Below are 127,872 nucleotides of genomic sequence, written 5' to 3'. Positions count from 1 at the left end.
ATTATGATTGACTATATTGTGGCAGTGCCAAAAGACTGGGATTCCCCTATAGTGGGCAGGCAGAGGGTGAAGTTGGTTTCTTCAGGGAGGACTTGGTATTTGTTTGCACCAGCCCTGCCTGTGGAGGAGGTGGCCTTGCTGCTGAAGTCCCCCAGAGGGTGCAGGTTGGTATTGTCACTGTTCCTAAAGCAGTCTGCTCTCCTCATACTCTTCACTTGCCAGTAACCTCACAAGTTAACCTGACTAAATGGATTGGCCTACAAACATGTTGAGAGTAACTTCTGTGAATGAATATAGGGGCGTTTGTGTGCATTAATCCTAATATCATGCCAAGAGAAGCAGTGTTAGAGAATATATTCTCTTGTATCCTTCCAGTGGGGGTACTGGTGTCTGATTTTGCTTGGAGCAGGTGAATGACTCGATAGCCCATTAGTGAGCATTTGACCTCCTGTGTTCCCCATTTCCCTTTCCAGCTTTGACACTCTGTATAATTTATGTAGCAATTACACTTCAGTTGTAACTCAATTCCTGGTTTTGTTCCTTTTACAGAAATTAGTACTGACAGGCATCGTAGTGACGGAGGGCTTGGGATAATCACCAAGCTATTGGTCTATTTAATATACATTTTTCAAAGATAGCGTTTTAATGCCTGGGCGAACGGCGCTAACTGGACTTCAGAAGTTCAGCATTGGTTTTTCAGACTCTTCAGATTTCAGGCTACACTGTCAGTGCTGAGTGATACCACTAAAGAACTGTGAAATGGAGAGCTACCCCTTTCCCCCTCCCCATTCCCCTTGCAAAATAAAAAGCAGGGGAGAAAAACAATGCTACTCGGACTTATTTATCTTTATCCAGTTCCTCTGTCAGGAATGGGATGAAGCGAAAAATTCAGAACAAAGTAACTTAAAAAATCAAAGGATTAAACCCCCATGTATGTGATCCTGATGAATTGGATGATTCAGAAGATGTTAACCAGAGCAACAGCTGTAATGGAAGGAGAGCCTGTAACAAACAGGTTTGCTGATTTATCGGGGTAATCAAGCATAGAAGTGGGCAGGCACTGGGTGGTACAGAATACCAACATTTTTTTTTTGCTGCCTGGGAGATAGATTTGAGCCTCGAGGGCAGAGTTGCCCCCTCCCCCTTAATTCCCCTCAAGGCTTTTTTCTTTTCCTGAAAATGAAACCAGGGAATGAGCATTTCCCTCAATCTCATTTTAAGTTCCGAAGTTTAAAATGGTCACTGCTTCTTTATTACTGTTAGTAATGTAACTACCCCCACAGAAGACTAATCTTCCTTGTTGAGGACGTAAGAGAAGTAGTAAGTGAAGGGAAGCTGGCACATATAAACCCAGTGATGCTGGGCTGCTTAGAGAAATGCCACAAGTGCCCTGTGCTGGTTTCGGTGTGGTTTAGTTTGGTAGCAGCAAACGGTCTTTGAATTGAAGACTTTTAAGTAAAGAAAAATTAACTCTTAAACCCATCTCTAATGCTCTTTTCCTTGCCTGCTCATGCAGTGTCCCAACCTCTCTTTTATGTGTAAAATCAATGGGAACATGATGCAGACGGAGTTTTACCATGACTTGGCTGCGCTCATGTTCTTAGCCATAACAATCTGTGTTCAGTGTGGTGGGACTGAGGCTTTCATTGAGTTTTGTCCCTTAGAACACACGTTACATTAGACCATGCTTTGCAGTTTGCATGCAGGGAGCCTGCCCCACAGTGCAGCCTTTAGTGGTATTCCCTGGAAACCCTCAAGCTGTATTTGCTGACAAATACCAAGTCTTGGTAGTTACCAGCCTGGGAGTTTTCTCATGCAGAGCTGGTTTCTTCTGGAGGTCAGATCCCCAAAGAGAAGTCCCATCTAGCCTTGGCTGGGTGTTTTGAGCCTATGGATGCCTGGCTGCATCATCTACTAGTTCCTCTTTGTTACTTCTGGGTATTTTCCAAGGTACCCCCAGCAGCATGAAGTGCTCATCCGAGTAATCAGAGTCCCATTCACTTTGCAAAGCTGCCTCTGTGCAATACCTGCAGTAAGTAATGGACGTACTTAATCCAGCCACTTGTGACTGGGAGAAACATCCAATTCCATCTCCCCCAGATTGTTGTTTTCCTCAGTATCACCATTTTCTTTCTTAGCCCTATGATCTTTCTCAGTAGCGCTTTTGTCTGGTATATGTTTGTTAAGAAAATAACTCTTGTTTGCTTGTTGCAAGAAGAAAGAAGTTCACTGCGCACATGGGATAAGATTTGTTTGATTTCCTGATGTGGTTCCTGAAGCCAGAGTGTGAAAATGTTGATACAGCCTCGTGAGATGATTATCAGAGAGAAGCAGTCGTTCCTATTGTGTGTGGTACAATTGCCCAGATTTACTTACATTTTCAAATGATCATGATTCTTTTAGTATGATAGGCCCCTTAGAACAGGGTTTTAGTGGTGGTATTCTTTGTGGTTACTGTTTGTAACAAGATGCCTGGTGGTGGGGCCAGTTATTTCTCTGCAAGTGTTCCACAAAGCTGTTAGCACGTTGTGAGTTTGCAGAGTCTGTTGAAAACTCTTTCTTTTCCCTAATGGGATGCAAGTTCAAAACCATTGCCTATTCTTAGCTTTTGCCTTTTACTGTCTCTGCTGCTGGGTTAGCTGCACTTACTAGTGTGAAATCAGTATTTCTGCAAGTGCAGCAGTGCTTGGGAGTTGGTCGCAGGCTGAGAAGCTGTTCCATGAGGCTGAATTCAAGATCTACTTTCATGGGAAACTGCTCAAAAATAATATTGGAGTAATATCACAGAGCATCCAAACAAGCAAAAGAAAGAAGGACCAAATGAAGAAACCAGGCTGCCTCCTGTGCCTTCAGGTGGAGCAGATCTGGGCTTCAGTAAATGTTTTCCCCGAGTTTGTGATTTCATTTCTCCCAACAGAACCACCTCTTTGCCAGCCCTGAGCTGCTCCTTCTCCTCCTGAGCCTCCCTAAAACCTTCCTGCTCCAAGAACCCCCAAGTCAAAGCCTCTGAAACTACCGTGGTTTCCTGTCAGGCTACAGCTGCTCTATCCCCTCTTCCCTCCCATACTGATGCTAGCACCAGCTCTTTCCATCCCATCAGCCATTCTGGTCAACCGAGTCCACCTATTAGTTCACCTTTCACCACAGTAAGCAATTCCCCATCTTCTGGGACATTGCTCTGGTAGCAATTTAGCAATTAGCTCTGGTAGGGATTGAAGGAAACCTGGATGCCAGCTGGGACTTCCAAGGAAGAAAAATAAGATGTGTCTGAGAGAAAACAGGTGCACCAGGCCCTGGGTTTGGTGAGCACCAACAATACATCTGATGAAGCAGCAAAAATGTTTTGGGTAACCTTAAGAAAAGCTGTCTCCTTCACTACATTATCATTAGTAATGGCACATTCCTGTTTTTAGTAAGTATATCAAGGATGTTTATTTAAGGAGAAAGGGCACAGTTTATTTTGCACAGAACATGTTTGGGAGTGTTTGTCAGGATGTGTCAGTGACAATCCGAAAGACCTGGTGTTGCCCTTTTTGCATCTCCCCAACTCCCTTGGCTCCCATCAGTTTGCATTCTTGATATTGAATATGTCTCCCCCAGTGAAATGTTGATAATATTTTTAACAAAAAGAGCCTTCATATAATTGATATCTGCAAGAAACTGAGCTCCAAAAGCATGTTTTAACCTGTGTATTTTGTAAACACAACATGAAAAATTCACAGAGAATTTCTGTTACATCCCGAGGCAACTGTGAGCCTTTTTCCAGAGTAAAGACTAGGGAGCTCTACGGTGTTTAAGGAACAGAAAGTGAACAAAGAGAAGGCAGATGGGAATGTACAAGCAGAACTGGCAATTAGTATGTCTTGTGCACCCAGCAAAAGCTGTTTATTCTGCTTTGGCTACGAGACAGACTACCTCATAGAGGCACCGTATATACTGTCAGAAGGTTTCATGCAGGTTTAGGGACTTCACCTTCCTACACAGCAGAAGTTACACTGACATGGACTCTCTTGCTAGCACAGATGATATCAGTCCCTGGAGTCCCACCAGTGTCAGCTACAGGATGTGCATTTTCCATGCCCTGAGCTGACCTTGGGTGTGCAAAACTTTGGCAAAGCTTTACAGTGTAGACATGGCCTAAGGCAGGTGGAATTTGCCAAATGTAGTGTTTAATGAGACAGCCAAAGGAGTGTAATACACAGCAAGTTCAGTAAAGCCCCTAAGGGCTGGGGTCCTAGGAATGTGCTGTGATGTAGTAAAACTAAGCTAGTGATCCTTTTCATCCACCTCCCTGGTTCCACAGCCTGGCTTCTCAGGGGCTGCAGCAGGGAGAGGCTCAAAGCACAGCGAAACCAACAGCCCTGCTTTTCTCCCTGGGTGTTTAAAGGGACCTGTCCTGTTGTGGTGCACACAGAGCAGCAGTGTCCTCAGCCCACTGTGGCCAAGAGGAAGGGCCACAAAATACTGCTGTACTTGACGTGGACAGTGTAGAGCCACTGCAGAGCCAGGCAAGGGGTGTGTGGTATCAGGGGAGAAAGCTGTCTGGGCCAGGAGAGGTTGTGCTGCCAGAGGGATGGGGCACTAGTGCAGAGGGACCGCATCCAGGTGAGTACTACAGACAGATGGATCAGGTGTGAGTTTACTCTCTTGTTATGAGCTCCTGGTATAGGATATTTTATGTGGGATCCCAGAATTTGGACATTGTAATTTGGCACCACTATAGAACAATCCAGTGTGTATTTTTGTTTGTTTTAAACATGGTTATTCTGAAAAATGTATTCTCTGGTTTGAACAGGTTTGATTTCAAGTACTTGAGGGACAGTGGTTGCCTATGATTGTATTCCCCTGAGAATGTTCCACCATCACGGTTTGTGTACCTCTCTGTGTAAGTTAACCTGCACCTCTGCACGAATGAGTGTGTGACATCATACAAACACACAATTCAAACGTGCCCATTGCCCTGGAATTCTTAATGTTTCTACAACTGGAAATAAGAAGAAGAGACTAACAATCGGATTTCTGAAGTCTTCTGAAGGACAAGAGAGGGTTTTGTGGAAGGGTCTTTGTTTAGGGATGAGGACCAGAACCCATTGATCCATACCTCAAAAGTTTAAACTGCCACAAGAACCTGATGAGTTGCAGTTCTAAAACTGAGCTCTGTGAGCAAAGTCTCTTTGAACGTAAGAGAAATTAGTTCTATTTCATCAAGATAAGAAAATAAACATGATCATTCCTTGGCTCTGAAATGCTTTTTATTCAACAAAATAATCTCTGTTTAGAAAGACATTTAGAGCTTGCCTGCCTGACAGTAGCTGACTCTCTGTCACTCATATTTAGATTGTAAGAAATAATAGACTAATACTGTTTGTTTTGTAGCATTTGGAAATGTGTTGAGAGATGACACTGTGAAACAATCAGAAGTTGAAGCCAGAAGGAAGCCCTGGAGGATGGTAGCATAGCCCTGCAACAGGCTAAGGTACACAGTAAGATGGGAGGAGGGAAGAAGGATTGAAGTCTGAAGTGCTGCTTGTTTGGCTCCCCCTTGTCCCATTTCTGCTCTGTGAGCACAACCTAAACCAGATCCCCTGCAGATATGGAGGTCACACACTTTATTTCTGTCACACTCACGTGGTCTTGTCAATAACAGCAGAGCATGAATCAGAAGCTTATTTTAAACCTAAAATATATGGTGTCACTTTGTATTATGATAGCATCCAATGACCAGTTAGGATCAGGGCTTCATCTGCCACATGCCAAATCTATTATGAGTTGAATGTGTTGTGGTGTTGATCCTCTGAGAAATTGCAACCCAAGATGCAAAGCTGTAGGAGGAGAAAGGAGGGAAAAGGAGCTGAAGTGTTGGGTGGTCTGCATAATGCTAGAAAGGAGATAAAGGCTATATGCTAAAAACTGTCACTTATAACTATTTAGGCAAGTAACTGAAAGATAAGACTTGGAACAGAGGAAAAGACCTTCTTTGTTTAAACACTAAAGACATCTGAAAGATCTTGAGTTGATGTGGGGCTGGGTGGGAGGAGGCAGGACAGGCAGGTGAGCAGATTAATGGCATTGTTGCAGCTTGCCCATATAGTGTTTGGGCTTTTTATTTCCTCAACTATATTTATTTGGTGGGATATTGTTGGTACAAGTTTGGTCTGGAAAAATAAAACCAACTTCTTTGACAAGATTGGCTTCACGAGATGTGTATGATTGTGTGCCCCCACTGTTTTTCAGGGCTGTTGACCTCTGTGTGAAAGTGGGAGTGACAGTTGTGACTTCAAAACATGCTGGAGAAGTGGAGAAACCCCTCGTGCTGATGGTATAAGACGGAGGGGAGAGAGAATGGAACTAGATTGTCATATAGGGCAAAAATTCTCTGTCACATCTTCCACTTATTAAAGGCAATATTGTTCTCTCCAGACACCCAAATGAAAACTCACAAGTGAAAAGTCAGACAGGCAATTGGGTGATCTGTGCATGGATACTGCTGCTGTCTCCAGAAATAAAAATGAATGCTCAATCAGAATCATAAATGCATAAAACTCTGGCTAATGAGACCCTCCTTCAGCGTGAGCACTTCTACTGGAACAGAAGAAAGATACTCAAAATCTTCCTGTCTCCTGGACAGTCCATGGAGTTGGAGGCAGTAGCATGGAAACCTTGGGGAGGTATGTAGGATTCAGCAACTTCACAGATGAGCTTCCAGGAAACCTTTACAGCTTTTGTAATAAAAATAGCATTCATATGTGGCTTTGTTTATGGTGGGGCCCCACAGTGAGTTGTTTGGGTTTTGTCTGTAAAACTTGTAGCCAGTTGCTCTTGCAAAGAACAAGTGTAAGCTGGAGCCTTGCAGCATTTCAACTCGAGAAGGAAATAGTATTTTAAGAGAAATCATACTTTGGGCCCAGCAAATTTGATGTTGGCTTGTGCTGCCGGAGTTTTTAATATGATTGAATTCAACAATCTTTTCCATCAAATTCCAGAATCATCTGGAACATTCCCTCTTACGTGAAATAAATGCTTGAAAGCTGCCAGGTGATTAACAATGTTAGCTGAGATGTGAGGGTGTCTCAGGAGACTCTGCTTTGTTTTGCTACTGTAATTTCCAGTAAAGATTTGGTCGAGACTTGAAACCATCTCAAATGATGTATTTTGCAGCTTTAAGTTAAAATTCAGACCTGCCAAAAGGTTCTTGATTGTTAGTTTTTCTGGCTGAAACCACCTAATTTTTCCACTGTGTTTTGTACATCGAGTTATGGATGACCATTTTATCTCTCTGGCTTCAGAAAAGACAAACACTGTAGCACTTCCTAAGTGTGAGGGGAAAAAAACCCTCCTCAAATATTAGTAAGAATTTTCAAAGGGTTACAAATGAATCAGTTATTGTACAAATAAACACTGCGAGCGTAGGCCCTGGTGAAAAGAGTGGCAGCCTAAAAGAGACAAGCCATTGGTTATGTTTGAAGGAAAGGGTAGAGGTGGAGGAATTAATGGGTTTGAGGAGGACTTTCAATTGAGAGGGCATTTGGCAGACAAAATGAAAGAGTACTCAAGTATGAAGAACAGCAAAAGCTCACTCACAAAATAAAGTGAGGAAGAAGCAAATTTAAGGAGGGAGAAATGGGAAGGCCATCAGAAATAAAAGTGGAAATGAAGCCAAGGATACCTGGGCCCTGTAAGGGATATCAGAAGGACTGATCACTAATAGTGTGACTTCGTTAGCAACTTACTGCAGATGCAGGACATCACTGTGAAGTGAAATCGCTGTGAAGTGATTTCAAGCTGTGAGCCACATGTAGTGCCAGGGCAGCACCTGCTAATGCGAGGGGATGCTCAAATGGTGTTGGGTCTTCAGCATTTTAAACTATCTAGCCCCCACTGTGCCAGTTCATAGGGATCTGCAGGAATTGTACTGTTCCCATGGGCACAGTCAGCAACTGTGCCTGCAGTGTTTTAGCTGTCAGCAGCTTGGGTCCACTGAGTACCTGGGATATTTTGCAGTGGAACTATTTTGATTTCAGTGTTGTTTATCCCATACTCTCAAAATCACTTGGAAAAGCTTCTGAGTGTAGGCAGGTTCTGCTTTGGTGGAATAAATGAATGTGCATGGGCAGCAGTGGAAAACTGCAGTCATTGTGAATGTGACAGGAGGCTGAACTGCAGCAACGTTTGTTTCACTGACCCAGAACCACCATCACACAACACTGATAGATACATTACACGTGTGTGCACATGCATGTGCATGCACATGTACATTTGAACTCTGTACATTTAAACATAGACATTTAAACTTTCACATATTTATAGAGAGAGGGAAATGGAATCAACATAAATGACATAAAGCCTAGCATACTGTACAGTCTGCTTTCAGGTAAGACACTGTAATTTATGTGTCTCCATTGTGTGTGTACACTCCTGTATAATTCATTACATAGAATGGATTTTTTTTCATGGTGGTAAACCATTCTTTTAAAGTCCTTAAATATTCTAGAGTGTAAAGTGTAATTAATAATAAGTGGAAGTTTTGTTTTCACGATAGGAAGCTTTTATTATTCTTTTTCTGTTCCAAGATGTGTTTTCATTTGTTTAGTATGTTACAAAACCCACACAAATGGTCTTGTGAAGTGTGAGGAGAGGTGGCTCTGTTGGTTTCTGTAAGAAACAGAATGTGAACAACCAAAAACCTCTGCCCTGGTAGCTGAATGGAAAACTTCCTAGAAGAATCATTTTAGCTGTGATTTTTGAAGCAGTGAAAAACTAGGCTGGTATTTGGATTTTCATTATCAAGTTAGTAAAATCAGTTGAATCATTTAGTCACTTTAATCTTTTCACAGCAGAAACACAGTTAAACATATTTAAACGTTATTTATAGAAAAGAAAGGCATTTGGAATGAAAAAACATTGGTTGCATTTCAACATTGCTGCTTCCTAAGCTCTGTAAGTGCAGGTTTATGAAGAGATGATGACTGATACAAGCAATTTCCTTCTCTGTCTTTTCCTTCAGTTGGAGACAGTAATGTGTTTCATTCTTTCTCTAGTTATAGCATGGGTTTGTGTTTTAACTGCACAGACTATGACTTACCGTGCCCTAACTGAAATGTATGTATGTGCTGCAGTGTTGGCACAGTGAACACTCATGTGCATATAAATTGTGCTCCAAATAAGAGTGATTCCTCAGAGTAGTATTACAATGTGACCTCGTTCTGACACTGCACAGAGGTTATTTGTGTCACAGTATTAGCAACTCGTGAAGAAAGGTGACAAGGCAGCAAGAAGAATGACAGGTCTCACTCTTTCCACCCTAGTTAGAGTTTGGAGATTTCCCTGTATGAAGGAGGGGAAGATCTATTTGAGGAAGCACCTCAAATAGATCCTCCATGAGAAGAGCCCGTTTAGGTTTCCCAGCCAGCAAGCTACATAAAGCTCTCAGCAGCCTTCATTACATAACTTATGCAAGTGATACTGTAGTCCCTTGGGGTGTGAGCCAGTGTGGAGAGGTGCCGGGCAGGAATCTTGCACTGGCAGGAGTAGGAAGAGATGCACCGATTGACCTGGTAGGTATTTCCCCTACTCATCGAAAAGGAATAGGCATGGACAAGCCACAGGCAGCACTCTGCTGCTAAATAGCCTTCTGTCTAGTTCTAGTGTCTCACCTATTTATAAGTGTCTTATGGAAGTGCTAAGGAAAAGCAATAGAAAAGAGAAAGAATGTAAATATTATGGTTCAGGGATATCAGCCCCAGTTCAAGTGCAAACCCTGCCTTTCAGTGAAAGCTTTGAGAGGCTTCAAAGGATTTCAGAGGCCTGCAGAGGCAGCCTGCGTATTACTTACTACTTCTTTACCACTTACCTATTACTGATGGCAGATAAGTTGAAATAAGGAAGAGCGTCCTCCTAAGCAGCTCTGAGAGGACAGAAACACTGGCACAGGAAAGAGCAGCTACAAGGCTGTAAATACTTTTTCAAATGACAGGATAACTTTTCTGCTAAGGCTGGAAGTGTCAGTGTCAAATGAGCTTTTGCTCATGTCTTAGACCTTCTGATGCCACTGGCTATTTCAGTGCAGGATAAAATACTCACTTAAACCCTCCTCCCCCTCCAGTTTTAAAGCTTTTTGCTTTTCACAAATGTAGTGATCTTATTGTGGTTTTATCTTTCAGGATTAAAGGGCCGCTGGCAGATATTTTAGGACTAAAATGCAGGTTAGACTTTGCTTTTTGGTTTGCTTTTTACAGAGTCTGATATGAGTGGGAATATCTGTGAGTTGGAAAACATATCCATGAGACCACTGGGAACTGCATATTTTTATTTAAACTCAATCCTGCTGTGTTTAGAGCTAAAAAGTGAACCTGGTATGGGCAGAAAGTGAAGCAGAAAACTACAATTTGGCTTCCCCAAATCACCCAATGGCAAAATCAAGTGAGATCCTGAATGTAAAAAGTGAATGCTTAAAATGTTCTAGGCTTAATCACAAGTTTTATTCTTAAGGGCTCTTAAAACTATACCGTTTGCTCAATAGCATCTGATGTATCTATGGCCTAGAAAGCAGCCTGCTTATATTCTAGTCAATTAATTCTTTGCTAAAGCAGCATAAACATAAGTTCAAAGATTTTGTTACTCTTCTGCTTTATTTCTCTCATCTGGCTTTGCATAGGCTCTCTGTGTTGATGATATTAAGTGCTTTCTAATTTGTGATCAGTGCATAGTGGCAGGGGGAAGGAAGAGTTGGCACGAACAGCTCCTAACAAGTAGGCATGTGTTTCTTTTTTATCTCTCAGCCAGGGCTTTGTCAGAGTGGAGGAGTTCAGATTGGTTAATACTCAGACAGGCTGCTGAAGTTCCAGTCTGGTTTTCTAATTTAGAAGCGCTACTGGATGACATAAATGCTAGGAATAATTGTAAATTCTATGTGAAAAAAATAAAATGGGAGTCCTTGAGACTGTAAGGAAAGGTTTAAAGTATCCTTTAAAAGCTGAAACAGCTTCAGAAATCATTATGGTCCCACTTTGAGTGTTTTGCTTATGTTTCCAGTGACTGTTTTTCTCACTGATGTGCTGTTTAAACTCACCTTATGATATTAATTTGCCATCTAGTTCAAATGAAGGAAATGAAGAAGACTGAAGGCTAATCAGTGATTTACCCTTGAAAAAGTACAGAGCTGGCACTGGACAGAGCCAGCAAGAACAGATGAATTCTTTATTTGCAGCTTCAGAATTTTTGTTATTTTTGAGAGGTTTTGAGATGGAAGTTTGTAAGAAAACTGACTCTGCTGCTTTCTGAGTGCTTTAGGTACTGTCATTCCTTCCTCTAGTAATTCCTCCTTTCAGCATCTGCCACTTTTCCTTCTCCTCCCTAAAAACAATACACAAAAAATAGTATTTAAAAGTTATAAATGTGACAGGCTGACCACGTCCTACCCTGTGATCATGTTGTGTCATCTGCTGGGTGTCTTCATCTGCTCTTATTCTTTATGCTGTAGAGTACCCCCATGCACAGTTGTCACCAGAAGCTTTAGATGGAGAAGCATTGTCCAGCTCCTCAAACAGAACAACGTTGTCCTTTTGTTCCCCAGGAGGCATGAAATGAATACTTGACGGGCTTTGTGGTGTGGGCTGCTGTGTTCATTCACTTTAGCTCCCTTCCATCCTGTTGGATGGACTGTTAAAAGGATAGATATTTGATCCGCAGCAAGAGAATGTTTAGTCTTTTCAGAGCCCTTCTCATCTCTGGGAAGCTTTCACAGGGAAAAAAGTTGAGGATGAGGGCAGATAACGGCAGGTTTGGTGAAAATATTGGTACTATCATGTTTCTGTTTTGTCTTGTCTTTTCTTGTCTGATCTTTTCCTTTCTATTTTTCCCCTTGTGCAGTTTGAATGGAGAGGGACATAGGAGACTTAAGAAGAGGTCGGTACCCAGATCTGCAGTGCCATACTACTTCACCACAAACTCTTAGGAGACTGTTATCTTCCTTCATCCCTAAAAGTAAAGGTGAGTTTAGTTTATCTTGCTTCTCAGCTAACCTGTTACAAAGGCCACCTCAGGATTTGAAAATCACCAAGTTTAGTTAAAAAGCATTGCCATGCGATGGATTACATTGGAAGAAAGGCTGGAGATGGAGCAGGTGGACTCTGAGCAGTCTTAACTGATGGAAGGAGAAGATAGGTAGGCAAAGAAAAGACCTCCCCTGCCTACTAAAATGCCATGTACCTAGGACTGGCCCTGTGTAAACTATTAGAGCTCCCAAGAACTGGCTTTTATGCTGTACTTCAAGTGAGACCAAAGGATGGAAAAGTAGCCGTCTGAGTTATTTTGAGGTTTTTATTATGTTCAGGGATTAATTTGGATGACAACAATGGTGTTTTTAGTGCAACAAGTAGAATTAAATAAAGAGTCTGGCAGAGGATCTGAGAAGCACGAGGTGAAAATAAATAAAATGGAGCAGCGAAGAATGCAGAAAGAAACAGAAAGTGTTCAAAGGCATGTAAACGCGGTGCAGGCTGGAGCCAAATTCATATGCAAACATCTAAGGTACAAATCCTCTTCCCTCCTTTTTTCCCTTCCCCTGTCCATGTGCCTGTACAGCCCCTGCCCCCTCTTGTGTTTACTGTCATGACAGAATTTAGGTGACAGAACAGAGGGGAAAAAGAGGCAGATGTGCCTATGTGGGAAGTTGCTTTGCCACTCAGTTGTGCATGGGAACCACATCTTTTTATGCAGTTTGTGGGAGAGGGATTTATTCTTTCAGCATTTGGAGAAAGACTTATGATTCCACCTGGATTTATGCACAATAGCTTTCCTGTCTGTACTCTTTATCTTTCTTTGAGAGCTCTCTCACTAAGTTATTTTCCTCCTGGGATGTATAAAGTATACTCTCACCTCCACTGGGATAAAAGACTCTTGCATACAAAGGCCTCTGCTGAAGGCCGCCTGCAAGTATTGTCCATTCCCATCAAATTTCACCTGGAGCTCATCTGTAGGGCCTTACTCAGGTTGGGTCATGTGGTAGGGCGTTAGAAACTCAAAAGGGTAGAGCTGTATGCTGTGATACTCCTTATAGGAAGTTCACAGTGAGGCTCTAAACCTGCAAGTCATTTAAGCTTGTTAATTGTAATGATTTTTAAGTCCTCTCACTGCAGTCAGTGGTGCAGTGCCTGAGCTTAAAGCTGAAATCATGCTGAAGTGCTTTGCTGGCTTAAAGCCCAAGCTGGCTTTCAGTGTATTATAAGCAGCCTTTCTGGGGATGATGGTGAATTAGAATTGTGCTAAAGTATTTCTAGCAAGATGAAAAATCACCTCACATCTAAAAGTTTTATTGCTTTCTCCGCTTTCTATGAACTCAGAAATGAGGCCATTTCTATGAAAAATGGCACTTGAGAATATGAAATTTCCAGAAGTGGGAATCCCTTTTCTACCAGAAGTTGAATGCAATCCTTTCTGGAAAACACAATGCTATCTCTGGAAATGGTGGTCGTGTGTGAAGCTTTGGACCTAAAAAAAGAACTAACTGCTGTGAATGACATCTGCTTCTAAGTTAAACTTACCTTCGTGCCTCAACCCTGAGCTGGTGTGATAAGGCTTCAGAGATACCTGCATCCATTTGCTGCTGGGGGCCTATATACAAGGTGATATGGTCTTAGTGCCTGCTAACGGTTGTCTTCATTTCTCAATACAGAACTGCTTAATGAGTCCATCCAAAATCCTGCTGCTGAAGAAGAGATTGGTTGGTGTTTACGGGACTGAAAGTAAGTCATGGCCACCAGTTAAACAGTATGTGATAGTTTCTGCTCTTCTGTATGTATTTCTCCAGGCACAGTTGTCCTGTTATAGGCAGGGTACTCCTGCAGAGCCATATCCTTCTGTAGTTTGTAGTTGCATACTGAGTAATTTGAAACCATGTAATTTCTTTAATGCCATTTCACTCCTTAGCTTGCAGAATCTCTGTGAGAAATATTCCAGGTCCCTTGACCTTCTTTTTTTCAGTTTTGTTTTAAACAGCATGTCTGGAACATGTGTTTCATGTGTTACATTTCCTCTGTGGCTTCATCTTTGACATTCGATGTGTTAACTTTTCTTATAATTAGTTCTGATCATTAGAGCTGGTTCAGGTGCCACTGTTAGCTAGTTTAACTCAGTGTTCTCGTTTGCAGTCCCAAAACACTTACAGGTTGCAGTCCTGTAGCTGAGTGGGAAGGGGTGGAATTCTGTTCCTAACTGGTCTCATCCTGAAGTCAGAGGATACTCATGCACTTTTGTATGCCCATAGCCAGTCCACAAAGGCAGGGATCAAGTATTCAGCAAATGCATTCAACACACAAATTTCCACAGATCCTTGGATTTATGCATTAGATAGATAAATCTACCTCTCAGCTGGGTGAGGTTTTATTTCATGATTCCATGAGCACTTGCTTTACAAACATCTGTCAATTTAAAGTGGACTTAATTTCAATACCTTTGCCAGTTGGATTTGATTGTTTCAAGTGGCACCTGAAGAGTGAGTATCAGAGTGGTTAGCGCAGACTCATTGCAAATTGAAATATTCCCTTTTTCCGTTTATTTGCTTGGGGTTTGGGGTAAGTTTTAGAGGGGGATGTGTTAATCAGTCATGGAAAAATACCCAAAGCAGCAAGAGAAAAAGATCTGGACTGCTTTGGAAATGGTATGAAGTTTTTTCTTTACCTTTGATTGTATATCTTGCCTGCTCTTTGTTGCCAACAATTGCAGAAGTCTCGCCTGTTTCAGGAGGGGGGGGATGAGGGCACCAGAGAAATGATGACTGTTTTATTTATGATCATCTTAGTCGCATTAAATAACACACTGCACCATCCACGCTGGTATCTGATGACTTTTGTGGCTTTGAGTCCAAGGACAGAGAAGGCAGGCTGCAGTTTGGAAATGCCTTTTGTCAGGCAACCTGTTCCACACGGGCTGGGAGGCTGCTCGCGCCGCCCGGCCTGGCGCGGTGCGGCCGGCACACCCTGTGTGTACATTCTGCACATTCCACCAGTGACTTTGCTTATATAACCCTCCCCACGCTGCCTTCCTCTCCCCACATAGGTGAACTGCCGGCTGCCCTCACTTAAACAGCTCCACCACCCTCGCCCACCATCCAGGCTTGCTTTACACAAGTCAATCTTCATTTCTGATTCTGTTTCTCTTGTTCCTAATAGCTGAACACAAAGAGTTCCCAGCCTTGGGGTATTTCTTTCCAGGGCAGAGCTAAGGCAGTTGTGTAGCTGCTGCAGAAGCCAAAGTGATTTTGTATCTTACTGTGCTTCCCTGAATTGAAATCTTAAAAGCTGTTCACGCAGAACAACTGCAGAGCAGTCCCCCTCAGCAGTAGGGGGGATGGAAGGCTTCAGGCTGGAGCTCAACATATGAGGCGGTTGCTGCTGTTTTCATTAAAATGCCTTGAGTTGGGCAAAGCTGTGCACTATCCCCGGCCACCTCTTCTCTTTGCACATGGAAGGGAATGTTAACACCCAGCTTGTAAAAAAAACCCAACAAAAACCAACGCCCCAAACACCAAACCTCTGGCGTCCTCACACAAAGGTGTACCTACACACATCTCAGATAGTGTCATCAACATAGATTCATCCAGGACGGAGTTCAGGTGTCAGCTTTTCTTGGAGGTGCTGGTGATTTCATAAAAGTTGTCCTTTTTCTATTTGGATTGCTCTGCCAATGCTGTCAATAATCCCTCAGGAATAATTGGTACTGCATGATTGTAATGATGCTGTTGTCAATGCCCATAACATTAATAAATATAGAATCTGCTACTCACTGGCAGGTTGCGCAGGTGAAGGGAGTAGCAGTCTCAGGGGGCTGTGTTCTATAAAAAGCTTATTGCATTTGACTGCTTTAGGAGTTTAAATGTTAATATTTCCAAAGATTTTTAAGTGTCGCTTCTAACCATCGTCAGCTTCATCTGTAGAAGTCTCTGGTGGAACACATCGGATGGGTTTCAGTTCAAAGCCGCAGAGCATTTCTGGCTCCCGCCGCAGTCAGTTGGAATTGTGGGCATGCAGGAACTTTAGGAATGAATTGTTAGTTGTTGTTATTAATTTATTTGGGAAACACTAACAGTGTGACTCATTAACTCATGTCTTGAAAACGCTGCACTCTTTTCTTCACAATAAGCACGCTACTGGAAAGCACAACCTTCCAACACTGACTCGAAGTAGAATTTGAGCAACAGAGTTATGAATGGGGACTCACTTCAGTAATCTGCAGAGCTGGAAAGCTGATAATGTACAACAGAGACAAAAGCACAGGGTTTGAGATCATATGCTTTGTATCCTTAATGAAACCACCAGAACATGTCTGAATGACATAGGACATACATAAATATGATGTCACCAGCCTGACAGCATGTCTTCCTGACGGTTTTAGCATTGGTTCCTGGTCTGGGGTTTTAATTTGATGTCATCTATTTGATCATTATATCCTGTTTCTTTTAAAATTCTTGGCTAATTTACTTTCTCTTGCTGTAATTTCCATTTCCAAATTCTTTGATAAGTGTCAGCCAGTGCCTTTTCAGACATTTCCTCTGTATATAACCCAGAGAGCTGCTTAATCATAAGTCATATGTGCGGCAATATGGTTTTATTATTATTCATGTCTTTCTAAAAGCCGAAGCCAAATCTTAATTTGAGAGCACAATACCTGAGTCTTTGAAAAAAAGAGAAAGAATAGTAAGTCAGTCACTCTAGACCCAGCAATTTCCTTAGCAACCTTTCATAATAAAGGGCTCTGTGAAGAGCTTTTCCCTCTGACTTTCTGTCACCTGTGTGTCTTTGGGTCTGCTTTTTTGCTCTTGTGACAGTCTTTGCTTAGGCAGGCTCTGTTCCGGAATGGAAGGGCTGTGTTACAGAAAGGCAGACTGCAGAGGAAGTCTTCTTCCTGACATCTCTTTGCCTTGTGTCTTTTCTGAAAGGGCAGACTTCCTTTGGGAGGGACCTATATGGGACCGAGTGCCCACAGCTTAGTGTCATCTCTGGAGCTGGCAGCATTCTCAGTACCTATCAGCACGGAGTGCCGTAAGCACCAAATTTCACATCTATCTCCTTAGTGAGGAGTATAAATAGAAATCAAAACCAGTTGTGCAAATGCGTTCTGTAGGGAAGCTGAAAAGAAATGCCTCCTGCCTGGATGTACCTAACTCCTCTGTCTAGATGCTTCATTGATATATCCTGTTTGCTGGTTGTAAATCTCAAGCACTGGGTCTGAGACATGTGTACTCATAATATTTAGTGGAGTAGAATTGCCTGCAAGTATGGGGCCATTTTTAATACACCTTTCTGTGGCTCCTTGGGACATATGTGAACAATTTTAATAAAAAAAGTTGATTCTTAGTGATTCTTAGATGTCTTGTGGTTGATCATCTCTCCTGAACAGATGGATTCGGTCACTGTAAGCCAAATAAATAAATTAGCACTATCTTTGAAATGTATAGCCACAATTGGCATCTGGAGTTACCATACTCCCTCCCCTCAGTTCAGATGCCTTCACCTATACTGCTGAACTGGCCTAACTTTATATTCTGTTTGGCCTTGAGTCAGAACAGAGGACCACCTGCATGAAAGAGATGTGAAATGTTATGCGTGCCTTTGTAATGGGATAAAGTACCAGAGTACCAAGTCTGCAAATATTTTACTGAGCAGGTCATGTATTAAGTAAAGCACTGAAAGGTAAAATGATAAATGATGAGGTCATCGTTTCAGAACTGGTGTCCAGGTGCTGAAAAGCCAGAGGGCTGAGAGTGAGTAAAAAGTGACTTCCTTTGAGCTTCACTGCCATGGTGGGTTGCCTTCATTGTGCAGGGTGAAGCTGTGCTGTCTCCAGTCCAGCTTTTTGGCCTGTTTGTGTAGAAATCTGTCTGTAAAGCAAGAACTTGGTAAAGGAAGGATAAAGATGTGCTCTTCACTGTCATTATTCATCTTTTCAAGTGGCTTATAGACTGCAAAAATACATTCTATATAATGCTAGAATTTTATCTAATATAATTATTTATGAAATGCTTTAGTTAATTCTGGCTGACGAGTGAATCGTGGAGGCTGTATTCAAGACACTTCCCCTTTCCTCCTTCCCCCCATTTTTAACCCTGTATATCAGCAAGTACCTCATCTCCAAACCAACCCAACAGTTCCAAACTCACTGGAAGGAAATTCAGGTGAAAATTTTCTGTCCTGCCCTGTCTTTTGGGGTTTGCTTTGTGCCAGATTATTTGATTGCAGAAGAATCTAGTAACTGCAGGAGATGGGGTAAAGGTACTGGATTAGATCTGAGCACTTCATGCAGCTTCTCTGTCACTGTCATTATAAAGTGGTGTTAGTGTAGCTCAGAAGGAAACTGATTGATTTGAAATGACCTCTCTCATTTGTGACTATTCCTTCAGTTCAGTGTGTGATCTAGATGCCCGGGTGTGAACATACGCATTTAGACTGATGTGGGTAGCACAAAGGTATGGGGTGGAGGGCCTATCAGTCATTTTTCAAAGCACTCATGCTTTGTCAACTATGCAACAGGCTGCTTTATTCTCTTTCTTCTGCCTGGGGCAGTGGAACATCAGTCAAATATTTCCACAGTCAGTTGTTTTCTGGTGGTCTAGAGAGCTGACTGTGCTCACTAAAGGGTCAGTTCAAAGCTAGGGCTGATGCAAAGGGAGGAATGAGAAGGCACGGGCAGGAGGAGGGCAGGCTGTGGGATAAAGCTGATCTTTCTGTGGTAGCAAGCTGTGAGCAGGTAGAAAAGATAGACTTGTAAACTGGCATAATTTAAAGAGAGTTTCAGGAGAAGAATTCAGGTTTGAATAATATGCATATGTAATTGCTGCCCTTAGGCTTCAGTATTAAAGAATAAATTGCACAGATCTTCAAGAACAGTAGGTTCCTTATTTCTCAGGGGCTTTGGTTCTGAGGGACAGAATTCATCTCCTGGTATTAGTTGTCAATGCCATAATGGGATTCCCATTTCGGTAATGTCATCGCCTCCTTATGTAGGTGGAAAGCTCATTGCAGAGTAAGAGACACGAGTAGTGGCCTGTTGCCATTCTGCTGGCAGTGTATTTTACCTGAAGCCACTTGCATGCTGCAGAAAAGGGCTTCTTGTGGAAATAAATTGTTTGGTGCCCCAGGCTAGGGCTCAGCACTGGCAAAGGGTGAGGGTTGTGTCCAGCCTGGCTGTGCACTCGCTTTGATGCCAAGTCTTGAACACGGTCCTGAACCTTCCTTCTCCTTTGAGAGAGGAGAAAGTAAGAAAACACACACCTTGCCCACATGTAGGTGGGAATTAATCTTTGGGCAGGAGAATCACACAATTACCATGTGAGTTTTTTTCTCTTTCTGGGTATAACAACCCTTGGAAAGCACACAAGTGCATGGCTCAGCTCCGAGTGAGGCAGCGTTGAAGCACAAAGTAGGCAAATTTGAAATTGTTTGGAGACTTTTCAGAGCTTCTCATTATCTCGTTTGTGCATTTAATGACTATTGTGCATGCATGCATGCATCAAGAGTTTTTGAGGTTTGGATGCCACTGGCAGCAGTTGGAAGGCCACAGAGGCCTATCTGCAGCACAGGCAGCTTGGTCCCCTGGCGAGGAGTCCTGGTAAAGAGTGGGGACAAAGCTGGTGTGTGAGCAGCGAGGCGGCCCAAGGGCATGTTTGCTACTTAACGCAAAGCAAAACCCCTTAAGACACCCAGGCTCCCTGCTTGGGAGAGAGTCCTGATGGTAGTGAGACATTTGTAGAGAGGTGAGCTATCCGTCAGATACCCATCAGCTATCTTCAGCTCTCTTTGAGCAAGCTGGGGGAAGGATATCTGGACATATCAGTGGTAGACGTTATGTGTTGATAGCCGGGGGCATTCTGTGTGGCCAGAACATCAGTCTGAACATGTGGAATAGATGATATGCTCATTTAACCTGGTAAGGCAGGAGTTTGAGAACAGCTCAGGTACATTAAGGGTAGAAATATTCCTGAAAACCAGGGAGCTTTTATGATTTTAAGTCATGTATGAGACTTTGAAACTTACATTGTCTCTGAACAACTTAGCAGAAGCTCTCAGCTCTTCAAACTGTTCACAGCAGAGAACGTGGTGGTCAAAGTGGTGGAGTCCTGGGTGCCTCATGTACGTCCTTGGCAGTGTGGGCTTCACTCTGGAGTCTGCAGTGCTGAGACAAGCTGAGTAACTATCAGGGTTAGCTCTGTTGGCACCATTCGCCTGAAGGGTCAGGAAATCAGAATAGGATTCCCATGGATATGTCATGGGCCCAGTCCTAGCTAAAAAGAGAGAGAGGCTGGATAGTGAGGTTTAGAGGGTTTTATCTGTAATTTGCTTTTTATCACAATAAAACATGCAAGTATGAAACTGAGGGCTGCTTATAACTCCTGTCCCAGGCACTGCTTCCTTCTGGTTAATATGGCTAAAATAGTGAAGCAACAGGATGCAGTCAGGTGGAGAAATGAAACCACAATAATTGAGTAAAAGTTTTGACAAATTAAAAAAACAAATGGAAACCTTATGTAAAAAATATACACGGAGAAATCAATCCTTTCTTTCTGTCTTTCTTTTTCTGTCTTTCTGTCTTTCTTGGAATCCACCCTGAACCAGATGTTGGGAGTCTGTGGTTTAGTGTTTTTGGATCACTGCCCAGACTTTTACCTATCTTTTCAGCTATTTACATGGGTTTTATTTCTCCAGCTGCGCTCGCACTGATACTGTACAGCCACAGAGCTGCTAAGTTGGGAGTCACTAATAGAGGGAGTTACTGTATTTTCATTGAGATGAACAGTGATACAAAACATCAAATGGAAATAATTTTGTCTTTGCTCAACAAGCAAGAGGATCAGGCTTAATGAAGGGTGTGAAGAAATCTGCTGTGGACAATGATAACACAGAAGGAGGGAAGGGAGTGGCATAAGGAATTTTCTTTCCAACACCATCACAGAGAAGGAGCAGACAGCTGCTGCTGCTGTGTATGGGAAAAGGTGCAGGGGAATGTCTTTTGTTTAAAACAGACTCAATTCCTATTGTGTTCTTTGGCTTTAAGTGGTTTTTAGTTTTGATGGTTTCTACCCTCGCTACCTTTTACTTTCCATGAAAAATTATTTTCTTCCTTTTTTTTTTCTAATTATTCTGATTTTGTAGTTGGATTTTTGATCCATAAAGATTCAGTATGGGAGAAGTAGAAGATTGTTGGCGTAAGTGCATGTAGTTTTTATGCTCTGGGCACAGAGAAGTTCTGTCATCTTGTGTTACAGCATGTAGTGACAGCAGAATCATGAGTGTACACGCCAGTCCTCTGACAGACCACTAAATCTCGTTCATGGGCTTGCTCATACAGTTGCACTAAAACTTTTATTTTGTGTTGGCATAATGTTTTGCACGTTTCTAAATTATAACCTTCCAAGTTGCAGTGGCCTCAGCTGTAAGGTTCAGCCTGGAGAGAGGAGAAAGTTTCTCAACACAAGGTTGGTAAAGGCTCTCCTGAGTGGAGGAGTGTAATTTTTAAAGGTGTCATGTGGCAGCCTGCCCAGGAGACTGATGCTTCAAGTTTGGTCCTGACTCTGGATTCAAGCCAATACCCTAGAGATTAAATATTCCATCGCCTGTTACCAATCCCTTGAGCAATCTCATGTCTCCAGGTGCTGGTCTTTTACACAGACTTCTTAGCAAAAGCAATTTCATTGGCAGGAGGAATCGGCTAGTTCAGTTCAACTGGAATTTTTTAATGAAGTCTCTCATACCAGTCAGGCTGAGGATCATCTAATGGAAGGAAAGGCAAATGAAGAAGGGCAAGGGGAAAGGGGGATATTCTGGAAGGCTCTTTTACAGCGCTCTCTCTAGGACGAGGTGGCAGAATGGTGTGCCTAAGAGTGGGTGTGATGAGTCCGGGTGGCTGAGAGCAACCCTTTGTTCCTGAGCTTGCTCTGCACATGCAGCACTCTTCATTTCACAAACAGCATCCGCTGTAAGCCTCACTATTTGAAAAAATCCCCGCAGACCATCATTTTTCAGGATAGGTAGGAAATGGAAAACTGAGCTACTGCCACCCAGCACAGCCGACAGTGGTGGCCCTGTTCTTCAAGTGGATTGTATCACACAATCACCACACTTGGCCCCAACTGGGTGCACTACAAATATGCAAAAGTTGATACAAGTCTGGGTACTCATGAACGTAAATGCAGTTCTAGTGGCTTCCTTTAGGGCAGTGTTGCTGGAGGCAAGCTAAAATGAGACATTTAAAAAGCAACAACAATAAAGGTGTTCCTAACTTTAGTGTCTAGAGCTAGGAGGTGACCAACAGGTCAAGAATGTGTATTTAGTAACCCAGACTGTCTCATTTGTGTTCCCAAGTCACTCGTCTTATCTTTAAAGCTAAATTTTGGTGTCAGAATTCCTATTCTTCCACACTATCCTATTCTGAAGATAATGTCTAGTAGCACAGCATGAATATTTATATTAGTGCTTTTTAAGCATATGAATTTTGATCCCTTTGATTCCCAAATAGATTATTGGGAATTTTAAAGGTTTTTTTAAAAGACTGAATAAGTGCACAGTTTATGTGTAAGAAACACATACTGGTATGGCCTGAGTATTCAGGTTTACACGTTAGGTATGAGGAGATAGGTTTGTGCAAATGTGTATGGCCACATCAGCCAAAAGGGACTGCTCAAAGAGCACTCTTTAGACATATAATTTATGCAATTTGCTAATGCTCTGTTGCATTTGAAGGGCCTCCTGAGGCCGTCACGTTTACCACTTGGGTAGATGCTATGTTGCTAACATGGCTCCTGTTAAATTTTGAAGGCTCTGGTTCTCTACTTACATTTTATATTGTGATTCAATCCCTATTTCTACAACTCACATTTCACTGTTTTCTTCTCTTTGGTTTTTTTTCGCATCCCAGCAGCCATCTGGCACTTTTTCTGTCAGCCAAGTTTCTGCTCTTTACCTGGAGCCTTTCAAACAGTGACTCTAGAAGAGAGTGGATTAACAGTTGTCACTGGAAAATGAGTTTACTTCCAGCTGGAAAAGCTGTGAAATATAACTATTCATTGATACATTATGCATTTCTTCTTGGACACTCTTCATTCTATTTGAAGACAAATACCTGGGAATAGTTTTCCTTAGAGTTAAAAATCTGTGAGAAGACCCTTAGTATCTTTAAAGTGAGTTGGCTGACTTTATTTGCTTGTATTACACATGGGGGCTCTACATAGCAAATGTGTTCTTTAGCAGACAGGTATTTGGGATTAGCCAAAGATGAGGCTTGAGTCTTTAATCTGGGTCAGACTTAGTCCAAATGAAAGAGATTTGTGGGCATCCTACTATGCTTGCTTTTCTTTTTCATAGTAAACGCCGAAGGTTGTATTTACCTCACATTATCTGTGTCCCTTTTATAACAAAAATAGACGTGCATAAATCACTTGAAGCAACCTATTCTCTTCTCTGTCCATGGTGTATTATAAGTATCCAAAGAATAAAATTTCCTTGTGTACTTTTAATTATTTCAAGAACTGAAATGTCTCGGTTAGTAGTAAAAGTGTCATGAAATTACTGTAAGGTTGCATGAGTTTTGGCTGTAAATCTTATTCACCTTGACTAGATCTCATACTTTAATTCACTGGGGTATAAAATACCATTTACATTAGTTCTTAGTTCACTTAATCATAATTAAATGACTTCAGAGGCCAATAATTCCTCGAGACTCTTTCTTTGATGTGACACCAATAACAAACTGTGTTTGTAATGTGAAGGTGTTCTACTTCACTTTTACATTTGCCCTAGCCTTATACAGCATATAATGTTCTCTTTAGGTATAGACATATGCTCTTGTTACATGCACCATATGGGTCACAGATGTGGCTGACACAGCTACATGACATCTTTTTTAATTTCATTGCACTCTACTAAGGCTGCACCTTTTCCTGATGGGTTGAAGGGATTTCTGCTCCAGATTTTAATCTTTTTTCACCTGAATGATGAGTGGGGGGAGGGATCCCTCTTTTTCAGCTATCAGGTTCTATTGTGTGAATAAAAACCCTTATGAAAGTAATACTTTGCTGCTGCTGAATTCATTGTCACCTTAAGCATCGCTTCACTGCAGTGTGCTTGTGTTCCTTTTATTTCTGTGTATGCCTAATACTTGGGCTTTGCCTTGCTTTTCCTCTTCTGATCACAGTCAAAGGGTAGAAATGCCATCTTTATACATTCTCCATGAACTTAAAGAGTTTGAAATCCAGTTTTAAGTTTTGCAACTACATTTTTATTTCAGTGCTACTGAAGAAATACTTCTATGTTAAGGAACGTACTCGGAAGTTGGGGTTTGTTGCTATTCAATTTTGTCATAGTCAGATCAGTGTTACTGATCTGAAGTGCTAATATTACCTGTTAACATACACCAGCTCACTTTGCCTGTAAGTTCTGAACCAGAATGACAATATATTGCTCCAAGTAGCATCTTCTATGCATGCACAGTAACCTATGAATACAGCTACCATTGTAACTGCTGTGGACCAGACTCAGGATTTTCATGTAAAGAACACACACCTCCAGCTGTGAATGGGATGTTTGGATGTTATCATCTCAGCCAAAAGATCTGTCTGTCTGTCTAACTAATTAACTAAAGGCTTAGTGAACTCTTTGGTTGGTTGTGTCAGGTTGGAGGAACAGAAGTTATCTGAACAGTAGTGCTGGTTAGGAAGTGAACTATTAAAAGTTCCAGGGCAACACTTGTTACGTGTTAAAGGCTCTCATAATTTATTAATGGTCTTTTTTGTGTTGCCTCCAGTGGAAGCTGGATTAGTTCCAAGAGGAAGCATATAGCTTATCGTATCAGAGTTGAGCGGGAGACTATTTGTGTTCTTCCAGTAGCAGCAAACATACTCATGGAAGATGAATGTCCTAGTTAGGTTTGAGGTGAAGTTGGGTGGTTTCTTGCTTATGCCTAATAATAGTGGAAGATGAATAACCACAAAATGCACATTTGTGTTAGGCAATTGATCCAACACTATCCCTGTTCACCCAGTGAAACCTATCCTTGGCAAGGCCCATTGAAAACCATATGCTTCAACCACCTAAACCATTTTGTTATTTCTTGTGAGTAAATTGTGTAGCCTAATGTGAGGACAAGAGGACTGAGCTAACACAGAGCCCCAGGAGACCGGGCAGGAGAAGCCATGGATGGGGCAGCACTCATCAGACATTGAAATTGTCTTTACTGCAGTTTGAAGTTCTTTTGTGTGGCCTGTGAAAATCCTAACACCTTGCAAGTTTGCACTTCTTGGGGTAGAAAAAATCGTAATTAAGCCAAAAGTTCTAAATTAAAGTATTTATTAATGAGAAAAAATTATTTCTTCTTTTCCAAAGCATGAAGGAACCCATCAGATGTGCAAGAATGGCATTTCTCTTTCACAGAGAGACCACAGCTGAAACCAAACACCGAAAGGACATAGGCTAACCTCTGACAACCCAAATGGTAAGTCTTGCTTCTCTCTCTGAGATAGAGGATCAGGGATGAGGGATGTTTGGGGATTTTCAGTGCACATTTATTCATTATTCTGACATTTCTTACTTCTACCAGTAGGATGAGACGAGAAATGAGAAACACACTTAAAATAACTCTTTGGTTTAGTTTCATCTAATATCTGTTTTTTTGTCATGTAATTAAAATATTACTACTTCTAAAATGCAGAATGTTTTCTGTAATTGACTATTCAGGCAGTTCAATGCAATGAATTGAATAATCTGTTATAGCTCTTGTATCACGTTTTGTTACAATATCCTATCCTCTGTCTCAAGGCATCAGAAATGCAGCATCAGAAATCTAGATGAATAACTGGGAATTCTGTGTATATCTCAGTTACCCACTTTCTCAGTGGACATGGAGAAGCTACATTCAGATATTAAAAAAATGGTGGTAAATTATTTATATTTTCTGAGGTAAATGTCTGTTAGTAGGAAAATGTACTGAGACCACACTTGTCTTTGGATAAATTTGCCACTTTCCTACTGCTACTGAAAGCCATTCCAGTTTTCTGCATGCACTTGGCAGTCTTTTAATGCAGTTATTATCAATCTCATTAAACTGTCCATGACTTTCTATGACATCTCTAGCAGTGTGTTGCACTCTCAATTCCCATGTACCTGCAGCCATTGGAAGAAAGCACAGTGGAGCTCAGGAGGTCCCTGCTGTCTGTGTCCCAGTGCACAGGGTGGCTTCCTGTCACGAATGCTATCTGTGAGATCAGGGCAATTAGTTTTATTAAATTTGGAAAGCTTTAATTCCAACTTTCACCTTTTATTTGAATACACATCCATTTGAATTTGAAAAGCAGAAGCTGATTGCAATTCAAAGGAACTCACTTGTGCAGAATATTTTGGAAAGGACATTTGGATAGTTTCAAAAGGTTCTGGCTTTGTTTTAATGGGAAATTTGCCCAAATTAATTTGCTTCCACGGTTTCTGTTTTGCTGAAACAGCAAAGAGTTTTCTCACCCGTCCCCACCCAAATCATCTCATCTCGATAACCCTCTTTCTGAATCTCAATGATATTGATGGAAATTAGACATGAACGATATTCACATAGAAAGAAGCAATTCAGAATGAGTTTGGATTGACATTCACCACTGTTGGCAGCCATAATTGGGCTAATTATACTAAATATGTCTCTTTATTTTGCAATGCAGAGAGGCTGGGTCCTGCCAGTGGAACCATCTCTGGCCTAAACTTCTTGATCATAGTTTTTCCATCACTGCATATAATGTGTTCAAGGTCCTCCTTGATTCTTTATACCTCTTAAGGAATTGGTTTAGGTTACTTCATTGCATTTTTTGTCAAGCTTGTTTTGTAAAAGATTAGGCAAAGGCAAGTAGTCCTGTTTCTCTAGAATAATCTTTATTAAAGGTCATGGCCTTTCTTCCTCCTTCTGAAACCTTAGAAGAGCCATAGGCTTTGTATCCCCTCCAGACATTAAGGGGTCCATTTCAAAGCAGTGAATGTGGGAGGTGTACACACAAATCTTTCTAACGAATAACGGGATTTAGGTTTTGACTTGACCCTTTTGAGCACAACTTTGAAAACTTACCCGAGAACATCTATCTGAAAAGTCTTCAGTCACCACTCTCTAGGATAGAGAATTTATGGGCAAGCAGGGTTTGGGCTTTGCCTCACCTTATCTCTGTGGCTGGAAGGAAAGCAAAAGATAATTCAGTGTCTCATGGCTATTTCGCTTCCTTGGGGCAACTGCTGCCCAAGTTGACCATGGCAGGGTACTGGTTTACTGGAGCCTGCTGATACCTACTGATACTGACAGTGAAGGGATGCACACAGCCTTGCTGCAGTACCAGGAACTCACTTCCCAGCCCTGTTGCTAGTCCATAAGCTTGTGACACACCATGCTATTAAACCGACATTTCATCCTGTCTGCTGCTTTTACATCAGCTTTTTGCAGCAATCTGGAATGTGCTTTTTGGAGAGATTGTTTCTCTACATCCTATTAAGGTTCAGACAACTGAATTTCATTTGTAAACCATTAGTGTTCTGCATGGAGGAGTTTGTAACACAAGAAAGGATCAGCTGAGAAGAGAGTTGAATGGCTGCAGATGAGACCTGAGGGGGAGAGCGTATTCCTTAGAGGAAGGTGTACGTGAAAGATGTAGACAGGGCTGTGATGATAGTGGGTGGGAGATCATCAAGGTGGAACAGAGATTGAAGTATAGGCCACAAAGATCAATGCTGAGTATTGAAAGAGAAGCCTGAAAAAAATGATCCCCAGGTCCATTCTCAGTTTTCCATATCACAGGAGACTTTGATGTGAAGAACAGCCAGAACAAAACAACTGGAAATTCCCCTGGTACATTTACTTGCTAGACCTGGCTGAACTCAAACGGGCTGATATTAACTCTTCCCTCTGGGGAGTCCGTGAAATCTGTGGCAGGTTTCTTAGTGCTCTGTGATATTGCCAGTCAAATCCTCACATTTGTCAAGTCTTGTAGAGAGGAATTCTATGAGCTTGGCTTAACCAAGGCAGAGATCAACTTGTACTGAAGGTGGGAGATGTTTCATGTATTCAGGTGCTGTAGAAAGGCAGCTGAGACCTAGTGTGACCATTTCCTAAAGTGCTTTCAGATAAGCCACAGGAGGTTCTGAAACAGGAGAGAACTGGTGCTGAGCCAGAAGCAATCTCAGGAAATCAAAAAGCAACTGAATGAACTAGATGGGATCAGTCATATAATTATATAACTGGATACAGTCAGAGGTAATTTTAACAGCTCAGGTTTTGACTGTGCACACCACACATTACATCTCCAATATCACAGCATAGTTCTTTAGTCTAAATACCACTATCAGCTCACATTAAATCAGGGGAAAACTTTTCTATTACCCCTTAAGGAATGAGGTTCTTGGACGTAGCTGTAGATGAGGTATTTCTCTAATAGTGTATCGCTACTGATATATGGCCTGCAGAAGGTATACTCCCATCTGGATGCATGATTCATTCAGATAAATTACTTATCCAATCCTGGGATCTGGAGGAGAAAAGAAGCAATTAACCTTTCTTAATAAGAGCCAGAAGTAGGCCTTAAGGAAGTAAAAATGAAGGAGGTGGCTGGTGTTTAGTTTCCAGAGCAAGTTTTAACACCAGCAGATGGTGCTAAAATGTCCATTAAAAGGAAAAAAACCCAACAACCCAAACATCTCAAATTTCCTTAAAATCATAAACTGTCAGGGAAAGATAAATTGAGATACTTTAGCTAATTGCTGTGGAAAGTTGAATCGAGGGTGATGTTAGTCATCTTTTTACTTAGACTAGCATAACACACATGAAGATGTGTGTAGCCCTTATTTTCTGTTTGCTTTCAAGATGGATCAGTTTTCCTGGAGTCAGGTCTTTACCTTGAATAAGGCGACTCAAGTATTTCAGGAATTTTCATTCATATTCAAACTGAGGATTAAAAACTTGGTTGTATAATTTTGCTGATTCACTAAAGGAAGGATTTAGGATCTTTAGACTCATTTTCTCTCTGAATATGTACTTGAAACAACTGGCAATTGTTTTGCTAAGGATATTGCTGTAGAATTGGTCAGCCACTAAAGGGAAACTACATTGGGTTTTGTGCACAAAAGCCTGTAATATCACACAAGAAATAACTTCTTAAAAATCCATTGTAGAGGAGCTATATGGCTAACTCAGGGATATTTGGTACAGGAATGCAGAAGTTCTGAGTTCTGGTTCAACTGGTCACATTGGTCTGAAGCTGATAACTACTGAAGGCTGCTCACCATGAAGAAGTGGGTTAGGAGGGTCTCATGAGGCAGCCTGCAGTCACCCCAGGCAGTCTGCATCCAGAACAACAAATGAAAACCTTCTTGACAGCCTCTGCAAAGGGGGCATGCCACTAAAATGGCTCTTTCCTCTTAGACTAAATCTAGTATGTATTTGCATGTGTGCAGTGGCAAAGAGAAAAAGAGTTGGGGGGAATAGATCTTGAAGAGTAAGTGTCTCAGAACTAGCCTGGGTGAGTTTCTTTCCTATACCCAGTAGTTTACATAGGATCCACTTTTATTTGGTTCACTGTTTGAGCCTCATCCCCTCAGGTATGACTGTGATTTATGTCATAATTGTTTGAAAAGCATGGCTTAATGATGATGGTGATTTAGGGTCAGAGCTAGGCACATCTCTTTAAGCAGTATAAAGACATTATGCTGAAATTTCTGAGCACTAATGCTACGCTAGTGCCCCAAAGCATTCGAAATGCTATATTCTGGCTTAAAATATACAGCCCTGGAAGATTTTGGAGCTAAGGACTCTGCAACAAGCTTGGCTTAGATTTAAAAGATCCTGGCTTCATAAACAGTGACTATTTTATGTCACATCAGAGGGTGAAGCAACCTACAGGTACTGTGAGTCTAGAGAATCTGTGAAGCCAATCCTACAAAGCGAGACCATCCTTTCTAAGGAGCTAAAAGTTATTCCAAGCAAGATAATGAATATAAAATGACTTCCAGCAGAATAATTGTATCTAATGTATCCAAGACTGTTGAGCCACATCCTGCTATCTCTTACCTCTACTTGTGACAGTCTTGCCCTAAATAAGGGCTGAGAAACACCTTTCAGAGTTTATCCAAAAATAAAGAAGATTTGAAGATTGGGCAACCACTTGGGACTGCACATATCCACCTCCCTGCTGCTCACTTCGTGGGTACCCCTCTGCAAGAATCATCCAGGTGACTGAGTGATGCAAGGTGTAGCTATACACAAGGACTTATTATAATATCTTATTTACTTACTTTTTGGCAGTGATGATGTGTAATTATTTACTGCCCTATCGAACTGGTCACTGAATGATTGTGAAATGCAGATTCTAAGCAGCACTGTCATTTTGGTAATGAGAGGCTGTGTCTCACGAGAATGTGTGCTTGTTAAGTTGTAATTTGCTTAAAAAAATAATGAAAGACAGAGGTTATTTAGGAAGGAAGGCTTAAGACCAAGATTATATTCAAAGGAAATTAAAGACAGGAAGCCCCAGGGTGTTACAGCCCTGCCATGCAGCTCCTATTAAAGCAAATGAAGTCTTACAAGCAGCACAAATAGTGATGTCTGCCATAAGGCTGCCCAGCGCTTTCTATTATAAGATCCTGTTTTCTGTTTCTTATAACTTTGCCAAACTTAAACCATTTGGGCCAAAATTTTCCATGCTGTCTGCCTTGGGCAAATATTTTTGAGAGTTTACTCTAAAATGCTCAGCTCTTTGTCCAGCTGGGGTTAGGGGGAAAAGAAGAGATATTGTTTTGCCCACGTTTGCAGGGATGTGTGTAGGTATGCCTGTATTTATGACCATATGTATGTATAAATAAGAAACTTTACCATTTGGAGAACTATTAGTGCTTCTGCGGTCTGTAGTGAGGACTTCAAATTTGGCCAATTATTTTCTTTCTTTCTTTCTTTCTTTTAATCTGGAAAATGACATTTTTAACATGCTCACGTGAGAGTCTTGAATCTGACAACTATATTTTTGGGAGATGCCACCAGAGAGCTCCGCCATGGAAACACACACGCTGGAGAGGACTTAGCAAGCAATTGCATCCCCCTGCTTGCACTGTAGCTGTAGTAAGTCTGGGCAGTAGATAAGAAAACAGGAATGATCAACTCTCCTCAGCTCTCTGTGCTCCTCTTGACTAGTGCTGTGGCAGTGGAGGACAGAAGGAACCTGTATTGCAAAAGGTGAAGGACAGTAGGTGAAGGAAAGAAGGGCAGGGCAATAGGATAGAGGTAAGAGGAAAGAAAAATAACTTAGGAAGGCAGGGATATAGAAACAGTGACACACATTAGCTGTGAAAAATTGGAAAGGGTGCTCTGGAGAGAGCGTAGAGAAACAGGGACAGAAGTGCTTTAGAACCGCTACACCTCTGCACTTGAAACCCGAAGACGCGGTTGGTTTCTCCATCTCTTTCCAGTGGCAAAGTCAAGCAGAGCGTGTTGTGTGACTGCCGAGTGGGGTGGAATTCTGCCTGATGCCATTTGAATTCCAGTGTAAACATTTACAAACTATTAAAATAATGTTTCAGTGTGAAGTCAGATGTTTCAGGATGGTTAATTGGGAACACAAACATTGTCTTAATAGCTTGTTGGGTGTAACCGTTCACTTACATCCATTTGCAATTCACCTACAGCTTTCACTATGTGCCTCTCCTACATCACATGCTCCCATCTTCCTTCTTATTGCTGCCCTCTTCAGTGAACTTTGCGACTTCCCTCCATACACCTTTATTCTGTACGTTACCTTTTCATTCATCTTTTTAGATCATCTCTAATCTTAGTCCCTACATTTGCATTTTCTTTTGCGTTCTCTTTTCCTTTCACTACCAGGAACAGACCCAGCGTTCTCCTATTGCCAAAAGCCATACCTGGGGTTCTTTTTCAGCCTGGCCGCCTTTTTGGACTCGCCCAGGCTGTCTGTGGGTAAATCTTTCTGCCTCTTCCAACATGCAGAGAACCTGCCCTTTATGTAAAGATGTACGCTCACATGCAAAGGCTTTTCTGGGCTCCCTTCAGGTCGTGTTTTACTAAAGCAGTGTCCCCCCTCTGCTTTCTGCAACCTCGCCCTTCACAGTCCATTCAAACTCTGCTACTTAGATAATTTTCCTGGCTCTTAGTCCTATTTCACACGTTCTGCTGTCTTGCTCTTCTCTCTCCCACTTTCACCCTGTTCTGTGTCTCAGATGGTTCTGCATCATTATTTACAGCTGTCTTCACTTTCCAGCAATGCACATTTTTCCCACATGATAGCCTACTCCTGCAATCATTTCCATGCTCTCCTCTCAAGCTGGGAGGTGTCTAAGAAAGCCTGCAAAGTGAAAAGCTTATTATTATTTGATACTTTTCTTAAAAGTAGCTTCTACCAAAATGCTTACTGAGCAGTGCTGGCTGAGCAGGCAGTGGCATGCCAAACTACATGAGCATGTGTATTTAGATCTCTGCTGCTTTGTCTTTCCATTCATACTACCCCAGCTCACCTTTTTTCCCCCATTTACTCCTCTTTTCCTGAAATTAACTCAGATTATAAAGTATGACCTGCTTTTTTTACGTCTTATGTCCAGTACCTTGCACAATGTATCTTTCTCCAGTCCTTGACTGGCCTCAGGCAGCATAGAATCACAGAATGGTTTGGGTTGGAAAGGACCTTAAGATCATCTAGTTTCAACGCCCTGCCATGGGCGGGGATGCCTCACACTAGACCATGTTGCCCAAAGCTCTGTCCAAACTGACCTTGAACACTGCCAGGGATGGAGCATTTACCACTTCTTTGGGCAAACTGTTCCAGTGCCTCACCACCCTCACAGTAAAGAGCTTCTTCCTTATCATGATATACATAATGTTAGAAGGAATTGATGTGATTTTGAAAAACCCCAGTAACTTAGAAATTTGTGTGTTGAAAAATGGGTCTTAAAGGATCCAGCCTATTTCATCACAGCAGGACTGTGAAAGCGGTAGCACACTCTCCTCTTTATGTAATTAGGAGAATATCTCCTACGTTATCGCTGAGCATTGGAAAGACTTTTGGAGCTTTCTTCTTTAATCTTACGTTGTGTGTGTTGTCTTTGCAACAATACTTTTTGCTATGGCAACAACTATTTTATTGGAATCTGGAGCATGAATGTGTAATGCTGCATCAACCCTATTACTCCTGAGAGAAATCAACTTTAGGAAGATTTGTTTGGGCCAAACTTTCAAGGAGGAAACAAAGTGTAAAAATGTGCATTAACTGAAAAAAACCCCAAACTTACTTTTAAGCAACATTTCCCATTATTATATGCCATTGTCCTCTCATTACAGCCTTAGGTCTGAAGACATGAGCTATGTTTTGGAAAATGACAGGAAGGGGAATGTTATTTTGCTCACATTAGTTTATTGTCATCATTTTGCACATCAGAAAGTGGTTTCTTTCTTGACTCACATGAGCAACATCTGGATCTTGCTGTACCCCCTCCCATTCTTCCAGTTGGGAATCAACATCAGCTGTAGCTTTGTGCAGAGGCACAGTGTAGGATCAAGACTGTAATTTAGCATCTCATTCAGCTGATATGAAGATGTAATTATAATTAGGAGCTCCAGGGTCCATTAGCACATGTATGAACCTGGAATTTAAGCTGTATTTGGATGTATTATGTCTAAACTCTCTAGTGGGTAATAAACCTGCAAGCCAAGAAAAGCCAAAGGCGAGAACTTTGTCTGGAGGTACTGTAGGACTTCCCTGGAGGTCCTTCAAACAGTGAATCATCAATGTTGAAATGCTTGCAGCTGAATTCCCAGCTCAGGCTCAGCTACAGAAAGAGAAACATAAAAACTACAGGCAAGTTGGGCAATTGAATTATCTACTCAGGGCGCCTTGTGCTTGACAGGCTCTTTCTAAAATCAGGAGAACAGTTGATAAATGGGTACAAGAGTGTCTAACTTGTCATAATGCTGCCGTATGCTGGGGGCTCTTTAAGATCTTCCAAGCAGCATCATCATCTTTCCTGTCTAAAGTCAATGGGAGACCCTGTCTAATGAGCAAGAAAAGACAACAGTGTCCAGAGCTGTCCATCTGGCACCAGTCTTACAAACTGTTCCTTCCAGAGGCAGGATCTTGCATTTCATAAATGGACTCAGCTCTCTGATTATTTGGAACAGAAAGCATGTAGTAAATATTGCTACTGTTAAAGCTTTCTTTTTTCCTCTTCTTTTTGTGGCTTTGTAACTGTTGTGTCCTTCTAACGCAGGTGAAGATTTGAACTTTGTTAAGAGTGGAAGGGTTTATAAAATAGATTCAGTGTATTCCTTCCCCTTATCTCTGAACTAGCAGTTACTAGGCCTTTTTGTCCCTGTTCTGTCTTTCAGGTACCACTTGTTGTCACCACATAATGATAGAAATAATACAGAAAGAGGCTAAAACTGTTGTCTTTCAGGCAATACTCCACAGGTGTCAGTGCGTTGAGATCTCATTCAGAAAAGTGCAGCTATGATATAAAAATACTCTTTTTAAATATGCCTTTAGTTTTAGCTGGTTGCTAGGGGTGTATGAACAGATACCTGCCGCTGTGAATGTCAGAAGCAGCTTCTGTTGTGTCTGCTTGTTCCAAGTAAAAATGTGAGAAAGCTTTTTGTATGTCTGATGGAGATTCAAGAGTTACAGAACCTGTGAAGTCACTGAAGAAGGTGATTTATAATTAGACCTGACAGCCTTAGTGAAGTTAATAGGTGATACAGTGAGCAAAAGCAGTCCGTCATAGGTAGAAAACATCTCTTTGAAAGGTGTAATCCATTTTGATAGTGGATCAGCTTAGAACCATATGCAGGCCTTCCATCTAATTCTGTCTGCACTGATCTTCTGGACACACAGTGCCTGAAAAGGAAACCTGAGGACGCTGGCCATTGAGGCTGCCCTGTGGAGTTGCACAAAGATTTCAGGGTAGTTCTTTGTTTTCCCACTTTCGTGACTTCCAATGAGATTCACACAGGTTTGAAGTGAACACCTGGATGGGATATTCCTTCTCACAGAAGTTAGGAACTAGAACTTCCCTGCTCCCCAAACCCATGCTTCAGTTGCCACAGCTCCTGTGATTTAGTCTTTCCAGGAAGGGTCTGCCTTTGGTTGCGTGTCACCACTTGATCTTCAGAGGGACCAGCAATCAGTTCTGGCTTGAGATATGCTCATTGGCTGTAAAGCAAACACTGTGAAAATGTTCAGCTTATCATCTCACCATAGCTGTTGGTGACTGGCCAAGGATTTCTTTGCGTTTTAGTGCCCAGAAGACAAAGGAAGATACATTGATCAACTGATTTTTGCATTATTTTATGAGATAACTGATTAGTGTGTAAGCTGACCTGACACAGCGTCACTGAAAATAGCACTCCTTCAGCCACAGTGTAATGCTAAAGCAGGTGGGATGGAATCATACCATCATTTGATGTGAATGCCAGCCAGAGCTTAGAGGACAAGTGACCCCTCACAGATTCAGAAACAGTCTTTCTGCTGGAGCCCCTTTGATCTAGTGGTCATGGTGAGCGGCAGCTTCCCTGAATGAGACTTATCTACCTGTGGGGAAAGGACTATTAAAGGAATAATCTTTCATATCCACTTGAAGAAAGGAATTTCACAAATGCAAAAGAAAAAAGAAGTATGTGTAAATGAATGTGTGCTAATGGGAACTGTCATCAAGGGAATCTTGTGCAAGCAGTTCCCAACTGGATGCAAGATCCTGCGGATAACCTAGGCTGTCCAGCTCTGGAAGTGAGATAAAGAATGGAAGAGGTACGTTTAACAGACTTGCAAGAAAAAGCCTCAACATCATGTATGGGAGAATGAATATGCTGCTTTCTTTTGAGGCACATGGGTAACCTGTAGGGCAGAAAAGTCTGTATCTCTTTGAAATGATCTCCAGATGCTGTATTAAAATATGTCAAAGCACACAATGCAACAGCTTTAAGCTAATGCTAGGTTATAGAAATATCACTTATTTCATAGTTAAAGAAAAAAGAGAGGAAGTTGGTGGTCCACTGAGATTTATGTGTCTTTCACCTTTGGCAGGTCTGGTTTCCCTTCACTTATTTATTTAGATACAGAGCTCCATCAGGTGCTTGTGTGAATTCTTCAGAGCCCTCTGCTAGGTATTTAAAGTGCACTAAAGCAAAAGAGAACAAAGGCCAGTTAATATATAGTGAAGGGATTGGGGGGACAAAGACCTTTGGAGAGGTACTGAGGGATGTGAGTTCCGTAGTTTCATTCTTTAGCTCTTACTCATCTGAGTAATGAAGAGTGCTGCTTTCACTTGAGGCCCAGAACAGAAATGTTGGTGGATGCTGTGGGTCTGACTTTCAGTGTGTTGGAAGACCACTCGAGACTGAAGTGGCATCTGGGTACTGAAGGTCAGAGTGGAATGTGTTTGTGGAAGGATATGGGTGCTTGGGCTATGTTGTGTTACTTGTCCAGCCCATCAAGGAGGGTTGTGAGGTTAGTTGATGTCCTACAGGTCTTTGAGGAGGTGCTTCAGGCTGAGCCTGTGGCTCACCAGCACAGCTCTCTGCCAGAAGGATGTGTAAGACAGGCCACAGTCCTGGGCTGCTGCTGCCAGTGGAGCTGTGGTGATGACTTTGATGGATGCTGCTTATGAAACCTGAGGTCAAACTCTGCTTAGTGTAAGTGGCTCAGTGCTGCCCTTCTCAAGCAATGGACCCATCCTGCAGTGACAACGAGTTTTAAAGAGAAAAGTGCACTTTTAACAATACTGTCTAGATCTAAGGATTGAGCAAATCGTGCTGTTTAGGTTTGAGGATAGGGTGAGGGTGTCTGTAACCAGGAAAGGACTCTGCTCGTGGCTGTGGAAATAGGAATTTTGCATATTTACACTATTTATACCATTAACAAAGCAGAGAGGCTTTTCATTTTGAAGAACCTTATATGGGAATGTAAATTGCTGATTTCTTATAGTTCTGGTGTTTGCACATTGTAGTTACTTAAGAAAATGGGGCCAATTCTAAGTATTTGTCAGCCCCAATTCTTAAGTTTCTGTGCTTCTCTATTTTTTCTATCCCAATTTTCTTTAATTATAAGATTTGAAGAAATTGTTCTGCAATTACCTAGTCCTGTGTGTTACATAGAAGGATGTTGAGAGACGTGTGATTATAAAATCCACACTGCTGTGTGCTGACATTTATGGCTTTCTCAGCACTAGCCTGAATAGATGCTAAATGTTCTCAAGCTAAAGCATAGCTAGAAGGTTTCTGGTAAAAAGCAATTTGCATTTTTGGATAACAAACAGCAAAAAAAGGGCAGATACAATTTTCCAACACCTGCTCTGGTTTTTAACTTCTTCCATTGAGTCTCTGTATGGTTCAGAATTGGGGTTTTGCCTTTTACTGGAATGCCTAAAATTGGCTCCTGACAGAAATACAATTGTAGAATAATTGGATTCTGTCCTTTCTCATTAGATCATTTTCTGTTTCCTTCAACATACAATCCGTAGAAAAGATGTTTCTAACATTTCCTGAGAAATGCCTTTCAACATAAGCTTTTTCCATCTGCTTTTGGAAAATCAGAATATTTCATAATGACACAATCATCTTGCTCAAGTTACTTGTTTTCTATTAAAACATTTTGTGCTGTTAGAGGTGTCATCTAAGAAAGATTTAGGAAAAGCTGGAAGTAAAGGTCATCTTTCTGTCTAAAAGTTACTCACAGAAAAAGATAACTAAACAGACTTGCTCTTTTGAGGATGATGTCAGAATTTCCCTCTAGATACCCATTTTTTATGAACTTATGATGGAATTACATCACTCATCTTACATATTGAGTAATAGAAGCCCTTGCTAACTGTTCCATAACTCTGGTTTTAATGGATGAGCTCTCCACTGGTTTCTCAAAACGGTTATTCCAGCTAGGAGATGATACATTTGAACTGAATTTGGACCATTTGGTGAGAGGTTGCCGTGAGTAAGGGGCTGCTTAAAATAAGACTAATAATCAACTAATATTGTAATTGGTATCTGTGAAGGTATTTGAGGCTGAGACAAATTTTAGGGGGACTAACTGGATCTAACATACTGCGATTTTTAACTTCTGTGATAGTTTGAAATGAGGAAGGAATGACTAAACCCATAGCAAAAAAATCAGAATAAATATAATCTGAACTGCAGAAAAAGAGAAATAAAGCAGCTCCTTTGAGACTTGTCAGAAATAACCCCAGCACTGCTGTGCTCTGATTGCTGTTTCTATTCTCTACCAGCTTAGCTTCCGATAAACACGTTCAAACTGTGAGCACAGCAGAAGAGCGAAAGGACAAGCCCTGCTCCAATCTGGGATGTGCTGGATGCATTTGTAGGATGGGGAATGGAGCCAGCGTGGTGGCAGTGCCCGGGCAGGACGTGCCGGAGCCGCTGCGCAGTCCAGCAGGGCGCACTGCGCTAACACTGCTCAGATCCCATAGTGAAACTGGGCAGTCACTGCGGTTCCTTCCCAAGGGGCTTTGACTAAGAGCGCAGCTGCATGATGAACGTGCTTACAGTAGGGCACTGGCAGGTTAAGAAAACACTGACTTATGTCTGAAAATGGTTCTTGGGTCAACTGCTACCAAGACGTGAAAAACTTGCTCTGGAGAAGTGGCTGTGTCTGAAGGAAAGCCCTGCGCTGCGATGCCAAGGATTCTGTGAATTATTAGGTTTGTAGTATGTAAACAATATATTTTAACTTAGTTTATGTGTGTATGGCTTACTGCTGGAAGAAGCCCTCACTCCCACTGACTTCAGGGAATGCCGCAAGTGCACAGAGCCTCTGTGGACATGGCTCTTAAGTGCTGTGTTCAAAGAGGAGGGAAGCTCTGAATTAACCCTTCCAAAACCAGAATTCCTGCAAAAGTGCTCCTACTTAATTGCCTCAGGTTTGCATATGCAGGCATTTGCTTAGGTGTAATCATTCTTTGCATCGCTCCAGCACAGTTTTCATGTGCAGAGAAGCCCATACTCATGTATGATACATGTGTGTGCAGAGTTTGGTCCAGTGTCGTATTCGATTGTGTGTACTCATGCAAAATCTGTGCTTGTCCAAGAAGCTGTATCAACAAAGAGCAAATTCTTATATTACACACAGAAAAGTTGTGTAATGGAAACCAACCCCGGCACATTTGATAATTAGATTGGATTAGGTCCCTGTGCTCTAACGTTGGCAACATATATTGAAAAACAAGTGACTGGGATTTGATTTGAAGAAAAGACAAGTAACTTTTTCATGGAGCTTATGAAGTCAGCTGGTACTGACTGATGGTTCTCTTGTCATGAAAGATGTCTTCAAGGGAAACAGGCCTGTCCATCCTGTCCCATTCTAGCTGGGGCAGAGGTAAGTCGTAGTCTGGTCCGTGTAATGACACCTCACATGTGGCAGCTTTAGATTTTAGCAAATGCATTTTATTTTCATATACTTTCTTTTATTGTAAAGAAGGTATGTGGAAAGAAGGTGTATTATTCCACTTTGAGGAACCAGATTGATGTTTGTTATAAAGAGAAACACATTTTGCACCCTAATATGTCACTGTAATACTGAAGCAGGCTTTTTGCTTCAGTATGTGAGCTGTATCGACACAGGCTAGGAAATGAAGCCACTAAATCAGATGCATAAACACTCTTGCTTGTCTCTAGGCAGAGACAGAGACAAAACTGCACAAATGAAGTGTCCACGGAACTCTAAGGATACCTGTTGTTTCCTTCTCTTCTGTAATGTTCATTGAGCAGCTGAGCTTCCTCTGCCTCATTTGGCCATTGGCTCAACAATCAAAGCTTCCTCCTTTCTTACAAAGCTCAAAGCCATTTTAGGTACAGTCTTTACATTGCGGCCAAAGCAGGATCTTTTTAGAAACTCTTCATTCTGGGATGAGGATCAGTGCTGCTGTTTTCTGCTCATTTTTTGCTTAAATGTCAATGAATCAAAAGCCCTGATAGTGTCTTTCTATACTTACCTGAATTACTTTTGCAAATTGTTGAGTTGCTACATATGCACAAGCTATAAAAAGGCTTGTTGTAGCAAAGTCTGCTTAGGACCAGTGTACATGTTTGTGCAGTTTATTTATTAGGTGGAGGAGGCTGTGCACCATGTAGCTGCTCCCCTCTGTGTGATCAGACGGGCAGGCTCGGCACAATGGTGAAGGTTAAATTTGTCCTGGTTTCCTAAGTGAGACTTGAAGGGATGGGAAGTACAGGAAGCCAAATAGCAATGATAGGAGATAATAGTCCTATTATCTGTTCCGAGTGAAATGACTGTGAGGGAGAGTAGAAAACATGCATCTAAAAGGTCAAGTGTGAATTCAGAGACAGGTACTGAAGAATTTCTCTTATGGAAAAAAAAAAAAGACAGGCAATGCTGGTTTGTATCTGAAAGATGATTATGAAAGCAGGGCTGCTGATGGGACATTTATTGTATGTGTACTGTGGCCATATTTCCTGGAACATGGAGAAACATGAACAATTAGATTTAATATTCTGGATAATCTGAATATTTTTAGAACTGGAATTGGAGGAAGGATGATAAGGAGATTCCTTTGTAGAAGTGTTTGTACAGATTGTGTTTATAGGGGTGAATAAAAACAAATACAAGCAGCAGAGATGGAAAAATTTCCTCGTGCTCTTTCACCTCTGCTGAATCCATACTTGTCAGGGAAGGTACGGCTTAAAAAGGAAACCCTCTGGAAAAGTTTGAGAGCTGCTACTTTAATCTTCACCTTCTGAGAAGTTTCAAATATCAAGAGCAGAGAGAGAGGAGGCTGAGTCTCTAATTAGTGAAGGAGGCAGGTAGGACATTAATTGATTTGTTATGCTACTTCTTTGACCTGGGCTGTGTTTGAGAACAATAGAGGAGCTGTAATGTTCTTCAACAACAGAGCAGAGCTTTTATGCAATAGCAGCTTAGAAACCTTTGATCACAAACTGTTGCTGTAAATCTGTAATTTTTACCATAGTACTTCTTTTCTACATGTATTTTAATTCTATTCATTTATTCTTTGTTCAGGAATTAGTTTCACGGAGTTTGGGCTACTTTCTGATTTTACACAGCCTTTAGAAAGTCCTGAAATCAGTATATTTCTTCTAATAGTCTTATAGTACAAATCCAGTTACATTGGTGAGAAAATAGAATAGTCTTTTTTTTATGTATGATGCAGGTCATTAGAAACCTGAAAAACAAGAAAAGGGGGGGAAAAGGTGAAGAAAGATAGAGGAAGGATTTATTTTTATCTCTCTGGGATTGCCATTTAGGGTCAAACTTACTATGTAACAGTGTCTGTCATGGCTCCACAGTCCCAAATTTCAGTGAAACATTATACTGTCACTGCACAGGCCTTTGAAAGTTGCCTTTAGTGAAGGTGTGTAATAGTGCTAAGAGTTTAATCAATGATTTAGAACCCAAGAGACATTTCATTTCAAGAAAGTAGATAAAATAATGCTATAAAAGCAATGTTTGTGCTGTGACAATTTGATATCAAACTACTTGGCTTAAAAAAACGTGTGGGCTTGAGCAGAATTTAATCATTTAGTTAATTGATTGTTGTGAAGGGGAACAAAAGAACAAAAAGGGTGTCTCAACTTTTGTGTAGCCCCAGAAGCAGAAGCCCTGACTGAGAATTTAATGAAAATGAGCAACACAAACATACAAACATATTGGATGTCTCAAAAAAGAAAGGGCCAAGAGCTTTTATTTGGAAACAGAAGGCCCCTGGCACTTTGAATGTAATTCCTGGTGATCCTTTTTAACCCTTTTTCCAGGGAAGGACTGCTTTTCCTAGTCCCAGCAGCCAGATCAAAAAGGGAGCAGACACTTAGCCTGAGTTTCAGACAAAAATTAGATTTCCGTTTGTCTAAGTTCCCTGTGTAGCCAAAAAGGAAAGAGAGAGATGATCCATCACACCATGAGAGAAGTGGCTGAGACAGTCAAGATACAGTGCCCTGGTTAGATGAAATGTCCTTTGCAAGTGCCTGTCCAACATCATGTCCAATGGCAGCAGAGTGATCCTGGATCTCACTTGGCTTAGCTAAACTGTGAGTGTAAACCAGAGGAATTGTATGGTAAATTATTCAACTAAACACCCATATCTGGGCATGTTGCTTTGGAGAGAATTTCACCTGAGAGAAAGAAAAGCATTTTTAATTTGGTAGAAGGATGCCCAGTTGGGGAAGTGGTTTATTTGTAATGGTTTAGCTCAACATCTGTTTAATGAATAATGTTTCAATGTGGGACAAGTCCATGTATCAAAGCAAAGTGTTGCTTTTCCTGAAAGGCAGCACTTCTCTCTGGCTGGATGGCTCAGTGTGCTTAAGAGCTCAAGTCAGCCTTTTTTGTGAGGGCTGAGGTTTTTTTGACATGATGTTACCCTACCTTGAACCATGCTTGTGCCTGTCGTTATACAAGATACCTTGATTGTATCAATGTACAGCTTATAAAGGCTGAGGACTGTGTATCTTATGTACAGAATGAGGGCATTCCTTACATGATTTTGATACACAAAGGTACAAGTGAAAGACTGACATTTACTTTTTCTAGAGAACACATGTCTGTTTATTAAGCATCATTCTCTTTCATTTCATAGCTCTCTGTGTAGTAGTATAGAAACTAATACATGGGAAGAATATTCAGTCCTACTCTGGAAAAAATCCCTTCAGCCAAAATAAGTATTTGATTGTTTTGCAAGATAATGTCCAGCATGATGTAATATCAGGCACCTGGTACAGTCACATCATCATTGGTTTCAGCTTTTCTTCATGACTAACAAAAATTAGGCAACATATACCAAAAAGAAAAAAGAACTGTAAGCCAGATGGTTTTTGAGAACTGAATAAAGTGAGAGGTGAAGGAAGCATCTGAGAGGAATGCACAGGGAAAAGATTAATCATCACTTCATGTTCTGTGTCCAAAACAGTTGTGTCTTTGCTTGTCCCTGATGTCTGATTTTGAATAAGACAACAGGCATTCCTTTTAAGAGACAAACAGACAGTCACAAAATCCACAAGAGAAAAACTATGACAAGTATCGACCCAATCTGATCACAAACTACCATTATGGTATGTAAAAGTGAACTGATGGATTGGCTGAAGTGCAGAATAGCACAGGTTTAAATAGGTAAGAATATCAGTCACTTCCTTTGAAAGGTCACATTGGCTATTTGTGTTTGTTTGTTTGTTTCCAATAGGATTAATAGGAATATCCTAGAACCATACAGGAAATTTGCTAAGTGCATCAAGGTTGGGCCATATGAGAGCAGGCAGCACTCTGAGACCTGAGCTCTTTGTTCTGAATATTTAGCTTTATGCATTAAATGACTTGAGAGGGATTCGTATGTCTGTGACCATCACTGTATATGTTGGAAAAGCACTGATCAAAGGCCGATTACGTATCTAATAGTTATTTACATAGTTAGACCCTGATAGAGGTTGAAGCCTCTGTGATCAGAATATTTTGGTTAAATACTCTTCTTTTATGGTTGTTTCCTCTAAGGACCTGGCTCTTGGTTATTTTTGTGCACAAAAGGTAGGTAGCAAAGAAACCACTCCTCTCACGTATATGCAGGTAGATATAACTGGTTCCCAATACACACACAGACACACTGTATATGTATATACATATCCAAGTTGTACACAAGTACATTTGTCACAAATATACATTTCTGAATTTTTATGTCCCTGATTTATATTCTTATAAAATTCCGTGAGTATTTGATATATTAAAAATCTCTCGTGACATTTAGACTGTGAACACCATTACAAAAGCAAACTTTTTGGTGTGTTTTCTCATTACTTTCAGGGCTATCAGCCCTCTTTTCACATCCTGTTTTGTGAAAAGAGAGGCCAGTTTCAACAGGTTTGGATTTCACATTTGGGAGAGAGAAGAATTAGTAGTTCAGAGACCGTTCAGATAAGCCTGACCTTAATCGACACAGTGGTATGTTAGTTTCTGCTCAGTGAAGGAGAAAAAGAGAGAAGTGATATTGCCAAGTACTTGAAAATCATGAAGATTTCAGTTTAGATTTTCCACAGATGACTTAAAAGACATACACATTGCTAGTTATGTATATTTTGTCTCAGTGACCTCACATCAAATGTGAAAAGCAAGAAAACAGCTTTCTAGCTACCAGGATGTTTTTTCTCTAGGACCTGAGGGCTCTGCAGTTCATTCCTCATGCACAAGTGCTGGTAGGAATGTGGCAACCTCCAGGTAGTATCCCAGTGGTTCCCTGTGTGATCCCGTTAGGCCACAAGCATAGTCTCTGTTATGGGGGAGTCTCCCCTGTGTGGATTCTGCTTCTGGCCCCTCCAACTCCTGCCACTTTTGTGGCCCTTGGACAGTCACCCTGGATGGCTCAGCCTTTGAGTAAAACTTGGGTTTGCTTGTTCTGTCTTTCTGGACTAAAAGGGGTTTGCAATTACTTAAGAACTGCATTTCCTTTCTGCTGCTCAAGGGACTGACACTTAGAAACCTCAGCATGATCTCTAGGTATAAGCTTCTTACAGGTGTGTGCGAGTTTTGGCAATGGCAGAGGCAATGCCTTTGTTCATCTAGGCTGGCACCCTGCCTCCAACAGTGGGAAAAAGGCACAAGAAATATTACAGTGTCTAGTTTCAGAAAAACTCCCCAAAGGAAATGTTATTTCCTAATATCTGGTAATTAAAATTTTATATTTGAGGGTTTCTTTCCAGTCTAATTCTTCTCCTGAGGTTCAAAAATGTTTTATTTCTTAGTAATGTAGTTCTTGACGTTGTTGTCACTGATGAAATATTTGGGGTTTCTGTATATTGCTGTACTCTTGGTCCTAATTATGTCATGGGGCATGAAGTGCTCAGGGGAGAAACAGATCAACAGACTCAGGCAGCAGCAGCACATGCTCACTGTGCCACCCGGCCAACATTCCTCAGCTCTGACCTGAGGACAACCTCTGGAGATACGAGTCCCTTCTTATCAGTGAGTCCTCGCCTTCTCTGCCAAGGCTGTCAGCAAAAAGGACATTCAGAGCCAGCAGTGGAGTTTTGTACAGCAGAGGCTTGTTCACCAGAAACTGTTCCGTGAGCACTACAGTGATTTCAGACACATCACCAGAATATTTATATTGTAACATATTTCTGTTCCTGTTTCACCCAGGGCTGGAACCCTGGAGAACTGGCACATTGTCAATTCTGAAACTCGTTTGTTTCCTCGAGACCTGGCCCTTAGGTAACTGTTTCTGTGTATCATGAATCACACACACACTATCCACACTGTGTATGATATCACACTATCCACGCAGTGGATGATATTACCACTGGAAAGATGAACACTTGGAACTGTTGGAATGTTTTCTAAAAATCAAACAACATTGGAATTACTGTCTCTGTTCTTCCCTACACTTGACATAGATGGTCAGTGACAAAGTTAAAAATATTCTTCATCTAACTAATTATTTGCCCAAATCACACACATTTTTTTTCCTTCGCACATAGTTGGCGTGGTAATTGCTGGGTTTCAGTTGTCAAAAATCACAACCATCTAATCATAGGGGTGGCTGAGAGACCAGTTGTCTTCAAAGTCTGGGCCCTGCAGACTTGCTCATCTGCTGTTCAGTAGCAACACAAAATAGCAGGTTCTTACAGTGACAAATCCTCCTGGCTACCTCTGCAAGCAGCTTTTTCCATAAGCATGAAAAGATTAAAACTCAGTTGATAACTTCTCAATGAATCAGCCTGGACTTTCCAGTCAGGTTTGCTATCATTCTCCTAGGATGACCTTAAGGCATTTTATGATTTTATTTCATGTATGTGTCTGAGTATGAAACTCTGCCCATGCATCGTGTAACACTCCTCGGCTGAGAAGGTCTCTGTCTTGGCAGAGCTGGGTGTTGATGTCTTTATGGATGGAAAATATTGGGTTTATATTATATCAGTAACTCTACAAGATGTGATACTGGGATTTAGGGATCTAAGCTCTTGGAAATGGATGGATGAGATCCAGCTCTGTTCTTGTTAAGCTTTGAAAGAGAGGCTGACACTTGTGGCATATGCAAGTGCTGTTTAGTTGTTTGCTTGAAACGGAAAGTCTGAAGAACAAGAAAATCCGCTTTTTCAGCCTGGCTCCAACATGTATATTTATAAAATATCCAGATTCTCTTTATATTTTATTTTAAAAGTAAGACTGAAAGAAGCTTGAATTTTGAAATATCTTTCTCTTGGAATAGGATATTATGGAATATTTATTGTTCCTGTTGTGGAATATTTATTGTCTTACAGCCTGCATCTACAGTCTCACAACACAGAGAAAATAACTCCCAATGATGTTAAACTGACAATACTCCGACAATTCCACTTTTGCTGTGGGAATATGATGGGCTATTTTCTGTTTACCCTGGACACTTGCTGGAATTTACCTTGGAAGTCACGTGAGAGCTTCAGGTTTGTACTTCTCTATGTGTGATCTGTCTGTGCACGTTACAGAAAGCGTTCATCCTGGTTTGCTTTGCAGTTAGCTTTGCCTTTCTCCTCATCTGCATGAATTCATCTTTCACTGTACAATAACTAAAGATTAGCTGAGCAAAACAGCAGCCACCTTTCTACCCTCTGTACGCCAAAATCCCATGGGATCTATCTTCCAGATACTGCTACAAGGCAGAAGCAGGGCTGTAGCCCCGTTGTGCTGTGGGACAGGGAATTCCACAGAGCCTGAGGTCAGGCAGCTTTGCAGGATTCTTCTTAATGCTCCATGACACTTTGGATCCAAAAGCAGTAAATCCCAAGTTTCCCCCTCATGGGTATTACAAATGATGTCTTAATTTACCAGCACTAAGAAAACTCTTTTTCATCTCTTTGTTTATAACAGGGTTTTATTTGCTTATTTTAGAACAAAAATACAAAAGCAAGTTGTACAAGCTTTGCATTTACATTTTGGAAACCAAATGAGCTGGCCTGAGCCTGTCTCCAGCAGACACTGTCAAGACAATTCCATCTTGAATACTTTCTGTTTAAAAATATTCTGCCCAGAATATATGTTTTTAACTTTTGACTGGTCTTTTTTTCAGGTGATGGGCATCTGTTGTTGAATATGTTGAGATGAACAGGGAAAGGTTTTCCTGCTGATTACAGTGTGAGCACTTATGTCACAGTCAAAATTTATTCCCCTAACTTGGGAGAAGGTAAATAAAGGGATAGATTCTCCTCCTGCAAAGGGAAGGGCAAAGGTGGAACAGCACCGTAGACCCAGGTTTTGAAGTCAGCCAGTCTGAAGTTCTGTGCTCAGAGCACTACATCCCATTACATTTGCAGATCCTGCTTCATTCAGCCCTCCAGAACTCTAATCCTTTTAGGATTTCCAAGTGTCTGAGTTCCCAGTGACATTAATTACCGTGCACAAGTCTGGCTATTTCAAGACAATTAAGAGATATGGAGAGAATTGGTGGAAGAGTGAATCAGGGGTCATAGTCTAGTTCAGTCTAGAGCCAACCAGTGCTCCGTCTGACAAGTGAAAACAAAATACAAAGCTCGAGAGGAGCCAAAAAATATCTGAATAAATAATTAGAGCTTGTGTGTTTCAGGGAGCCGGGTTTTCTTGGCAGCACCAGGCAGCAGTCATTTCTGAACAAACAAGATTGAGATTTATGTCTCAGTGAAGCAATGCTGGGAGCCTGTTTGACGTGCTGCACAAAGACCATTTCCGATGCTCTCGGCCAGATGAATTTCCTCCGTGTGCTGGAGGTGGGCAGAAACGTGGTGTCCTCACAAGACGTGCCTCAGATGCAAGGTTGGTCTGTGCTCCAGAGGCATCCCTTGTAGGAATGAGTCTGTGGGACGCTGCCAGGGGACACCTGCTTTTAAACTAAAGAGAAGCTGGCTGAATTTTACATGCTGTCTGGTCTTCAGGGGTGCTGAGCTTCTGCACCCATTCGTGTCAGTGGGGTTTGTGTAGGTTCAGCAGTTATAAAAACAGAGAAAACAACAAAACCCCAGGCCTGCAGGTAATAGCTTTCTGTAGGTATGATTTACAGGTGCCTGCACTGTGTGTACAACAGCTTGTTCCTGTGTGCTCTAGGGGATCAATGCATTTGTACAAGAGGCTGGCCTTGGGAAATGCCTCTGCAACCAGAACTACCACCAGTTCATGCTTACAGAAGCACTTTGCTACAGCAAGGTGTTACTAGTGGCATCTGTAGAATGGAAACCCGAGGCACAGGAAGCAGGCAGTGTTGTCTCTCAGCTCACTTGGTTTGGTGGTGGGGAGGAATTTTCCCTTCCTGTCTCCCAGGGAGCATTCCTCCCTATCCCCTGCAGAGACAGCCAGGGCTAGGGGTGAGCAGCCAGAGGTACTCTGGAGCAAGGGGGAAGCAGGGGAGCCGTGTTCACCCTCTTCTGTGTTTGCTGCCCCAGGCAAATGCCCCACTCATTCCCCCAGAGGCCTTTAAATGCAGGTTCCCACTCCTCCTGCACCCCTCACCTCCCTGCAGCTCTTCCTCAGCTGCCAGGGGAAGAAAACAACAACAGGTGGAAAATTAATCTTTTTTCTCCTTTTTTACAGCATTGTTGCAACATCATTTTCTCCCCTTCAGCTTCAAGGGGACCGGGCTGCTGTGCCAGAGCTGACTGCTGTCACCACTTCACCTTTCGGGACCTTGTGCTGCGCTCCCACATTAAAAGGTTTGTTGGCTTTAAGAAAGCCTGTGCTGTCATTGCTAAGGAATGTATAAAATCTGGTGTCAATAAGCTTAATTGGTGTAGAGGTCTGATTGGGTTTGGGGGAGAGGTGTAGATATTGCCTCCTGCTGAACTCTGTAAAGAGGCCTGGCAGCTTGGTTTGCTGGAGAGCAGTGACCTGAGATGTGTGAGTAAAACCCTCAGCTGAGGGCTGGCAGGAAAAGTGCAATTAGAGGTGGTCTTTTACTGTTGCTCTGATACACTGAGTAGGGTTAATGCTGAAGGGCATGGAGGTATTAGAGCAAAGGTAGGAGACCTGGTGGGTCTGGGAGGAGAAGCTTGAACCATGAAAGAGAGGAGGTTTTCTGGATCTGGGATAATTTGGGATTCCTAGGGAGAAGCTTGCCAGCTGAACTAGAGAGTCTTGGTTCCTGCTGGTATGGCTCAGCCTTCCTAGGAAGACACTTCAGTGTGTGTTTGATTAAGAAGAAAATGGGCAGAAGAAGTGGAAAATAACAGTACATCTCAAAGAAAATTCCAGTGGGCAAGAGCTGTTAGTTGGCTGCAGCTAGAAAGGCTGGGCTGCTCTGAGCTTTTTAGAGGTAAGAGAAAGGGGTACAAGTGTACACTTCAGGGTAGGAGAAGTTAAAGGGCGGCACAGCTGCTAAAAAATTAAAGTTGATGTATTTGCCTCTATAAATTCAGCATGTTTGCCAGAGCTCTGCAGTTGGATTAAACTCAAAGCATATGTTCTCTGACTTGAGGATTATCCCACACTGGGGAGCATCCATTCCTTCTGCTCTCTCCTCAGGAAAACAGATGAAGTTCTGTAAACTAGCAGAATCCCACATTGAAAGTCCAGCAATCCTTGCACCACTTTCAGTTTGCTCCTTAAGCTTCCTTTTCTCTTTTGTCCACTTGTTTCCCTATAGAGATGCTTCCTAATTTCTTCCTTTTCCTGCTATCTTTATTTCTGATGTCTTTTCCTTATTATTTTGCTCCTCTTTCAGTGCTGAGATGCAGCTCTGTCACTTGTTCAGTGCATTTCCAGATGAAGTACCTTTATATTCTCACTTTTGCTTCCTTCGTGTTTTAGAGAGGCTCCTTAGAAGCACCCCAGAATAAACACAAGTTCCTTCTTTCACGTGCACAAGAAGTCAACAGCAATAGGCTTCTGAGCCTTGTTTCTGCTTATAGTGGTCAATACTTACTCAGTGTTTCCATGCTATTTCCAATCTTGTTTAGCTTGTAAATAATTTTGCTCAAAGACCTGTCTTTTTATTACAATTACTGAAAAACTAGGCTAGTTAAATCTTGGCTTGTTCTTAAGGCTCTTAGTGAATCCTCAGCTGTTGATAACAAAGGAATTCAGCAGAGTGAAATTCATCTCCCTGTACAGGGTGTTTGCTGCAGTCAGTGTGCATCCTTGAGAAAGATTAATACTGTCCAATGCAACATATCACATACTGGTGACTTCAGGTTGTCCACTAATCTTTGTAATTGGCATGAAATCCAGGGTGGCTGGGAGTCAAAATCCCGTCTGCTTGGCTTTGCGTGTGTTCTGCTGATTAGCTGCCTAATGAAGTAAGTAGGCAGAGCAGTCTCTCTGTCATCCTGCAGCCATGTCAAGTTACTCACTAAACCTCTCTCTGCGAAGGCAGTTTGGAAATATTTAGATGAAGATTTTTGTTTCAGTATGAATTTGCTGCTTTGTAGAAACCAAAGGATGTTATAGGAGGAGATCAGTGTCAATGAATTTACTAGCTTTAAAATAATGTGGAGGGGAAGAAAAGTCCATGATCATTCTAGCTGTTTCCAGAATGAAACACTCCAGGCTTTCGTCTTGAAAGCGATACTAGTTGCAGATGCCATCTGAGACTCTCCTGAGCAGGAATACTTCAGAAAGCCCTCATGGTAAACAGGTTACATGTCTTAAGTTCCAGGGGGGTTTGCTGTCACGCAGAAGTTCTCGATTGCATGATGGTAATTCCAGATCTGTATAATCCAGTGATCCTAATCCTCTGTATGACCTGGAAGTTGGGTTAGAGTAGGATCCTGAGTGCGATTGTACAGAGAACATGGCTGGGGTTTGCTCTCATGTGTCCTGCAGCATGGAGTTTTTACATAGATATAAGTTACAGTCGATCAGCTGTGAGTCTTGGGAGCTGAATTCCCTGGGGACTGATGGCCAGGGGCAGGGTGTGAACTGCTGGGCTCTGCCTGCATGAGGTGGAGAGAAACCAGAGAGCAGCAGGACACTGGGAGGAGCAGTCATGAGCATGGCCCAGAAAGGTAATGGCAAAGGGAATCAACGAGGTGCAGAGCAGAAAGCAGAACTGGAAATCACGCATGATTAATTTATTTGCTGTCTTCTCATTGTGTTGTGGAAACTTGACTTTACAAACTGAATTGCACCAGAGAAATATCTGGTTTGTATTATCAGTTTTGTCTCCATATGGAAAAAAAGTCAGATCAAACGTCAAGATACTTTATTCTTTTAACTGCCGTCATGTTTTACGGCATATTTTGATATCCCTCATAACAATTTTCTTTTTATTCATTATAAATGATTAATTCACAAGGCACTCTGCCTCCCTTGAGTACTGCAGGCTTCTAAATGGCTTATTTTGCCAAAAAGTCTTTGTTACTGGATCAGAGAAGCTTGATGGCAAGTAAGGAGGGAATGCTTCCTAATAAATATTTCTTCTGGATAGAGTGTGCCTCTGCATTGGAAACCAGAAAGATTCTGAGAAGTGTTCTAACAGTGTTTGTGCTTACTCTTTTAGTTGGAATTGTAAGAAGCACTTTGCCATTCCAGCCTTGTGAAGATGTGCTAAAGGACAAAAATGAATTTTAATCGAAAGGATATATATGGGGTCTTTTTTGATAGAGAAGGAAATTTTATAGTGCATGACATTACAGGGAAATTCAGATCTATAATTCTCACTTTATACAGATACAATATCAATGTTGCAGACTGATGGGCTTCTGAGGTGTTTCTGGACTGTCATTTCTGCCTAGAGAAAGGGAAAGACTGTCTGATTTTTGTTGATGTAGTTATATGGCGCTCAAAGGATTTGCTCCTGTTTTCACCAGTCAGGAGAGAAGCAGCGGATTCATAATACACCAGAAATAGATTCACTTCCTGCCTTCAGATCTCCCAGTCAGATAGGTGAAGATAATGGAGAAAAACACTCAAACAAAAGAGTGAAAGTCATGTTTGGTCTTCTGAGGGGAAAATGAGAGTGGCGCCGCTCTGATAGGGGCTGTAATAAGAGTTGTTTCAAAGGGGAGGGGTGGTAGGAGGTGGGATGTTCACTCTGCCAGCGTTGGATTTAAACCTGCACACAATGGCGAGGCACCTGTTGGGAGCTGAAAGCTTTTCTAGAGAGCTTGGTGCTAATTGTCGCCTCACAGCTGGAGGATTATGTGTAACCTGAGCATTTAGCAGTGAAGTTCTTACAGCGGCCTTGACAAGTAGTGAAGGGAAAAGTTCCTCTTTTTTTTCTACAGTTAATACCACAAAATGGTGTTTTATAATTTTGACTTTAATCTTACCTTGCTGTGATGCCCTTTCAAGAAAGAGAACTACAATCTGCAAGTAAAGCCACTGTAAATGCAAGGATGTTGTTTTAACTTCAAAAGTAACTCTAATGCTACTAAATATTATATCATCTACAGAGCTGAATCAAATCCCCCATTCTCTGTGCAATAGGCTTGTATGTTGGGGTTTTTTAGCCTCTGTATTTTAAAAGTACCTTCCATTGTATAAACATACTTAATCTAAATTGATCGTCAATTGCCTGAATTGCTGAGCTCATAGAACAAATAAGAGTTCGCTTTATGCCCATGTAAGACTCCATTTATTTCACTGAGATGTACTGGGATCAGTGTCTTTGAATATGATGTGAATTCATGCTTTATTTTCTTGTCAGGAGAAAACAGAAAGCCAGTTTCATGGATTCTGCCTTTTATCGTTCATCTGAAGACAGACAACAGAAAACATCACTGAAGTGATTGTAATTGGATGAGATGCAGAAGAAAGAGCCGCAAATCATGAAAATAGACTCTTAAAACCTTGTTCTTCATTTACTCGTAGCCTGAAGTAACTGTGGAAGTTTCTCAAGGCTTTCATTAAAAAGTGGGCATAGATAACAAATTAATTCAGTGCAAATTTGGGGTTCTTATTATTGCTTAGATTGACTATTTAATAGAATTAATAAATGTTAATAATTATCTGTTTTAAATATTTCTTACATGAGCACTGCAACGTTCTTGGCGAACACTAGATATGAGCTGCTTTACAGGCAAAGCAAAAGAGTTGCATTCATCATCAGCTCTGCTTTGTCCTAATGTAATCAATCTGCATGAAAGTAATTATTGTGGAAGCTCTGAGAAAAATAACTGAAGAATATTGTTTCCTCCAAAGCTCTGTCTTTAAAAGATACTGCACACACATACCTATATAAATAGTTCTTAGGAATATGCATTGCATTGGACTCTCTGGTATTGCATTGGATTATCTGGTCTCTCCCTTTGATACAACTAGATTGTTCTCTAAAGTTGTTTTATTTTCTGTACCATACAGAGTGCTTCACATTTAGGTCTGTGACTGGTTCAGCTCCTGTCCAAAACGATCTGAATTTCACTAGTATTTCCATTCATTTTCTTAAAAACAAGAAGTACAAGAGGAACTTAAAGCTTTCTTAAGTCAAAGAAACAGCATTGGATTGCATATATGACTCTTACACTCCTAGCCTGAGCAACCTGCAGTTCTTCTTTTGTTTTTTTTCCAAAGGGAAAGTATCCCAGCCTTTACAGCATTAGCTAATATTGAATTATCTTATTTAGGTTCAAACCTAGTAATGAAGACATAATTTCTGCAGTGAGGAGCTGGATGCTGACTTCAGAAAACTCACTGATGGAGAAAGTAGCTGCACCTGAGAGTAATGAGTGACAAAGAACTTCTGTGTACTGCAGCTTCTTCAAAGGTAAGATGCAAAACCCTCATCAGAAGTGGAAAAGGGAAGAGCTTATCTTGAGTATTTCAGTGAAAGAACCATCATTTCTGCATCTAGTTTAGCAGGTTTTTGTTGTTTGCTCTATTTGGAAGAGCAGGATGCATGACTTGTAATTGTCCTCCAGTAAGCCTTAAACAGCTTCCTTGGCAATGCAAGTTTTCTCGTTTGACTGATTTATCTTATAGTTCATGTTCAATAATTTCCAGTGGCTTACCTGCAACTTGCTATATGTTCACATCAAATGTAGTATTCTTCAGAGGGATAGTGATAAATCAAAAGGAAAAAAGCCCAATTTCAGTGTGGTAATTGCATTGCCTTGTATTATTTTAGCTCGGCACAGTTGCAAATATAAATCTACTAAAAAGAACCAGGCAAAAAGATAACATATATACACGCCATTTCTAAAAGGCACAGTCACTTGCTAGTGTTAAAAGCTGCTAATCTGTAGGCCTGGAAATACTTAGAACTTTGGTAGTTTTGAATGATTGACTAACTAAAAAAAAATAAAAATTGAAAAAGAGTGGTGAAAGGAAATCTTCTTGTTGCAGAAATGTAAAAGCAACATTTTTGGCAGCCCATTTTGGGTGATGTCATTCTACAGAATGTGCTCAAGTCTGTTATTTTACAGCAGGAACTGATTTCTCAAGGCAGGCAGAGTCTATGGGCACTTAATGTTGCTCTCAACTTAGGCCAGGCAAGATCTGTGCTTTTTTACACCTCGTTTGATGGTAATAAACCATGCACACTTTTAAATACGGGGCTCAAAGGTTTTTTTTCATATTTATACACATACATATATCTATATATGTTTGAAATCCTTTGCACACTATTTATTGTGTGGGTTTATCTCTTGGCTGAAGATGAGCTTGTTGGTAGTGTTGAGTATTCGTTGCCTTCTGTACTGGGTTCTGGCAGATGAGAACACTAAAAGTAGAGCTGCATTTGGGAAGGCAGGAGAGCCTCCCCCTCCCTTACTGCCAGTTCCTTCTGAGGTGACAATTCCTTGCTGTTTCTCCCCAGTTGCTTGCTAATACTCAGTCTATGGGATACCAGAGTAGCTACAGTTCAGTGTACATTCGCTTTGTCATGAGTGAAAATAGGTCTCAGCTCTGAACCACAGTAACTTGAGTGCAAACTTGTGGTAAACTGCAAAGAGCTTTACTGTATTTGAAGCATCAAGTAGTAAAAGGATTAGGTTCTCTTGAAATTATCCAAGAGGGAGCATGAATCAGGTCATCCTTGGAGGGTTTAAGGATTGTCCTGTTGAGGACTAATAAATGTAGTTCACTTGCTAACATAAGGGACTATTTGTATTTGTTATATTTGATGTGGCCACTTTTACAATACCATATACTCCATCCCATCGGTTTGGACCACTGTGCCTAGTCATGTAGTATAGGTACTTTAAAGCAGAATTGTAAAGATTACAGCTAGTAGTAGAGAATACTCAGGGCCTGATTCTGGAGAAATTTGGTGGACTGCTAATGGAATAACATGTCACTTGAGATCAATTAGACTGGCCTTATGATTATTACATCTGAAAGAAAAAATGCTGAATTCCTTTCACTTGCATTCTTTTCCTTTTGCATTTTACTTCTAGAGAGACACACCACTGTGGTAGACCTACAGTTTTGTTTCTAGGTGTGTATTAAAATAATGCTTGATTAATCAAGATTTCAATGTCTTCTGTCCTCTGACCAGGTTTATTTCTTCTTCTTTTTTACTGGCATGAAAGTATTGATTTGGTCCTTAGTGATATAGGGGCTTTCTACTTGCACTAAGGAAAATCTATTTGATCAATGTGTGGAAAGCCTCTGAAGTGCTGATAATAAAATGCATCTACTCGATCTCAGCTTGGTGGACATTTCTTCCTTTAAAAATGACATCATATTAAGTTGTGTATTCTGAAGATAAGTTGATCTTAATACAACAATATTTTGGAAGGTTTTCGTAGACAAATTATACTGACTCTTTGGCTGTGGAATCTTGAAAGACTAGCAATTTTATATAGGCACACCTGGGTCAGCTGCCTATTATTATATTATTAATTATATTGCCCAACATATACCATCAGAAGATGTTTTCAATTGCTCAAAACGTTTCCAGATATGAACTATTTGGGCTGAATTTCTCCATGCTAGTTGGAAAGTTGCACTTGTTGCAGCTCTTAGAATTGATGGAGAGGGCTGACAGGGGCTGCAGAACAGGGGTCATCTCTTGGTAGCATAGATGAATGCTGTTGTGGAGAAACTAATTCTGTGCTGCTGCCTACCTTGGCTGTCAGAACCGAAGTAGAAGTTCAGAGCTTTGTGGCTGGTGTTGTGCAAATACATTTAAATGTAATGAATTTTGGCAAGTCTGAATTAACAGAATGCCAAAGCATTGTTTGTTATGTCCGTGTTTGTTATGTTATTTGTTATTCTGATAACAAATCCAGGTATGTTTCAACTAGAAAAGGCTTAGGACCTAATTGCAAATGGTAGCAGTTACTATAATGGTAGCTTCTGTAATTATTTCATATGTTTCTTTTCACACATGTGTATGTCCAGCTCTGTTTGCATGTTTAAATGCATTCTTGAAATATACTCTGCCTTCTGCTCACGATCTCAGTAGCAGCTGCTGTCTGTTGCACAGGCCAGGCATGGTGGGGTAGAGAAGGATTCTTCCCCCTTCTCCACGAGGCATAATTTGATGAGGCTGTATTGTAAATCACAGGGATGCCTGCTGAGTGCGCTCTGCAGTTATGCTTTTCTTTGGTTATTGCTGCACAGAACTAGGAATTTTTTGCTTTAAAGTTAAAGCTTTCAGAGCTCAACTGTTCTGAGTTCTTTGTATGTGAAGAAACAGTAGTCAGAAGGAATATTAGCACTGGTTTCCTGGAAATACCTATCAATTGCTATTTAACAAAGACCCAGTTAAACAAAGGAGTGTTCTATGATAACGTTGTGGATGTGTAGGTTATTACACTAAAAGCAGGGAAGTGGACATACCTTCATCTAGAGGAAAAACTGGAATCTACTGCCCAAGAGAATAGTGTAAAAACATGTGAACAGAGTTACAGAGTGTAAGGCAGCTCACATCTTCTGTGGGGAGAAAGCATGCACAGGGACTATTAGCCTAATGCAGCTGTGGGCAGCTCTTACTCCTTGTAGGAGTGTGTCTGTATCTTTATCACATTGTGTAACCTGCGTTATCCCTTTCCATTATAGGACTAACTTGGTTCCACAGGATTTAGTCTTTCTGGGAGTCTTGTTTTAATTTTACAATGTAAGGTATTTCAGGGGCAGAGACCGTGTCTTATTTATTGCTTTTATGAGTCATTTAGTTCATTTTTGGATGCTTGACAGATAATGTGTTTGATTGCATCATGTGGTATACCAGGTCTGTAGGAAAACAGACTTTCAACTCTGTAATGAAGTCCTAAGTTTGATTTACTGTTTACTCATTCCACAGCAGATGCTAGCCAGAATTCAGATCATTTAAATTCTATGAACTGACGAAGCCAAAGGCAATATAAAACCAAGTATCATCAGTGTACATCGAATAGTTCACACAATGTAACGCTGTCTAGATTTTCATCATTAATGTTCCTGGACTAAACATGGAGCACTGGGTAGACGAAAACCTGGACAGATTCCAGCTGGAAAATAGTCCTAATATCTAAATGTTCTATAGAATAACGTGTTAACGGTTGTCATGTTGCAGTAGTTCTTGTACAATCTGTGTTTCCCAATTGGTGAACCCTACTGTAATTAATCTGAAAAATACCCAAACCTTCTTTTTCCCCTTTCTCCCACCCCACCCTGTGTAATTAGTTCTTGTGTGGGCTTTGGAAACCTGCAGTTGTGGCAACATTAACAAATTAATTCCTAACAGAACTAATTGAGCTGACAGCCGAAGAGATGCTCACTTTTACAGGCAGTTAAAAATAATGCTTTTAATTTTTATTCTCCATTATTAATTTTCCCATTGAGTGAAGCTGAGTCTACTGCAGGAAGTCAGGCCCTGCTGGGATGCTCTTGGCCAGATCTGGGGACATGATGTTCAATCTAAAGAGCAGAGGGAGGAGTACTATATTATTTTTCCTCCTTGGGGACCTGACAGTATAGTGGATGGAAGATGTGGTTCTTGGGCACATGTTAAGCCAAGTAAACTTGATCAAGTCGTTGCTTGTCATGTGAGAAATGAACCCAATGACGTCCATGGATGTAGAGTCAGAAATGCAAAGTATGCAATGCCTTTGGTTAAACTCTTGTGAAAGACCTGTGAGTTAACATGTTTTGTCTCACTTGTAATGGGGTTGCTACAGCCTAACCAATTGGAGTAGGTGCTTGGGGATTGAAGTCTCCAAACATTAGTTTCAAACACAAAAAGACAGTCCTGCTGCTTGCCTTGGTTCCTGTGGACTAGTGCTGCAGTGGCAAAAGGCAGTGTTCAAGTTGGTGCTAACCAGCACTACTGTTACTTTCAGGAGAAGAGAGGACACAAAGACAGAGCTTTGCTCTCTCAGGTCAGGCATATAATTGACTTATGGTAGCCTATTAGCCTCCTGTGAGCTGGCTGAGCCGTGGTGAGCGAACATGAGCATGCTCAAAGGGTGTCCAGGTGGGCACTAGAGTGTACGGGGATGGCTTTCAGCAGGAGAGCTCGCTTATGAAACCGAATGGGAGAATCAGAGCATTAGAAGCTTCCCCTCCAGACACAAGCCTGGAAAGCAAATGTGTGTGAAATGCAGATATGGGCAGCAGAATGTCATTGTTTGAAGGTGAAGGCAGGAAGAAAGAGGATGAGAGAAGTGGCAGAAGGGAGACAGTAGTTGTAAGAGTTCTAATAGGAGGGAAAGCGGGGAAGGAAGGAGTGCTTGGGAGTCAGTGCTACCTAGAAAGAGACTGGAGTTGGTGAACAGACAACTGTTCTTGATTCCTGCTGTATGTAGGAGTATACAGCTTTATAAGATCTTTGCGAATGGGAAGGGCGTGCAGTAAAGATACTTGGCTCTATCAACTGTTTCCTGTCTTGATTCATTCAAATTTCTGACCCTGAAGGCTGCCAACTTATTTAGGTCACAAAGAAGAAACGATAATCAGGAGATGCCTGAGGAGCTCAAAAATTTCCAGAAAGTGCTATGACTAAACTGGGAGGGTTCATGAGAAGTAGAATGGTGAGTAAAGCTTTCCTAGAAAGGACCAACGAGTGCTTGTTATAGGGTCAGCATAGATGGTGAAACCCAGCTACAATGCAGCAGTGTGAAACGGGGGGACAGATCTGTGGTGGTTCTTGACAGGAAGTTCAGTGGAACACAGGAGACCAGGAAAGCTCAGATATCTGAGGTTTCTCAGCAGCTCTTAGCTATGTCAGAGGGTTAAGGTACTAAAAGAACTTGAGGGGGATGGAACATTTATTGAACTTTCTTGGTAATGGGGGGAGTTCCAAAGGGGAGAGGTCAAATGGGTCAAGTCCAAATAATGGAAAACCGACAATGTATTTGAGTCTAATCTGTATTGTGTCTCAGTGGATGGCTGGTCACAGGCAGCCAAGTGAAGCAATGCTGCAGAATTTACTCTTTGTAAAAAAGGCTTGTGCCAGGAGATGCTGGCACTGGGTATGGGTTTGGGGGTCAGTCATCAGTTTCGACATAGCTAAATACTAGTGGGAGACCATCTAGTTAGTTCTGATTCAGTATCTTGCAGCTTGAGAAACTTCCCATCTTATCACCTATCTTTCCAAGGAATAGGTGTCCAGGTGCTCAGTTGCATTTGGACTTCCAGAGCAAGATCAGGAAAAGGAGACCACAGGTGCCCCCAGGAGACCATGGCATTTTCCACTGAATATTAAACCTTCCTTGCAGAAGCTAAAAGAAACTGTTAATGAGGACGATGGAAGCTGGGAACTACTTTTGTACGACTTTATCTTTTAATACCTGATCCTAATTCAGCTCATGACACATGTGAAGACTTACAGAAACAACCTGTTGATCGTGAAAACAAGGAAAAGCATCAGTGATGCAAACAATGAAGGGGAACAGGTCATTAGATACTGGTCCTGTGAGGAAAAAATGGGTGACTGGAACAAGTACTTTTCCAAATACAGAGTGAGGCAGAACAAAGTGTCACACACATGCAGCCCTCTCGCTGGGGCCCAGCAAGAGTTACTGGGCTGGAGTATCTGGTACAACTAAAGAGGAGTTCCAAAAGTGAGGTGTCTAATCGGCATCAGATAAGGGCACTGTCTGGGAGACTTGTGCCCATCCAAAACTTGAGCTGTTTTCCAGAATGGATTTCTGGAATTGAAAAAGCAATCTGGGTAGCTATGAACATGAATAAAAGCACTGGTATTTTATTATGACTAATATCTACATTAAAATGCCAGACATATTCAGGCATTAAAAGCTTTAATAATGTGTCTCAGATGAAGAAGATGATTTGTAGGTGATTGGGTTTTGGGTTGTATTTTCTGATAAATCGTTGTGTTTCAAAGGCCACGAGGCATAATAGCACTATAGCTGTCACTTCGGAGAGAAGATAAAGGGAATATCTGAAACTTATTTTGAAATCTGGAATCAGAGCTGTGGTAGTTCAAATATTTTCCATTCTAACTGAAAGAACTCAAACTTCCAAATTTCAGCTCAGTTCTTGGATCAATAGCAGGCAATAATATTCTGGTTGAGTTATCAGAAGGCTTGTTCCAGAGTTATTAGTTATATTAGACCCAGTCCCAAACTTACAGAAGTAATTCTTCATTCCAGTAAGTACTACTGCTAGTATCCAAAACATTACATGTATGAGAAAAAACTTTTATAGGGTAATCTAGGAAGACTCAGATAACTCTTGCGCTTGTCATAGTTTTTTATGTTGTGTCAAAATTCCCTAGAGACTGCTGGAAACTTTATCCCTGTATCTGTGTATACTCTCAACCTGTTCTTCACTTTTCCTTTCTAACTACATACATGTTTCTTGCTGTTACAACAGCATGTAGTCCATAGGTCATCACAAGCACCGGGATAATGTTCTCCATATGTCGAGATGTTTGTAAAGAAACAATTTGAGTTAAAGCACTCTGTCAGACCAAAGGTTGCTGAAACGTGTTGCATTGCAACCACACAAGTGTTGGATTAACGGCCAGGACACTTCTCTAAGCATTTTGAAGAAGTAGTTTCTAAGAAACAAGCCCAGAAAGAGCAGGCAAAATTGTGTTTTGACCAAAGCCTGTGATAGGGTTTACGACGTTTTAAGCAGGGTCGGTATTTCTTCTTGCTTAATGGTAGTATCTTGATTTGTAATTCCTGCCAGGACTTGGTCTCATGTAGTTTCTGACCACATCTGTTCAAAGCCAGAGGTCTAGCTGGCAAAGGAGCAGGAATTCTTTCAACAGCTCTTTGAGTAAGGATCAGCTACTTTTAATTTACCATGGGATGCAAACATTTACATGGCGTTACCACAGCACAGGTGATGTACCCTAAAGGTTCATAACCCAGTTTGCCCTGTGCTAACTTGTTCACATATCCGTGTTTTAATTTTATGGTAGCTGCTTTATTGTGTGAATCAGCTGTAATTAGCATGAACAATATGTTTATGTCATGTCGGGGAAACAAATCCTATTTTAAGAAAATTTTCAGTAGATTAAGTATCATTATGGTGAAACACACAGTTCCGTAACTTCCTCTGAATGCTTAGCAAACAGCATTGCTAATTAAACAAGTTCTGCTTGCCCTGTGTTCCTCTTTGTATTACACAAATGGTTGGAGCAGAAAATGGTTATTAAAGCCAGGAGTGTGCCTAATAACTGCTGTGATAGAAAAGCAAATTGGTAGCTGAGTACCTTTTTAAAACAGCTGTAAAGTTTTTACTTGGTAGCAGAAGTCAATTGATTTTTTCCTTTCTTCCCCACTTTGCTTTTGGTCTAGAGGCTGAGGATATTTTTTTTTCCTGCCACAGCTGTCTGCAAAGGAGCCAGGTTCTGCTGCTCACACCTGTGTAAGCATTTGAGGTAGGATGGTGTGAATTAGCCAAAAGCTGCTCAGCTAAAACTGTGATGCACGGAGGTGACTGAGGAGGGAGCTGCTACCAGGAAGGGGTCCTGCCATAGAAGGGAAAAGTGTTGTTTTTAATAGAGGTCTCTCTCTTTGACAGCGTTGTGTGTGTATTCAGGGCTTTTTCTAGAGAGCTTTGTGGGATTTTTGTTATCATGTCTAATTGGGATATCAGCGGAATTCCTTGGCTTCTGTTCACGGAAGTTTTGTTGCTTTTATATATTCATGTATTGCATCAATACAGGATCATGGAATCGTATCATAGAATGACAGAATGGTTTGGGTTGGAAGGGACCTTAAAGCTCATCCAGTTCCAACCCCCTGCCATGGGCAGGGACACCTTCCACTAGAGCAGGTTGCTCGGAGATCATGAACCTAAAATGAACTTTCCAGAATGGGATCGTCCATTTTTATCATAGTGAATTTTACTTTCAGATAAATCCAAAGATCTCTTGCCTTTTTACTTGGAATAATTTCTGAAAAACAAAGTGTTGTCTGTGCTCACTTAGAGCCACAGAAAATCATGTTCCACTGTCCAGCCTGCTCAATCTGCAGATTGCATATTGTTATTTCCAGATTTTCTATGTTTTCCTTCTTTAAGGAAGATCATTAAATGGGAACAGAGTGAGCATGTTGCAAATGCACGGCTAAAACATCTTGATTCTGTGGCCAGTTTCAGGTTCTATGTGTTATTTATACCTTGGGTTTTATAGCTGAGAGATAGAACTGGTCTCTTTCTGCTTTGCAGTCCAAGGCATCTACCTTAGGCTTTCCTCTTCCTGCAAAGTAAGTTGCTAGAGGCATGGAGCCTACAAGACATAAAAATAGCCGGTGAAGTCCACCCTCTTAGTAAGGACTACTCAGTGTGTTAATACATTCGTGGAAGGGAAATTCCAAGTGTGTTGTTGGTGTTTGTTGAACACCTTATTCTGAGATCTTTGAAATAGAAGCAAACTCTAGTGATCTGAAGACCAAAAACTGTGAGTGAGGATCCAAAACGTAGCTGGAGAGGTTGTCATGTTTATCTGGAAGTTCAACTTTCTTGAATAGAAGCTATTCTCTATGGTCCAGATGAGGAGCACAAAGTGGTGTTAGAAAATATAAGGTCTGGCTAAACTGGTAAATTCACAGAACACTTTAAATCTGCTACCTTTGGCTGTGCACGTTTTTGCATTAGTAGCTGTGTGTATGAACTCCATTGCATGGAAATCAATGTCCTCCTCTGGAGAGTAAATGGTTTTGGTTCTTTCCCTGCTTGGAATGCATGGGAAGGGGTAGAATTGAAGCAGGTAGCTGCTGAGAAAGGTGCTTGCTACTTACTATATTTGAGCACCACCTTGGCCTCGGAGTGAGAATTGCTCTTGGGGAGAAGGGCTGCTTTGGCAAATGGAGAAAAACTGTTTCCTGGGATTAACAGCAACTACTGCAGCTACTGTTATCTGGCTTTTGTATTTTTGCTGGCAAAAGTTATGGTCCTGCTTTATTTAATTCCAGTCAGCCAGTCTCATTTAATTCTGTGCTGTAGTGGAGTCACATTATTTATGGCTGATAATTGTCAAATAGAACAATTCCTGAAGCTCCTGTATCAGTGGATTCCTTCTTAATTCTGTTTAACTCAGTCTCGTGTGTTCCTTTACTATTTACTATTTAAAATTTACCTAAATTAAAAACAACTTAAATAAAAAAATTACTTAAAAATTTAAAAGTTACTAAATTTACTATTACTGTGTGTTCCTTTTGCTACTTTAAATATCTCATAACCACCTGCTCATTTTGCTACTGCCTTATGTGTTACTGAAGACCTTTATTTTCAGTGCCTATTTTGGCTGGAAGTTTGATACATGGGAGAAATTTTAGTTGCAAAAAACCCTGTCTCAATACTAAAGGGTTTTAGAGGGCTAGGGCATAGTTCAGGAGCCCTTCGTCTAGGTTCTAACTATTGAATGTGACAGCCTGTATTAATACATGACATTATATTGGACTTAGGAGTTGGATGTAATTTTTCCTTTTTGACATGTGGCTGATTATCCTGGAGTATTATTATTATACTGTCATGGATAACTATGAATATTTTATGCTAATAAATCAAGATGTTCCCGGGTCGGGTCACAAGTCAGCTAAGCTGGGACAGTCACTTGGGTGGGAGAATCTTCTGGGTTTCCGGTGCTTTGACTTAGTCCAGATCACAAGTTATAGACCCAGTTTAGCAACGTGCACCGTTATTATGGGACAAAAAGAAGCTATATACTATGTAAAGAAAAAAAGCCCCCCTCCAAAAACCCCAAAACAACCAAAAATAACCAAACCTACAACTACATAATGTAAATAAACTCTCAGCAAATGTATACCCTATGCCATATCGCTGCCTTTGCTGCAGATGCACAGTGTGAATCAGTAGTGCTGGTTCCAGTGCCTGCGATGATTCAGACGCTATTTCTTTTCTTTGCCTTCTCTCTTTTTGTTTTCTCAGCATGAATGTGGCACTTGCAGAAGTCAAGGAGAAAAAACATTTGGCTTTGGCAAGCGTAATGTGGGCAGAGTATAAAATTCCATCCACAGCTGTGCCAGTGTGCTTCAATCCTGACTTACAACATTCCCTGCTATTCCCGAGCTGGGCCCGTCTTAGCGAGGTTGCCAGTCATGACAGTTTTTATGGTGGTTTTGTGCTGTGCACAAATGGGGACTCGTATGAAGGCAGCAGACTAATTTTAGTTCATGATCTGAAGTTTTGAATCCAGGTCTGCAGAAGTGAAAGATTAGTGTGCATTAGCTCACTGAAAATTTGAGCCCGTTCTCCAGCTGGACTGTCTTGACCACCTGCTGACTTGTTGATATGGTGAGAGATTAGGTTCTTTGGGTCCAATTCTGACCTCATGTACCCTGGTGTAACTGAAGTGGCTTTTGTAAAATCCGTTTCAATCATCTGAGTTAGACTTCAGTAAGGCCTAGAGCTCCCTGCTTTTTAGTATTCCAGCTAATACTGTAGCACATTTGTTGTTACATAATTTTTTTCCTTCTGCTTCCTAAGCTATTCTTTACCTACTAGTCTTGTTTTCCATAATATCACCCTAAAGTTGCTTTCTGAGTTATTTGCCTGCCACGGCCCTTTATTCTTTCAGTGATACAGAAACTATGTAAAATTCCATGCTCATCTTCTTGGTATTGCTCTTTCTCTGCCATAATCAAGTTTCATGGCAATAATTCAGAGACAAGGTAGAACATCCTGGTTTGTTCTTGCTTCAGAAAAGGAGAATATTGGTTGTATGAGATAGTTTTGGAAAGGATGCTATGATGTATTTCAAGTCCTTTGATGTCCTGTGTAAGGCCTGACTGGAATTTGCCTGCTCCCAGCTTGACACCTGCTTTAAGCAAGTCCCAAGACTTGCTGAGAGCAAGAGCAAGAGAGACTGCCTCTGGTAAGTCCCTGACCTGGAATGGCTTCACTTCCTTGCTCTGACATGGATTTCCTCTGTGCTTTTGACCGTATCATTTAATTGCTCAAAGCCTGAAGTTTCTTATCAGTGTGCTGTCTAGAGATAACAGTGCCTCCTTGCATCCGAATAGCACTGGAAATAGGTGCATGCCAACACACAAAGACCTTGTTGATTCAGGATGATTAATCTGTGCATACCATCAACTCCACTGACTTGTCCAGCATTTACAGAGGCACTCGGGTGGATTTTCAGAAACGAATTGCCACTTTTTCTGGGCTGTTTAGTGGCAAGAAGAAAAGAAACATATCAACGTAATATTTTTATATAAAGGCTGCTTTTATACTGCTTGCAGTGATGGGATTGCTTATTTCTAATTGGTTTTTAATTTGGAAGAACTGATATTTGTTCATGTAGAACAGAATAAAGATTTCAATTCTTTTATCTGTAATCTGGCACTACTGAATTAGATGGTATTTCCTAAGACACATTCCCACATAAAGACTTCAAACCCCTCGTTCTTGACCTGAATACAATTCAGGTACCTGTCTTGTGTTCAAACCTGGGTGAGGAAAGGGCTGTAAAAGCCTCTCAGGAGCTGAATGCGAGGGTGCCATCTAGTGCTTCATTAATCAGCACGTTTACTGCAACCTCCCCACTTCTGTGGCTTGCTCCCTTGTGCCTGTTCTCAAAGGGCTTCCTTGGAAAAGCTTATTGCAGGTTCTGGAGGTAATAAATTAGTGGCGAATGAGCCGCCTTCTGATGACTCGAAGTGCTGAGGAATGGTGGGGAATAGAAAGATGAAACAATTTTCCTCCAAACTTTACGTGATTTGAGTGAATTACTGTGAAATCTTGGACTTGAGTTGCAAGGAGAATGTTACATCTATAAATATGGGAAGTCACAACAGGTTGAACTTAAAGGATACCTCATGCATGAACAGAAAGGATAATAAAGGATAAAAACTAAGAGATTGGGATACATGTACTGATGCAAAGGCAGTGTGAGTAAAAAGAGAATAAACCTAACAAGCCTCAATTAAAATAATGATCTAGGAGTTTGGGAGCTAATCTAAACTAGAGGAATCTCTTGAGTCTTCATTATAATCTGGAATTCCAAGTTTTGCAATCTCTCTGTGTTTCGGTTCTGTCCATGAGCTTCCATGGGGAAAGAAAAGAAACCTGCTGAATTGGGAGGGAAAAAGTAACAGATTTATTGTATTTTATTTAAACTCTGAGCACATCACAGGTTGATGTGAGTATAGCAGCTCTTTACATTTGTAAACACTGCTTTTTCTTGGGGAGGGGGGCTGTGGGGGTGAATGGCTAAATATGATTTAATGGTACAACATAAATAGCTGGAGTGAAATACAGATATGTCAGGTTTGATCTTTATCAGATGTGATGTCACTGCACTCTGGTAATACTGATTATGATGAACTTTGGACTTTTAAAATGAACACTGTTGTGGGTGATGTTGGATCTGGGGGTGATGATGTGCGTTAAAGCAGAATCTTGTGAACAGCTTTATAAATACGGGTACAACCTTTTCATGCTGAATGATGAAGCTGACTGTATTCTTTTTGAAGGGAAATTAAGATGCCAGAAAAACCTGTAAGTCCCTGTGACATCCCCGATATCTTTTTACACATTTTTAACAAACTTAAAGGAATCCAAAACTGCTTTTCCCACCCCTATTGAACAAGTGGCCTCTGAAGCCCAGATTGAAAGCGTCCCTCTGATCCGATATCACGTTTCTGTGTGTTTGCTCTTTGACTAGGCTGCTCACATGCTAAATTTTCTCCTCTTTATCCTCAAGGAAGTGGTTTCGAATAATGAAGTAAAAGCCCTTCCTTAAGAGAACTGGTCATCAGCCCAATTAAAGAGGAGCCTCCCCTACCTCATGCTGGCGAGCAGAGTGTTTTTCTGGCATAGCAGCTCCCCGGTCACGCCAGATAACCACTGTGGGATTTCTAAGGCCCTAATGGCTTTTGAAAAAAACCCCATACAGTATGTGAGCCATTAAAGTACTGGCTCTGGAACTGTTTCCCAAGTAGATCTGTGTGGAAGCAAATGGCATCTGTTGCATTTTGACAGTCTTAAAGCTTTTACTTTAATCTCCTGTGCTGCTTAGAAATTTCCTATTACGGGATCTCAAAGTATCTTATAAGCACTAGTGAATTAAGCCCTGTAGCTTGGCAGGATCCCACTTTGTACTTACTTACTGAGTGGTTATAAGTGAATCACTTTTCACAAATGAAATATAGGAATTAAAGTACTTGGATGATAATTTATTTGGCATAAGTCTATCTTTTGTTCTATCCTGCAAGAGCTAGCACAGCAGGGGCACAAATCTAGACTCAGTCCCTTAGTGCTACCACAACCCAATTACTGCACTGAAAGTGGTGCTGCTGCCTTTATCAGTGGTGGAATGGGGCCTTGTACTCTGATATCTTGATGGAGCATCATCAAAATTAATTGGAATAGAATAAAATAATGCATATCAGGTAGTTTTGGTTTAAACTTCTACTGTAGAAGATCTTACGTACTTTAAATTGAAGGATGCTTATGTTCTGTGGTGGTGAATGTATTGCAGAATAGTTATGATACGTTTAACATCCTGCCCCCAGTGAGTAGCCAGAATTCCTCATCTGTTTGAATCACTTGTGGCATTGCATACATAACCTTTGAGAAGTACATGGGTACTGTTTTCAGATTACAGTTCTTTTGGAGCAAGTTACTGAAAGTTAGGAAAATCAAGGTTGAACCAAGGTTCATTCTCAGGAGTGGAGATTCTCATCATAAGAAGGGAAATGAAGGAGACACTGAATGAGTGATGACTTTGGAGCACTGCTTAACACTTTGGCTATTAACTTAGGTCAAAAGGATTTATTTTTCTAACATTTAACCTACGTATGATACTGTCTTCAGTGCCAGACCCTGTTGCGTGGAGCACTCGCTGCATAGCTAAGAGATAATAGCATAGGTCTAATGAAGACTGAGCATGAAATCTTTCTTCAGTCTAAGCCTGACAGAGGAGATCTTGATGTGGAAGAAGAACTGATTAGTTAACTTCATTAAATGTTGTCTTTGAGCTGTATCATCAGGTCATTCACAGCCCTGTGAGGAAGAGAAGTGCTATGAGGAAGATGGAGCAACTGAATGTCAAGTATATTGTGAGTGGTTCAAGTCAGGCCAGACATGATGGTGCAGTAGCCCTCTGTGACAGGGTTTGTGATGTGTTACAAGCCATACAACCATTTATATGCTTTGGCCTGGGCTCCTTCTGTGTATAATGAGAAGCATTTATAGCCTTTCAGCACTCATTTCAGGATGGGATTGATGAATAGAATATTCCTGTTTACAGGGAATGGAAACCCCATCTGTTTTTTCTTGGAAGTTCATATGATGCATTCTGTCCTTAAAGGAAAGTCTACTTTTCTTTCTTGTCTTCATCTTTGCCCATACCCAGGGCTCTTGCTTGGTTTAAATTTCATGATGACAAATACCAAAACTCCTTTCTTTCTCTTTATGAATTCAACTCCTGTGCTAAAAGATTTTTGTGGGAGATAGGAAATGGTGAATTTTGGATTGTACAACTTTCTGTTGAAAGTTGCTGTGTATATTGACACTTGTTCTTGGTTGTATGTTGGGTTTTTGGAAGAAAAAATAATTGCTTTTTTCCGTCTCTGGAAAACTACATTCTATTAAGGAGTTATGTTCCTATCAGGGAATGCTTTTTCCTTTACTCTTGCAGGTGACACATTATCACTACTAGTTAGAATGGAATTGCCCATGAATTTTAAAGAGAGAGGGCATCTAAATGTGACTAATGTCTTATAGAGAAGGATTCTGAGAGCAGCTAAACTTAGATTAGATAGTGCATTGCTTCATTTTGATGGATTAATAAAGAGACGGGGGGTTAGAAGGAAATTGTATCTCGCACAGATTGTTTAATGCTGAAAAATCCCACGGCGCTTTGTGGCAGCTGTTGAACACTCATGAAAACTACACAGCTATTAACTACAAGAATCAAAGATACCATGAAAGGGAAAAAGAGTTACCTAGCTTGAAATGGCATGAGGTTTTCACATTTATAGTCCTGGGGGGTTTGCTCTGCTTCTGCATTTTGCCATTGGAGACAATGCTGCTTATTTCAAAGCCTTGCTGATGGTGGGGGGGGGGGTGAAAAGATGGGTGAAGCAAAGAGTGCCATGGCATCAGTAATTGTCATCTACAGATAGCTTGAGATTTATTTTTAATTGTAATGATAATACCTTTAACACCATAGCTTTCTTAGAACCGTGCTAGGCTGAGCACTGAGTCGGAGGAGAAGCTGCAGGGCATCGCATTGATAAAGAAGAGGTTGGAACAACATGAGAGCTGCTCTGGGAGAGGATTTCAGCTGAAGTCAATGGCATAAAGCCAGGGCTAGATTATGGCAAGCAGCCCCAAATGTAATAAGAGTCAAGTATGGGGGAGATCCCATATTTTAAACTGCTTAACTCCAGAGGGTACATCCAGCAGTGTGTGTCCTTGCAAAGGCAACTAAAGTGGGTGAAGCAGCAGCACTGAAATGCTGCCACATTATATCAAAGAATCATTAATAACTTATTTAGCTTGTCCTGTTCTGCACTTCTGCAGTTTGGTGGGTTCTTCTGTGTGTGTCCTGCATACACAGCTTTCTGATTTTCCTGAATTTAAGGAAAGGGTAGATAAGGAGATACTGTCCTCAGAGTGCTCCCTAACTGCACTTGACTATATGGTCCCTGCAGCTGCAGACATTACCAAGCTTGGTATTGTCTAGTTGTTCAGGATGGTGTTTTTTCACTGTTCGCACAGTTTGCTTTGGCTTGCTGATGAGTAGATATCTATGGAAAGCCACAGTGCCCAGCCAAAGGCCTATTTTTGTCCTGAATCAATATAGCTTTGCAAGCGCAGGTCCAGGATCAACAGAGATTCATGGAAACTTTTGCTGTGTGCTTAGCAGCGAGGGCTTTGTGCTCTCCAGAAATTGCTTTGTCTTTCTAATCTGTGCCTTCTGAGTAAAGCACAAACCAGTAAAGGGGGAAGTGGGGGGGAATGAGACGTTCTGGCACCTACAGTCTAATCCCTATTGAACTTTTCCCCACTTGAGCTCGAGCACAGGTGTGCAGTCAAGACACAGCTGCTACCAGATGGCTTTACATTTTCAGAGCTGTTATAGAAGAATCCAGAATAACACAGGGAGAAAAGACATCCACCCACTTTCATAACTGCAGAAAAAAGATGATGTGTTATGATTGCAACCCTTCTCTGTTTTAATGCACAACTGCTTTAGAGTAAAGGTGAAAGCTTGTTCCAGTGGGGAAAGTTAGACGTAAAGAATTGGCTTGTCTTGTAAAGCACAGAACCATTGGGATTCAGTCGGGAAGGCAACCTAGACATTCCATGGTCTTTCCATAATCACCAGCAGATAACTGTCCAGCCTGATTCTCGCAGGCTGATAAAGCAGGTTGCTCCAACCAGTGAGCTGAATCCCAAAGCATCTTCCAGCTTGCTTTGCTGGCTTGTGGATGGAAATGGCACAGGCTGGCTCAGGAGTCTCTATATTTATCTGTCTTGGTGCTGACACTGGACTTATTTATTACTTCAGATAAGGTGTGAAGCCTTATAGCATAGGACCTTGTTCTATACAGTGAAAAGCAAATGCCTAGGGAAAAATACTGCATTATTTTAGGGATGCTTTCCCAAACATTCTGGCAAGAATTGGGGGATATGGGGTTCAAGAACTGCTTCAGACAGATTGTACTGTAAACCCCCCTGAATTTCTTACGTTAACTTGTCTCATCTTCCCTTCAACCTCCGTAAACTTTAAGCACAGGCAGTGTCTTGTTGCAAAATGTTCCACTGCTTGACTATAGGTTGTGTACTGTTGAAGGCAAGGAGCTGTGTAAAACTGAGTCCTACCAATATTTTTAACAGGAGCCTAAATTCCTGGTTTTGAGCATGACGGAAGAACTTTCTGGCAAGTTGAGAACCCTGATGCTCTTTTTGCATGAGCTGTATTGGGAGCCATTTATTTTAACTTACAGCCATGCTGAGAGAACTCTCGAAAGAGTTTAACCATGGACAAAATGCTTTGTTAATCCTTGTGTTTTCCAGGAAAAGCATCTGTTCCTCCCTCTTATACATGGGATATGGGAAAAGTGGGAGAACAGTTTCTCACCTGTTGAAGCTGCTCCATTTTGCAGAAAAGCTGAAGGTTGCCTGTATTGTGTAAAGGTTGAGTGAATGAGGCTCTGCTTTGGTCCCTGAGCTCTCATGTGAGGTGAGATGGGCATTCCTGCCCCTGCCAGCAGCCCCATTTGGGTTTAGTTACAAGGCTGGTTTGACTGCCTCAGGGGTAGGAGAGAGGGATTCAAAACTTTCTGCTACAGTTTCCTGTACAGCTATTTTGTCAGGAAAAAAGATGTGTGTGTGCAATAGGAAGGGGAGTTGCAGCTGGCTTCCTTTTGAAATAAAGCAATGAACCTCTGAGAACTCTTGGAAATTTGTATCAGGATGTGTTTTTCTAGTAGCAAGTAGAATTGAATGTCCTCCTGTAATGATCTTTGGAATAATTTGTTGTAATAACATCCTAAAAATACACTCAAATCACACCAGATAAAACTGGTCCTTCAAATTTCAAGCCTATGTCAGAGTGTGTAGGATTATGTGCCATAATAATTTGTTACGAGAGAAAAAACATGGATTATGCCAGATTTAAGAAAGACTTTGAGCCTGACCTAGCAATGGAATGTCTGATGCAATTCAGAGTGAATAAATGCTTCACAAAACTATGCATGTGGGGAAATGATAATGCTACCTTCATGTGTATAATGGAAGGAAACAAAAAATAGTGGATATTTGCACAGTGGCACCGAGGGGTTCAAGTGTTTATTACTTCTCCTGATACAAGAACTGTGGCATACTGTATGAAGCTAAGAGGGACCCATTCAAAATGGGAGAAAAGGAGGTTCTTTAGATGATGGGTAGCAGACCTGTACAACTTGCGAAGGGATGTTGTGGATGGAGGTTTTGGAAGAGACAGAGCAAACTCGTAAAAGAGAAACCCTATTGAGGATTAGTAACTTGGAGTTGAAAACAAGTCGAGGCTGGGTAGAGAAGTGTCCTATACTTACCTTAATTTCATTTCTCATTGGATAGCCAGTTAAGACAATTATTTGAGATCAGCTGGGTGGGCCTTTCAGCTGATCAAATGTGCCATTTCACATGTGTTTCTCATCTAGAGTCTCCCTGTATCATCATGTACAGCTGTGTAGAGTAGATAAAACCCCCTTATGTTCCAGCCTAATCATCATGGTGGTTCTGTGTGGAGATGTGCTAAAGCAATACCCAACTGGCTGCACCACAGGCCACTGCAGGCAGGTAGGTAAGCTAGAACACATCTAGAAGAGATAACTGTAACATACAGTGTTCCTATTGCAGGTGTTATTTCCAGCTGGCTTTTTCAGGATCAGAGGGAAAATGCCAGATCTTTGCTGGTTGTTTTTACTTTCGGAGGGATGCTTCCTACACGGCAGAACCTAAAGCCTTACAATGGAGAGGAAACAATAGCATTTTCTTAAGTCTTTGGCCTCCTTGCTCTCTGCTGTTAGAGATTAATATTATCAATGTTTTCTCAGTAATTCTGTTAAACAACGTTTCCAACAAAACTACTTCTTGGCATTTCCTACGGATTTTGCCAGAGTTGACTCAATGTGGCTCATGTTTCGTGCAGTGGAACTTATGGCATGGTGGATTTTTGTTATTTTCTTTTCTAGAGAACTTAAAATTAGCCAGTCAAGGGAACTTCTTTTTTTTAAAGAAATGGTGAGACTTACAAAGTTTCTCAGTTGACTGTTTTGGCAGTGTCATCTGTTCAAAGTTGCTTAGCCTGAAAAGGCCAGGTTTGTCATGGTTGGATGATTCTGTCAGGAGCCTTCACTAGTTGGGTGTTCAAGCTGGATTATTTTCAGTTTTGAGTTGATATCTACTTCTGTTATCAAAATGGAGATTATAAACTCAAAGTTGCCATCATGGAGGAAAGGGAGGTGGAGAAGAACACTGAGAAGCAGGGACAAGCCAGCAGGTGAAGAATGGGCTATCTGAGGCTGTGTTATTTGATAGATTTGTCTATGGAGAGTAGAGGACACTTTGAAATATCTCAGATTGCCATGGCTGGTGAAGGTTGTCTGAGAACCAGCATGTTGGGAGATGCTTTTTCAGTCAAATTATATTCTTCGATTTAAAATCAAACAAAAAAGGTGTTTGCATTTCTTTCCAAGTCATCAAAATCAGAGGAGTTCTTTTGGAGCTGCTGCTGCTGCAGTTATACTGTGAGGTGAAGCATAGACATGTGAGTACACAGGGGCCTAGGGAACTTTTAAATGGAAACCCCAAATGTAATGTAAATTATATCCCTGGAGATGGAGGTACTGTAAAGAACATAAGATGTGTATTCCAGACTCCTTTGCTGTGCTAGTATGTGGAGCTGGATCTGACTCACTGAAAACCACTAAACTTTTCATATTCCTTTGTCAAGTCTGTCCTTTATCAACATCATCTTCGTTTATCTGAAAAATGAAATGGGTTGGCAGTTTCTAAGGTTGGTGAGAAATGGAGATAGACCAAAAAGTCCTGGTTGTCAGTTATGGTGCATTTTCTTTGCAGCTGGTGCTTGGTTTTGTTTGAGTGGCTTTTCTGTGGTGGTGTTTGGGGGGGGTTTAATTGTTGTTGGCCATTTGGTTTGCTTTGTTTAAATTTCCAATTGGGAGGTCTGTGCATTTAAAGTCAAAGTTGTTCCAGTACTTCTGGAGAATGTTTGTTTGTTTTATTGGGATATTGGAATATTCAGCTCTGTGTTAGTGCTTTGACTAAAGTGCTGCTGCAACTGCTTTGCTTCTTCCCTGGAACTGGCTGGTCTCTGGAATTGAGCTTTACGAGCTGATCATATCGATTCCCATTGAGCAGAGGAAAACTATACCCAAGTTTAAAAATAAAATAAAATTAGCTTCTGTTGCCTTTTTGTTGTGGCTCTGAGAGCTTTTCCAAACCTCTGTAACTGTGGGGAAAAGCATCTTCAGTTGGACAATACAGGGGGGAAAGAAATCTGAAATCTTATCCAATGCAGTTGCTTTCTCCCCCTATCCCCACTGGAATGCATCAGATCACTTCTCATAACTCTGAAATCATTACTCTTCACCCCTGTTACTGGAGATGAGTAGGAACATTCTGTTTCCTGGTGCCCAGCTCTCTGGGTTTTCATGGAAAGAGGGCAAATGCTTTCACTTTTCCAATTTTTAAAGCTTTTTTGGACATAGGAACTGGCAGAAATTGTCTTTTCATATGAGTATTTGATTTGGCATGGAACGCTCTGGCTGGAATTGCTTTGTATTAGAAGTATTCCTCTGAAGAGATATAAACATGTGATTTATTAATCACTGGTATTTTAAGAGAGAAATTTCTGCCTTTCCTCCTTCTTGTTCAGCATGTGGACAAGGTTTACGTATTGTCACTGTTGAGGTTGGAATTAATATGATTAAATATGGAATTAGCTCAGGCTTGGGTGGATTCTGAAACTGGACTGATCCAGATGTTAACAGTAACTGGTATTGTGATAGTTGCCAAAATTTGGAAGTCAATCCTGTTCATATATAGCTAGATTTTAACTAACTCCTGGAATCCCAATGGTGCTGAACTGCGAGAACCAGAGAAAATTCAGTGCTGGTGCTAATTATCTCAACTTTTATCTGATGCGGATAGTTAACAGATCTGATCACTGTTACACTTCATGGGGGGACCGGTGCTTGTGGCTTTACTTTAAACAGGCTTATTCTCCTACCTGATTATTCCTGCCTAATATTCAATATGTGGGAAAGAGATCCCTCTAAGATACTAAGGATTGGGGGGTTTTGTTTGAGACTTTTCTCCTTTCTGGGTCACTCTGAAAAAGTCAGATTTGTTCCTCTTACTCCGTTATGTTCAAATACTGTGTTATCCAAATACCATGTATCCCGCTAGTCTCAAAGTGTTTGGAAGGAGTTTTTCTGGGATGGTTCACTCACTGCATGTAAAAAGAAATATGTATATGGGGAAATCTTAGGTGTCCCTGGCTTTCTACTGGAGTTACTGATTTCTGGCCCTGCTATAGGTCTTGCATATCTTTGGAACAAGATTTGGCTTTATCTTAACAATGAAAGCTTAAATTTTATGTGCTTAAATCAGTTTGGCTTCATATAGCACATAGACCTGATACCTTAGTGGAAGCAAATACTTGTTTTGAGTTCTACCTCCTCGTCCTCGTTTTGGGTGAACACACTTGTCCTGGTTCTTAATTGATTTCGTTCTGAAATCTTCTGTGGTGGCATCCTTTATGGTCTGAAAGTATTCCCCAACTTGGGATGCACTGACTGGAAATAACATTTTGGTAATGTATATTATTACTATTAAAAGCCACTGAGTTAAGATAGTGGAAGTGACTTGTCTGTGGAATGTTTTTTCTTGCTGGCAGAGGCGTGCTGCGGCCTCGGGCCTAAGAAAACTCTTGACCTGGTCATTCACTGACCAGCTTTTGAGGCTTCAGTACAGGGTCTTTCATGACATTTTGGGTGTACCTCAAATTCTTGCCAAACCCTTTGGAACGGTTCAAAAGAGCGCTGATTGTGTGCAGTCCTCTGCAGCAAGAGGTGCCAGAAATATAAAGGTCTCTTTTAATATTTTCCACAATGTTGCGCAGCTATTAATGTAAATTACAAAAAGATTTTTTGATTATCAAGGCAAGCTACAAAGAGGGAAAATGTGGTGTAATCCATATAAATCAGTTGACTAAGCCATGCACAATAAATCCAGTGTTGGTGAGGCTAAGTTCCTCTGGCTGGCACCACAGTTTGCTCTTTACAATAAACATTTACTTTTCTCCTTTGACAGTTGGTGTTTGCCATGGACCCTCTTCACCCTTGTTCACACCCTTGTGATCTGTAGCTATGCAGCAGTTTGACTTTGGCATTATAAAAAAAACAAACTAAAAGGAAGTTGCCACAGAAACAGTTAAATATTTGACCCTGTTTACTGCCAGCTTAGATAAAAATCAGATTTATTTCCCTGTGAAGAAAAATTCTTCAGCACATTCTATGTGCACTGACAGTCATAGGTTTATTGCAGCCCATTGGAATAAGGGATTTCACATGTGTTGCAGTGGAGGGAGCATTTTAACCATTTGCTTCTGTTTGCCATCTGTTTTCTTTACCAGCTCAGTGCTTGTGTGAATTTCACAGCTGCAGATGGTATTTCCTAGGCCGAAAAGAATACAGGCATCACTGCTTCCTTCCATATGTCCAAATTAGTTACAGCAGAGAGATGCAAGGTGTTTGCTCCTGCCCTGGGTGCTCTCCATGATGAGTGAGAAGGGCTCAGCCCCCATCTTCCCTCAAACAGAAGACTGAACTGACTGGAAATGGGGTACCTGGCGTGGCAGTGGGCTGCGTTACTGCTACACCATGGCAGCAGTTGAAATGTCTACTTCTTGTACAGCTTATAGAAACCTTTTGGCTTTTCTTCTGTAAAAATCCCCTCTTAATACAGATGTACACCTGTCTTTCATTGCCATATAAGCATTTGATTTAGGATCATCCTAATACAAATCCTTATTAAGAACGATGGGCTTTGTTGTATGTGCTCTCTTAGATGGGAATAAGATCGGTTCCTGGGAGGGTTTGTTTTATCCAGTGCTGGTTAAGAGCTGAATGGTCATGTCTCTGCTTTGGTGAAACAGTCCTTCTGCTTGTAGGACTGTACTTTGTTCTCTTTCCTCCAGTGGGATGGCTGAGAGAAGAACATAGAGTTTGTAGATGTGATTGAGCACTCTGGGTGCAGTTTGAATTTTAAGTGACTCCTGTATTGCTTCAGTTGGGAACTGAAGAATTCAAAGCACTTGCCAGTTGGAGGCAGGTGTATCTGGCTTAGAAGACCAACTCCTGGACTGAAATGGGGACAGATGACTTGTAAATAAGGACCTATGCACTGTGCTAATTAAAGGCATGATTTATTTGATATTTTTATTGGAGAATCTTAAGATAAAAGGTGATATACAAGTGCTACTGTTCTGTTTTGTTGCGTACATGCTTAGCTGTCGTTTGTTTGAGCTCTTACCTCTCTGGAAATACTATTCCTTGAAGCAGCAGCAGAAATGGAGGTGCTGTCACTTTGGAAAGTACCACTTTCAAGAGACAGTGTATGTGACAGTGTAGAGACAGGCCTTTGTCCTTGGGATCACTACAGGTGGATCTGCTGGCTCTCCTGGCCAGAAGAATTGCTTTTATTTTCCTTTCAGTGCACTCCTGTCTCCCCATCCATCCTAAGCATATCTTATAACTTCAAAAGTTATCCACTGATACCATATACATAATTTTGAGCTTTCTCTCTCTCTCCCCTCATCCCAGCATCAAACTCAACTAACAGTAGCTGCATAGCACTAGTGTGTGTAATTAATAACTGTTAAAATACATATATGTATCATTTATAATGGATAAGAAAGCATAGAATTCCTGTATTCACATCTCTGCAGGTATATTTTGTTCTTTACCTGTGATGTCCTTAGGAAAGCCTGAAATAAATTGAGCATAGGATAAATGTGTTATCCTTTCAAGAGTTAGGTATCTTTTTCCCATCTGTTTTCAGTTCTTGAATGTTTCCGCGTGATTCCATGCCGTTGATGGAAGAGCAGAGTAAGTTGACTGTTAAAGCTTTATCCTGCACAGTGCTGTTGCTTGACACACGCCACTACCCTGTGACACCAGCTGAAAGATTTTGGCACTGAGTCAATGTAGTGGAACTGATTGTAGTTTTCATGGAGGAGGTCTAGTGTATCAGATATGGCTGATTAATGATATTACAAAACATCAGTAGGTGAGTCACAGATGCTTCAGAGTTCTGTTTCAGAAAAGTGCTCATAAATCTGACAGAAGATCATAGATACATAGAATAGTTTGGGTTGGAAGGGACCTTAAAGATCATCTAGTTCCACCCTCCCTGCCACAGGCAGGAAGACTTTCCACGAGACAGTTTTAAGACTATCCAGGCCTCTTGGAAGTAGAAAACTAGGTTACGAGGAGGACATTTTTCATGTCACTTTGGATTCAAATTACTGTAAGCCTTGCCTGTGGTCCCACATAGATGCAACTGAGCAGTCGTGGATCTAGAGCAGTGCAGATGCATCATCAGTGGTCTTGGTGAGCAAAGCCTCTGCAACCCTGTTTTGATGAGTGATGATGCCAACTTGGTTAAAACTAGCTGGAGGGATCGAGGGGCATTATATAGTTAGAGCTGTATTTATGACTTAAACTTTGATTTAAGAAAATAAGATTGTCAGAATCTTAATCTGGAGTTGCTGTAGTCTCCACTGAGAAAGCAACCTTTATATGAAGCTGTTTGTCATTCTAGCTATAGCGTATGTGGGTGTTTACAGTCAGGTATCGCTCTGCAGTGCGGGATATGAACGCACCATCTCTTTCTGGTTTGGCTTGCATATACTACAGCATTGGTGCTAATTGGCAGGGACTGTTTTTAATTTGTGGCTTAATTAGCAGCCTTTTAACTGCTCCCAAAATGCCATGTGACAGAATGCTCTTTAGCATTACATGTACCCAGCGCAGGTATGAGGCTTTTATCTGCATCGCTCCAATCAGCCTCCTTTTGCTGTTGGTGAACTGCTGGATGCAGGTGCAAGCTGGCGTTGAACTTTCCGGTTCATTGGCTGGTTCCAGAGGCATCTCTACATCTGGCTCTGCAGGCAGACGCTGTTCAACAGAGGCCCAGGGCGGGAACACCAGCGTTTGACAGACGAGAAGTGACATGCATTGGCAGAGCTGCGCTGGAATTGAAGAGTGTTTACAGATTAAGAGTGAGTGGATTGACATCGCTGTGTGCAGGGAAAATTGCCCTTTCTCTCTCTGCCTGGCCTTAACTAGTCCATCATTTTTGTATGCTGAGGCTGGTAAAGGCTGTGTATGTGGTAACAGAAGAACAAGGGCTGAGACTGGCAGCCAGGAGTGTTAATGGTTGTAATCCTGTTGCACTGACTCACTCGGTGACCTCGGGTTAATCACTCGACCTTCTCTTGCTGGTTAGCTGCAGCTGTGAAAATGGGCAAAAGCAATACTGCATCAGCATCCAGATGCTGAACCTTGAGTTCTTGGGGAAGCAGCTCATACAGAATATTCATTTCTATCATAAGTTAAAAGAAAAATGGGCAAAGGTGGCTCATTAACCTGCTGGTAGTTTAGTAGCGACTTGTTTCCATCTGAATGTGATATTGACAGCATTGCAGTGTATAATTATAAAATGCATTTTCAACTTGCAATTTATTTTGCTAACTGTAATGTTTTGAAAAGCACCACTTGAGGTTCTTCACATCCAAGCTTTCTCCAAAGTATCTAGAACAAAAACATATAAAGCACTTCCAGGTGACAAGTACATGTATGTCCCCTATTAGAGCATTTGAACTGTAATAGATCCTGGTATGAAAGATTGTGGTTTATTTATAGGTATTTGAAATTAGTTACCCAGGTGTTATGGAGGACAATGAATACGGAGGACTTCAGGCCAATATAAGAACTTTCTGTAGTGCGAACGAAGGCTGTTTTGTTTTGGTTCCAAAGTATTTTTTGAATAATTGTGGTTTAGAAAAGCAAATACACATTGAGTCCATTGCAGTGTTTCAGCTGTGGATTTGATTTTCAGATGAGAGCACATAAATTGGCATGTGGCCTCTGGCATTTAAATGATTAAATAGTCCTTTCAGAGAGCTAAGATGCAAGATGAAGGCTACTTGAACATAGGTCTAAAAGTTAACGTATATATTGGGATGAAGGCACATGCTGAAAACCAGAGTTAAGGTGTAAAATAATCAGCATTCATAGAATCCCAGACTGGTTTGGGTTGGAAGGGAGCTTAAAGCTTACCCAGTTCCAACCCTCTGCCACGGGCAGGGACACCTTCCACTAGAGCAGGTTGCTCCAAGCCCCTGTGTCCAACCTGGCCTTGAACACTGCCAGGGATGGGGCAGCCACAGCTTCTCTGGGCACCCTGTGCCAGCGCCTCAGCACCCTCACAGGGAAGAGCTTCTGCTTAAGAGCCCATCTCCATCTCCCCTGTGTCTGTGAAGCTGTACCCAGCGCTCTGTGGTGATGTGGCTTCTTACGGAGGGATTTTTTTACCTGGTACGTCATTCTTGTTAAGGGTCACATGATATCCACCCAGTTGTAAGAGCACAAGTCAGGGCTCTCCCCTCAGGCAGCCTTCATTTAAACACTCTGCTTCGTGCCAGATTTCGAGGCGTTTTTCTCTCCTAATGAACGCATGTGTTTGAGAGCAAGGACCTTTCCAGCCCTTCTCTCCCCTTTCCCCAGTTGTGCACTTCTTTCTGCTGTGTATTTCGGGGGGGTTTACTCAAATGTTGCTCTGAAGAGTTTCAGAAAACCTGTCAAAATGATTAAGAGTCTGAAATTCTATATTAGATTAATGTTTTTAAAGCGTTTTATTCAACAGACAATACAATATGAAATCTAGCAAAAAAAACCCACTCCAATGCTGGCTCTTACTTAGCACTTCTTGAGGGGCTGCTGTCACTTTGCTGAAAGCGAGTATTTTGAGGAGTGTGTCTAGTTCTGCAATGCGAGGGGGAAAAATTGAAATGGTCTGTGCTGGTGTCAAATCATTTTTTAATAAACTCGAGAGCATTTATAGTTTTCAGTCTCCATCAGGAGGTTTTCTTGGGCAGATTTGCCTGTAAACTCACGCAGTTTATTTCAAAAGGACTTTGGGACCATCTGGGATTTTGAAGTTTGGGGTTTTAAAGTATTTCGTTCCTTGTTCTGATGAGCAAGAAACTTTGGAAGAGCTTCGTGTTGGTTAAGTTGGCAAAGCCATGCAGCTCTTAAAGGGAAAGTGATTCATTTAATGCTTTCTATCCAAGTGGGGAGAAAAACCACAGTACTAGCAAAGTGACAAATGAAATCTCTGCCTAAATATTTAATGCCTTGGGGTAAGATAAGACAATGACAAATTAAGTTCTGCATAAAGAATATAAGACATGAATCGAGCTGATTTTTAGAACCTGTTTATAATTGATTGTTTTCTTCCTGTCAGCTCTGGGGTTTTAACCTTTTAATTTGGGGTCAGAGCTAAAGATGTTGAATCCCTGTGGCGAGCTCTCTGTTCTCATACCTTTTTTTCCCTTTATGCTTTAACTCATAGTCCACCAGAGATGATGACAGGGTTTGGTTCATTTTGTTTGGCTCACTGATGGTTGCTGCAACTACATTCATGCTATGCCTGGTGGTGGTTCTATACTCTGCTTTTCTGTGTATCCTGTTCTCCTAATGCCAACTGAATCTCAGCAAATAAGGATGGATGGGTTCTTAAGGCATCTTGCCCACCAAGTGAGCAGAACCTACACCTGGTTTCCTTCCAGCACTTTCAACTCACCTGTTCTTGAAAGCCCCAGTGATGCCATTCCAACCTTCTATCAGCAATTTAGTTAATTAAACTAGAACTGTTGGATCATTTCTTACATGTCTAATCTGAATATTTTGTGATGAAATTAATTCATCTTTCTTCTTGCCTTACTGAATACTCATCCTTTTTGCAGCAGCCCAGTGATGTATCTGAAGACAGCTTTCCTATCTACCTCCACCCCTGTCTCTAGACAGGATGATATCATATAGAATCATAAAACAGTTAAGGCTGGAAAGGACCTTAAGATCATCTAGTTCCAACCCCTCTGCCATATATTCTCTTTCAGTTTGGTACCTCAAGGGAATTAAGTTCCTGTAGGTTTTGTGGGAAAGAGGAGTTGAATAAAGGACAGACATGTGAATTGGTTCTCTTACAAAAGGACATGTAGGCAGAATTCAAATGTTACCCACTCTGAGGTGTTATCTTGCCAAGGAGCTGGCTCACAATTACTGGCTGGTCAGCCAGTATCAGTGTTGTACCTGCTGCTTGTTATCCAGGCAGATAGGAAAGCAGAGCGGCTGGGAGCTGGAGAGCCTGGGAGACGTGAGTGTGGGAAGGAAGGAAAGGGGATGCTGAAACAAGGACTATATTAGAGAAAATAAATGCTGAGATTAGTGTGGTGGAGGGAAGAGGGCTGAAGGAGAACAGAAGTTTCTAGTTTCAATAGACTGAACTGCTGATGTTAAGACTTGTTTTGAGCAAGCGTGGGAGTCTGGTACACATCCTAGGACCCAAAATTCCTGAACTTCCCTTAAGGTCATTTAGTAGTCTGAGCCAGTCTAATTATTTTATAATGTAATGGGATGTAAATTATTTGGAGAGTGAATTGAACTAGGCATTCAGACTCACAAGATTCGTTCCATGTTCTACTGCTGGAATGAGAAGAAAGAGAACTTTGTATCAGGATTTTCATTATTAAATTGGTGATAATTATCTGCATTTTGAAATATACGTGTGAAGAACACTATACATATACTGAGTTATCAGTCTATATCTTTTATCAGGAGAGAGAAAAAATGCTGAATATCCTGCAGAAGCATTATATAAAGAAAAAATCAGTGCAATTTGCCTAACAAAAAATACCCCATCTCTATAACTGACACCTTGGTACCTTGCTCTTACATGAGATAACATGCCAAGCTAAGCATTTCAGCAAGTATATGATTTATACTTGGGGGGGTTTGTGCTGGAAAAGTATGGTGATCTGTAGAGGAATATCAGACTTGTTGTATAAACTCATTTCAGCACAACAGTCAGTCAAGAGAAACATTAGAGAAGCTTCAGTAGAACTTCCTCATAAGTGACTCTAGGATCCAGTGTGGGTTTAGCTAATGCTACTTAGCATGGAGGTTGCCAGGACATCAAGAGCCATGGTATTGTCATGCTTTTATGGCATTTACTGCCTGCTCTGTCTTTTGATGGTCCCTTTCAAAGTTCTCCTTTAATCCGTTACAATCTCTCCACTATTTGGGCATCAGAGATAATGGGTTGTTGATGTATTACACTAAATCCAAAGCTTGGTACACAGAGATTATTCTTCTTAATCAAAAGCAGTGCTGTCTTGTCTTTTTTTATTTCATGATTTTATGGCTTCTGAAGGAGCTGTTCCGAAACGCTAAAATAAAGGTTAACATCGTTGGCAAAGCAGAATCTGCTTGAGGTGCTTCTTAACACTCTCTAGTTGTCACTTTTTTGGATTGACCAGCTTGGATGCAAGGAGTTTTAGTTGGAAGAATGTTCAGGAGTTCTTAAAAGCTGAGGGAAGTACAGTGACAGCTGAAAAAAAAGGCAAGTGTGGCATTTGAGTTGTATGTAGACAGTCTTCAAAGTGATGTTTCAACAAAAGCTTCTGGAAAGATTCTTTTCAATAAAGCAGTCTACATGACTCCGTGGAAATAATGACATGTAGGTTTGTGCCAGAGCAGATTGATAGTGGAAGGGTGGAAAAAGTGTAGGAAACTTTGTTCTTGTTAAATGCTAAATTAAATTGTGTTGCTTGCCTGTTAAATAGCAGACATACCTGCTGGGAATAGTTCCATGAGGAGGGCCACAGTCAGGAATCACAAGCTCAAAGAGTATTTCCTTCCAAGTTTTTCACAAATGGTTGTGTAAGAAGCCCCAGCACAGCTCAATAATATGTGACCAAGAGGAACTCACTTTGTGCTACAACAGCCTTTTCCACAAGTGAATTTAAGTGTTTAGAAGTAGGTAACACAGCTTCCAAAATCATTATTTTTCACGTTTTTCACAGGCAAGGAAAGAATGTGCAAAATGTGTTTCTAAATGGTTTCAGCAAACAATCCCAAGAAACCTTCCGATGGCGAGCAGAGGCATAGCCCCGGTCTGGAGCCAGGCTTCCTCATTCTGAGTTCTCTCTTTAAAACACTGAACCATACTCCTGCAGAAAGCTAACAAGTAATATGTTAGACTTCTGTATTCTGCATTATAGGAAGCACAGTGTAAATCCATTTATGATATAAGGAAGAGCAACAGAAGAACCAAGCAAATTAAATTTGGAATTGTTCCAAGGGGGAAACAATTTTCTGTGAGGTTTTGGAGAGCTTTGGCCCTATTTGAGAAGGGCATATGTGCATGTATAAAAGAGCAAGTGTGTGGCCAGCAGTTTCCTGCCCTAGAGCTTCCCGGTTCAATCTGGGAGCCTGCATGATGAAACATCTTCCACGTTATTTTAACTGAGCGGGATACTGTCCATCCAGCCCTGTGCTCGCTGAGATAGAGCACAGAGATGACACGGACTGCACAAACCACACTGCGCTCATGAAATGATTCAGGAGCTTGTGATCTATTGGAAAGTGAGCACTGGAAAGACTGAGAGTCCTGGGGTATAAATACCAGCTGTTACACTGAGAACTTCTGGTGTTCACTGCTAATCATTCACACACTTGCTCTCTGGTCCCATTCCTGTTTCTTCCCTTGCCCATCAGCAAGTACAGACTGGATGCTGGGGTAGGTGGGCTTTTGGTCTGAACTATTAGAGCTGTCCTCATCTTCTTCCACCTTTTGTCCTTCACTTTCTGTATGTATCTACTTGCCAACCAGTTTACCATGGTGGCTAAAGACTGACTAGACAGGATTGTTGTGTTGTGAATGTAAAAAAGTATCTAAAGTGCTAGTAAATAATTCTTACAAGACTTTTGACTCGCAACGATATAGCATATACCATGCTTCATGTACAAGCATTCCCTCCAGTAGAAGTCCAGTCTGCAAATCCTATGGCTTCACTCAAATAAATGTACAAATAAAACCCGTGTGTGGTCTTCATGCTACAAGTTCTGAACATCAGGTATCCTTTGAAATTGCAATTCCATCAGCATGTCTTGCAGCATCTGCAGGTGGCCTGAGGAAGTAAATTTTGTTGAATATAAGTTGTATTTTGAGTACAAAAGTGAAATAGAAGACTATTTTACATGGCAATTCTGGAATTTGACATCTTTTTCTTGAAAGTAGGTATTAATAACAACAAAAATCTGAGGCGCTCAGTCTCACAAGAATGTTGCTCATTAAGAGCAACGTTCAGGTGTTTATGTGCCTTGTAGTAAAATGAAGGGCTTTGTGTAATTCGAGTGTGGGGACTGAGGGAATGCACAAAACCATGTTCAGCTGAATTCTGACAGTTGGTATTTGAGAAAATGTGTTGGAGAATCAAAGCGATGCTGTAAACCTGTGACTTTTGGAACTCTGCTGGTCTTTATTTGCTTGCCCAGATATTTCAATACCCCAGATACGGATTCCAGGATCGGATTGTAGTGGTTGCTGAAGAAAAAGGTTTGATTCTCACTTTGACTCTGCAGCTGAGTAACTTCACTAACTTCACCAGACTTTGCTACTGGTTAGTAGTTATTTCTGATGGCAGTTATTTCCAGATCTGAACTGGAAATGGTGGACTAATGGAAGCTGAAGGAATGAAGTCCCAATCGTGGTAGGAGCTCTCCTGTTGAACAATCTGATTTATGGAGCCTCAAAAAGGCAATAGTGTTCCATTGCCTGTAATGATAAACTTAATGTGGCACACCAAAGATAGCGACCGTTCTTTCCTGTTCCTCACTGGGAGGAACAAAATGAAACTGAAGCTCTTAAGTCTTAGTGTTAACAGTCTGAACCCAAAAAGGGGAAGAACAAGCTGTGTCTTACGGATAATGCATCTTTCCAGCAAGTCATATTTTTCCTCTACTTTTCCCTTTAAAAGTCTGCTCCTGCTCCACTGTGAGGCTTTTCTCTGAACATTTGGAAATATTTTAATGCCCTTAAACTTGCAGATTTCTGTTAACAGGCTGTGCTTTCCTCTTGCTTTGGTATCCTCACACCTGTTTTGCCTTTGGCACTAGGCAGTGGATAATGAGGTTACCTAATGTGTTGACTGTTGGCTCCAAGCTCTTTAATAGTCCAACAGGATGCCTTTCCTGCACTTGTTTGGTGTTTTTTTCGGTGGGCACAGGGGGGAGATGATGTGTCAGGAGTCCTTCCTTCTATCAGGCTTTGTGTTACTATGTTTGGTGGTTTTTGAGCTGAGTTTTTGATAAATCATGAATTGATTGAGATGTGTCTGCTTTCAGTAGGAAAAAGTGCTTGGCTTGGCTTTGACATGGCACAGGATTTTTTTATGGGAGGAGTGGTGCTCCAGATCTCATCATTTTTCCTACCAATAGCAAACCTTGCTCTTGAAGACAATGCAGCTCCCTGATGGAAGTGGTCATAGCTGCTTCTATGGTAGCTTATGAAACTGGCTGCAGAATGAAGTCCTATCATCAGGCTTTCTTAAGTGTTGCACCTCATGTACAGGAGGAAGTATATGGAAAGACCTGCAAACCAAACCGCGCTATTTAAAAGTTCTTTCTCTCATTCCGACAAACTTGACTGATTTAAATGACCATCTGTCATCAGATTGTCTCAGTGCATTTGCTTCTGGTCACCTGTCCTATATTGATGTGTTATTTTATGTCTTATATTGTAAGTACAAGGAGACAACCTGCTGTATATGCGGCACCACAACCTCCTCTAGAATTTACTCTCTTCCTTGATGCACATTCTAAGCCAGATCTGCCTGTGATGCACCTCATTGCCACCAGTGAAGTTACAGTTGTGTGAATTTGGGCTCTTTGGCTGTATCCTGCCCACTCCAGGTAAACTGACTTCAACCCAGGCTTTTTGTGAATGTTCCACAAAGGATACAAGTTCGGGTCATTCTATTAAATCCCACCATGATGCAGCTCATAAAGCGCTTCAGTCCAACACCAGAAATAGTCACATCTGACTTGTAGAGCTCACCAAGTGAGATTCACCTTTTGTTTTCATCAGCGTTGATAAATTTAACGCAAATGGAGAAAAAAATGCCAGTATGCATATACAGAGGAATATATTGTTCAAATAGGCATGATTTGGTAAAGTCTATGAAAGTATTGGTTTGGTGCTTAGCAGGACAGTCATCAAAATGACAAATGGGATGTTAAGAATTGTGGCAAAAGGCAAAGAGAAAACTGTATGTTTAGAAAGATAAGATGATCTTTAGGATGGGGGGGTCCTTCCTGTTGAAGTTCAGACAGTTCCTGTTGAAGAATCAAAGGGGTTTTGACAAATTATCTCTAAAGGTCCCATAAAGGATCCATTTTTAAACTTATGGTCACAGCAGCTTAACTTCTTGAGCTTCATTTCGCACTTCAGCAGCAGAACTGGGCTTTATCTATATTTCATAATAAGGGCATATTCTTTCTCAAGCAAGAAGGCAATTACTTTTCTTAAAGGTTCTGCAAGTTACATGAAAAAGTTTGCAAATAAATCGAGTCTGTGGAAGGTTTTGCAGTTGTTCAACTGTTCTGAATTTCTCTTGCCCAGTGCCGCATTCAGACCCCTGATTCTTCTGGGCAAGATTTGGAGTTACAGTTTTGTGCTGCCCTATAGCAAAACATTACTGTAGTCCTCAGCATTTGGCATAAAATATATGGAAAATTAAATCCACATGCTCCCCCCTGAGGCAGACCTATATCCCCCCAGTTACCCTATGCTCCTGAATTTCATAAACCACTTTTTTTCTGGTTAAAATTAATACCAGATTTAAGTTAGATAAGGTCACATGCTTAGTCCCCAGTGAAGATGTCAGAATTGAAATGATTTACAGTAGAAATAGAATTGTAGTGAGAGAATTACTGCTTTTTATTGCAGAATGGTGAGATGAGGCAGCTGATAACATCGAGATGTAATATGGCGAGTTACGTATAGAAAGAGATAACCCAAAGCTCTTTGATGTTGTTGATGCTTTATCCTGGATGGGTTCCCTCATTTTTGAGGCTTTCCTTTTTGTTCTAATAGTCCTAAAATTATTATTTTACTGAGAAAAGGCTGGAATTGTCTAGAATGAATGAGTTTGGCATCCAGGACAGGTGCTTGGTGGATACTATGATCTAAGCTCCAGCAGGATTCCTGCCCAACCTGCCAGCTTGACCTGGAAAGGTCATCTCTAGATTTAGAGGAGAATTTATGCAAAGGCCTCTTTACTGGTGTTATATATAATTTTAATCCTAGGTCTGTTATTAGGAGAGCAGAGTGGGAGCAGGGATTCCTGCTCCTTTTAAGTCATTAAGAAAGGCTCCTTTCTCACTGTTTTATCTTGCATATGGATACTTTGTCTAGATGAAAATGAGCTTTGAGGTTCTCTAAACCTTTGCCTAGGATTCCCAGGTGCTCCAAATGGTGGCTCAGTCCAGGCTGCTGGATGTCTGGGAGTCCTGGATGTGCTCCCCATGTACACAGATCATCTCTGCAGCCTCCTCACAGTGAGCCCAGCACTCCTGGGAGGTACCAGCTCTATTCTACATGGGCTAAAAGAAAAATGTGCACTTGTCTAGTCTGGTTGATGCATCTGGGACCTCGGATCATGCTGCGCATGTGTGTGTTTTGCTTTCGGGGAGCAGATGGGGAGAAGCTATCCCAACACACAAAAAGCACAAGTAAGAATGTCATCAGCTCGGGAGTCAGAATCCCTTAATGTCTGACTCACTGAATTTCAACAATGTGATTTATTCTCCTGTGCTTTTTCCCTTCCTATCTGTAGTCTGTTTACAATCTGGGATTGGTAGAGAAGGGTCTGTTCCTTCATATTGACGCAATGCCTAGCACAAGGAGGGAGGGAGGAGAGCGAAAGTCTTGATCTTGGTTTGGCCCTCTGGGAAATTTTGTACTGTAAATAGAAGTAGTAAAAACTATCAGGTGATGACACTTTTTGGGCTGAATTTTTTTGAACTGGAGACCTAAAGGTGAAATCATCTGTACTGCATTACCCACCACTGTGCTGTCCAGACTCTCTTAACTTTCCATGCATTGACAGATGACTACTTGAGTAGCACACGCTGTATCGTGGAGAGACTGCTTCTTTGCCCGCAAACAAAGCTGAATGTGTTGCTTTGGAAAGCCGTTGTTGGGACACTCTTTTCGTGAGCTGCCGCTAATCCTGGAGGATTTCTTAGGCATTTATTTTGGTCAAAAGGAAAAATTCATTCCTTAATTTGAATGCTGTAACATTTGTTACTGTGTTTAATTCCCAAGAAACAGCAAGAATGCAGTGTAGTGTTTTTCACAGACACAATATTGAGAGCACAAAAAATCAACAGTCCCGTGTAGCTGACAGCTGCTCAGAGTCAGCCCAGTGCTTATCTTTGGGAATCATCTAGATTGCTTCTTCTCATTCCTTCTCTTTATCCTACTGTGTGTTCTCACATTTCCTTCATTCCAACTGTCATCCATTTTGCTTCATGTTGTGCCATCTCCCATTCTTGTCTCCCTGTCCCTTTTTTGACAGATATTTATAGGGTATATTTATATGATAGCTTCAGCAATGAATCGTTGCTGTGCAGTCCCGATGTGGTACATTGCCGTACATGTTTGTGATCATGTGCTTTGGGCCAGGAATTACGTTGTCTTCTACTCATAACACCCTGTCAGTAGTAGAGGCCATAGCTCCTCATGTTCATTTAAATCTCAGGTAAGTTGAAGCCCCCTTCTCTAGAACAATGCTGTTTTCAGCTGACTTCTATTGCTCTGGCAGCCTCAGCATTTTGAAACTGCTGCGATGTCTGATCTGTTAGTTTAATAAATTAAGGCAGCTGTGCTGAGCCTGATTCTCTTACACGTAGTACAGTCTCAGCAATCTCTTGATGATAATCCCCACGCCTTTAAGCCTATGAATCTTTATTCAGATGCACGGCTATTTTAACTGTTTCTAGATACACTGCTATGGTTAGAGGGCACTATCTGTTTACAATAATCATAATAACACATTTCAAAAGCTTGGGAGTTCAGGTTTGCTTATGGACAGGATGGCCAATGAGCTCTTCTATTTAGCTTCTGAAACCTTTTACTCATTGTGCAATTAAGAGGTCAAAAGATACTTCCTGTGATGATATTAGGAAGAAGTTCTTCCCTGTGAGGGCACTGGCACAGACTTTTCCCAGAGAAGCTGTGGCTGCCCCATCCCTGGCAGTGTTCAAGGCCAGGTTGGACACAGGGGCTTGGAGCAACCTGCTCTAGTGGAAGGTGTCCCTGCCTGTGGCAGGGGGTTGGAACTGGGTGAGCTTTAAGGTCCCTTCCAACACAAACCAGTCTGTGGTGATTCTATGACTTCTGAGTTGTTTTGTTCCACTGAAGAGCATAACCAAATGAAAACTTAATGTTCTTTAGGGTTTTTTTCCACATGCATAAGTGTAAATATTTTATAATTAATTCTCTTTCTTTCAGATAATGGTCCTCTAACATAAAGCCTAGACTTTACAGGTGGAAAGATGGTGCAAAGAAAGGCGATCCCTGAGTCTCTCTCTGCAGATTGAGCTATCTTTTCCATTCTAGTAATCCCATGCCCAGGGCCATTGCTTCTGATAAAGTGGAATTTTGATTGAAAAAGCCTGACCCACGGAACGCGCTCAGTTAACTACACCTGTGCAATGCCAGGAGGAGCCAAGTTCTCTTTCCCGTAATTTCTAACTAACTACGAAACACATAAATTCCTTGCCTTGACCTTTTTGTGCATTCCATACAATTTTGGCATAGGAACACAGTTGCCTCAAGCCCAGACTTGCGTTGCAGTGTAACAGATCACGGGCAGAACGATGCAAATGTTCTGTGCACTTGCACATTTATATCCACGTCTTCAGGGACCATCAAGCAGGATTTTGGGTTTTAATATACAACTTACCTTTTTCCCGTAAGCATGTAATTTGAAGGCTGTTTGTCTCAGATGGTTATTCATGTCTCTGAACATGTGTAGCTGGATTGCATCTTGTTAACACTGACCCTCTCATTTAAAGTCTGGAACCGCTACGTGTAAGGCTTGAACAGCGGCAGAGCATGAAGGATATAACAGAGACATATGGAACCTTATTCCTGCATCCTGTTTCTTAGCAATTAAGAGAGATCTTTTAGTTCATAAAATAATATGAAGATAGTTGAACCTACACGTTACCTAAACAGGAATCAAGTTCTTTCAGTTAAATGGAATTATTTCAACAGTATGATCAATGCCATTTTAAAACGGTGACTCACAATGTTTGGCTGGATAAGATGCTAATTCCTTAATTGCTTACCTTAGAAGCCAAACCCTTTGAAATTCAAATATTAAAAGTAGGTTGGAGCAAGGTACTTGGGGTCTTTTTTTCCTTTTCCTTTGAAGGGTATAGTCATTTATGAAAATATACTGCAATACGGATTGGGATGAATTGTTAAAGGATGCAACTTCTAAATCTGTGACCCCCTTTAAAAAATTAAGTGATGAGGTGGATTTGCTGTATCTTAATCTACTTCCCAACACAGCAGAACTGGTTGTTGAACTATGAACAAAATTACTACCTGTACATCTGCATCTGTAAGGGTTTCCTTGGGTGCTGATCAAACAAAAGCTCTGTTTTAGCACTTTTTCAGTGGAGATCTCTGTGGTAGTCCAGCTAGGGATGTTCTATATAGTGTGGTACTGAGTTGGTGTCAAAATTGTTATTATTTTAAGAGCATTGACTCTGAAAATCATTTGGGGAGTAATTTAAGATGGAAAAATTGGAAATCTCTTTAGTAAGAATATACCTTTATAAGCAATAGATCCACAGTTTATTCTTAGACAGCTATGTGGCTCTACTAGAGTCAATGCATGACTTTTATACTTATCATATGAAACAAAGGTGAAAAGGATGAGTACATCTTCTGGGACTAGAGGAAAACTTGGCTGTAATTTTTGATCAGTTTTTTGACAGGAAATTTGAAGCTGTAAATAAAGATCTGCTATTTTGGATAACCTCAAACCTAATGGTTCTTGGCTAAATAACATCTGATTCCACTTCTTGTAAGTATGTTTGCTTCATCTTAATAATCTTAAAAATGCAGCCCAGCAAATCCTCACTGAGCAGGTGTGTCATCAGAAGTTAACAGAGAAAACTCAGTTGTTTGTGCATCCGTGATGTGTTTGTATCTTAAACGTTCTTTATCTAAAATGAGAGGCAAATAGATTTGGGCCATTGTGATGGGAAATTTGAATGTCATTCTGTAAGTTTAAATTCAGTTTGGGTGGAAAGTCTGGATTAAAATGAAGTGATGTGAACGGGAACCTGTTATAGTCCAACTAAAAGAAACAGCATAAAAATGTGTTGGGGTTTTTGTTTGGTTTGTTTGAAGTGTAATTGAAGCCTTCTGATACTATTCAGAATAGGAAATTTCCAGTTCCAAAGCCAGAAACAAAATATGTAGGGGAAAAAATGTGCACATATCTGTGCACTTACCTAAATTTTGGTAATCTCTTGATACATGACAGCAGTACAGTTCCACCCTTCACTGCTCTCCAAACAACTGTGCATTGAAATGCATGTGTCAGCTGTATAGTTTTGCAGTATCTTCTTGTGATTGAAAAAAGCTGCATAAATAGATGAGAGAATTAGTGGTTTAAGTCTTTGTGGGGAGAAAAAGTAGTTTGGTATCTGATATCTCATGTTGTGGTTAATAAATGATACCCATTTACTATCAGCTGAACAGATTCACTTGTTTGCTGGCTAAGAAAACAGTGCTGACTTTCACTGGTGTCCTGAGACTCAAATAAGATGCTGTTGCTTTATGCTGATCGGTGAAGAGGGAAGAGAATACTTGTGTGTGGTAATCAGGGTTTAAGTATCTTTAGGGTTTATGTGATCACAGATGTTCCTCAATTGAATTACAAGATCTTCTTAAGGAAAACAAAAAAGACTATGTAGGTTAAAAGGGTACGGGGAAGCAGCTTTGAAGGTAAAAATAGGCTATTTAATGTCCTGCCTGTACTCATGGCATCAATCTATTTCTCTCCAGGGCATCACACCTACACAGTGTAGGTATGTAGGAAAGTTTGGCTTATTGTGCCATGCTCAATTACAGAAATATCAATTAAGTCTTATGTAACCCATTTGGACAGTGTGTGCATAGCACAAACCACATCTTTCATCTTTTGCAAGTTGATCAGATTAGTGTTTTGTCCTCAATTTCTTTCGCATATTTTTCTTTAGGCGAGGCTGGTACTTGCTGTCATTGAACCATAGTCCTGGCTTTGTTGTCTTAGTTCTGGACTAATGTTAGTTTTAAGGTTTTTACATGTTTTTAAATGTCCTGAGTGCTCCTTTCTGCCCCGTATATGTATGTATTTGCTTTGCATGTACTTGCTTTGAATTTGACTTTTTCCCTGTAGGTATTACAGAAAGCATGATCTCAGTTCTTTTGGCTTGTTCTGTTAATAGCATACCTGAATAACTTGGCAAGCCCCCATCATTCAGTGCATGCTGAACAGCTCCAGGTTTCTCTGGGTAGCCAAAGGAAATACAAAATTAATTAGCAACATAATTTAGGTGTTTACCTGCCTTGTAAAAGTGCACAAATGTCTGTACTATTTAGAGGCTCCTGGCTAAGATCCTGTTCTCCTGTTTGCGAATATCAGGTGCTCAAATCCTGAAATTCAGCTGAATTGCTGAAAAGTTGACAATTAGTGTTGGAGATTCTCCTCAAGTCTTTCACTGTTTCACACATTCATCTGCAAGTCAAATTGCTTCTGAAGTGAAGTAGCTACTTAAAAAGGAAAGCTGTTTTATTAAAAATTGCATTTTAATACCATGAGCGATGTTTTCCTAGTTGAGGACCTTGGCTACCTTGGAATTGCATCCTATTTTTTGTACTGGGTTACTTTTTGGCACTGATTGTTTTCACTGCGCAAAAAATGAGGGAGAGAACTCCAGTGGAGTTGCAATATACTGAAAACACCTTAAAATCCATTTTATATTAACTTCTAACTATAAGCCATTAATTTATATCTAATTACTCCCCATATAATATATATGCACAAATAATTCTTAAATATACCTATTGTCTGAAAAGAAACTGTAAAATGTGAGGCATTAATCAGAGCTGTACATTTGCCATCTAGTTTCAGGAAACACCCTAATTTGTGACCAAGTCTGAGGCCTGCAAAAGGAGAAAGGTGTGTTTAGCAGAAGTGACCTTAAAGCAGCATAAGTCAGTTGCAAAGTTTGAAGTAGTATGTAAGGGAAGCGACCACTGTCTTTGTATCAAAGCCCTTGATGGGTGACTGTTTCTGTTAGGAGGAACACAGTGTTCACCCTAAGCAGGAAATTTCGAGTGATAAATGTTGATACAAGTTCTATGTTCTGCCTAAATTACACTTCACAGGGTTTCCCTCGGCTGTAAAGAAGACAGTTAATTCCTTCAGTGCTAATCACTCCATGTCCTTTGCATCTCTTCAACATTGTCAATTGCTCTGTGCTCTCTCCAGAATATGGAGTCTTTGGAAGTGATGAGAACTCCCATAGGTGTTTGGCTGCTTTTAATAAATGAAGTCTTGACAACAGACCCCTCAGTTGAAGGAAGAACTTTATTAGCACCTTTCTGGGCTGAGTGTGTAGTATGGAGTGGTGTCTGGCACTGTTCCTAGCAGTTCTGTTTGCAAGTGCAGTGTGTATATACAGATAATTCAGTGAAGCTTGATAAAGCCACTGTTGTGAAAATGCACATACAAAGAATCTCATTGATTTACTCATACTTAGCAAACAGAATGGAGGTCGCTCGCAAATGCGGATTTGCATCCGTCTTATATACTTTCCTCCTGCACCGGTTCTCTGCATGGATTGATCATTTACTTGGAAGTTCTTCTTGCGGCTATAAAATAGGTTCAGTCATCTTTTTGCTTTTGTAAGGAAAAAGAGATACAGAACAATATGTGCTGGTTTGCAGTTGGAACATGCATTTTCTGTCTAGATTGTTACGTTGTATACAATAACTGGCTTTTGTGCATGATGAAATAACTCAGTTTTTCATCTTGGTGATTTATACAGCTCAATCAGCACTTCTCATTTTATAGCAGGCTCTGATTCTTGAATTTTGATGGGAATTTATCCCCCGGAGAAACTGATGAGAGAATCTGATTCTTTGTAGGCCCTTTGTGCTTATAGTTCATTTGTCTTTGTATTATTTCCTGAGTTTTAGCTGATTTTTGTAGCGGTGTATCAAGATGATAGAATGTTTTTTTTTTTCTTTTAAAGTTCCTTAATCCTATTTACAGGAAGAAATAGCTTGGACTTCATTTTATTTCCTTGGCAGGCGACCAGCTTTAAATAAGGACGCGTATCCAGACAGCAGATGGTCCATAAGATGCTGAGCAATAGCTGACTCAAGCCCTGCATTAGGGTGACACACGCTTTCTCATTCCCGTTTTCCTAGGTTGCATGGTAACCAAAAGGTCAGCCTTATTCCCTAAACAGTGGAAATCAAATGTAAGTTCACAATACTGAGTATTTTTCATTCATCAAATCCTTCAGGGCCCATTCATGGCTAGTGTACGTGTTCGGGTGGATCTTTAGTTTTCCATGATTGCTTTGTACAGCTGGACAGATGTGTGGTCTACGTGCAGTTCAGTCAGATGAGCATCCAAAGCTCTCCTGATGGTTCATTGTACAATTGCAGCTTCCTCGCAAGAAAGTGGAGTCCTCCAATATATTTTTAATTATTATTTTTGTGGAAGCAGGGTAATCAGGTGTACATGGGAATGTGGAAAAAAACCCTTTAAAGGGAGGTAGAACCAGTGGTGTTCTGCTACTGCTGATAGGACTACTTATAGATAGCTTTTGATTATCTGAGAAAATATAAGAGAATGTTTCCTTTTCTGACAAACATGGCAAATAGTATCAACAAGTATGAGCTGATTATCTGACCTAAAATCTGCTACAGAGCGGCTCTGAAGCTGTTACTTCGACAGAAGGAAATTCATGTTTACACTTCCCCAGGTCCAGTTCATTCTGCATCTTTGTGGAGATTCTTCCATATTTGCGTGTTACCATAAATGAGGAACTTGAGTTTGGAGACAGGTCTGACCCCCTGCCTTTTTAGTACTAAAAATCTGCAAACACTGCTAGTGTGTTCTGTGTGCTACATAACATAAATGTGCATAAATCAGTGATGTACTCCCAGATGGACTGCCGCATACCCAGGTACTCTTCCAGGTTTCTATGGCTCCCACCCCTCTGTGGTACTTCACTAGGTGCCAGATGAAACATCTCAGTGTTTCATTTCTGATTTACCCACAGGTAAAGGAGCAATAGTCAGTCTCCAATGATAGAGGCTCTCGGTGACTTTTTGCTAACAGGAAAGCATCTCTCTGGCTGCTTCTGATTACTGCTCGCTAAAGGCTGCTGTTCTTCTGTTCTGACAGATCTCTTTCTCATGTCAGAAGCCTTAGTGTCTTCCGGATGGTGGTGTTCTCTCCTTGGTCTTGTGAACAGCAAACAGCAGCACTCTTTCTAAACCATGTTAGCCTCTTCTATGCCAAAGCAACAGTTGCCACTGTTTACCTAAAGTTTATTTCACTGCCTTGTAAACTACTTGTTTTAAATAGCTATGGTCTTTCAACACAAGAGCTCAGCTTTAACTTTGCTGCAGATTCTTGTCAGAAGTTGGCCTGCTCTTTGTTTTTTATTTGGTCTGAAGTACAAGAGATCAGACTTTCAGAGAAACGTTACACTTGTGTGTATGTGCACATATGTTTTCTTGCCAAAGTACTAATGATTAAAAAGAGCGTTTCTGACAGCAGGAAAGTTTTCTGTTACATTTCTCCCTTTACACAAAAATATACTGTATCTTTTGTATTTGATTTGCAGTTACCTGGAACTTCTAATAGAAACAAACTTTGGTGACAAGATTATTTAAAAAGTACTTCTAATTGTATGGAGAAGCACCAGGAGACCCTGAGATGAGACTGTCTCAGGCTTGGTGAGATTTCCTGGCTTCTTCTGAGGAGAATAAAATGCTGTAAAGGCTGAAAACTGGGGGGGCCTCATCACTGGAGAGCAAACAGGGGTGATGGATATCTCAGGACAAACATGTTACATCTGTGTAACTGAGTAAAGGGTTTTTTGCTTGTGTTCGCAAGGGAAATGAAATCTCTTCTATTCCCTGAGCCCCATTTCCCATTTTTTGATAGGGTCATGACTGTTTATCACCCTTCTTAGGCTTAGCAACAACAGATTGCTCTCTGTGCTGCTGTTCCATTAATTATTGTTAATCTTCATGTGTAATGAAGATATCTTACATGAGCTTCTTCAAGGCTGTGGGAGTCTACTTCACCTGATCTGTACCAGTTCACTGCAACCTGAAGCACTGCAAGAGCCGTTTCTTCTCTTCTGCTGTAGGCTCTGAACTATTTTCTTTCTGCTTTCAGGCTGCTGTCTTGTGTCTTAATCATCTTCTGTTCCCTTAGAAGGGGAGCTGTGTCCAAAAGTCAATCTGAATTCTTGGACAGGCATTATGCCTGGAGAAAAGCTATATATATATATACTCCTAAAAGTGGCCATGAGCTTAGCACCATGTTTTGATCCCAGGCTGTAACAGGTATTTCCATCTACTTTTCAGCTTCCCAAGATTCTTATTTGCATTCTCATTTTGTAGCTGTTGTGGGTAAAAACAGGATAGGATTTTTAGAACTATAAATCCAAGATTGTGTCTTTTTAATTCCATCAGTATTTACTTGGGCATTGCCAGGCTTCATCCATTGGTTAGTCTTACCTTCTTGAGAACAGGTCAGCCCTTCAGTATAACAACTTAAGTGATTAATCCACTGATCCTGAACATGTTAGGTATCATCTTCTCATGTTGAAGACTCATGCTCCTCCATGCTGGTCACAGATGCTTTTGGTGGTGAAAGCTGTGTTTTTCCTAAGTCCTTCTGTCTGTTGGCTTTAAAGAGCAATTATGCTTGAAAGTAACTGAAAAATATACTTTGCAAGGCTTGTAAAGACTTTAAGGAGACAGGTACATCAAACTTTTCTTGTGCTGCCTGTTCTAGCCCTTTCTACTTCTGTAAGGCTATATTGTAAGATCCCTTTTTACATATCCTTTCCTTGTAAAAACCTTTTAGTGTAAAAGAGGAGATTATGTCCTAGTAAACATACCTACTAGTTCCAAGTTACAAAGTCATTAAAAAGTCAATAGGCGTCTTAGGTAACTCCAGCCTAGCTTGCTTTCCCTGACCACCCTCTCTTCTGTGCTGCTCTATTGAAGCCAACACCCATAGCCGCTGCAGCAGGGTGTGCGCGGTAGCTCGGGGTCCCAGACACCATGCTCCAGAATGTATTTTTCCAGCAGCTTTGGATTTGCCTGGCTGGCTTCTAAGCTGGCCTCAGCTCAGGCGTTTGGCTGGCTCCACTGCTGGCTGCTGCCTTAACTCCCTATGGGTCTGATAATGGGGTCAGCTTGCTCCTTGAGATACCATCTGCCGTTTTAACTAAGCTCAGATTGAAAATAGTTCATGCTGTTACACCAAACATATGGTCTAGTGAACTGTGGTTAATACCAATAGTTATGTATGTATAGGAGAAGGGGAGAGCAAAGCAATAATGTGAGCTCCTTGAAGCTGGTGTGCATGTCAACATGTAGTCGTCTTAATGTGCCTGGTTTCTAGACAGTGCTGCTTGCTGCTTTAGTCAGGGCTCCTGGGCTTTCACTTAGCATGGCTGGCAGAGCCCTGGGTTTGAATCCTGCTCTCAGCTTTCATCTTGCTACTGGTGAAAAGAACAGCATCAGCAGGAAAAGTTTTTGAAAGGCTGAGAAGAGCCTGTGACTCTGCTGGGTTACTGGCACCACTCTTGCATGTTGGAAACCTAGAAACGGTTCTCATGCTCTGACCAGACTGTGTGATAAATAAATCATTGTTAGCCCCTGTTCTTTCAGAAGTAGATTGTGCTACATCCAGGTTCTGTCAAGTGTTCTCTCTGCAAAATGCACACTGCATATACTCTGTGTGATACCTGTCACTATACTGCTGTATAGTAGATGTTATTTTAAAAGAAATTTAAGTTTCTAGGACTGGACACATGGATTAAATATGAACAAATGCAAGTGCTGACTGAGCCTTCAGGGAGCCTGGAGTGATAGCTGGCTGGGGTGTGCAGTGCCTGACTGAAATCCAGTGCTGGCCTTCTTTGCAAAGATGTTGTGAAGCCTGTCAAGAGGCTGCTGTTCTGATGGGGGGACTGTCCTGCCCTGCTTCCCTCTCTCCACCTGGCCTATCCCTTCTTAACCAGTACCTCGTGAGTATTTACAGGCTCTGTGTAGAAACACATTGCATAAAATCATGGATTAACAATGGATTCTTTCTGGGATCTGGGGGGGCAGGAGAGGGAGCGAAGAAGTAAAGTGTGTGTCAAGCAGCCATGCTGCCCAAAACCAGAGCAGCTGTGACTGGGGGTTTGAATGAGCTATCAAAAGCTGCCTGTGAAGTTCCCCTTCCTCTTTGCATATGGGGAAGGAAGGCCATGAGCCAGGGGGTCATGGAGAATTCAAGGTTCATTGAGTCAGAACAACTTCTCACTCCTGCAAATTGTAGCCCTTACCTAGGAGTGAGGTTAATTGCTGAGTAAATTCAGTGAATCAGTCAGGCTTTCACACTGTTTCTCACTTGCTCTGTCATCCAACTACTTTATCTTCTTTCAAAACTTTAGAAACAAGTGTCTTTTTAATGAGGGAGAAGCTCATCTGCAGGAGAAGCATTTCACTTAAGCCTTTTAATGAATTACAGACCTGGTCAGAAATTTTTCCATTTCTTTTTACTGTAGGAATACAGATCAAACTTAGATTTCCTACAGCTACCCTGTTTGTTCATGGGGGCTGAGGGAGAAGCTTAATGATGGTATAATACTAAGAAGTTAGTATGATTCTCAGAAAGTAGTCTTATCTCAGGAATACAAAATAGGGAGCAAAGTGACATCGGAAAACTGCAAATGGTCCTCCTACCTTATAGAAATTTCAATAAGATATATTGAGGTTCCTGTCTCCAGAGTATGTGACCTGCAGTTAAATGGGGCATATATTTCAGAAGGGAGTACGCAATAGCTTGATAGTTGGTGATAGAATTCCTGCTAAGTCAGGAGTAGATTGTCTGCTGTAGTAGTACAGCAAGTTTTTCCTGGTCTTCTCTCTTGGGCTTCATATTTGTGTGTTTTGCAGGAAGACAAATTGACAGAAATTGGGTTTAGGAGAATCTACATCTGGAAAACTGAGGGGAATTTCTGATTAAAATCAGAACCTTACTGAAGATCCTGCTTTGAAATCTCCCTCCTTCAGGTGTCATTCCATGTTTCATTATGGTTAGCACTACCTATTCCAACTTCTAAAGGGTTTTTTGTAGATGTGGCTGAGGTTTGCATCTCTCCTAGAGCTGGTTTACTGCTCGACACCAACTTCAAAGTAAATCATGATATAATGAAACCCAATTGTTTGCCCAAGCTGGATTTCAGGTTAATGAAGGAGCTGGGAAATAACCCAGAACTCTGGATTTCTTCTGCACTCTTCATTTAGGTCTGGATTATCAATACTGTCATGATTTAAAACAGGGGAGATGAACTTGTCAGACAAATTGAGCTATGATGTAAATGGGTAAGATGAATTTGCATAGTATGATGCACTAAGGGAACTGATGGCTTTTAAAACTAGAGAGGGTATGGTAGGGAGAAATCAATCCCAATTGTTATTCTTTCCGGTACAGTATATGGTTGGAAAATCTGTAATCCCATGAATGAAAGCCTCCTCTGGCACCTTCCCCAGCCAGGGGTGGAGGTGGAACAAAAGGAAACTCCACATTTTATGTATTTGGAGAGCCACAACAAAAGCAGAAGAATATTTTGACTCTAACTAAGAAGGGTCTCTGCACGGCTCAAGTGGTCTCCCAGGAATTACAAGCTACACTGGAGAAATCTGGAAAGAACCCTGAGAGGGTCATTGGTCCTCTTTCAGGCTAATAATTTCCAACTTACTGCATTGTCATTTTTACCTTTGTCTAAAGGTCAGAAGAGGTAACATGTTTGTGAAGATCTCTTACAAAAATACGTCTTTTTCTAATGGCTCCTTTTCCTCTCCTTAACATGGTAAACTAGTTGGAAACATCTACTCATACATTGGATAAAACCCCACTTCATATTCTCAACTCTCTGATCTTACTCCTTTCAATTTTTAAAGCTCTTCTGGATAAGGTTCTACACTGTGTAAAATCAAAACTCATTAAAATTAAAAAGAACAGGCTTCAAGCAGATTAATCTTTTTAATATTAAAAAGTTACATCTAGCAAGACTGGATGGAGAGTGGAATTCATTGTCTTGAACTGCCTAACCCTTTGGGACTCTGTTTAAGGGGCTAAATTTTAAAGAAACCTGCTTTGGAAACTTTTCTATGTGGTCCAGCTCTGGAAAAATGCTGTTGGTTATGGATGCCTTTTCTTTTGTGCTTTTTTTTAATTAGGAGTGCTGTTGACTGGAGACTCATAAATGGAGACTTATCAGTTGCTTGTAATTTATAGCAGGTGAATAGTTACTCACCACAAGTGTGTCTAAAAGAATAAACAAGAACATGACTTAAATATCAGTTATTCAAGATACCCATTACGTGCTCAGCCAAGGTCATCTTTTCTTGCCTTGTTTTTCCATCTTTTCTTTTTTCTTTTCCCTCAGCTATAGTGTTGTGCTGGGCAAGGGATAGTGGAGTTCCTGAGCATTACACCCTCTGCTGCCTTTTCCTGCCAAGGAACAGCCCCTCCCTATCAAGTGCTGCAGCAGCCTGATCCATCTAATACAGATGCAACATTGTCTGGTGGTTAGAACACAGCTCATGCTTATTAATGTATTTTTTTTTTCCTTATTCATCCTTGGTATTGTTTAAACAACTATCTCAGTTTTCCCATGATAAATATTTCCAGCTTCTGGGGATGCTATGGAGTTCAACTATCTGAAGGGATTCCCAGAACTGTGAAGAAATGCAAAATCTTAGTAAATGTAGATAGATTTTTTTTTTTTCTTCATAGATTTCTATACATATCCCACTTTCTTTGGGAACTGCTTTTCTAATCTCATTTGCTAGATGTCAATAACATGAATAGCTTCATCACTTCTTTACCTAACTGTAGCACTGTGGTCCAGCAGAAGGGTACTTTGATGGAGTATAAAACGCTTAGCTCCTGCAGAAGCATCACCTAATGCATGGAGCTCAATGGTGCAGTGGAGCCTTGAGGACAGGACTCTTCTGAACAAAGCCAAATTCTAGTCACATCAGCATGGTTGGAGGCAGACTGGGTGGGTCCTCCTCAGACGGTGTTGAGTGTTGACTCTGTCAAGGCTTTTGCCATGATGATGACTCCATGTGTTGTGCTTTGCTTGTCCTACAGCTCTGAGCACAAGGGTTGATGAGGTTACTTTCCATAGCACTAGGAATAACCTCTTAAAATGTGAAGCTGTCTGTTTTTCTACTTAGCAGACTTGTCAGAGGACTGCTATGTTGCTCAGATATATATGTGGCTGGTGGGATGTCTGTCATACCTCTGCTCTCTGATTGAACTTAGGAACTACATTCATCAAGATGATTTTCTAAGCAATGGAGCAGTGTGTGAGCTAAACAGGAGCCTGAAGCCAGCTTTCATTTAAAGGCAAGGGTAAACGTGAGATCTTTTCAAGGGAGAAATAATCCCAACTGCCAGATGTCACGCTGTTGATTATTGTTTAACATTGAAATCCATCCCACTGTTCTGTGACTGACAATGCCACCAGAATTAGCCTCAACAAGACAAAATGAGGCACAGTTTGTAGTGTCTGCCCACCCATCTGCTGTTTAAGTGCTGGGCAGTACCTGTTCGAGCGTGGCACCACTTGCTTCATTACTGCAGCTACAAAACAGCAGCTTCCCTGCTCGGTCCCACCTGTGACCCAGCCTTACACATAAGGAATTTCATTTTGTAAAGTAGGAGGATATTTTCTGTACGTGCTATGACAGTAATGGCAGGATGTTTGCTGTCCTCTGTTAGTTATTATCTGGCAGCATCAAGTGGAAAATACTAATAACATTAAAGGCTGCAAAATTATGTTTTAATAGGCCTTAACCTTTTGCAGTGTGACACCCTTTTAATACTTTGATTTCAAGCAGCAAAGGCCAATTTTTCCCTCTTATGTTCCATAAATTACTACAGCCATGGGGCCTTATTTATTTATTTATTGCTCCCATTGCTAACAGGTACTTAGTCTATGATCCAATTTTAGATCCTCCAAAAAACCTGATTTAATTTACCTTATGGTCACCACAGCAACTGTAGTACTTGACATTAATAAGGTTAAGGGAGGAATTCCATTGCCTGAAGTGTTCATTCAAGAACTGGGAAAACCTTTCTAATAACAGAAATGTGTGGTTGCCAGCTGGCAGCCCATAAAACCAAAGGGTAGACATTTAGAGAAGAAGAAAGCAGGCTGGATGGAATGGAAGAGCAAATCTGGAACACTGGGGAAGGAGAAGGGGAGAAGAGGCAAAGTGAAACAAAGCAACAGAAGGGAAGTGGGAGGTCTTGTTGTGTTTAATCAGATGGGAGTTATAATTAGTGTGTGATTTCTATGCTGATAGGGAAATGGGAATAAGAGACATCCCAGCAGGAGTAAAGCAAACCTAGGGCAGAAAAAAGGAAACAAAAAGATTTGGGAAAGTTTCTAAATGTGCCATGGGCTTTTTTTTTTTTGTTTCAGGGTAAGTTTTGCTTAGACAAGCTTTCTACTCTTCATCTCCTCCCTTTTCTGTTTGCCTACCAGAACTGCAGTCTGCTCAGTTACCAACAAGAGAAGAAAAGATTGCAGCACCTTTCATAAAATTTAATGGAATTGCTTTTTGCTGTTTTGTTCTAATCTGACTCATGGCTCAGCAGTCTATAGTCTGTCTTCAAATATTCCGTAGCTGATTTCCCATAGGAAACCTGCAAATTGTATAACGGGGACTTGATTCACAGAAAGGAATATTATGATCTCTTGTGCATAATACAGTCCTTAGAATTCCACATGTGGTTGAACTGACCTCTTGTAGAAAGACCTTGGTCCTGACTGAAGAACCCTCTGTGATGGAGACTTTGACACATTCCTTGGTAACCTGTCTTCTCTCTTCAAAATTTCCATCCTGTTTCTAGTTTGAATATAGCTGACATCCAGCATTTCATCTTGTTATACCTTTACTAAGTTCAAGGCATCTTATCTTTATCTTATAAAGGTAACTCTGACAGGCCGCATTCAAATTGTTTCTTACTTCCTTTTTTTTAATGTGATAAACTAATAGATCAGGTTCTTTCAGGTCTTTTATTAGGCATATTTCCCTCAAGTTTTTGGTTATTAAAACTCCTTATTAAACGTGGATGCTGGACTAGCTTCTTGCACTTAGCTGCAGTAGACAGCATTCTAGCTCACGTATCAGAGCAGAACCAAATTTGCTTTATGAGCAGACTGTTTAACAGGCAAAGCAGCAATAAATAAGCTGTGATTGTGGGTCTGGAGAAACTGAAATTTCACCATGGTGTGATGAAAGAGAGGAATGTTTAAACCTGTTTCTGTGAGTGACAGAATTATGTTGATAGCTCATTCAAACACATGGTAGAGTCCTCCCAACAGCTGTGTTACCTGCCGTGGCCAGGCCCCAGGCTCAGCCCCAGGGAGATCATCAAGCATTCACATCTCTGTGGAAAATTGAAGGCTCATGTTCAGTCTAGACCAAAAGAAAACTGCTGGGAAACATAAGCATCTGCAAACATGCTTAAGTACTGTTACGAAGAGGACAGGGACCAATTATTTTGATTAGACAGTAAGGCAAAAACAGAGAAGACTTAAGAAAATCTGTCAAGAGTCAATGTAGGGATGTTCCAAGGGAGGTGACCAGTCCCATCAGTTGAGGGGAGGAAAAAAAAAAGCTAAGCTTGACATTTATCTTTTGGGGATAGTTTAGGGATAGTGAGATCATTCTGCTATGAAGCAGAGTGATGGATTGGGTTGACCCAGCTGAGATTCCTTCTTTCTGGAGGAACAGAATCTAGCTTGAGACATTGCATTTATGTTTACACTGCTATTTAGGGTTTGCCTTAAAGATAGTTTCAACCCTGGTGTTTGCCAGCCCCCATTACTGTAAAGCCCTTTGTTCAGCTTGTCTCTAGTCTGAAACTTATTCCTTCCTAGTTGCCTTTCAGCCAATATGTCTCTGCATATAGGGGGCTTTATCCAGTCGTAAAGTTCTTGAGCACAGGGAGTCTCCCTACAGCAGCCCTACAGGGCAGCTTCTGAATTCTGAACCTTTTCTATTTCTTCCTGGTTTTAAAGTACATAAAGAAGGACACACAGTTCTCTGACATAGGTTTTAGAACCATTCCCCAGAGTATAAAGTGTGATTGGAATGATTTTGGTGCAGACTGCAGTGTATGGTGTGGGCTGGACACAGAATCAGGGAATGGTTTGGGTTGGAAGGGACCTTAAAGATCATCTAGTTCTTGGGGTTACCATGGTTCAGTTGACTAAGGAAAACCAGAAGTTCATCTCTGCATATCTGTGTAAGCAATCCTCTCTTTCTAGCGGTACAGAAATGTTATTAATTTACTTTACCTTTTCCTACATATTGACTTCTAAAAGGTGATTTTCTTTTAAACAGCTTGGTCACTACAGTCTTTCCAGAAGATACATAATCACCTACAGCCAAAACTCCTGCATGGTAGAACCTATTGTGTACAAATACTTAATTTCACCTCTCACACTAAGCAGTATTTCCTGGTTTGCCTTGAGTAGCTATTAGGATTTAGTGCTCTTATTATGGGTATTGCAATTTCAGGCAGTGCCAGGAAAAAACTAATAACTCTTCTTTAGCAGAGCTTAGGTTTTAAAAGTTAATGAGGGACACTTGAAAACTGGCACCTTTTCAGTCTGAGGAGAAAGAATAGGACTAAGTATGATGTAATGAAAAGGGAAGAAAATAGAAGGCCCTTCCATTTGTCCTGCCCCCCAGATGCTCTTTGCAAGAGTGGAGTTGAAGGTGTGATGCTACAGTAGTAGCAGGAGAAGGTCACTAATGCTCCCAGGTCTGTTTTCAAGTGTGTAACAAGACATACAAGTTTCCAAATGAGTATGCAATGGTAGGAGAGACAGTAAAGGACACACAGGAATCTTCTTTTTTCTTGTTTTTTGTCATTTCCTAGATATATAGGATGTAGTATTTATGTGTATGGGTGTAACTTAAAATCAAATATAAAAAACTCTCTACCCTGGAAATGAAAACCAGCAGAGTTAAATCATAAACACTGTTTAGTCACTGCTGGACTGCCTGAAAATCACAGAAGTATCATAAAGTCCAATGGGAAAGGATTAGGAATATTAGTGGGAGAATGTCTGTAGGCTATAGAAGTGTTATTGCAGAGTTTTTATCAGGGATTATGAGCATTAATCTGTGGTTACATCTGCAATTTACAGACCCCCTGGGATGTGTTTCAAATGTGGCCATACACTGATAATAAATCACTGCCATGTGATTATTCAGACTTGTTCTTTTGGAAAGGATGACGGAGTGTTAGGAACCCCATTCAGAGGTTAAGGCCCTTATTTGTTTCTATCTCCATCCTCTACCACCTTTTATTTTGGCTACTTCCAAACAGATTTGTACCTCGTCCAATGCAAACAGCAGTAAACAAGTGGGAAGTGCATTATTCTGCTGCCATGGTGGTTCTGTAGCCCATGCTTAGTGCTGTATAACTGGCTTATGGACTTAAAACCTACTGAAATGGCATCTATCATGATAATATTTTACCTAGGAGCAGGTAAAACTTACAGTTTTCCTGTAGCAAAGAAAATGAAAGGTCTGTTTTATCCATTTTATGCTGAATGACCTGCGATGGAGAACCTGGGCAGAACTGGTTTTCTTTGCACTGGTATGCTGCTACCCAGGTAAATCACATCCTGGTTGTGATTGGCATTCCAGTGATGAGGAAGAAATAGTATTGTGTGGGTGAGACAGTTTGTAAATGCATTGAGACTTCTGGATAAAAACATAACACAGGAAAATGTGGTGTTCTAGGTTTGAAACCAGCCATCACACATTTGTACACATGAAGGTGGGTAATACTAAACATCAAGGCGGGCTTCAGCTGGCTCCCACTGTGGTTGCTTTCCCCAGGGAATACTCACATGAGCTACACAACACTGTTATCAAAATGTTTGCTGAAAAATGATAAAATTTTTCACTGCAATTATCAGAAAATGGTAGGAATTTAAAAATTCTGTCAGTCTTGCACAAAATCCACCAGCCCATTTCCCTTTACCTCAGCCCTCAGCCAGAACGTTTTGGCAGAACTTCTGCTTTCACAGCAAAATCTTTCCAGTGCTCAACACGCTGTTGAAAGCCATGTTTGAAAAATCAGTTTTTTTCATTGGAAATTACATTGCTCTGTAAGAAATTGTGAGGGGAAAGTTTGATTGTGGAGAAGTAAATGCTCCGCTTTGGTTTTGTTGTTTTCAGGAAATAGATCTGGGCAAGTGCTCCATTTGATTTCAGTGGATTACCTTTAGGAGGGCGATAAATCAAAATCAGTGACACAGGGATAAAATGCAGGCTTGGGCAGCTGTAGTTATTTCACTCAAAGTCTGCATTTGACATTCTGGTTTCAGAATCTTCCCAGGCTTGTGATTTACTTGAAAACAGGCTGGGAAGTGTTACCCGGGGTCTTTGGGATGTTTGTGGTGGGCAAAACTGATAATGCTGAAGTAATATTTCTCTTTTCAAACTCAATATGAGGCTGCACCTCACTTTATCTTTCTGCTCTATTGTCTGAAAATACTTTGTATTTCTTTGTACTTTCTACCATACTATGAAATACTTTTTAGATGCTGTGAAAGTACAAAGAAAGAGTAAGAAAGATTAATTAAAATGTGATTTGCTACCCTTAGAAACACAATAACTGGATAAATAAATGATTGTGGAAAATATAAAATGAAGAAAAACCCACTTCAAGTGTATTCTTGGCTTTAGAGAGACTGAGATGAATCAGCTTTCTTATTTTATCTATTCTTACTTATCTAACCTGATCCACTTCTCCTTAGATCTGTCTCACTTTGTTGGAATAAATCTTGTCTTTTAACTACTTAAGGCAAGTTCATGAACAACCTTCGTGTCATAACCAATGATGAAATGAAAGCCAGACACTTCCATAAGAGATGATTCTGTTGAGAGCAGCATCTGCATGTTACAGTTGGAACAATACACATCCAGTTTACATATACCATTTTAATGAAAAATTTGGGAGCATCAAAACCACGTAACCACGTGTGGAAAGGTCAAACACACCTACATTTGTTGCTGGAATTTTAAGGAGGGAGGTCTGTCTGTGACAGAGCCTGTGAGTGCCTGGCGGTGCTGCAGCTGAATGGTGGCTGTAGGACAAAGCAGGTTTCAGTATGAAGTAGGATGGTGGGGAGGAAGGGTGTAGACCTTCAGACTGGACCATTGCAGTTCCATGGTACCTAACAGATCTTAATTTCTTACACAGTAAATAGGAAAAAGACTCCTGTATCTGAAGACGAATTCTTAGAGGAAGTCAGGAAGCATTGTCCCTATAAAGTGGGCCCAATGCTCAGCTGTAAATCATTAGAGCTGCCTTTAAATCAGTGAAGTTACGTCAATTCATAACAGCTGAGAATCTGTTACAACAAGAACAAGACCTAGTAATTGCCACAGTCCTCTCGTAAAGAATCAATGAATAACAGATATTGTATTGACTATAGGGCTGACACTAGTTCTGGATTTCCTATAAACTGCTCCCCAGCCTTCCTAGTCAGGCTGTAGCATGATATGAGCGATATAGAAACTGAGGATGGTGCAGAGTGCTTGGCTTCCTCTGGGACATGTCTGTGTGAGTGACAGTCAGGTATTTACAGATGCCTTCAGGGGACAGCTCTCTGGTCAGCTAGTTCTGTTTGCTGCCTGCTGCAGGAGTGAGCATGAGGGTGTTGAAGGACAGCTTGGCACTCTTGAGTTATCTAAACTGCTTTGGATGGTTGCATGTGCTGTAGGGAGAAGGGGCTGTAGCTGCATCCAGTTCCTTCCTGGAGTGGTTTATGGGGTGAAACGTCTACGTACCTGGGAATACAAAAGGGGATGATGGACCTGTGGCTGCAGTATGAGTTGTAGTCAGGTATGAAATAAGAATTTGGGAGCCACTAAATGTTTTCCTAAGCCAGCTGAAAATATATATGTACATTCCTCTGTGCTCCGTTCCCTCTGCACGTGAACTCTCTGATATTTGCATATCCAGCCAACAGAGCACTTTGGGGAAACAAAATAATTTTATTTTTAAGATGCTTTTTATGATATCCAGAACTAGGCTGTTCCAGCTAGACTGAGATTTTGTGTGGCTTTCTCGCATTCTTTTATTGACCCAAGCCAGCTCTCCAGTCGCAGTGTTGGCGAGAACCTTTTCCCTTGCTCCTTCTTGGGGATGTTCTCCCTGAAGGTAACTGTCACTGCAGCACTTCAGAAGGAGTGGATGAAGCCTGGCAAGCTATGTTGTAAAAAATACAGCATTTGAATTTTTACTTCAGACTTTGTCAGCAGCTCCTGTCATTCCTTCTCCTGCAGACAGCAGACCAGCATACCAGATTTCCCAAGCAATACCTCAGCAAAGCTATTCTCTGATTGTTCAGAGCAGGCTTTCTTATAGAACAGCTTTTAAAGTTTGATTGCTTTTTTACTACCTTCATGCTATTCCTCCCATGTAAATCATACTAACACCCACCTGTGCATCTGCATCGTGAACAAGGCTCTTGGACAGAATGCTGCTTTGCAAATTTTCGTGATTCCCAACTCTGTGATTGGAGAAGGTTGCTGTGGGAATTTTCGTCTGATGAAAGGTCAGTTGGGAAATGTGAGGTCTGACATTTCTGTTTTGCACAGACAGCTATAATTATCTTCATATTTTTTAGCTCCATAGTTATTGAAAACAGATTTAAGGAAAGAAAAAAAGAAAGCAAAACTTTAATTCAAAACTCACGAGAAGAAAATGCAAGCTGTTTCCATGAGCTCTGAAGCCAGAGTTGAGCTTTAAGTTATTGCTGCCTATAATCTACTTCTGTCCCTCTCGCTGCATGAGGCTGCTTTCTGCAAACTTCACTCCTGATCGTGATGCACTAGCCACCCACTTAAATGAAAGCATGTAAGAAGCCAGGGCTCCAAAATGTGGCTGTGTGACACCAAAGCAATTGAAAGGTGTTCTTTCTGCATGACAGGTGAACCAGATCCCTGCTGTACAGATGCTGTCACTTTTATCCTGGGGCTATATATAATATATATATATATTGCATTAGAATGGAAGAATGACCTCAGTATGTCAGACCCAATGTCCAGAAGGCAGCGCCTAGGGAAGAGCATTAAGAACAAAATGGTATTTCTTATTATATTCTCCCAGTACTTCTGTGATTAAATTTCAGCTGTCAAAAATCTTTTTGCTTCGAAAATAAGGATAATTTTTCTCACTTTCCCAATGAACATTCATTGCCTCAGTATAAGAAGCTCCTGTTCCATTGCAAATGAGGCTGTGAGTGGAAGGTCTGGGGTGAGGGAAGGAAAAAGGCCCCTGACTTCACTGCTGCAGCCTATCCCAAGTGGGAGTTTTCTGCATGAGCTTTGTTAGTCAAACAACGTATGTTGCTGCTAACACTTCTTAACTCAGACTAAATTCTACACACTCCATAGTGTATAAAATAAGCTTAACTGGCCTCATTATATAGACTGTGATTCCCTTTGGCTTAATAGATTGTCTTCTTTCCAGGAACCATGTTGACAAGAGGAGCAGTGCTTTCTGGTGGGAAGCACTGCTTTATGCTTTCTCTTCTAAGCTGCATTTCCATTCCTGCTTATTTCCTTTCTGGTTAATGCCAAACACCAAAATAGATGGTTATCAGTTTGGCTCTTCCACTTTGCACTTGCACCATAGCAGGAAGTGTGATCCTCCACTTGGTTTGGACTAGAACCTTTGGGAGAAATCATGAGCTGGTTTCCTCCAGCCCTCCTCACTGCTCTGCTTCAGGTTTTAAGACCTTTATCCTGAATAAAGCCTAGGAATATGTATAGAAAGAGCAGATTGTAGCTGGCAAAGGATAATTAAAAGGATGTAAAAGGAGGATGGGCTTTTTTAAACAACCATTCTTGGAAAGCCTCTTGTTGTGACCATCCCTTCTTTGCACTGATTTACTCCAGTTTGCCAATGTGTGGTTGCTGTCTTCATGTATGTGGAGGCTGCTTCTTGCCATCGCTTTGCTCACCCAAAGCATTCTCCAAACTCCTGTGGGAGCACAGGCAGCCTCAAGGAGTGTTTGGAAGTTAGAGAGTGGTGGTTGTCAGCTTGTTTCTGTAAGTCTGCAAGGAAGTGCATCTTCCAAACTCTTCTTAGAGAATTTTGAACATATTTTTCTTCTAAAAGTATTTTTGCATCTGTTCTTGCTTTCTCAAGTTTGTTCTGAGTTTAATTCAAGCAGAATGCTTTCATGCTTTCATCTAAAAATAGTTTGCCTACATTTTTTATCCATTAGGCCAAAAGAGGCTGTGGTGCTGTTCTCCCACCTCATCATACTGTTCTTCCTCAGAGGGCAGCAGCAATGCCAAGCTGTAAAGATTCATTCCAGTGCTTGTATCTGGCGTCTTAGAAAAGTCACACATAGTTTTGTTGGCAGTGTGAAAACAGACTTTGTGTCTGTGATGTGGTTAAACCTATTGACAAGTTGCTGAGCTGTCTAGTGATGGTGTTTTCAGTTACTCCGTTGTGCCCATTCAAACCACTATAAATGCCCTTGCTGTTGCAGTACGGTTTCATGGAAATGCTTGATGATGTTCTGTAAAGGCAGATAATAAAACATAGAGGATCTGGTGAAAGATGGAGACGCACAGACCCTAAGGAAGGAGAGCAACCACTAGGAACCAAAGATCTTGATGTTTGCACCAAGCTGTGATTTCCCAGGAACTTTGTGAGTGGCTGCCCAGAGATTAGGAAACCAGGAAATCCGTACAGCAGATAGAACAATGCATGGAGGGAAACTGGGATAACTTTGATCCAGCACTTAGAGCAGACAGCAAGCAGGACAGAAGGCAGGTTTGGAAGAACAGCTAACAGAGAACCAGCTACCTTAATGTGGTTGGGTGAGTAGTAAGTAACAATTGCTAGGTTTGTATTATAACAGAACAAACAAGAAGTCAGGTCCACTGATGAGCCTACAGCTCCTGTTTAGTCTGGCTCATTTTATTAGGTACCCTGTTGCCTGGGAAGTTGGTAGTGGACAGACTGTACACAGGCAGAGCCTGACACAAGCTAACTTCCTGAGAGCTCCCCTCCCAGCAGAAATGCTGGTAGCCGATGTTTAGTTGTGTTAAAGACTCCCAAATCAATCTGAGGACCATTTACTGTCCATCTCAGGTGCTTATTGATCTGAAGACAGTGTAGATATTGCTGAGAAAGTTCTGTTTTTCTGTGAATCCATGCTTGGAAAAGTTATGCTTTTGGAGAACGTTCCCGTTCCTTCCCAATTCAAGCTTGCCATAGACTTACATGGGAATATAGCCCATGCCCGTTGCATTTGGGCAGCTGGAATCTTTGGATACTTGAGGGGGGACTGTTACTTCTCTTATCACCAAGTTTTCAGAATATTCTGCAGTTGTCATCACTAATGTCTTGAGACTATATTCAGTTCATTGGATGTACTAATTTCTGTGCTGCTCTGCAGGACCTGGCTGCCAAAGTTGTAACACTTCTTAATTTCAGTTTATGTGAACTTGGAGTCAACTGTAAAAGGTATCAGTAACTTACTTAATGTTTTCAGACCTTGAGACATGAAAGCTGAGGTAGTGTGGAGGGTAATTACAGTACAGAAGTGCTTAAACGTCTCTGGGTCTTGCCAGACCATTTCATTGACTAAGAGGCAGTGTCAAAGATGTTTTCCAAATCTGAGTGTAAATTGACATTTAAATGACCAGAGAGGCAAATGCTACCATCAATAGCAGCAGATGAATGTCCTGGATGATGCTGAGACAGGGGAGGAAAATCTTGCACTAGCCACTGCTGCATCTGATCCATGGCTGGGTTTCACATGGCTCCAGTCAGTAGAATTAAGCAATCATAACTGTGGTCTTGCTAAACATGTTCATGCACTTGGTTGGCTTTGTTATGACTTACTCTTTTTTGTCACAGCATTGCAAAGCGCCTCACCCTAATTTAAACCATATGGACTGGGATCATGTCATATTTGGAAAGAAACCAATCAAACAAGACATAAGAGGGTGGGCAGACCTTACTTGTTTTAACAAACTTAAAGAAAACATTTCTAAGGGGATATTCCAGAAAAACATGCTTACCAAAAGGCCTTGGAACTGATGGTTCAGCTCATGGATTGCTTCTCAGTTACTGTTGTAGATCTCTCATAGGTATCACTGACTCAGAATTACAATGAACTTCTTTGTGGATCCCCGTTTTCTGGTTAAGAACATACACAGGTGTAAGCACGAGCACTGTAATCATCACACACCTTTTACAAATGATTCTGGAGATGTTGCTGTGGATTTTACCAGTGCCTATGATCCTATGCCCAACTGGCTAATAAAATCGTACAGGAAACCTCAGTGTTTCTCTGCTTAAGTTGTTGAAGTAAAATAGAAGCATAAGGAAGGAAACTGGTGGCAGAGGGTATTAAAGGACTGATAATCCCACCAGCAAAAGTGGTGAGAAAGGAAATAGTCTTGTGTTTTATTTACTAGGCTTTAAATCATTATTTCTAGAGAAATTTCTAATGCGTGTAGCATAGATCTGTTTCTGAGCTCATACCATTATCCAACCCTTAAAACAGCTGTTTCACTTTTTCTGAGTATTTTCTGTGGATTTGTTCTCATATTAACTTACTCCTTATTAAAGAATAAAACAGTTTTCAAGGTACTGTAAGTTCATTCGTATAAGATTCAGCAACTAGCTAACATTTACATGTAAATATATATATATCTATAGGAGATGTTATTTTCTGTTTGACTAGTCACAAGAAACAAGTAACTCCTAGGAAGGACAGCAGAGAAATGAAGGAGAAATAGATTCTCTTACTTGTAGGATTTTGACTTTTAAATTTTTAATGGAGTCTTTCTAGTTTGATAATAACATTCTGTAAGTTCAGTAAAATGCATATGTAACGTTGCCATGAATTATCTATTAAGCTCCCATCATACAAGCAAACCACCAGGTAGATATTATATCTTGAGGAATATTTTCTCCCTTCCAAACTACCAACTTTCCAGTGTGGTTTTGTAGCTCTCTTCTAATATCAAGATTTTTAACCTTTACAAATTCATCATCTCATCTCTTTATCCACTTCCAGTTGCATCTCTTATTACATGCTGGGTGTTTTGTGGTTACTTTTTCACCACTTTGAGTATTTTGAGCCGGATCTGTTGCTATCATCTGCGTTCCTGTAGTTTTGTGGTTTTACTGTGTCAACTTGCTACATTGTAATTCTTATGTCCTGCTTTTCAGGAGTTACTTCCTGCAAATAAGTAGCTATATCTTGATTTATATTGAAAACTTCCTGATTTTAGCTATAGAAACCCCACCTTTTAGCCAGCAGTGTTTAATTCCCAGTCTAGTGTATCTGCGGTTAAGTCTTGAACTGATTAGAAACTATATTTAGATAGAATTTTCTCTCATTGGGTTTTTAGACACAAATTTCTGTTTATTCCATAACTGTCACCTTCATCATTGCTGTTCACTTACATGTGGGCTCTTGTCAAAGCCCTTGAGCACAGCTTGGTCATTAGTAAGCCTGCAAATGGGTGTGGGAACATGCTGCTTTCGGGTATCAGGTCTCTGGGTGTCTGCTGTAACCTGCACATGTGCCATTCAGAATTGTTAAATATATTTGATTTTATGAAAAAAAACAAAACAAAACACATCTAAGGCAGCTGGTAACAACCCATTTTGCATCAAGGGACTTGACTTTTCCAGTTCTAACAGTTCTTTAAGGTAATCAACAGAACTCTGGACGGGATGATCCCTCCCTGGAAAGTGGCAACTTAGCTTGAAGTGTATCTTTTGATGTAAAGTGAAGCCTGTTTTGACTTGTTTAAATTGGTGCAGACAAGGAAGAATTCCACTGATGTCACTGGGTTTCCGTCATCGTAAGCAAGCTCAGAAGGAGGCCTGTTGCACGCTAAAACTGTCATGAACACAAGACATGGCACTGGAGTGCTGCTTCTGCCAAATTTTAATAGCGTTTCTTGGCAACTGGGTGAAACTGCAAAACACTGAAGCTCCAAGAGGGACGTTGTAATGCCTTTAAATGTTGTTTATATTTGATATCTTCAGCAGACACCACTTTCCCCAAAGAAACATTTTTGGCCATAGTTTTCTGTCCTGTTCAGGCCTCATCACCGTAGAGCCCATGTGTGCAGAGCAGGAGGACAATAGCTCAGAGTGAGAAGTCACAGCCCTTCTGCAAAGTGTTAGCAGCTGTAAAAAGCAGCAGCCCGAGCACAATACCAGCACATAGAGCATATGGAAAACTAGTGCTTATGTTTCCTGGAGTCTGTTTGGTTTTTGTTTATGCTTCTTTGCGACCAAGTAGAGATAATTATTCAACATTATTCGTTCCAACAGAATGTGCATTAGGAAGATCTTAGGATTTTTACTTGGTGAGTATTCATTCCTCTTTTCCATATTCTCCAAAAGGCTTTGTCGGCAGGTTTTTTTCTAGCTAAAAAGAGAATTATTCACTAAGTATTAGCCACAGATGTGCTCTTCAATAACTGGATTTGACTCCACTAAGTGCAATGGGTGGAATGATTGAATAGAAGAATTGAATTCTTGGGCATCTCAGGTTGTTTTGCAATACCCTTGCAATAAATTTTGCTAAATTCTTAAGTGACCTAATCTGTTTTATGTCAAGCTCAAAGCAAAAGTATATTCGACAATAAAAAGTCAAAATACTTTTATTTGTTATCCTGATGCTCCCTCCCCCTCTCCTTTAAAGATGCAGCTTTCTTCCAAGTTACTATTTGCTTCTAAATATCTTTCCAGATTCAAGTTATAGAATAACTAAATACTTTGATTAATTTTCAAATGGAAAGATGATATTACTATTTATTTATGCACTTGAGTGTGCAATTTCTATTGACTTATGTCAGAGCTTTGTCCAAAATGGTGATTGTGCACAACTGCTTCAGCACTTACATTCACATCAGTGAACGAGGAACAACTTTGTAATTTCCACCTCTCTCTGGGTGAAATCCTGCCTGCAGTTAAGCAAAAGTTTAGAGAATACTTCTAGTTCCTCCTCAGCTTTATGTAAAGGAGCTGGTCTTAACAGTGAGTGGGAGAAGATCAAGTGTGAGTTGAGTATTATTCAGTTTATTCTAAGGGAAGAGTGCTTTGTTAGGATGAGGGTGAAAAAGAAAATTAAAAATACAACCTTGAGGTCTTGTCTCTGCTTTATGTAGCTGAAACTACATAAATTGAAAGTACTTGCATGTACTTGAGATGCACTTGAAATTTCCCAGAGCAATTTTCACAGGAGTGGAGATTTGACATCATCATCTTTGCCAACGTTTTATTTCCCCCAGCCGTCGTACGATGTGTTTTTAGTTGCCACTGTCTGCCACAAAACTGGTTCTGTTTCAGTGGCACTACAGTCATTTGTGAGTGTTGGAATGAGATGCTTGGTAGAAAAACAAGATTTTGACACCAGTCAAATTAGTCATCTACTTGTTTGGGAGTGTGATTATTGCCAGTTCACGCTCACTCATGGTAAATGCAAAGGCATTTCTATGCCTCTGTAGTTTATAACGTATCAGCAACATGAAGCATTTAGTGTTCTGGGCTTTGACCGCATGGAACTGTAATTTTTGTGAGCTTTAGCAAAGCTATGCTTATGCCACCAGGCTTAAAGACAACAGCATTTTCTTTATTCTGTCGCAATTGTTACTAATGCAGTCTGCAGAAAGGTTTGTACATTACATACACATTAATTGCTAAAGGCAGTTAATGCAGGAAATGGTGTGGTTTAAGTATTTCTTTGAGTTGGGAGGGAGTTATCGAGGCATTACAAGAAAACTTGGTCACGGTAGTGCCTCTTTGTGTGTGTCCTTATCATATCATCCTTCAAACTGCAGAATTTTACTAAGCCATTGTATGTGAGTGGCTCTTCCCCTTCGGGTTAGCTGTAGATCAGAAACACATGTTTCAATGTTCTTGTTGACTGGTGTGATGAATGTCCTCAGCCCACCAGGCAGCTTCTCAGTCTTTAACTCTGGGCTTTGATTTTCACAGTGTATTTTGAATAAAGCAGAAAGAAGGGAAGGAATGTTCAGAGATGTTGAAGCTTTGTGTCATTTGTTGAGGTGCTTGCATGTCTGATTAATTATTGCCTAATTATAAACCCTTGGGATCATGCTTTTCACCAGTAAGAAGAAAATGTTACACACACTGCCAAGAAATATCAGAGTTTCCATCCCAGCTGTTTTCTGATTAAATGGCTACACCAGGAGTTTAAAAGAGCTGTTCAGCTGCACTTTGGGATGTTTTGCCTTTTGTTTATCCCTCTAAGGCCATGCCAAAGAGAACCTCTACTTCTCTCTCCCAGCAGAGGATTGTTTGGTATCTAGCAGCAGTGGATAGGTATAGCTGAAACGACGTGCTTGGTTTTCCCTTTTGCGCCTCAGGATGTTGTTGGGACAGAAATACAATAACGCTCACATTATGTAGCCAGGCAAAGGAACAGGGGAATTCTTTCTTCTTCTTTTTTCCTTCTTTTTCCCCTCATTTAAAGATAGAACAACACTGTTCAGAGAGTTTTGGAAATGGTTTAGATGGCTGAGCTAGACAGTAGTAGACAGGAAATGAAGACTGATTAGATCTGTGCTGTATCCATTAGGAAGTATTGGCCTGTGTCACTAATCTATGTAATTTAAACTATGCAATAGGAGTAGATTGATGACAAAACCAACAAAACATCTGAATTAGTAAGCAAAATAAAGTTGTTTCTAGCAAATATCTGTATACTCTCTGACTATAGCTAGAGGGGAATTTTGGCCTTTGCAGGGTATGATGAATACACATATGCTGAGTGGCATTTCAAGTGACTGAAACTTCTTGTTTGAGGGATTTAATGCAGAGCTGTGTTTGAGTTCGGTTAACTCCACTATCAAAGCATCATTGACAGCCTGGATCTTCTGGGAGGGAAACCAAACCATCACATCAGCCTGCTGGTCTGGCAGATTGTTCTCTCAGTAAAGTCAGTAAATCCCAGCAGAAATGCTTCAATCACTTACATGACTCCCTGACATTTGTGCGGGTGTAACAGGCTCCTTAGTATCAAAGTCAGCAAAATTACCAAAGCCTCGTGTTTCTATGGCTCTTTTTTATTTATTTTAGTGAAAAGCTTTTCTTGCTCTTTCTCTTTGTCACAGACGTCTTGGCTATAAAGGGCAGAAGCTATCAAGTTGACTGAACCGATTTCATATGGTGCTCTGAATGTAGTACTTAGTAGTGTAACTACTCCTTCATATTTCTTAGCAGGCTGTTTTCTCCCAGAATTATGCTCCTCTTTAGGTAGGGAACCTCTATGAGGAAATGGGGAATCATAGAATCATAGAATCGTAAGGGTTGGAAAGGACTTTAAGATCATCTAGTTCCAACCCCCCTGCCATGGGCAGGGACACCTTGCCCTAAACCATGTGGCTCAAGGCTCTGTCCAACCTGGCCTTGAACACCGCCAGGGATGGAGCATCCACAACCTCCCTGGGCAACCCATTCCAGTGCTTCACCACCCTCACTGTAAAGAACTTCTTCCTTATATCTAATCTAAACTTCCTCTGTTTAAGTTTGAACCCATTACCCCTTGTCCTACCACTACAGTCCCTAAGGAAGAGTCCCTCCCCAGCATCCTTGTAGACCCCCTTCAGATACTGGAAGGCTGCTATGAGGTCACCACGCAGCCTTCTCTTCTCCAGGCTGAACAGCCCCAACTTTCTCAGCCTGTCTTCATATGGGAGGTGCTCCAGCCCTCTTATCATCCTCGTGGCCCTCCTCTGGACTCGCTCCAACAGCTCCATGTCCTTTTTATGTTGAGGACACCGGAACTGTACGCAGTACTCCAAGTGGGGTCTCACAAGAGCAGAGTAGAGGGGCAGGATCACCTCCTTCGACCTGCTGGTCACGCTTCTTTTGATGCAGCCCAGGATACGGTTGGCTTTCTGGGCTGCAAGCGCACACTGCCGGCTCATGTTAAGCTTTTCGTCAACCAACACCCCCAAGTCCTTTTCTGCAGGGCTGCTCTGAATCTCTTCTCTGCCCAGCCTGTAGCAGTGCCTGGGGTTGCCCCGACCCAGGTGTAGGACCTTGCACTTGGCTTGGTTAAACTTCATAAGGTTGGCATTGGCCCACCTCACAAGCGTGTCAAGGTCCCTCTGGATGGCATCCCTTCCCTCCAGCCTATCAACCGAACCACACAGCTTGGTGTCGTCGGCAAACTTGCTGAGGGCGCACTCAATCCCACTGTCCATGTCACCGACAAAGATGTTGAACAGGACCGGTCCCAACACCGATCCCTGAGGGACACCACTCGTTACAGGTTTCCAACTGGACATCGAGCCATTTACCACAACTCTTTGCGTGCGGCCATCGAGCCAGTTTTTTATCCACCGAGTGGTCCATCTATCAAATTGATGTCTCTCCAATTTAGAGACAAGGATGTCATGTGGGACAGTGTCGAATGCTTTGCACAAGTCCAGGTAGATGACATCAACTGCTCTGCCGCTGTCCATCAGTTCCGTGGCTCCATCATAGAAGGCCACCAAATTGGTCAGGCAGGATTTCCCCTTAGTGAAGCCATGTTGGCTGTCACCAACCACCTCGTTGTTTTTCATGTGCCTTAGCATGTTTTCCAGGAGAAACTGTTCCAAGATTTTGCCAGGCACAGAGGTGAGACTGACTGGTCTGTAGTTCCCCGGGTCTTCCACCTTCCCCTTCTTGAAAATGGGGGTTATATTACCCTTCTTCCAGTCATCGGGAACTTCACCTGACTGCCAGGATTTTTTGAATATGATGGACGGTGGCTTAGCAACTTCATTCGCCAGCTCCTTCAGGACCCGTGGATGGATTTCATCAGGTCCCATGGACTTGTGCACGTTCAGGTTCTTAAGATGGTCTCGAACCTGATCCTCTCCTACAGTGGGCCTAAGGTCTTCGTTCTCACAGTCCCTGCATTTGCTTTCCAAGACTTGGGTTGCGTGGTCAGAGCATTTGCTGGTGAAGACTGAGGCAAAGAAGTCATTAAGAACCTCAGCCTTCTCCAAATCCATGGTAGCCAATTCTCCTGATAGCTTCCGGAGAGGGCCTACATTGTCCCTAGCCTGTCTTTTATTTGCTACGTATCTATACAATCCTTTCCTGTTATCTTTTACATCCCTTGCCAAACTTAATTCTAGCTGGGCCTTAGCTTTCCTAACCTGGTCCCTAGCTTCTCGGGCAATGCTCCTGTATTCTTCCCAGGCCGCCTGTCCTTGCTTCCACCTTCTATAAGCTTCTTTTTTCCCTCTAAGTTTCCTCAGCAGCTCCTTGTCCATCCATGGAGGTCTCCTGGCCCTCCTGCTGCACTTTCTTCTAGTCGGGATGCAACACTCTTGAGCACGTAGCAGGTGATCCTTGAATATCAGCCAGCAGTCTTGGGCCCCCCTGCCCTCTAGGACTGTATCCCATGAAACCTTACTAAGGAGGTTCCTGAAGAGGCCAAAGTCTGCTTTCTTGAAGTCCAGGGCAGTGAGCTTGCTGCACGCTCTTCTCACCGTCCTGAGGATCTCAAACTCAACCATCTCATGATCACTAGAGCCAAGGCTGCCCTGGAGCGTTACATTTCCAACCAGTCCCTCCCTGTTGGTGAGCACAAGGTCCAGCATGGCACCTCTCCTTGTCGGCTCCTCTATTACTTGCAAGAGGAAGTTGTCTTCCACACAATCGAGGAACCTCCTGGATTGCTTGTGCCGGGCCGTACCGTCCCTCCAACAGATATCAGGATGGTTGAAGTCCCCCATGAGGACAAGGGCCTGCGAGCGTGAGGCTGCTCCTATCTGTCTGTAGAGCGCTTCATCCACAGAGTCCTCTTGATCAGGCGGCCTGTAACAGATCCCCACTGTAATGTCCCCCGTTGCTGTTTTCCCTTTGATCCTGACCCACAAACACTCTGTTACCTCATCACCCGTCCCCAGACAGAGTTCCATACTCTCTAGCCTATCACTGACATAGATAGCAACGCCCCCTCCCCGTCTGCCTGGCCTGTCTTTTCTAAACAGCCTGTAACCTTCCATTCCGACATTCCAGTCATAGGAGCCATCCCACCATGTTTCTGTGATACCAATGACATCATATTCCCGTAACCTTGCACACATCTCTAATTCCTCTTGCTTGTTCCCCATACTACGGGCGTTTGTATAGAGGCACCTTAGCCGAGCTCCAAATGAAGCCGACTCAATGGCTGGGGCAGCTGGAACATCTCTACATCGCTCCAAGCACTTATTACAGGTGCTGGCAACTGACCAGGAATGTTGGGATGGATCAATGCTCCCCTCCCCCAACACATCTAGTTTCAAGCTTTCCTGACCAGCCTGGCAAGCCTCCTACCAAAACAGCTCTTCCCCTTCTTTGTCAGACCAGCTCCACCAGCCTCCAGTAGATCTGGCCTCCCAAATGGAGCCCCATGTTCTAAATAGCCAAACCCCTGACTATGGCACCAGCTTTCTAACCATTTATTAACCTGCCAGACACGCCTAGCTTTTTTAGGGTCCTTCCCTTTGCCCTGGAGAATCGATGAAAAAACTATCTGAGCTCCAGAGCCCCTAACCACCTCTCCCAGGGCTCTGTAGTCCTTCTTATTGTCCTCCAGGCAACTGCTATCTATATCTCTAGCACCCACATGGACCACTACAAGGGGGTAATAGTCAGCAGGACTTACTAGAGCAGGCAGCCTCTCAGCAACATCCCTGATCCGAGCCCCCGGCAGGCAACACACCTCCCTCGAGACTGGATAAGGCCGGCAGATGAGCGCCTCTGTGCCTTTCAAAGTACAGTCCCCTACTACTATGACCCTCCTCTTTTTCCTGGAGGCACCAGTAGCGATCCTCTTTACTGGTGCATCAGCAGGGTGCTCATTAGGTGTGGTGGGTGCTTTCTCATTAGCCTCCTGCAGAACCGCGAAGCGGTTCTGGGTGGGGACATCAGATTTAGGAGAAAGCCCCTTGTCGTTAATTGTCCTCTTCCTCCTTTTTTTGTTCGTTTTTCTCGTGACTAATTCCCAGCTTCCTGGGTTGCTGCCCTCCTTCTTTCCTATATGAGCAATGCTGGACGTTTGCAGCCCCTGTGCAGTTTGAGCCTGGAGCAAGCAGCCCAGCTTCCTCTCAGCTTCCCTGGCATCTTTTAGCTCTCCAACAGCCTCCCGCAGCTCAGCCACCTGCTGCAGGAGGACCTCCACCAGGGCGCACCGAGTGCAGCCCTGTCCATCGCGCACCCTCGCCTCACGAGACCAGTCGAGGCACTTTCTACACTCCGAGGTCTGCGCCGCAGCCTCCCCTCTCATCGGCTCTGTCTGGGTGCCTACGCTGGCCACCGCCGGGGCAGAGCTCCCAGAGCGGGCCCTGCTCCTGAGGCGAGTGCTCACCATCCCGCTCGCCCTGCCCGCGCGAACTGCCGTGCCACGCCCTGGTCGCCGCGCTCCTGGTCGCTCGCGCTCCCTGGGATGGGTTTTACCCACTGAGGGCTGGTGCCGTCACTCCTGGCGCCGCCCCCTGTGAGTCAGCTGCTCGCGTCAGCTGAGCTGCCGGCTCCTGGGCAAGTCCTGTCGAGGACTTGAGGCTCCCTCGGTCTCTCTTGCCGCTCCGAACTGAGGCTCCGGGACGCTGTGCTTCCCCCCGCTCCGGTGTTAAAGGCGTCCTCTCTGGAGATACTCACCTCGGCAATCAATGAATGATTTTAAACTGCTAGAGGAGAGGTTTAGATTAGATGTTAGGAAGAAATTCTTTACTATGAGGGTGCTGAGGCGCTGGCACAGGGTGCCCAGAGAAGCTGTGGCTGCCCCACCCCTGGCAGTGTTCAAGGCCAGATTGGACACAGGGGCTTGGAGCAACCTGCTCTAGTGGAAGGTGTCCCTGCCCGTGGCAGGGGGTTGGGACTGGAGGAGCTTTAAGGTCCCTTCCAACTCAAACCAGTCTGGGATTCTATGGTATGACTTTTCTTAAAACTTCAATCTTCAGAAGTAAAACATTTCTTTTGTATGTTTTTAGGCCACGACATTTGTGTTTCATTCCAGAAGTTAAATTTGTACCAGACTCCAACTTTGTGATGTTGCCTTAAAAAAGTATAAGATACTGGCACGAGGGGGATCAGCTTGAGGGAGGTTATAACGGGGCTGATAAGTTTGTGCATGACTTCATTATATCCGAGTCCCATAGAGGAGGTGAGAGAAAGCGAATAGGGCTGCTGCATCCACAACAGTGTAAGAGAGACTGCAGCTTTTCCTCTTTTCACCTGGAAGTTGAGGGGTGTTCATTTATTTATTTATTTTCCCTACTCCCTGAAATGGGTGCTGGTTTAGTGGGAAGGAGGAGGGTTTAGATCCCAAATTTTTACTGGTATTCAGTAAAGAATTCTTGTTCTGAATGTAGTCACTCTGTCAGTAGTTCTAACAATAGCATCAGAACTAATGGAATATACTTGGATTTACCAGCATAGGGGGTCACTATTCCTGGCTGGAGACCAAGTATGGGTAAATTAACTGCTTAATTTCAAAATGGATGCAAAGGAAAATCCCTAAAACGAGCACTGGCATAACACCTTGTTGTTCTTTTGACCCGGGTGTACAGACTGCAACTAAAATGATTTTGTAACAACACTCTCACCTCTCTTTTTTAGTATTTCAGTGAAATATCTTCTTCTTGAAAAGAACATTATTTCTGTGTTAAAGCATTTTAAATTGACCTGCTCCCCAAATGTCTGAGCAGAGTTTCTTCCCTGAGAATTTGATACCACAAGTACAGCTCACATGGAGCAAGTCCTTAGTCACAGAACAGTCTGTTTTGACAGTCCTAAATGATCCATACAAGTCACCCTTGCTGTACAAGAATTAAGTAATGTGTCCATGTCAACACTTTGTAAAGAGTATGCTCAAGTTAATTTGCACCCCAGGTCAGAGCCCAGATTCTTTCAGAAGAGTGACACTGAGCATAACTTTTTGGATTTCTGTAGACCTTGGCTAAGATCTATATCAAGATTTTGGCAGCCTGTGACACACTCACTGCATGTGAGTGTCCTATACAAGACCAGTGAGAAATCACAGCAGCAAGCTGTTCATAGACTTTGGGGTTTGGCTTATGACTAGTCACAGGAATTGCCCAAATTCATTTATTGCCATACCCATCAGCAAGATCTTCTACATTACCAATAGTAATTGCCATCACTTGTATTTAAATTAAAAAAAGTCCTTACCTGGAACTTCATTCTCTTCATTGTGCTACGTATGACAAAGGAGGTCTACATTTATTCCCACACTTCTCTGTTTTTGCTGTCAAACACATGAGACATCACATAATAAATTGAGTGACAATTCTGTGCAGAGTAAAAGTAATGACAAACATCACTGCTGTAACCTTAGTTTAATTTTCCTGTCAATCCCCTTCAGAATGATGCTTAGAACTAATATGCAAGTGTTATCTATAAAGGAGAATATAACTGTGCAGAGTCAGATCTTGCTTTTTTTATATGAATCATCCTTAATTGCCTGCACTCAACAGAGGACAATCCAGTCTGTATGGAAACACCACATTTCAAAGGGAGAATAGTATTGATGATACACACCTCCTTCTCGACAAAGCACTTCTTGATGGAGCCATGATGGACCAGTATCTGCAGGTTGTTTCAGATTTATCTAGGCAAAACATAAAACTTCTAAATTATTGCTATTACATTCTCTTTTTTTGGACTTTATCTGTCTTTGAGTTCAGTGACTAAAACTGGACTCGCAGCTGCAAATTCACCAGTGCAAAACAGGGCAGTGACCTTCCTCCATAGTGACCTATGACCAAAACCAATCCCACTCTGTGGTGCAGTGTTTGCAATCCTGCCTTTGAGTCATGATAACTTTATGACCACCCTGCATCCCCGCACACTTGGCAGGTATACACATTAATTTATTCCCTCTTACAGGCACCAGTGTGAAGTTACCTTTGTTGAATCTCATGCTTTGAATTTGGATCATATTTCCAACGTGTTGATGCTGAATTTGCCTTCTGCCTTCAGTAGTGTTTGCAGTCTTGGTGCTGCCTGTTCCAGGAGCACAAAGGGATTTCCCAAAGCCACCTGGTTTAGTCCACTCCATGACACAGAAGCTCATCAGGACTTTTTGTCCTTTCAGAAATTCTGTTTAGTGCTTTTCTTGCTCTCTACTTGTAATTTGTTGTGAGCATAAAATAATGCCACTGTGGGATGGGAGTTGCCTGAAAAAAGGGGGTATGGGACAACGTCCCATAGTGTGGGACATCATCTTTTTGTCTTTGACCCTAAGAAGCAGCAATGCAAATGCTGCCACTTGCTAGCAGGTGTAGGTGGGCTGTTGTACTCTTCTTTCATGAACGTCCATAGAGCTTTAATTACCAGGGAAAGAGCAGGCTTTGTTTTGAGAAGCAATCACAGAGACTCACTTTTTCCAAAAGGTACATTGTACTTGCTCTCAGATTGTTATACTGTGTGGTGATGAATAACACTTGGAAGCAGATGTCAAAGGCATCAGTGTTCAGTGGAAATAGTACATTTTTTCCATTTTATGTCTAGTTTAGACTATATTAAAGACGAGGGAAAAAATTTAAAAGCTGAAAACATGTTGAAACATGTTATGGTTGTGACAGAATTGACGACAGCCAGGAAATTCCAAGTTAGGGTCCTCACTCCATCCTTTCTGGGCACTCAGACTAAGAGTTCAACATCCAAGCTCTTGGATTAGTATTGGTCACAGAAGTTTTATCCTTGTTATTTGTTATTATGTGTGTGTCTGTTTGATGCTGGCTGCTTTCCTCTTTTCTTTTGATCTTTCTTATAAAGTCCATGTTCTGCATCACGTGCCTTCATACCAGCTCAAAGCTGTTAGGTAACTATGAACTTTTAAAAATCCAGTCTAAAATGGTCTGCATCCCAGAAAGGTCATAGGAGATTTGTTCTACAGACAAGAATTAATACAAGTATGAACTCCTGTCACTGTTTATAAAAGCATAGATAGTCACATGAGTGTCACATTGCAGTGTTTTGTTTGCATGTGTTAGTAATAAAAACATTCTGTATTATTAAAATCTGAATATTTCGATCATATAATGTTATTTTCTCTTGAAGGTGATACAGAATTGTATTTTGCTTAGATGTTAACAACAAAAACTGATCTGACTGGGTTCGTGTTGGTGCTCCTGTAGGACACGCCTGAATGGCTCAGGGCAGTGCCGTATAGACACAGCGAGGCATGAACCAGATGACATACGAGTAAATGCAATATGACCATGCCAACCTTGATGCCTATGCTCTGTTTACCCTGCTTCTCTGATGTGGCTAGATCATGCATTTCTTCCATGTGTTAGTTCTGGGAAGGTGGTATGTTCTGGTGATTTATAGATCATAAAGATTATAGTCAAAAGTGGGCTTCTGTGGTCATGTAGAACAGTTATGGATCACAGGGATTAAGCCCTGTTGAACTAGAAGAATCCTGATCTTACAATTTCCACTGATTCATCACAGTCTGTCTTCACTTCTTCCACCAGTTGGTAACCAGTGTTTAAATTTGCTCCTTAGCTCCTAGTCTGTATTTGTGCACCTTTTACTCACTAGACTTGAAAGCATTCTTGTCTCTAGACTGAAAATTCTTAGATTTCTCTTCTTCTTTTAGATACTTAAAAGTTAGCACAGAACCCTCTACTTAACAAGTTAAATCAATGTAGCTCATAGACACCTTTGCCTAGAACATATTTAGTTATTAATCCTGAACCAAACTGAGCAAGATCAAGTCAGAATTTGTAGATATCAAACCTTGTAACAGTGTTGGGGTAGTAGCTGCACTAGTACCATGTGCAGAGGTCATGTAACCACACTTCCCATATTGGATATTCCACATCTGGTTGTGCCATTGCATTTGGGAGTTCTTACTTAACTGCTTATCCACTCTGATCCCTGCAAAGGATTTGGAGTTGCTGTTGAGCAGATGATACAAGCCCCTGTAGTGACATTCTACTTGGTTATACTGAAGTCAACACTGTTGGGCAGGTTACCACATAATGGAGATCACTCTTTATCGGTGACAAAGCTCGCTCTTCTTGCTGCTCCCACAATGTTTTTTGGAATCATCCTTGTTCAATATTGATTTTATGTTTCTTCCTGTTCATATTTTAATGTCTTACAATCACTTTGTGGTTATCAGTAGGCAGGTATATTTCTAGCTCTCCATTTAAATTTGCAAAGAACTGCATTAAATGCATTTAGTTAATTTTTAATCCTCTTAATATCTACCATGTTGATTTTGTATCTTTCTGGCTTCTCAATGAACACCTCCTGATGAAGATCAGCCAGAAGAGTTTTCTGTAAACCCGTATTGATTTGTATTAAGTATAAATGCTCTTGAGTTGCATGGGTGGAATCACTGTGCTTTCTATTATCACTATAGTTTCTTGTCTAGGAAGTGAGGCTGACCAGGCTGTATTTGGCCAGGCTGTCCAACTTACCCTTTTTAGAAAACTGGCACACCATCAGCTTTCTTTTAGTGCTCTGGAAATTCCAGTGTCTTTCA

General features: G+C 41.4%; 1 long non-coding RNA gene across 1 annotated transcript; it reads left to right on the top strand.

Moving 5' to 3' along the window:
* The first annotated feature begins 11,868 nt into the window (after positions 1-11,868).
* LOC115612668 lies at positions 11,869-52,831 on the top strand. Its single transcript, XR_003993109.1, has 7 exons — positions 11,869-11,988; positions 13,673-13,742; positions 25,368-25,476; positions 46,270-46,431; positions 47,568-47,773; positions 48,545-48,663; positions 52,596-52,831. It is a non-coding gene; the product is annotated as an uncharacterized LOC115612668 (long non-coding RNA).
* The last annotated feature ends 75,041 nt before the right edge of the window (positions 52,832-127,872 follow it).

The sequence above is a fragment of the Strigops habroptila genome, chromosome 9, assembly GCF_004027225.2.
Source record: "Strigops habroptila isolate Jane chromosome 9, bStrHab1.2.pri, whole genome shotgun sequence".
In the NCBI taxonomy this organism is placed as follows: Eukaryota; Metazoa; Chordata; class Aves; order Psittaciformes; family Psittacidae; genus Strigops; species Strigops habroptila.
The sequence above is the reverse complement of the archived record's forward strand: the minus strand, read 5'-3'. Positions and strand labels throughout refer to the sequence as shown.